General features: G+C 39.2%; 5 protein-coding genes across 17 annotated transcripts in view; 4 read left to right on the plus strand and 1 right to left on the minus strand.

Annotated features, from left to right (window-relative positions):
• Positions 1 to 19084: 19084 nt before the first annotated feature.
• col1a2 (collagen, type I, alpha 2) lies at positions 19085 to 37443 on the plus strand. Its single transcript, XM_053612751.1, has 50 exons — positions 19085 to 19267; positions 21113 to 21114; positions 22264 to 22299; positions 22719 to 22802; positions 23147 to 23203; positions 23332 to 23376; positions 23471 to 23524; positions 23617 to 23670; positions 23766 to 23819; positions 24169 to 24222; positions 24386 to 24439; positions 24798 to 24842; positions 24953 to 25051; positions 25141 to 25194; positions 25392 to 25490; positions 25578 to 25622; positions 26476 to 26574; positions 26681 to 26734; positions 26841 to 26948; positions 27084 to 27137; positions 27396 to 27494; positions 28348 to 28401; positions 28532 to 28630; positions 28724 to 28777; positions 28883 to 28936; positions 29027 to 29080; positions 29371 to 29424; positions 29663 to 29707; positions 29829 to 29927; positions 30132 to 30239; positions 30410 to 30463; positions 30581 to 30634; positions 31582 to 31635; positions 31720 to 31773; positions 31868 to 31975; positions 32429 to 32482; positions 32578 to 32631; positions 32793 to 32954; positions 33072 to 33179; positions 33334 to 33441; positions 34597 to 34650; positions 34772 to 34879; positions 35062 to 35115; positions 35215 to 35322; positions 35475 to 35528; positions 35619 to 35726; positions 35834 to 36080; positions 36194 to 36378; positions 36499 to 36741; positions 37016 to 37443. The coding sequence occupies exons 1-50, from the start codon at positions 19198 to 19200 to the stop codon at positions 37160 to 37162; spliced, it is 4059 nt and encodes a 1352-aa protein (XP_053468726.1). The 5' UTR covers positions 19085 to 19197; the 3' UTR covers positions 37163 to 37443.
• A 5386-nt stretch (positions 37444 to 42829) lies between these two features.
• casd1 (CAS1 domain containing 1) lies at positions 42830 to 62780 on the plus strand. 4 transcript variants are annotated; one of them, XM_053613445.1, is made up of 18 exons: positions 42830 to 42989; positions 48591 to 48687; positions 48778 to 48898; positions 51574 to 51618; positions 51707 to 51769; positions 51869 to 51913; positions 52885 to 53008; positions 54692 to 54906; positions 56430 to 56858; positions 57357 to 57446; positions 57525 to 57644; positions 57764 to 57920; positions 58010 to 58089; positions 58209 to 58310; positions 59221 to 59361; positions 59445 to 59522; positions 59607 to 59699; positions 60075 to 62780. In XM_053613445.1, the coding sequence occupies exons 1-18, from the start codon at positions 42857 to 42859 to the stop codon at positions 60330 to 60332; spliced, it is 2391 nt and encodes a 796-aa protein (XP_053469420.1). In that variant the 5' UTR covers positions 42830 to 42856; the 3' UTR covers positions 60333 to 62780. The 4 variants fall into 4 exon arrangements, with proteins under 4 accessions (XP_053469420.1, XP_053469422.1, XP_053469423.1 ...); XM_053613447.1 differs by having other exon boundaries at positions 56430 to 56852; XM_053613448.1 differs by lacking the exon at positions 42830 to 42989 and adding an exon at positions 47697 to 48384.
• Positions 61738 to 78793, minus strand: sgce (sarcoglycan, epsilon). The gene is made up of 11 exons (XM_053613450.1): positions 78440 to 78793; positions 73593 to 73715; positions 73292 to 73449; positions 73006 to 73078; positions 72277 to 72475; positions 71397 to 71559; positions 67903 to 68117; positions 67304 to 67330; positions 66577 to 66765; positions 65891 to 65934; positions 61738 to 63277 (listed from the first exon to the last, which is right to left on the minus strand). Exons 1-11 carry the CDS (start codon positions 78474 to 78476, stop codon positions 63261 to 63263), a joined length of 1245 nt encoding a protein of 414 aa, XP_053469425.1. The 5' UTR covers positions 78477 to 78793; the 3' UTR covers positions 61738 to 63260.
• A 6214-nt stretch (positions 78794 to 85007) lies between these two features.
• Positions 85008 to 135642, plus strand: ppp1r9a (protein phosphatase 1, regulatory subunit 9A). Its single transcript, XM_053613444.1, is given in 19 exon segments — positions 85008 to 85283; positions 86003 to 87421; positions 105091 to 105223; positions 105597 to 105717; positions 108275 to 108379; positions 112571 to 112706; positions 117703 to 117855; positions 120065 to 120118; positions 122187 to 122416; positions 123112 to 123208; positions 123701 to 123854; positions 125203 to 125321; positions 126415 to 126478; positions 127303 to 127360; positions 127646 to 127697; positions 129830 to 129949; positions 131029 to 131211; positions 133537 to 133647; positions 133649 to 135642. Coding segments are annotated over 18 exon segments (3288 nt in total). The 5' UTR covers positions 85008 to 85283; positions 86003 to 86110; the 3' UTR covers positions 133736 to 135642.
• Positions 135643 to 138723: 3081 nt separating this feature from the next.
• Positions 138724 to 144179, plus strand: part of asb4 (ankyrin repeat and SOCS box containing 4) — an 8184-nt gene continuing 2728 nt past the window's right edge. For 5 of the 10 annotated variants that reach the window (XR_008384539.1, XR_008384540.1, XR_008384541.1 and 2 more), the window contains exons 1-6: positions 138840 to 139305; positions 140400 to 140699; positions 141234 to 141724; positions 141836 to 141949; positions 142622 to 142733; positions 143251 to 144179. The exon at positions 143251 to 144179 is cut by the window's right edge. Coding sequence is in view for 4 of the 10 variants with exons in the window: in XM_053612698.1 (XP_053468673.1) it covers positions 139167 to 139305; positions 140400 to 140699; positions 141234 to 141724; positions 141836 to 141949; positions 142622 to 142733; positions 143251 to 143267 (1173 nt within the window). In the remaining 6 variants the exon portion in view is untranslated. Of the gene's footprint in view, positions 139306 to 140399; positions 140700 to 141233; positions 141725 to 141835; positions 141950 to 142621; positions 142967 to 143250 lie in introns of those variants that run through there. The other 5 variants (XR_008384542.1, XR_008384544.1, XM_053612699.1 and 2 more) reach the window with 4 other exon arrangements.

Here is a 144179-nt window from a genome sequence, read left to right on the forward strand (position 1 = left end):
TGTTTTCTTTGTCTTTTTTCTAAGGGTATACAAACCTTTGCACTCGACTGCCAGTTTCTATGTTGATTAGAGATGCATCACCTTGTCACTCACTGCATGATGACAACGTCATCGCATGACCAGTTATCTTCACTGGTACACCCTTGTCCTAGACATATAGGAAAAAAAATTTTTTGCAAATGTCAAAATGCTAGCACTTCTTGCTTGTGGTTTGTTTGTCTTTGTTTAAAAAGGAGACAAGCAGAGTGAGTATGAGAGAGAAAGACAGAGCTAGTGAGGGAAAAGGCTAAAGATTTCAACCAGATGCTGTGGTTTGACGTTGGATGGCAGCCAGTAAGCATGTACTCATGCTGCAGCTATGTAGTGAGAGCAGCTCCCTCAACTCTTCATACCCTTACCCCAACACCCCTCCACCCCCTCCCAATACATTTCCACCCCTTCTATTTTGTTATAACAGCAGACCCGGAGAGCAGATTCTACACATAAAATTGACAACACAGCACTTCGACCCCTCGTTTAGAGCCTTTGGAGCCATTGCATGTGATGTGGCATCTTTCCATGTGCAGAGATGCAGGGTCACGCATGACTACTCTGTCTTGCTCAGCTCATCCACAGACTAGTACTGAGTGTTACAACAGTGACATGAGCAAGATGAAATTCATTCTGCAAATGAGTTAGCAGAGAACCGAGTCTTGAGAACTGTTTAGCTGAGAGATGTTTAAGAGCATGGGGCTCGCCTCAACTTAGCAATGACCATGATTTTCCACTGTGTGAGCTCGCAGAGGAGAGAAGGGGAGGGACTAGACAAAGGAAGGTGGAAAAATTACAGTCGACTGAAGTTCTCTACTGGAATTTCTGGCTTCACCATCTAGACCTGCACATTTGACCAAAACAGTAGGAAAATGAGAAGAAACTTCAGTTAAAACTGGAGCCTATAAGTGAAGTCTATATGAAGGGAGATACCTTCATATGATCTAACAGTGAGATCTTCCACAGTGAACATTCAGTCATACCAAATCACTGCTATGAATATCATTTAGCAATTTTTGCTTTGAATAAACCAACTCATATAATTACAACTGCGCGACTGGAAGAGACTGACCAGTTTTTAAGACCCATATGTCCTTTGTAATTGTCCTCATGTATATAATATCTTCCAGGTGCCTTTGGAGGCTTCTCCCTGACCCGTGAAAGCTCACAAAATGTCTGACCTTTACCCATACCTGAAATTTGAACGGCTTACCAAAACAGCTTCACAACAACCTCACGGTGTCTGCTTTTTATCATTATATAGCTCTTATAACTCTGAGTGATAAAAGTGATCTATAAAATAAACAGTTGAATAAACAGATCTGCATGTTCGTTATTAAACCTCCATGAGGTTTTGTCTGTAAAGAAATGTGTGGAAAAACATGATTTTTTTTAGGTCGCAAGTTCACATACTCTTATTTCGTTGTCTGGGAAACATGTACTGTAGCTTGTAAAAAAAAGATCTTTAAACAAAATAATAACAGTTTACACTGTTAAAAGTTTATACCCCCTGGCTCTTAATATAGTGTGTTGCCTTCTTGAGCATCAGTGAATGTTTGCACCTTTTGTAATAGTTGTGTTTGAGTCCCTCAGTTGTCCTCAGTGTGAAAAGATGGATCTTTATCTTTTTCTGAAGAACAGTAGGCAGTTTAACCGCTCAGGACGAACAAGGGACTCATGAACAACTATCACAAAACATAAAAGGAGTCGCTGATCATGCAGGTAACAACACCCAGTATTAAGAATCAAGGGTATGTAAACTTTTGAACTGGTTCATTTGAGTAAATTGTTTATTACTGTGTCGTGTGGACTATTTGTAAACATCTGTTATGTGAAATAGCTTATTCACAGCATTGCTAAATAACATACAAAATGCCATTTTAATGATCCTTTTTTAAATTATTAAGATTTTGCAGATTCTGCAAGGTGTGTGTAAACCTGTGATTTCAACCGTACATGTTGTCGAACAATCACAAAACCAGTTAGTTCTTGTTATCGATGATAATTTAGCAGTTATAATCTGTCACTTCCTCACCAGACTCCGTCTCTTAAGTTAATAAGACTTGTCATGTTACCAAGAAACCAGAAGGTGCCAAGTCCTCTCTCATGAAGACGTTTCAACTGTGGAACATGTATTGATTTAACAAAGCACTGACACTACAGACTCCTTCCATGAAAAATCCTTACACAATTCTTCATCGTATCGATGATTAGACATTTTACTTTGTTAAAACAGCAATGTTTAATAAATTCCTTGTTATATTATTAGCTTTAGATCATGTGGAGCGTCTACCTCTGTGACGTCCCTGTGCATGAGCTTGCATCAAACACATTCGAGAATTCAACAGTGCTGTGGTATAATTAGATTTAATATAAGGGAAGACGTTGGATTGCACAAATAAAATAGTCAATAAAATCATTTCCATAACAAGCACTGAAATATGACATTTTAAAGTCACATTTGTGTTTATTGCTTTTTGTGTATTTATTTTTGCATATTTTATGTTTGCACTGCTCTAAAACGAATTCTGACTTGTAAACATCTAATTTTACTCTTATATACACAATGAATATTAACCGAATTTACACTACCAACCTTTAGTTCATGTCTGTGCTGTAAACACTGCAAGCAGGAGGCACCTTGTCGTGTTTTATTTTTGGGAAGGCAGTACTTAGGGCACCATTTGTTTTCTATAAAGAAGTGAGGCAGTCATTAACAAAACACTAACTACCGCCTGCAGTGTTTATCCTGCCTTCCGCGCTCTTATTTCAGAAAGTGTTGTTGTGTAGTGCAGATATACTGTATGATCAGACAAAATCACACCGATGTGAACACACATGCCTCTTTACTTAAAACATGAAACATGAAAATAGTTTGTTCTGTCATTTAGTTAATTTTATTATAGAATTGCATGTCCCGTTCTTGCAACATTTACACAATTTTGTGTCATTTTACACGTGAGACATTTACATCAAGGAGTACAAAACAGACTGACTTGAGCTGAATTGCTGTTACTGTAGTAATAATTCACTTGCATAAAAATAAAAGTAGTAATCAAGAAATTGATTTGACTAGGCCATTCCATAACCCCCCATTTCTTCTTTTTGAGCCTTCCCTGGTTGGATTTGCTAGTGTGCTTAGGATCATTATCCTGTTGAAAACTCCCCTTCCGGTTCAACTTAAACTTTTGGACAGATGGCCCCGCGTTATCTTCAAGCACTCTTTGATGTGATGCAGAATTCATAGTTGAATCAATGAATGTAAGCTGTCAGTGAAGTATGGTAGTTCCATAATGTTTTCCAGGGGTTGTATATAGACGAAGGTAATGTTTGCTAGCTAGTTAACTTAGCCAAATGCTGTTGGGGTTTCAGCAGCTTGCTGGGTTACTGAGCTAGCTCATGTTAATTAAAACATGTTTCCAGCTACATAGCATCAGATATAGTCAGCACAATAGGCAATCACTACCAAACACCAAGGTGATGTCTTAAGTTTAATAACAATGTATAACATCCAAAGATCTGGCTAGCTTGTCTAGCACACTCAGCTAATGGCTTAGCTGTATGTACATATAATCGCAGGTTGTATTTAAAACTGAAGATACCTGATAAATTGGGCCAGAAATGTTCATCTGTCAGCACCGTCTCACTGTTACTGCTGACTAAACATTTTGTGCTGAAATGTAGCCTTCAGTAGGAAACATAGAAAATATTGCAAAAAATGCATTCCATGTCATATTAGAGTAAGCCATCATCACTACGATCATGTTACAAATAAACTATATTATCAATATCTACTTAGGTTTCCTCAATAATTAAAATTGTAAAAAATAAAATAAAATAAAATAAAAAATTTTAAATAAAAACGGCATGCAGAATATGGTTTACTGCAAATTTATCCGTACTTTATAACATTTGGACAGCAATCCAAAAGAAAAGATTGAGGCAAGCTGTAGAACTGAGAGAAGGAAATGGTCAGAGAAGAGAAAAGCTCAAAGCTGGTGAGAGAAACATGGAACCGGATGAGTGCTCACATGTGCTGCTGATAAGATACTTGCTGCCTTAATAACAGGTTTAACAATTGTTAGAAAATAGAAATGAGCATAAGTTAAAATCTGTAACTTAACGGAAATTATCAACAAATGAATAAATGCTTTAGAGCGTTATGCAAATAGTATTAGGAGGACCTGTAGGAATGATGATCGACTCCATACAGAGGCTTATTTCTCCCAGAGTTTCTTGTCTTTTTCCTGACCCAGTCACCACCATCTTGATTCTTGAGGCGACACAGACCAAAGCCTTATTTACAGTGAGATCTCTTGTAAAAAAAAAATTTGGATGACTTAGTTATTAGTAACACTCAGCTGAATTCAAATGTCCTGTGACCGTGTTAATACTGATGTCATCCAATACATATGTAAGCCTAAAGGTAAGGTGCCAAATTGCTCACAGAATAAAATCCTGGCTATTTCCACCTGTGCCACTTACAGACAGTGGTGTATGGGGCCTACGGGCAGAAAATGATGGCTTCAGAACAGGCTGTGTGAAGTTTATAAGCAGCCAGTTAAAAGGAAATTGGTGCAGCAGGTGGTGGCCTCATTACAAACAGGTGGAAGACTCCATGTCTTCTTCCTCCACCAGTGACTCTGAGAAGGATGCAGTCTTATGTCAGTACCTGAATAACTTTAAACCACATAAAATCACCGCAAGAAAGGAAACGTATCCAAGTGACAGCAAAAACAGAAAGGAGAATAAACCACGGTGATACTGGATTTGTTTTGATATGTTCACTACAGTCCCTGGCAGAATATTCTCCATATAATAGTTCTAATGTTGAATTTCTGTTTAGAGTAATCATTTGTTCTCTACAACATTCACCGTTGTTACAGTTACAACTGAGACTGTTTTTCTCAAACTTCACTTTGATAGAAGAGGAAGAGAAGAACCATTAACTGTCCAACTTAACCCTTGAGGAACCATTTTTGTAAGAGTGTTGACAAAAACCTTAAGAACAAGACCCTTCTGCATTTTCTTTAAGTAAGTCAGTGTGTTAAATATTTTGCTGTATTTAGACTAACACACTCAGATTTTTTTTTTTTAATGTACACTCTTTAAAAGGAGGTTCTTCAAGGATTCTTCAAAGGCTTCTTTGTATAGTTAAGGGTTCTTCGATGCGTAAAAAGATTCCAGCTTTGAACCCTTCCTAATAGGGAAACATTTTGCTCTAGGCTTCTACATAGAACCTTTATGGGTTCCCCCAAAGGAACAACCGAATAACCGTTAAGGGTTCAAGATTTTGACCTAAGATAAGATGAGTGTGGTCCCTCTCTGGAAGAACCCTTAATGGTTCTATGTTTTACCCTACAATAAATTGTCTTCGTATCAGACTCTGTGCTATGTGGAACCCATTTAGCAAGTTTAGAATCCTTAACTATACAAAGAACAAACAACAAGCCTTTTTACTAAGCATGCAATACATGAGATAGTGTATAGTATATATTTTCCAATATATTTTAAGAAAGGTGTATATTTTAAAACTTACATAATTGCCATATAAAAGATAAATATATTACTACTACTAAATATATTACTACTATGCTTTATATGGCTGATACTAAAATTTGAAAATGTATCTAGAAATATATTTTTGCAACATCCAGACAAAACAAACATAAAGTAACATCTTCGTAAGGTGTTGAGCCAACAAGGGTCTGGAGGGATGAACACTGTTCTTCCAAAATACCCTCACCTGGTGTTTTTTTAGAAGAAGAAAAAGAAGCCTTTATTTGTCACTTATACTTTCAGCACAGTGAAATTCTTTTCTTCGATATCCCAGCTTGTTAGGACGCTGGGGGTCACAGTGCAGGGTCAGCCATGATACAGCACCTCTGGAGTAGAGAGGGTTAAGGGTTTTGCTCAAGGGCCCAACAGTGGCAGTGGGGTTCAGTGACTTGAACCCCTGACCTTCTGACCAGTAACCCAGAGCCTTAACCTTTTTGATGGGGTAGTAGACAGTGCTGTCTAACACATCACTCCAAAATCTCCCATAGCTGTTCAACTGGATTGAGATCTGGTGAAAGTAAAGGCCATAGGATATGACGTATATCACTTTCATTCTCATCAAACTATTCACCTCTCATGCACCGTGGATGAGGCAGGTTGTGCTGGAAAAGACCACTCCCATCATTATAGAGATGCTTTATCATAAGATAAAGCTGATCAGTGAGAAGAACATTGTATTTATTTGCAGTGACCCTTTGCAAGAAGACCCAAACCATGCCAGCAAAATAAATAAGTTTTTTTCTGATATATATTATGTCCCAAAATGGATTTTGAGGACATAGACTTTACAAAACCATTTCATTTATGTCAAAATTCACATTAACATAGTTTTTGAGCAAATATTATGTCGACATGTAGAAATATTTTTTTTTCTGATGTATATTCCATTCAAAATACATTTGCTTTGTAAAATATATTTTCCAGACCCATGATGCTTACAAGAAATGGAAATCATTCAACAAAAGTGAGAGCAGCTACACAGAGTGTAACATTATGAGGTAAAGTCCAGCTTGAGGGTGTCATCCTCTGTCTGGCTGCACACTCTCTGCTGTTGTTTACCTCAGAGGTCAGGTCTAAGAGCTGTGGGGGTTGGGGTGAAAAACAACTCAAACCATTTCTCTTCTTCATGTTTAGACAGACCCTCAAAATAATAAGGCTGGAAGGATTTGTGCATGTTTGGAGGAATGAGCAGAAATGCTTGTCTGTTACTGTATATTCAAATGTATTTAAATGTTTATATAAAAGTATTTAACCTTGCAAATGAGGAATGTGAAGATGAGACACACAGGCACTTTCCATTATGGAAAATAAAGCTGACCAGTCACCGCTCTAACCCCACTTTCCTCACATAATGTAAGAGCAGAGGAGTAGACACGTGATGTGGGAGGTACATGTCTCACATTTACATGACTGAGATTAATATTCATGAGTAACATTTCTTTCTTTTTTCCTTTAGTTCTTTGAGAAGGAGGGGCATTGTTTCTAAAAGACCAATAAGCTGAGGGATGTGAGTCACTGTGATTTTGCCCTGCTACAGTTTCGTACTTCCCACACTGCTGGAGGCCACTTTATCCAAGCCATGTAATTTTAGGTCTTTACCGAAGGCTTTATAGTTGCTTTCTGATGCTGGCAAAAGAACGCAATGTTCTTAAGCTTGTACACGTTTGTCTCCACTTTAGACGGAACTTCATTTTACTTTGGAGTTCTTCAGTTTGCATCTTAAAACAAGCTACACAACATTTCAAAACAAGTTCTAGATAAAGTTTAATGTGAAGCTTGAAGTGAGTTTTCCAGATGTGTAATGAAATACTGCACGAAATCTGCCCTTTGCCAGAGAAAGAGTGAGAGAAAATAGAAGAGGGGGTGGGAGAAAGAAAGAGCAAGAGAGACAAGAAACAGACAGAGGGCTGGAGAGAGACAAAGAGTGAGTGAGAGAGAGAGAGAGCGAGAGAGAGAGATCCCAGACAGCTGGACTCGTTTAAACTATTCCTCATGTGCTGCAGTCTATGGAAAAGATTTCTACATTCTACATCCAGGGAGCCTTTAACCATTTAATGGCCCACCTCTACTTGGACCTCAGGCTGTAAAGGTTTTACCACAACAATGAAATTTCAATATGGTTTAAAATTCAAGGTACCCATTACAGGACGGGGGGAGTAGTTGAGCTGACCTCCTAATGAAGAAAATAAATACTGAGGGTGTGGTGGAGGGAAGGTTTGGGGCATTAAAAGTTACACATACTAAATAAATTTATTAGAAAACCAAAATATTTTCATTATAATGTCACTTTATACTACCATATTAGTATGTAATAATGTAATGTAATGTCAGCTGGGGTGATAGGTAAGGTGTTTAGTAGTCATTATGGGCATATTAATGCATATTAATGTTGCAAGAAAATCAAATGTCTTCAGCTCACTGAAGAATGTGACCACAGAATACTATGTAGTGAGTACCGCTCATACCCCTGTACTCCATCATCATGGCAAAAACAAATAAACATTTGAACCGTTTTCAGTAGAAACTCAGATGGACTTATAGTGGATGTCTTAGGACAGACATTGTGGCCGTCAATCAACATATATGCAAAACTTATTTTTGGAGAACACATTCATGAATACCTCAGTCAAATGTTTTTGCAAATTATGGACTTATACACATATAATATAATATATAATATAATACACTATATACATAAGGGGGGGGGATGGGCACAGTGGCTTAGTGGCTAGCATGGTTTCCTCGCACCTCCGTGGTTGGGGGTTCGATTCCAGCCTCCGTCCCGTGTGCTCAGAGTTTGCATGCTCTCCCGTGCTTTGCGAGCTTCTCTGGGTACTCTGGTCTCCTTCCCCAGTCCAAATACATGCATTGTAAGCTAATTTGGCATCTCTAAATTGTCCATAGTGTGTGAATGGGTGTGTGAATGTGTGTGATTGTGTGCCCTGCGATGGGTTAGCATCTCATCCAGGGTGTCCCACACCTTGTGCCCCGAGTCCCCTGGGATAAGCTCCAGGCTCCCCCACAACACTGTGTAGGAAAATCCATACAGAAAATGGATGGATGGAAACATACATAGTGTTTTTTTTTTTTTAGAGAAGAATTTGTACTTATGAACATAGTCATGTAAACAACAGTACATGAGTTTACACCTTGTGCGTGGATACTACAAAATCTTCAGGAAAGTGTATGCTGTAAAAATGACCTTCCACTGTATTGCTTCAGTATTGGGCAGCAGAGTGTCACAGTAGGTAGCCTTGCTGCCTCACAGCTCCTGAGCTCGGCTTACTGTCTATGTGGCATTTCACATGTTTCCTCTGGGTTCTCTGGTTCCCTACCACTGCACAAAAACATTCGGGTAGGTGAACTGGCTATGCTAATTTGACAATAGCCGTGAATGTTTGTGTGTATGGTGCACTGTGATGGACTGTGGTCCTATCCAGAGTGAATTCTCCAGCCTTATCCCGAGTGTTATCAGGATTGGCTCCGAATCCATGTTACATTGTAGTTCATTTATTAATTCATCTGCAGAAACCACTTTTTCCTGGTCATGTTGGTAGTGGATCCAAAGCGTATCCCAGGAACATTGGACACAAGGCAATTATACACTCCGGACAGGATGTCATTGCAGGGCAATACACAGACACACTCTCATTCACACCTAGAGGTAATTTAGAGCAGTCATTTTTATATGTTTTTTTTGTTTGTTTGGCTTTTTTTTTGTTTTAACAGCTGCCCACAGATTTCAAGTGAGTTTCAAGTTAATGGATTTTCTATTCATTGCTCAGTAGGCTACAAGAAAATGCGTCGAAAGTGTAACCAACGGTAATCACACATACAAAACAGACGCAGTGGCTAGTGACTACTTTGAAAAATAATGAATATTGCTTTACATTCCTTAGATAAATTAATTCATTTAAATATTGAATCTCATAGTCGTAATAATACTATAACAAAAAAGAGGCAAGAATGTCAACTTAATAATAACTACATAATAACTTAATAATAATCACTTTTTATCCAAGGCATTATTCCCTTCTGCTGATACTCCAGCACGGAAAAAAAAATTTAATCTGCACTGAACGTCATCGTAATGATGTGTATGAAGTTTTCTATGTTACAAATGTAGATGCAGAAGAAGTAATAGTGTTTCAAAACGTCTGGTGAGGTAGTGAATAATGGCAACAAATACAGCTTGCAATTATTGCAGCATCCAAATAATTCAAACATCCACACTTGCTAGCGTTCACTTATTTCCCTCTGATGAGCTTAGATGTGCTTTGAGGGTGAGCATTTTAACATTTTAAAAGGCAATAAGTATTTCTATAGACTGCAATTCAAATAATATGACTACTCCAAAACCACTGGCCATGGCTAGCTGTATTAGCTGTGAGCTTAGCAAGCCATTACAATTCATCAACACGCCTGACAATCGCTCATTAAATCTTGTTAACGTAGTGGTGCTGCTGAGAGCTCTCTTCCCAGGTTAGCTGGCTAATGCTAACCAAGTGGGGGCAGTGGGGGCAGGGTATTTCTGCTTAAATGGCAGAAGGATCTGCCTAATAGAAATGGTAGGTTTTTCTCAGTATGGAAAAAAATATAAGGAACATTGATCCAAGGTCATACATATTTATTTTCACAATTTTTTAAGTGAAGTACAGTGAACGTTTTTGGGACTAATCTCTATAGTATCTGCAGAGAACACTGTCAAATGTTTAGTGATAAATGTGGGGGGAAAGAAATCATACTCAATGAGGATGCTGTTAAAAAAAAATTGACCTGCAGTATTTACTCATTCGCCAAAGATACAAAATACTAATATTACAGTGAGAGAGTTTTCTGTCTGCACTTCACTAGATCTACAGTAACACTTGTCATTTGCTTGACATTCTCTGAACTTAAGTTTAAATTTCATACTCTGTGGTCAGAACTGTTCCTTTTTGCCAGGCACCCCAGTAGCCATGAAAATGTATTATATGTTAGGTCTTTGCGCTAAAACCACGGCCAGAGGTATCCACTAATTTGTCGCACTGTGTATTCCAGTGACATTGTGTGGAGATATTTTTATGCCTTTTATTATGCGTTTGCTGACCAAGCCATGAGTCATGTGGATGTTGAAAAAAAAAAGCTAACTACGTGTTAGGCAGAGCGATGGGTTCCTCCCTGCTCAGTTTTCTTCTCTTGGGGCAGAAATGCATCCTCTTTTACAGGTTAAACATAACAACAAGATCCTGATGCAAAAAGAAAGAAATTAAAAGTTTTGAGTCATTTTCCTTTTATCATACCATGCATTTGGACTTAAGATGGAGTCTCCTGATCTAAGTCTCCAGATTCACCCATGTTTGTTGAGTGATTTTTATGAAGCCGGTTCCCCTCCTCCATCCTCAGGGTAAAAGCTCTGAAAAGCCCCACCTACACGTTTTGCACGACTCTAACAGTGGAACTGAAATGGCCGGCAGATGTGCAAGTAACACACTCCAGAGTGAGAGCTGGATCGTTTAGAGTGCATAAAGAAAACAAGCTCTCCTTAAATTGCTGCTGGTTTAAATTTTACTGATAGCACCCTATGTTTCAAACACAGACTTTGGAGGGAATGTCAGTCATCGTCACATACTGATATATGCTCAGACCTATTCCTTTAAGTAGCAAATTCTTTTCAGGAACTGCTTGGAAGCAATAAAAATCATAGAGGTGCTCAATTCTACAATATTGTATGCATCAGTGTAGAATGGGAATAGTAGATTTCTTTTAAAACATAGAGCAACTATATTCAGAGGCAAAAATGTTCAGGATGGATTTGGTTCCTACGTTTCTCTCTGTCTGTCATATGGAAAGTTCATTACCACAGAGTCCAGAGTTAGGAAAAAAAGGATATCTGGCCGGAGAATAGCCTGTAATTTAGAAACCTTAGTCTGCTCTCTCTCTCTCTCTCTCTCTCTCTCTCTCTCTCTCTCTCTCTCTCCCTCTCTCTCTCTCTCTGGATGTGTGTGTATTACACGTGTGTGTGCCCTCACCCCAGTCAGTGAAATGAGTATGTTATGGGGAGCTCCTCCTATCTAATGACCCTCTTTGTAGTGTTACACATAATATAACAGAAATGCCACGGCGGCGGACAACCCGCACGCTTTCCCTGCAGCCGTCCTGTCGGCTGCTGTTTTCTACTCAACTCTGTTTCAAGGCAGTCGCAGAGTAGCTGCACTTTCTCCATTAACGTGACACATCAACACTATGAAATCTCACCATGTCGGCAGCATGGTGATGACATGCTTTCCTTTTATTAAGTTTATTAGTCAGTTATTCATCTTATAGCAGAATATTTAGTGCCTAATATATATATATATATATATATATATATATGATTGAGAAACTGCAGTGAAACTAATAGGAAAAGTTTGCAGTTTTAAGAGTGGGGAATAGAAGTTTAGTCAGATCCAGGAAGTTTACAGTATGGAAATTGTAAATGATAAATTGTAAAGAGCTCCTTGGTCTCTGGTTCAGTCCTGAGCTCAGGTTACTGTCCGTGTTCTCCCCATGTATGTTGGTTTCCTCCTGGTTCTCCTGTTCCCTTCACCTCTTGAAAAAAAGCATGCCTGTAGGTGAATTGGCTTTGGTAAATTGCCCCTAGGTGTGAAGGAGTGTAGGATTGTGTGTACATAGTGTCCTGAGATGGACTGGTATCATATCCAGGGTGGATCATGTCCCATATCCATCTCTCGCATCATATTCAGCACAACTCTCAAGATCAATGAATGAAGGCTTTTATGAGAGGAATTAATCAGTGATAAACTGTGTGTGGGGTGTGTGTGTGGGAATGGCATATAAAATTGTAAATACTACATAAAAATCATGTAGTTCAATCTATATGAACTGCAAATGAATTTTATTACTTACATTTTCTCTTGTTATCATGAATACATTTTTGCTTATCTTACTGTCATGTGGTATTTTTGAACTCTAAACAAATTAAGGTATTTCCTCGGTGCAAGCATTCTATTCTATACATTTTAGATATATATGCCAGGCTGCGACTGTTAGGTCTTTGAGCAAGACCTTTAAACCCCAGCTGCTCAGTTATACCCTAGTTCAGTTGTAAGCTGCTTTTTATCAAATGAGCAAATGTTTATGCAACTTAAAGCCACAACACAATTAAGCTGACCGACACTGATATCTTGCATCTTGCATAATGGCATGTTTTCCCATCAGACAAAGAATGCAGTGAAGATGTGGAGCACTGCACATCTTGATGTTCTGGCAGTGTGTTTAACACCGCTAATATCCCAGGACCTGATCCTATTCCTCACTCGTGTAACTACACACCTTTACAATTACTTTCACTGAAGTTACTGAATTATTCATAGCATTACTAGCGGTAGTAGTAGCATACTAAATACCACGCTTTAATGTGAATAACTGAATAATAAGCTGGTAATAAAGAGATTGAACCTGCCCGTATTTAAAGATTTCAAACTCACCCACTTGCATCAATCAAAAGGAAGAAAATACAGTTTGGTTTAATGGAGATGCCTTGCTTGGGTGTGTCTCTGGTGCTACGAGGAGTCCGGATGTTTTGCCCTAGAATAAGTGCCAATCCAACAAACCCTGTATGAGTTCTGCTAGACATAGCTGTTGTTTGCTCTCTGTGCTAAGCAGAGGTGAGGACTCTGATTCACACGGATGGCAGTACAGCATCAGTTATGACAACCTGAGCTAAGGCTTTGCTTTTGAAATCTGCTTAACTTGCACACTATGCAAGAAGCTCATGTACAATCCCCTCCGAAACTATTGTAACAGCAAGGCCAATTCTTTGGGTTTGAGATCAAAGGATGCATATGAGAAGAGAGTTCAGGATTTCAGCTTTTATTTCCTGGTGTTTACATCTAGATGTGTTAAACAACATAAAACATAGAACCTTTTGTATCAGACCATGCAATTTTAGGTGAGCAAATGTATAGGACCAGATAAGTCTTGAAGTAAATTGAAGTCAGTAACACTTATTTGGTTGCATATCCCTTGCTTGCAACAACTGCATCAAGCTTGTGACTCATTGACATCACCAGATTGTTGGTTTTCTTTTGTGATGCTTTTCCAGGCTTCTACCATAGCCTCTTTCAGTCGTTGTTTGTTTCTGGGGGGTTTCTCCCTTCAGTCTCCTCTTCAGGAGGTGAAATGCTGCTCAATTAGGTTAAAGGCTGGTGATTGACTTGGCCAGTCTATAAGCTTTGACTTTGTTAAATTAAAAGTGTGTTGTTGTTTTTTTATCCTTGTCTTGCTGCATGATAAAGTTCCTAAAATAAATAGTGTATGGCACACAAATGCATACATAAATACATACACATACAATTTTAGATATATTTTCCCTATTAAATATTTAGAGTATCTCACCTTTTTGTCACTAACATAACTAGGATGATAGTGTTGCCACCTCACAGCTCCAGCGTAACAAGTTTTATGCTGAATTTGGGTTACTGTCTATGTGGAGTTTAGCATGTTCTCCTGTTTTCATGTGGGCTTCTTCTGGGTTCTCCAGTTTCCTTCCACCTCCCAAATGCCCCTATGTGTGAATGAGTGTGTGAATGTAATGCCATGTAATAGAGTGGTAGACCCGTGTTCATCCTGACCCTAACCTGGATAAAGTGCTTAGTTTTATTAAGCTACTGTACATACCTTCTAAAACATGTAACAGATATTTTACAAATATTAGGGCAATTTAAACAAGACTTTTAATTTTATTACTGTGTATAATCAACTATACTGACTTTTATATAAATAAAAGTCTCATTTGTTTCTTGTGTAATTATTCAAATGTGTAAAAAAAAAAAAAAAAAATTATTTTGTAATGCACTCTTCAAAAAATGTATTCTTTGGTTTTTTCCTTTGAGGGAACCATTTAAGTTCCAAGTTCCAAGTAGAACCTCATTAGAAAGAACTGTTGAGGAAACCGTTTTTCAAAGATTGTATTTGTCTTGCAGTAACATGTGCATGTGAAGCTTGTTGTGAAGCTAACACTTGTATGAGATACCAGCAATGATTCTGTAGGAGCTGGTTGGCAGGTGTAATGTACATAAACCCTGACACCATCTACACGTCCTTCTTACTTTCTGCCTGTGAGTGTGGAGAAATCAGAGACTCTTTACCCGGGTACAGCATGAGGTTGTTCCCCATCAAGTAAGCAGAGTCAAGCACATCTGGAACACAGCAACACGCAGCACTGGAAAAAACATTCACACACTGAAGACCATAGAGAAAAAAAAAGAAAGCAATGCAAAATGCATGAAAAATGCTGGTACGCAGTTGAAGAGGGAGCAGTATTAAAACTGGGACACTGAGAAAGTTTTTTGCAGAGAACTTTTGAAGTTTCTCTTTTTGTTGCTTTAAAAATAGTGCTTCAGTCTGTAGACGTTTCTTCCCAGAAGTTTTCACATTTGCCTTTCATCTACATATAACTATACACATGGCCATGGCTAGGTCTGAGTGGCAGCTGTTCCACCCCAAATAAGCCTTGCTACTCCTACTGGCAACTCAACTTTGACCTCAAATTACAACCCCAATTCCAAAAAAGTTGGGACGCTGTGTAAAATGTAAATAAAAACAGAATGCAACAATTTGCAAATCTCATAAACCCAGATGTTATTCACAATAGAACATAGAAAACATATCAAATGTTTAACCTGAGGAAATGTACCATTTTAAGAAAAAAAAAAAAAAAAGGTAAGTTTGAATTCGATGGCTGCAACACACCTCAACAAAGTCAACAAAAGGCTGGAAAAGTGTTACTTTAAAAAACAGCTGGAGGTTAATTGGAAGCAGGTCAGTAACATGATTGGGTATAAAAAAAGAGTATATTAGAGAGGCAGAGTCTTTCAGAGGTAAAGATGGGTTCACCAATCTGTGCCAAAGTTCATATAAAATGGACTGAGGCAAAGTGGACAACTGTTCTGTGGTTAGACGAATGGAAATTTTCAATTATTTTTGGAAACGATGGATGGCACATCCTTTAAACTAAAGAGGACTAAAGAGGAGAGGGACCATCCGGCTTTCTAGGCTCAGTTAAAAAGCCTGCGTCTCTGATGGTATGGGGGTGCATTAAGGAACTAATCAAATTATCTACAGATACAACTTTCTCCTCTCTCTAACAAGGTGGAGGTATCCTTTAGTGTACTGACCTAAAAGTAGAAGCAGAAGGGCCAATTACCACCCTGAAGCTGATTTTTTGAAGTTGACTGTTACAAAGCACTGACACTGAAGACTCATTCCCGAAGATGTTATTTAAATATCTCCTTACGTAAAACATCGCCATATCAACCGTTACACACTTAAATAATCTGTTTAATTGAGCATCCGGCATACAACTCCCAAGGAATCCCAGGGTGAGATTCAGTGAGCCAACTCATCTCAGGGCACAATCACACAGACATTCACAAACTACGGACAATTTGGAAATGCCAATCAGCCTACAACGTAAGTCTTTGGACTGGGGAGGAAATCGGAGTAACCCGAAGGAAACCCCCCAAGCAGAGGGAGAACATGCATACTCCGCTCACATTACAGAGATGGGATTTGACCACCCCCCCCCCCCCCCCATCATCTAAATATCCGGAATGGAGCATTCAGTGGTGCTGCTGTATAAGTATTATTTATGAGATACATTTAAATGGCTATCATCATCACTATTATCAGACACACTGACCCACCCAATGAGGGCATGGACACTGTGTGTCCCAGCCCCAGTGTATCCCAGTGGCATCTCTGAGACATGAACATGAGTTCCACTGTTAGGACAGCTGTGCTACTCAAGAACAAATTACATTACATTTAATCTATAATATCAACCCAAACACTTAATTACAGTTATAACAAACTATTCCTAAATGTTTAAATATGATTTTTTTGGTCATTCTAACTGAATGCAAAGTCTAACACTGGCATTCCAACATCCCATTTTTCAAGGCATTCATCCCTTAAATTGGTGTTTTGCTGCATCTTTGCTTTGGAATCAAGTTCTCAAAATGGTATTTTGAGTCCTGCCTTACGTAAAGTGGTATTTTAATTATACTTTGGATAGGTACCTCTTGAAGGCTTAAATAAACTTTAAGTGAGTATATATAAGTGAGTGAGTAGTGAATGAGTGAATAAGTGAGAATTCATATTTAATAATGTTCATTGGAAAAAGACAAGTGCTAAACTTATCATAATGTAATTTAGTGCAGAAGAGACCTGTACATTCACCTCACTGTGGTGGTGAAGTAGCCTAATTACTAAAGGCAAATATGGGAAAGTGGTTTATGTTTGACACCAGCGTTATACTGATGCAGTTCCTCCTGAGTGCAGATTTTTGTAGAACATGCTGCACAACTCAGCTCCTTGGCCATCTTTGAAACACATTTCCTCTTACATGCTCCACCCCTTCAATGCTTTCCGTGCCTCGACTTCAGCACAGTTGTCTGGATAGTCCAGAAGTGACTAATATTTTACTGGCGCAGCTCTGAAAAATCCTGTGAAAAAAGAGTAGCAACAGACGCCATTTTGGTAACGCTTGTTTCTCATTGGGTTCACTTAATTAAGCCTAGAAATCTACTCCCTATAGGCTAAGATAGATATAACCATATATAACAAAAACGTTCAGTGGTTTATTGCTACTTTAATACTTTATTGCTAGTCAGGTGACAAATCATAAAGATTTGACAATTTGAGGACACTGGGAAATTAAAAAGAAATATACAAATAAAACATGAAAATATATACATGACAATGTTTATTTGCAACTGTAAAGACAAAATTATGCACAGCAAAAGCCAACTGCTAGCTACTAGTTGGAAAATTCCTCTGTGTGTGTGTGTGTGTGTGTGTGTGTGTGTGTGTGTGTGTGTTCTCCTGCACATGCTGGGTTAGTAAGGTGGTTAGAAATGCTTAGTCCATGACCCTTCCCATACAATTAACCAATGAAACAGCTGGAGGGCTCTTACAGTACTCTGTAGTTCATTAAAGCAGCTCAACAGTAGACATGGCCATATTATTACTGCATAATAACTGCAGGGGGATACTTTTTCCCTAAACAGAGAATAGTGAGAACTAAACGTATGTCTCCTGAAACAAGCCAGTGAACGGTATGCAAAACAAGCAGTGTATATAACACTCGCTCACGTAACGTCATCTAACCTGAAAATGAGAATAGTGGTTTAAAATACTGTTTTAAAGGGGGTATTTATTATGAGTCTGGCAAGACGAAGCTTTAATAGTCTGTACAAACAATGGACAGAGAACGTAGGGTTTGTAAATATAGTTCATCTATGGTATTCTCTGGTGAGAAAGAAATAAAGCAGACTTTTGAATACATCGATTTCTAAACCTGCTATTTTGGATTTGAATAATGATATCACTGATTACTCAGTGACATTGTAGATGCAATGGAAAGTTGAGCAGATGATAATCGTGAGTTCCTGCAGCTTGTACAGAGAGTAAGTGGTGGAGCTTGGCTGTGGACATGTCTGATCCTGTGGCCTGCTTGGAGCTGTGTGCTGAGACTCAGAGCTGCAACTGGATCTCTCTCACCTGCCTTTAGTCTTTAAAGCAAGGATGCATGACCTTAATCTATAGGCTAAGTAACATTCCCAGTCCAGTGCTTGGTGACCTCCTGGAGAATTACATTTTTTTTAAATCATCTCAGAACACACCTGAGCCAGGGAAAAATCAAAGCTTTCACTTGGCACAAGTGTATTAGGAAGTGGAAGGTTTGTTTGTTTGTTTGTTTGTTTGTTTGTTTGTTTGTTTAAGTGAACTGGGGGTTCCCCATCAATTACCCTGAGGAGATATTGGAGAAAAAGTTGACATGAAGCTGTGAAGGTTTGGGAGACAGAGGACAAAGGAAACACGTTTAATTACGTGACTATAAAAGTACAAAAAGTTAACCTATAGAGCGCAGACGTACTCGACCTCAACAAAAATGACCGAAAAGACTCCGCACGAGCGTCTCCGCTCTGCACCGCATCCTCCGCCTGCTGCACCGCACCTGATCCGCGCGCGCGCCTCAAAAAACTCCCGCATTCTCTCCAAAGCGCTGCGTAAAAGCGCGCATCTTCCGTGTGCCACCGATCAACCTGACCTGTCCTGACCGCAAGACTAGCAGCACTAGTCTACAAACCCCTGCAAAGTGACGTCTCAAATACGACTAGACCCCCAACAAGAAGCCTGGGACCAAAAAAAAAAAAAAAAAAAAAACGCACACGGGTTTCGGATCTCGTCTGTGTCCACGTCCTCAAAAGAATGGATCTAATTAAAACGTTGCACTCGTCATCACGGTAAGAAAGTTGCCAAAGTTTGCGGGGAGTGGGCAGGGACCAGGGGCGGTCACGTGACCAGCGCGGGCCGTTCTCAATTCAGGACCTCTCTAGAGTTGCTCACATCCTATTGGTCCAGCTGTGGCTCTTCGACGCGCAGTCATAGGAACCTCCTGCCGTATAAATAGGGCTGATAGGACTTTGTTATTCCAGCATCACGGCAGCAGGTTCCCGCTAAGTTTGGAGATTAACTTTTCATCGCGGCTGTATGCCTGCTTGAAGAAGTGAAAAAAAAACCAGGCACCGCGGCACAAGGAGTCTGCATGTCGGACTAGACATGCTCAGCTTTGTGGATACCCGGATTCTGTTGCTGCTTGCAGTGACATCGTACCTTGCGTCATGCCAATGTAAGTTTCAAATGTGCTTCTTCTGTTTTTTTTTTTTCTTTCTTTCTTTCTTTCTTTTTCTGCTGTGTCTACCCAAGGACCCTTAAGCCTCATTTATTCCTTTGATGACTGAGGAGTTGTTGGGCTGCCTGTGGCCACTGTACTCGGAGTTGACCTGAAGGACAGCTACCCACATTGGCTATCAAAAAAGAGAGAGAAAGAAATAAAGAAAATAAAGGATTCTCGTGCGTTTAAGGGATGCTTCGTGATTTTACCGTGGATATTTTCATCTTGTGAATTTGCAAATGAAGACAAGTCACTTCACTGCAATACATAGCTGAGTAACAGTGCATTAAACAGAATTGGTTTAAGGCAATGCAGTTAGATTTATTTTACAGACTTTAGTTTGGGCGTTGCAAGTCTTGTCTTTTTTTCCAGGCTCCTGTATATGAGCGCTTATCATAAGTATTGGGAACACGCACGCGCCCTCTGCTGGACCAATTATGTCATAGCATGTTTTGGCATCAAGAATTCAGGCTTATTTTCCTTAGTTTGCTTGGCGATTAAGACGCAGTTTAGTTCAAATAAAAATCAAAATAGTAACTAAAATAGCAGAATAGTAACAAACAAATGTTAATTAATATGAAATGGACAAATCATTATATTTCACGTTTTCCTAACGGTAATAACAAGCTTAAAGCCACATTGCAAATTTATTTGATGTCCTTTTAATTAACACGTTTTGATGAAATAGTAGACTTCGTTATAACATGTATACATGCCCTCCTTTATTCTAACTGTAATTTGTGGCTTCATTTTTTTTTTACTTGCGCCAGAGAACTGAAACGTGCCCCGAGGTGCCATCTAGTGGAGATACAGTTACATAACGGCGCCGCCCTGAAGCACATATACTGCTATTACAGTGCGCCGCCTCTAGTAGGCAGTAGGACGGGATGCGGGGAGGGGCGGAGCAGGGTTGCGGGGTGCGTTAACTCCGCCCACAAGGCCACTCATCAATCAGGCTGATTGAATGACCCAAATAACTGGACATAGTTTATATGGAAGACATAAACAGACCAACAGCACTTGTGATGTAGCCTACAGGAGCTCCTGAATTCATTTCTCTCTATCCTATTTTTAATTGGAACGGATTTTTAGGGGGTTTTTTTAGGTAGTTTTGTGTTGTGTACAGTAATAGTCCCATTAATAATACTACTAATAATACTATTGCTACTACAAATAATAATAATAATAATAATAATTATAATAATTATAATAATAATTGTGGTGGTGGTGGTTGATTTAGAAGTATCTATAATAAGACTGGCATGTTGCTAGAATAAACAATCCTAGATTGTAGTATTCTCCTTTTATATTATTATTATTATTATTATTATTATTATTATTATTATTGGCACAGTTGTTTTTTTTCCTACAAATTCAAAAGAATTTTGGTAAGATCTACACTTCACACCTGCTAGGCAAGAAAGTTCTTCATTTTGTTCCTACTACAAAACAGTATATTTCCCAAGTGACCAATATAACATTAAGGCCTATGCAATAGTCCTCAATTCAGTCCTCACTTACATAAAGTAGATCAAAGCTTGACATAAGCTTGAAGTTATTTTACAGGTTTAAGTAGCAATTACACAAATACAGTGGACAAATACAGTGGAAACTGATTGTCTGTACATGTTGACAAATTTTCATATATTTGGCATTGAACAATTAATGCCAAAAGTTGTTTTTGGCCGCCAATAAGATTATTAAAGCGTATTTGAGTCAATAGCTGAATTTTTCTAACTGATCATTTCTCTCTTCCTCTCCCTCGCTCCATGTCTCTTCTCCTGCCCTGTATCATCAAAGCGGTCAGTACACTTTCATGCAATTATTCTTTAGTAGTGCAATAGAAATTCTTACCCTTTTTCTGTTTCCATAACGAAGGATATTCGGTGAACAGATCCATGCTAGTCTCAGATATGCCACAGTATTCTGTGTTATCGAGAGATTTCGGCAGTGCTAGTTTTTTCCTCTTTCCTGTCAAAGAGAGGACGAAAGTCCTATTGGCTAAGGTAAATGTCAGTGAAATCAGAAACCACTCACTTCTCCTGTCCAGGCAGCTTGTGTACAATGAACCCCTTTTAGATGGCTATGGGAAGGGGAGGCCTTTAAACAGAATCAACATGGCCTAAAAATTCCTAAACGAAATACTGCTACACAACAGGGCCTTCAGTTTTATATTGCTTATAATCATCCAATATTGACTATATCTTGTATTTGAGATTAAGGCAGATTGTTCACTGGAATATCACTTAATATGTTTGCACATCTTTAAAATATATAACACCAGTTTCTACTTATTTGACTTTACTCTCAGTAGATGTATAAAGGAGTAGTTGATGCTTATTAGAGGGAAAAAAATGTTAAGCTATGTTTAATCCAAATGAGGCCTTTACACTCCTTTAAGCATCTTTGCTCAATATATCCCACATGATGCACAATCTCTGATGACTAATCACATGGCTAATCCAGTGTTGTTTTATTCTAACCAACATGAGAGCATGTGAAGCAGGAATATGCATGCTTTACTGAGGACTAATATGCATGTGTTAGTGAGATGAGATAATGCAGCCATACACACATCAAATAAAACAAGAAACTTGAAAAGATGGAATAAATAAATCTTGCATTTATTTATCTTTCTTTCTGTCTAGGCTTATCTGAAGGTGAGCATGAACTGTTATGGTCATTGTGATGTATGTAGTTTGTGGCATGTGTAAACCGAGTTCATGATTCTATAACTGGCAAAGTATGATTGTGCTCGATATCAAATTTCTGAACTCAGTTCACACGTCCTCACAAATACCCTTAAAGCCAGTACACAATGAATGCCATATTCAGTGAAAGCCAACTGACTGCTGCCTATGCGAGAGAATGAAGGCATGATTACAAACCTTCTAACTAAAAGGATGTGTTCCAGTTGGTGATTGTCTTTTTTTTTTTTTTTTAATGAACAGGGCCCAAGGGGAGATAAAGGACCTAGAGGTGACAGGGTAAGTCAGAAACTATGATTCCTCAAGATGTGTGATAGTTTTTATTACTAAAAGGAAACAATGAGAAAAGTGGTGACTGGGTGGCCCTGTAGAAACCGAACCCAGGAAATGACTGAGGCATAACAAATCAGTCTTTCCTTAAATTATAATGCAACATGATAACCATCATTAGTTTATAGTTATTATAATTTGCGTGAGTCCTTTAGTGATACATTAAGAAGTCATTGATCAATCCTTCTCTGCTACTGCAATAAGAGAACCTTTCAAACAACAGAACTATGTCACTCATAAACAGCGTTATGTCACTAGTTCTACATTATTAAGAAGCTCAGAGCACGTCCTGGTCGGAGTAAGCACTGAGTTCCAGGTTAGATCATTATGTTCTACATTCAGAATCTAATATCAGTTTTCTCTACCAGGGTCCTAAAGGACCTGATGGCAAACCTGGCAAACCTGGAATTCCTGGGCTTCCCGGCCCCCCTGGCCCCCCTGGTCTTAGTGGAGTAAGTTTACACATTTCCATGTTTGGCATGTTCACCTGTTTCTTTTGTAATGAATGGAGGTTTGATCTATACTGATATTAAGAGTATTTTGATCCTAGTGTCCAGTTGACCTGTTATTTCTGCAAAGGGTGGTTACCTCTTAACCCTATGACCCAATGACCTTTGAACTTTTGAAGAAATCACTTCGTGTTTGTGTTGATGCCATGAGTTATGCTTTGTACTATGTTTTATGTGGCATCCAATAATGCAGCATGCATTAACTCTTATTCTTCATATTAGAATGATCATTTTCAAATCTATATATGTCAGGGAACAAAATTCTAACTTGCTGTACTTTTGAACAGAACTTTGCTGCTCAGTATGATGGCTCTAAAGGACCTGACATTGGCCCTGGACCTATGGTGAGTGCCTGAAGTTCAACTTGGAAAAACACAAAACAATTAACCATAGCTCATACAGACAATACATGAATGCATGTCGAAAATACAATGAATACTCATGCAAGACTCATTTGTATTCTTCTGTAAAGGGTTTGATGGGACCTCGAGGCCCTAGTGGACCACCTGGTGCCCCTGTAAGTACCCTTTTTTCCATAAATTCAGCGATTTTTAATTCTAGATACATTGCAACATTTCTGATGTTTACAAAATATTTGTTTTAAAACACAGGGACCTCAGGGATCCCAAGGACATGCTGGCGAGCCTGGGGAGCCTGGACAGGCTGTAAGGAAACTGTTTTATACTCAGTTTAATAACACAGACAGGCACAAAACAGACTTGACCTTTAAAAATTTAATGCTTTTATCTTATGTTAGGGACCAGTTGGACCTCGTGGACCCCCTGGACCTCCTGGCAAGTCTGGTGACGATGTAAGTGAAGGGAAAAAAAAAAAGATTTTTTGAAAAACTATTACTGATTTTACTGATGTGCGCATCTGACAGCATTGTCTGCAACTTTTATTCAGGGTAACAACGGCAGACCTGGACAGCCTGGAGACAGAGGTACACCTGGAGCCCAGGTGAGACCAACCTCAGTACACTGCACATTTAATTTGCATGTGTCAAGTGCACTTGCAGGACTTGTAGGATAAATGACCAGGTAAACTAGCTTCAACTGAACTTTTCATTCATATCAGTCCTAAAAAATACATCTTTATTTCCCAGTCAGACATGACTACATCATCAGGATGACAAAGCATGACACAAAACTCGTATCTAGCTTCTGTGTTCTTAAGTCCGAATACACAAGCTTCAGAGTCTTTTGCAGTCTTTGAAATAGACCTGTTACATTATGTCTAAAGAGATAAAACTGATAACACTGCAAAATGGGTATAAAAACACTAATGTCCTATTCCTTTACCTTTACAGGGTGCTCGTGGTTTCCCAGGAACTCCTGGACTTCCAGGCATGAAGGGACACAGAGTGAGTAACATGTGAAGGAATAAGGATATTTCAAATTCTTTATTGTATTTATCTAATTCAGGAAAACTAATGAGGTGCTTGGTAATTATTTGCAGGCAAGATATATTATTCTACATGTGTGTGTGTGTATATATAGTGATTAATTCTTTTCTCTCTAACATAGGGCTACAATGGTCTTGATGGACGGAAAGGAGAGCCTGGTGAAGCTGGAGCTAAGGTAAAATTAGAGATGAATTGATCCATCAGCCATCAGGGAAAAAAAGGATTCAGTTCAGAACAACAAAACTACAACGCTAGTGTCACTGTATAAGCAACAAACCTCCAGTTTGTTATCTAGTTATTTATCTTAAAGCACATTACCTACAGTAATTTCAGTGAAACTGAAAAGAAAGGCTTGTAGCAAGAGTCTGGAATGCAAGTCTGGGCCCACTGACAGGTCCTGCAAATTAAAGGATTAATCCATATTGAACATAGTGCTTTACACCTCAAAAGCTATCAGTTGTACCCATCTTTCTTCACAGATGACCTTTAATGCTTATAGTATTAACCCACTTTTGCTATTTTATGTCTTTTAGGGTGAGAACGGTGCTCATGGCTCAAATGGAACCCCTGGACAAAGAGTAGGTTATGACATCATATTTTTTAAAGGAATGCTTATAAACTTTTATAATTCACAATAAAGTTTGGAGTTGAAATCGTCCTCATAATACACACATGTATGTTTGCATAGGGTGCACGTGGTCTGCCTGGTGAGAGAGGTCGTGCTGGTCCTGCTGGTCCGGCTGGTGCCCGTGGTGCTGATGGTAACACTGGTCCTTCTGGCCCTGCTGTGAGTATTTGACCTTCGACCCCTCCCGTGTCCTTCTACAGTTCAAAGGTACAGTCTAACACTATTTTGTCTGTGATCCTCCTTGTCAGGGTCCACTTGGAGCTGCTGGCCCTCCAGGTTTCCCAGGCGCCCCTGGACCTAAAGTACGTGCCTTTCTTTTGTTTCAACCTGAGAAATATTGTAAATTAAAAAGTGCAAATGAATATGTTTGCATCTTCACTGCGCTACTTGTATGTCTGTATCATATACCTTTACATAAATGAGTTCTGATCTGAAGTTTTCCACATGCTGTAGCTGCATTATTGTAAGCTCTTTCTCTGATTTCATCATTATTTGACAGGGAGAAATTGGACCTGCTGGTTCCTCTGGCCCACCTGGACCTCAAGGACAGAGAGGAGAGCCTGGACCAAATGGTGTTGCTGGCCCAGTTGGTCCTGCTGTAAGTATGCTTACTAGTTGACTTTAAGCAATGTGTTGAAATCACAGTAATGTCCTGACCTCCTCTTTTTTTTTTTCCCTTCTCTAGGGTAACCCTGGTGCTAACGGCATAAATGGTGCTAAGGGAGCTGCTGTAAGTATTCAGTTAGACTTTATTTGAGTGAAAGAATGACAATAATAGTCTAATTGGATGTGAAATGCTACAGCACAAGGCAAGATAGGGCAAGTTTATTTGAATAGCACATTAGATACACACCCTAACAGGCTTGAATTCTTCAAGGGAAATGTGTTTTTGTCCTAGGCCTTTTAGTGAGTCAAAGAACGCAGCACAAAGTCATGGGTTAACACTATAGCAGTGTTTCCCAAAACAGGTCTCTCAGATTCCCGCAGGTCCATATTATACCTTTTTCCTCAATCCCAACACCTGTACCATGTTTTCAGTGTTCTGCTTTGTTAAAATATGTTGGGAGATGGGAGAGAGTAAAATTGTAGACCATCTGAGACAGCCAGATGATTGGTTTGGGAAACATGACACAACAGATACATGCAGTGTATGGATCAGGCTAGATCAGGACTGTCACATTCATTAGCAGCATAACAGTGGCTATTTTGTGCTCTTATAATACCCATATGAAAGCAATAACAAAGGCAATAAAGACAATGACAATCAAGTGTGCTGTGTCCATCTTATATTTATTTCTAGTATTATGCAGCTACAAACTAAAAATAGGTTTAAGCTCGCGCCCTAATGGTTCTTTTGGTTTGTCACTCTGGGGGAACTGATAAAAGGTCTGTGTAGAACTCTACAACAGAATTTTCGAATATTGCAGCCACTTTTATCCTCCAAAGAACCTTTTCTTAAGTGTGCATTTACATAGTGTATAATTCAGTTGTGCTTGAACTGGATGTTGAACTGGAAAGTTTGTAGCATTTATTTTAATATGCATTTCATTTATCATTTTTAAATTCTGTGATTGATCTTGCAGGGCACTCCTGGAGTTGCTGGTACCCCTGGTTTCCCTGGCCCAAGGGGAGGCCCTGGCCCCCAGGGACCTGCTGGAGCTTCTGGCCCCAGAGGCCTTACTGTGAGTTCCACCTAACCAGACCAAAAATAACAAAACCATGCTATGTATATTGTCTATATTCTGCTGGATAGTTCTGAAGGATCTTTTCATTGCTTCCGCCCTTTAGGGTGACCCTGGACCTTCCGGAGGGAAGGGAGATTCTGGTGTCAAGGGTGAGCCTGTAAGTATATTTATTCCATGTATTTTTGTTCCTAAGTATGTGTTAAAGTACAGGTGTTTCCTGAGTTGTTGTGCTTTCCTGATCTCGCTGTGCTTGTTGTGTGCAGGGTAGCCCTGGCCCTCAAGGTCTCACTGGTGCTGCTGGTGATGAGGGCAAGAGAGGACCAACTGGTGAGCAGGGATCAGCTGGACCTGTTGGTCTGCGTGGACCCAGAGTGAGTAATGTTTTTTGTTTTGATTTTTAGCCAAATACATGAATCCTATATGTGCACTAATTTCACATGTATTTGCTAGTTTCTGTGATTTACAGTTGTCAATGTTTCAATGATGTCTATACTTTTTCTGCATAGGGAGCTGCTGGAACTCGTGGTCTCCCTGGTCTGGCTGGTAGAGGAGGACCAATGGTTAGTAAATTGTGCTAACATTATACATACATAATGAATGCCTGTGTGTAGTTTGAGAACATTATTCAGTAAAATTATAGGATTTATTGCAATTTGGAAAACACGCTAAAATAGTTTTGCACCACTACATATATGGTTAGACATATTTGTAACGAAGGCCTTGATTTTTACCTGTTGCAGTATATGAAAGAGAAGAATAACAAGATCATTTCAGATAAGTTATGTTGTAATACTGACCTCTAAACTTCTTGCTCCCAGGGCATGCCTGGTACAAGGGGCTCTGCTGGTGCTCCTGGTGCACGTGGACCTCCTGGTGATTCTGGCCGTGCTGGTGAGGCCGGTCTGGTTGGAGCAAGAGTAAGTATTATACCTATACCTGTAGACTATTATTTAGAAAGATATTTTGATTCTCAGGGTGTCTGCAGGAAGAGCTTAAGTATTATATTGTCTTGAATTTGAATTTAAATGGTCTTTAGGCTATTCATAACATCAGTTTTCTGTAGATTTTTTTTTCTTATGTGACTCGACATTTGAAATAACATGGGACTACAATAGTTGGGCTTTCGGTGTGGAGAAAATCAAAGGCTTCTGCAGAAGCTTTTTCAACTCAGAAGCTCACAGTATATTTAAACTTACTTCTATCATGTGACGTGAACAGATTTGATTTTTTTGCAAAACACACATGAAAATAGAATTGAATGCGTAATTGCCTCACAAAAATGATGAAGGTTTTAATTACAGTTACAGTGCAGTAGTTAGAATTTGCAATATATAGTATCTATTTCTGTTCATAGCAAAAATGCTTTATATTACTAGTGTTGTCTATGTCCTCGACTTTGTTACGTTATTATAATGTGTAATGAATATGAGAACAACGAGAGCTCATCACCTGAGTCAGAGTCCTTGTATACTCTAACGTAGTTATATTGTACATCAATAAAGCAGGATTCCGAGTCTGATTTTCCTTACTTGTGAGTTTGTTATATCAGCACGACGAATACATTAGCCAGTTAAAAAAGCCTTTAAAATGTATTAAATGCATAATAAACTTACATACATATACCCATTAAGAATACCAATGATAGGTACATTGCATAGTATATGGCAAATGCTGACAGTCATTATACAGATTATTTGGTGGTGAATTAGACCAATAGACAATTAGACAATTAGAGAAATTGCTACATATTAGTTTGCTCTCTGGTTCTAGGGTCTCCCTGGTAGCCCTGGAACTGCTGGACCCCAAGGAAAGGAGGGACCTGCTGTAAGTGTCCTCCAATAAAACATCATAAATATCGCTACTATATTGATACAAGTCAATTCTATAGAGAACTGCTGAAGTCTAAATCAGATGTGCTCTTTTAATCACTGCTAATGTGGATCTCCATCTCCAGGGTCCTCCTGGTCAAGATGGCCGCAGTGGACCTCCTGGCCCAACTGGACCCAGAGGCCAGCCTGGTAACATTGGATTCCCTGGCCCAAAAGGACCATCTGTACGTTGAAATTAAAATATGTTACAATATTACAAAGAAGCAGCAGCCAAAATCTGACAGATTTCATCATAATATATCTGTATCTGTCTCTAGGGTGAGCCTGGCAAACCCGGAGAGAAGGGACCTGCTGGTGCTACCGGTCTGAGAGTAAGCATCTTATAATTTTATGTCACTCTTTTAAGCATCAGTATTGATCTATTTTTATACAGTAATACAATGGTCTAGACTCTGAGTCATATATTGTCATTTTAGGGCCCCTCTGGTCCTGATGGTAACAATGGACCCGCTGGTGCCGTTGGAGCTGCTGTAAGTAGACTTAATAAAACCAGGAAATCTACTAACCTAACATCAGAGTGAGAGCTGTGATGGTAATGTCAATTTTTCTTTGGTTTGCAGGGTGGTTCTGGTGAGAAGGGAGAGGCAGGACCTGCTGGTGCTCCTGGTTTCCAGGTCTGTATCTCACTCTTATGTATTCACTTCGGCCTGACTGAAAGCAAACTCTTAGACGGTTTACAACGCAGCAGTAAAATATAGTGTGTGATTTACTATGCTAGAGTATGCTCTACAATGTTAGTGGTTCCACATTATTAGCTATGTGATTTCAGTGACTTATGACCATATCCTTGATATTATGTCATATGCACAGAGTTGGCATAGAGAATTTATACTTAATTGTACACGTACAAGTATTATTCCAGCTGTCTGTCTGAGTCACTGATCTCCTTCTTTTAATTTCACAGGGTCTTCCTGGACCTGCTGGACCTGTTGGTGAGACTGGCAAACCTGGAGACAGAGTAAGATCCTCATAAAATGGCAATGATGAACTGAAATGGCATATAATTCTACCCCACAAAAATTACAAACCTTTATTTAAGCATGCTCATATACCTCACAGCAAATAAAGTGTCTAGACATTTTGCAGTACAGTATCCATGTTTCACAGTTAATCTAGTCCACAGTTCATCTATTTTGGGCATGAAACATGTATAATAGCAGTTAATTCAGTTTCAATTGTGTTTAATTTTTTGATAGGGTATTCCTGGAGACCAGGGTGCTGCTGGAGTTGCTGGTGGCAAGGTATTGTACTTATTCTTGCATTGAACATATGCATAATAATAATCCAAGATAAATAACCAGATAAAAGATCAGTTTCCGACCATTTTCTCACATCTTCTACCTCTTCTGTGTGTCCATGTAGGGAGAGCGTGGTAATCCCGGACCTGCTGGTTCCGCTGGTGCCCAGGGACCCATTGGTCCTCGTGGACCTTCTGGTCCTCCTGGCCCTGATGGAGGCAAGGTAATCAATCGGTGGTTCTCTATGTGACTGATTAATTAGCAGTAACTCTTCATACTAATTTAGGCAGCAAATTTATTTTCATTAGACGTGTGATATATGTACATGAGCATTTAACTATCAGAATGAGTGTTAAAGTGTACTGAGATTGTATTGTATCCCTACAGCAACAAAGAGTTTTCACCCACTGCAATCTTTTCCCCATAGGGTGAACCTGGTGCTGCTGGTCTTGCAGGTGCTGCAGGTCCCCAGGGACCTGTTGGCATGCCCGGTGAGCGTGGTGCTGGTGGTACTCCTGGAGCTAAGGGTGAGAAGGTCAGTTCTGGAGAGATCCATCTCTTCACCCAACACTGTGCATCTTTAGAGCAAGAACTACTGTTTTAGCTCCAGGTTCTCAGTCAGCAGGTATACTGAGAACTTCTCATGGTGAAGACAGCAATGTTGTTTGGTAGTGCTGTATCTGACTCTCTTTGTTTCACAAATAGGGTGACGCTGGATACAGAGGTCTAGAAGGCAATGCTGGAAGAGATGGTGCACGTGTAAGTTCCAGCTCAGGCTCCTTTAAAGAAATATCACTATACTTAACACATATGTGTGATTATCTCATAATCTGTACGCCTAAGTAAAATATCTTGCCTTTTTTTTTTTCTTACCAGGGTGCTCCTGGACCCACTGGACCTCCTGGACCCTCTGGTACTCCTGGTGATAAGGTAAAGAATATTTTCTGCTTCACGTTTGAACACAAAAATATTTTTGCAATTTTTCATGTGACGGTGGAATTCCTTTGAGAATTTTATTTCATCTCAATTATCTAACTTCCACAGAAAAGTCAGTAAATTGTCACCATGGCCACTATAGTGTATGTTTAACTACTGTTGCCCTCTGCTGGAAAGGCATCACTCAGCCAATGGATCAGCCATGTTGTCTACAGAAATACTAGAGAGAGAACAAAAGAACTAGAACACAAGAGAACTAGAACCAAAGTGAAGAGAACTTAATATTTTTTATACTATTAAGTATATACTAGTTTGATTATGTGAGGGATAATCCACGGCTAGGTGTGTGTTACACGATTTTATTGCATGACATGGAGGCAAAGAACCACCCAACACACACTTTCCAGCCAATCAGAATCGAGTATTCGGACAGACCATGGTATAATATTATTTTTTCTTCCTCAAAATAAAAAAAAATATATACATTATTAATCAGTGGAAATATCTCTTGTACTCAGAAAACAGCCATAGACACTGATGATATATTCTTAACATACAGGACCTGCAATAATGTTCCATAGAAGGACCACATATTTACCATGACTGTCAGTGTAATGACATTATATGATTCAACTCTATAACGTTTTTAATCAAATAGAAGAGTTACTCAACATTTACCCACAAAAATAGGTATACAAATTGTAAAACATCGACTTGGAGAACTAGACGTTTATGATATCACTTTGTAGTTGTACCTCAGATCTAAGATTAATTGAATCTAAGAGATTCAATTAATCAATCAAATTGTTTTGATAGCAAATGAGTTCCTTGGACACTATATCTACATTTGTCTCTACAAAAATTTGGTTCAAGAAATTCTGTTGTGTGAATCATTCCTTCCTGCTAAATAATGTTCTAATAACGTCACTGTTCTCTTCCAGGGTGAGGGTGGATCCGCTGGTCCTGCTGGCCCTGTTGGTGCTCGTGGTGCCCCTGTAAGCACTATTCCTTTATATCCAAATGCAAAATGCTCATCACTTCCATGAAGAATTGGAATTTATGTAATTCTCTGTTAATAGGGTGAGCGTGGTGAGGCTGGCCCTGCTGGACCTCCTGGATTTGCTGGTCCTCCTGTAAGTATACATGCATGTCAATGCTTGTCCTGACATGGAGCACTTCTATTTTTTACCAAGATCAAGATTGACAGGATTTCCATGGCTTTTGCAGGGTGCTGATGGCCAGGCTGGAGCTAAAGGTGAGAGAGGTCCCGCTGGTGGAAAGGGTGATGTTGGACCTTCTGGCCCTGCAGGTCCTGTTGGTAACCCCGGACCTGCTGTAAGTTTAAAATAATACAACAGTACAAACACAGGATCAAATTTGAAATGTGCATAACACGGTCTTGAAACCAGAGAGGTGTAAGTGACACTCTGGGGAAAAAAAACAGCTAGATCTTACAAATGAAACTTAAATGAATGCAATATCTACTGAATAAGGTCCCAGTGTGTAACTTCATAAAGTTTTGAATGTAGTTTTTGTCAGATGTCACTTATACCCTCCTGTTGGCAAAACCGTTTATATGTAGATTCTGAAATGCATTTTATTTGGTAGGAATCAGACACTAGGCTGTAGCCTAGCCCTAAGCCATGAAAGAGCATAAGATATACAGCTAACAGTTGACAGTAACATAAGGCATGCTGTTTTCTATAGTTATCATTTGAACATGATAAATGTTCAGCAATATGGGCACAGTTCGTCTATAGCTTATTGTATTATGTTGTGTTTCATCAGGGTCCCTCCGGACCTGCTGGCCCCCCTGGTGCTCGTGGTGATAACGGTCCCACTGTAAGCTCCTTTAGTAGTATTACAATGCCACATTATGGTTTTTGTTTTTCAAATTATTGTTCATGTGTAATGTTTTACCTTTGTCTCTGTCCCAGGGTTTGACTGGTTTCCCTGGTGCTGCTGGAAGAGTTGGTCCTCCCGGTCCTTCTGTGAGTTTTCTAATACCTGAACACATCAAAAAAATAACCACTGAAACTCCATGCAGTTTCCTATACTGGATGTAGTACTAACATGCTGGATTAAAAGTGTTCACTGGTATGATCAAGATGGACTAGACTAAAGAGAAGGCCTGTATCTTCTTAATCTACAGGGTATTGCTGGACCTCCTGGTCCCACTGGTGCCGCTGGAAAGGATGGTCCTCGTGGTGTTCGTGGTGATGTTGGACCAGCTGGACCTCAGGGAGAGAATGGCATGGTTGGATCTCCTGGCCCATCTGGTGAGAAGGGATCCCCTGGAGAGTCTGGTGCTAAGGTATTTTCCCTAACATTCCAAATGCACCTTAAGTTATGCCAGCTCAATTTTAATATAAGTATATACACGAATTAAGATGGACTATTAAAGCAGAATCCACTGCTGTTATGACTGCAGGGACCTCAAGGTATTTCTGGACCTAGCGGTCTGATTGGACCTCAGGGAGTCACTGGTCTTCCTGGTTCCAGAGGTGAACGTGGTACTCCTGGTGGTGTTGGTGCTGTCGTAAGTGACCTCATCCTCTTGTAAATACATTCTGAACTGTGATCATCCTGACTTGATATAGCTTTTGGGTAACATCATAGGCACAGTTGCTGATTTCTGGAATAGGTCACTTGTACCTCCCTTGGCTAATTTGGTAATCTGATGTGTTACTCAGGGTGAGCCTGGTAGAGTCGGCCCTGCTGGTGCCCCTGGTCCTCGTGGTCCAGCTGGTAACATCGGTCTGCCTGGTATGACTGGTCCTCAGGGAGAGGCCGGACGTGAGGTAAGCTATATTGTGCCATTTTACTTACAGTGCCAGAAACAGATTTGGGTAACAGGTTTGGGTAATATTCCATAGCAATGATTCCCAAACTGTGTGTTAAAAAATGTGCAAACTGGATAATACCCTAAAAAACATGTTTGAATTTTTGAGACAATTCTACGTAGAGACGCAAAATACAGGGTGAAGGCAATGCAATTAAATGTTTTTGTGCCTGGGAGAACATGTGATAAATTTGCAGGAGGATGTTTCTGCTAATCTAGAACAAATTTATATCATTTACAAAGCCTCATTAATCAGAAAGTTCATTTAAAATATTCCTTAGTAAAATACCCAAAACGTTTCGCCAAATGATTACGTATTACCTGCTTTACCAAAGGCACTGTAACAGCATTTAAACAGAACATTATAAATATAATTCACATCTGTGTTTATATTCTTTTATTCATTTATTCACATAGTATTTTGATTTTTTTTTTTTACACATTTCACTGCCCTTAGTAAGCGTTATACTTGAGTTCATTTGACTCTTGAAGTTTAGTTTGACTCATCAGTGCCTAAAAAAAGTCTCACTACGCTATTTATAAGATAATACAGATATTACGATAATGTTCAGTGGAACACTGAAAGACACACTTTAAATTGTCCTGTTTACTTAAATGAATTATATCTACTTTGTGACCATAGATCATTTAATGCTACAATCATCCAACAGAAGCTTGCACTTAAAGCACACATCTTGCTGAATCTATTAAATTAGCTTTCTGAGTATTTGTTTACGAGCCATGTAAAAAAAATAAATAAATAAAAAGCTGATATATCCTCCACCAGAGTAACAGGCATGGTGCATTTAATATAGTATTATGCATTTTGTCACTGATGGGCTTATGTGCTTGATGTAGTCTGTAGGCCTTCAATTAATGCAAACTTCATACACATACCCCTTGAACCAATTATCTGTAAAAATGCTATTCCAACCTTAGAAAAACGGTACACATACCCTCAGAATCCCCTCTATATCTTATAAACCACACCAAAAATTGTATCTCATCATTTGAGGATGTTCTAATGGGACAGTGGTTGGAAATAACCAAGATCCTATTTATTATATTTCATTGCACAATTACATATTGATCTTTACTTTATACTCCTCTATAGGGTAACCCTGGTAATGATGGACCTCCTGGCCGTCCTGGTCTTGCTGGTGTTAAGGTAAAAGTTAAACAGTAGTAAGAAACACAGGATGTGATTAATTATATACGTTTATCCTAATTTTTGTGTCCTGGATTAGTAACAGTGGCTTATATTTAACTGGACTTTTTCAAACTGACAGGGTGACCGTGGAGAACCTGGATCTCCTGGCCCTGTTGGAATTGCTGGTGCTTCTGGACCCGTGGGATCAGCTGGTCCTGTTGGCAGACCTGGAAACCGTGGTGAGGCTGTAAGTGTCCAAGCCCGAAGCACATACGTCAACAAGTTCTTGGCGTATTTCAGAATTGTCAACAAACACTATTTGAGTTCCCTTGGTGGTATGGTTGCAACCTCGGAGCTATTATTGACATTATGACTTGCTTTTATGATAGATAAAAATTACATTCCCATTTTGTTCATCCTTTTCTTTAGGGACCCTCTGGATCTGTTGGTCCAGCTGGCCCTGCTGGTGCAAGAGGTGCCCCTGTAAGTAGATTGACTGTGAAAGAGTCACAGATGTGTTAGTTGTTTATTAATGATGCTGTGATCAATGATAAATATCACTTTTCTTTACGTGGTCAACAGGGCCCCTCTGGACCCCGTGGTGAGAAGGGTGTGGCTGGAGACAAGGGAGACAGAGGCATGAAGGGACTGCGTGGACATCCTGGTCTTCAGGGAATGCCTGGACCCAGCGTGAGTGACCCCAACCTAGTATTAGGGGTTGTAGTTTTCTAAATAGAAACAGAATGCCAGGCTCAGCATTAATTTCTACATGTGGTCTGAAATTAGGATGACAGATTTGAATTTTTAACTGGCTGGCCTATAATAACTGTTTTACCTTACAGGGACCTAGTGGTGACAGTGGGTCAGCTGGTCCTGCTGGACCTTCTGGTCCCAGAGTAAGTAACCTACCTTCTGTTACCAAGTCATTGTTTAGCCATGGACCTTGGAGTACTGTTGGTAACATTTTTTGTAATCTACCTTAATAGGGCCCTGCTGGTCCCAGTGGCCCAGCTGGTAAGGATGGTAGACCTGGCACTGCTGGTCCTGTTGGACTTGCTGGACATCGTGGTCCCCCTGGACAAGTTGGACCAGTTGTAAGTAGTCATTTGTGTCCCAGAAAGATAAGGATGAAGGGTCAGTAAGGAATGTAATGAACCATTGCAAGCATATAGCCTGAAGAAAGTACTAACTTGATCTGCAGGGACCTCCCGGATCTCCTGGTCTCCCTGGACCCGCCGGTCCCGCTGGTGGTGGATATGATATTTCTGGTGGCTATGACGAGTACAGAGCTGACCAGGCTGCTCTCAGGGCTAAGGACTATGAGGTGGATGCTACCATCAAGTCCCTAAACACTCAGATCGACAACCTGCTCTCACCTGAGGGCTCCAAGAAGAACCCTGCCCGCACCTGCCGTGACATCAGGCTCAGCCACCCTGACTGGACCAGTGGTGAGTTCTCAATCTGTTGATATGTAACTCCTTTGAATCCTAATAAATGTGATTACTGCACCTGGTACTGGCCTCCAACTAAGCTTATGATATGTGTCTGTTTTATTTTGCAGGTTTCTACTGGATCGATCCCAACCAGGGCTGCACCATGGATGCCATCAAGGCCTTCTGCGACTTCACCACAGGTCACACCTGTATCTATGCTCACCCTGAGAGCATTGCACGCAAGAACTGGCACAGAAGTACCCAGGAGAAGAAGCATATCTGGTTTGGCGAGACCATCAATGGTGGCACCGAGGTCAGTTTTATATACAGCTGTAGATCATAAGTTTTTTTTTCTAGTTCATAGATTTTGTCTATTGCTTGAACAGATTTCTGCTCATTTTGGTTACATTTGTTCTTCCTTTTCTCTCCTCAGTTTGGCTATAATGATGAGACCCTGAGCCCACAGTCCATGGCTACACAGCTGGCATTCATGCGTCTGCTGGCCAATCAAGCTGTCCAGAACATCACCTACCACTGCAAGAACAGCATTGCCTACATGGATGGTGAGAACGGCAACCTGAAGAAGGCTGTCCTGCTGCAGGGCTCCAATGATGTGGAACTGCGCGCAGAGGGCAACAGCCGCTTCACCTACAGTGTTCTGGAGGATGGCTGCACTGTAAGTTTAGCGCTCAATATCTGTGTATCTCTGTGTTTTATCAGGACATATACAATCTCCATGTATGTGCGATGTCTCACGACGACAGAATACTTTAAATGGCATGATTTTGTGGTTTAGATTTCCACCAGCTCTTACACAAGTTCATTATTCAGTTAAATGCAAAAGCATACTTCCAAACCTGAGATGAGTTCATTATATGAGATCAAATTTCAACTGTGACTTTCATTACTTCTAACTAATGTTTGTTTCACCTTTGTGATTTGCCCTACAGAAACACACTGGCCAGTGGAGCAAGACAGTCATTGAATACAGAACAAATAAACCATCTCGCCTGCCCATCCTCGACATTGCACCTTTGGACATTGGTGGCGCTGATCAAGAATTTGGTCTGGACATTGGCCCAGTCTGTTTCAAATGAATAGACTCAAGATAAATTAAAAAAAGAGAGAAAGAAAGAAAAAATGAAAAAATCTCTGCCCTTCTTCTCTGTGTTGTTTTTTATACTGAATGCTGATTTCCTCTGCACATCCACTTGCTTAAGCTGGGCTCTATCGGAGAGGACCAATGGACTGAACGGAGAATTGCACAATGCAAATTAATACAGCTGCCCAAAAAAAGAGATTCTTGGAAACACCATGGTGTGGGACATGCCATCATTTTGTAAAAAATGAAAGAAGTGTAATAAAAATGATGAAAGTATGCATCACTTTGTGGTCTTTATATATCTTCCAAAGAGGAGGTTTAAAACCACAATTTCCAAAAGGTTTAAACTACCTCATGCCTGTATAAAGAAAATATTACCAGACCTGAACCACAACCTACTCATTGGTACTAAGGCTTCAAGTTCTGTCCTGTGTCAGAGGTGCTCAATCACTTGAAGTGCAGATATATGGTGCTACATTTACAGCTGTGGAGGAAACCACTTTTACTGTATTACTTTGTATTGTCTTTAAGGAGTATTGCACAGGTCCCACTGATAACCCCGTTTTTTAAGCAGGTGGAAAACTCCTAATTCTGATGTTTGTCCAGATTTTACTTTTCATGTTTTCGTTGTTTTGTTTTTAGTTTGTTTGGATTCCTTTTTGTTAAGGCATTTAGTTCAACCACACCCCCCAGTGTTCATAGTGACAATCACATTTCATCCATTTGAAAGGGTATTGGAGGCCTCTCTCTCGCTAAAATGAACCACAAAGTTTATTGTACCTATTTTGTATATGTGAGATGTTTAAATAAATTGTGAAAAGTTCTGAAATAAAGCATGTCCAATGTTCTAAAACACAACATTCCACGAGTTAAGTGATTTAAAGTGTTTAGAACAACTGAAAAGTCCATGAATGTGATATCATGACTTCAGAACTTTTAACTTTAAAACATGCAGAAGGATAACAGATTCCCTTAAGGAAACATAGTTGTCCCTGACCCCAAATATTGATAATCACCCAAAACATGTTTGATGTCTAAACTTTGCATATTTCATTTCATATAGGAGTTATGAGGCTATTCAAAAATTAAATTAAATATAGATATCAAATTGGAATTATATTACATTTGATTAACTTCTAACATATCATTTAACTTTTAGACCTTTGGCCACACCTCCTTCCTAGGTCGAACTCTTGTACTGAGGAAGAAAGTGATTTCAGCTTCAGGATGGCTGCCATTATTGTTTCTAACTAATCTTCACTTAACATTTACCTTGTAGCTTAAAAAAAAGAATACAGATGCAAACTTTAGACACTGAAAATTGGTGTAAGGGGGAAAGTGTGCACATTTTATTTTTGAATATTCCTTTAATGTTTTGATTGAAAAAAAAAACTTGAAACCAGGAACAAGTTTCATTTACGAAACAATTTATTACAGTATTATTTCAGATATTGCAGTCAAAATATCAGAGTAAAACTTTCCTTTCTGTATATTTAGTTTTGTCTTTTCACACAATTTTCCACTTACCCAAACATAGTCAAAACATGTGGTGTCTGACATTTTCTTTAGTTTTGCACTGGTAGTAGTAGGCTAATGAGCTGCCTATTAGAGCTGCCTATTTAACATCAAAACATACTGATAGTAGACTGAAGATTCTCTGATTCTCCTCAAAGTAGCTGTGTTACTCAAAAAGCTTTTGGGTGTGTCATTGTTGAAAGGGAGGGAACTAACATAAACCCACACCAGAAGGATTTAATGATTGGATACTGTATGGGGTTGCACTCGCAAATTCTGTGTACATGAACTAAAGGGCTGAAACACACCCTTCGCCTACACAGGATACAATCCATTCTGTCTGTTATAGTTGAATAGTGTTCACTCAGCCAAATTGTACCTATGTGCAGACCACTTTTCCGGTATTAACCCCAGACCTATACAATTCTGCCAGGTTGCAGAGATGAACCCAAACAAAAAGAGGACTAGCAAATTTTTTCCTTGTAGTAAAATATGAAAGTACCCTAAACTCTCAATCTGCTTTGATTTTGTGTCTGTATACATAGGGTTCTTCTAGAGCAAAGTGTGATACTTCTCAGGCCAATTTTTCCAGTATATTAGAGCAATTTATGTGCTCATTTAATGTACCCAAGGTATTTTATATGTTTGGACTAGTTCTGAACAACCAACTATCCTTCTCACTTCACACTGCTAGCCTGACTTGGTCATGCAGGTTCCTCCTTTACAACATCAGGAGGATCCAGCCATTTCTATCCATAGTGGCCATTCAGGCGCTTGTTCAGTCCCTTGTCATTTGAAGACAGGATGTCCACTCCCTGTAACTGATCCAGAATTCAGCTGCAGAACTTGTTTTCAACCATTCATCAGTTGGCTACCTGTATCTGCCCACATCAGATTTAAAACACTGATGTTTGCCTACAAATACAAACAAGGGCCAGCACCCGCCTACCCTGAGGCACTTATTACAGTCCACTTTGCACCACACTCCCTTTGAGCCATTAGCAAAGCTCAACGGGACCCACCATCTCTCAAGAAAGACATGCCTCAAGACTCTTATCTGTTCTGGCATCCAAGTGGTGGAATGAACTCCCCACTGGCTTCAAATGAAGAGTAAATACCTATTTTTTTAAAATAAAATAAAGTTGTTACGGAAGATGAATGAACTGAAATGAAATTTTATAAAATTTTCAAATATACTCAGGTAAGGTGTCCTCTTAAAAAACCCTCTTAAACAATACTTCTATGTCCACCACTGAGTATCCAAAAACCTTTAGATCTTTAGGATAGATCTCCAGGTACTTTTAGCCATTGGGTCGGTGATCTTACACTAGAGAAGATTTGGTACTCCACAAAAGGCTGTAGTCAAATGTGTTTTACTATTCTGGATTCTAAATAGTCAGTAGCACATCTAGAAGAATTTCAATAGTGGTATAACTTTAGTGAGTGTTTTATGATTAACAGCTGAAAAACCTGGCATGTTACCTTTTGCGCCACCTTGTGGTAAAAAGAAACATTTTCAGTAAGGGCTGACTGTTTTTCCTCTAAAAGCGCTGCATTTATCCCTGAAGAATGCAGTGAACCCATTGGATTTATTGGTTGAGAAGTTCAGATTAAGTATGCTGGAAGTGGCTTCTGAATCTGTCTATCGGTTTATAAAGGAATTCTTGATTGGCTTTGTGACAATCAAGCTTGATCCGTAGGAAGGTTTTCCATTTAAGCCTGAATTCTCACCTGGTTTTCTATTCTTTAATGGATTGCCATCCCATCCAGGGTGTTTTGCAATCATGCACCAAGTGTTATTCTGATTAGACTCCATATCCACTGTGACCCTGAAAGCATAAAGTGGTTACTGAGGCTTCTTCTTTTTAGTCATATTTCACCCCTCCTAACCACCAGGGGTGGTGAGACTTGCCTGGACACCCTTTTGGTCAGAGATTGAGCCTTTCCCATAAAGTTATGTATTATGTTGTATTCATAATAAATGCATTGTGATTGTCTGAACAGTTGAGTCACTAGCTGACTTCAATCAATGACTAAAGACTTACCTTTTCATTAAATCAGCACTCTGTTATTGTTTTTTTTGTTTTTTTTACTGCATCGTCTTGTGTATTTTTCATACTATACTACCTCCCAAGAAGGGTTTTTAGACTGATAGTACCCTTAGTGCCTGACCTAGTGAACCAGTATGAGGATGTATTTCTTGATGGAGACTTCAAAGCACACCTGTAAGTAGCTCTGGACAGGTCATCTGCCAAATGCTGTAAATGTAAATGCATTGTTATACAGGTTTTCTTTTTTTTATTCTTGCTTCTTACATATATAACGTCTTATATACACCTTATCTGTGGAATAGCTTGTGACATGGCAAAGCTAGCAATAGAGTCCTATTACCTCCTAATTAAACCCTTTCTGGGGGAGCTTGTCAAGGCCTTGGCCCTTGCTCCTAACACCTAGGCCAGGACATGTGGATGCTTTCTGTCAATTTGGTTTAAGTGTGGTGTGGTTGGCACAGTCCATGATGCTGAATGCATGCAAATCGGCCCTGCAAAATCTGACTTGCACTCCAGTGTCACTCTTTTGCCAAAAAAGCCCTGGAAAGAAGAGCATGAGTTTTATGATTTCAAAAGTAGCACAACCAAATGGGCCAGCCTCGCAGAATCAGGTCATCACTGGCTGGTTCTGCTTTTCATCAGATAGGGACATGCCATCAGGCCCTTAGCAGGCACTTGAGTGTTCCTGATTCACCCTGTAGGATGGGCCCTGAACAGCATCCTGAGACTCATCAAATTTGTGCTGGAGTAACATAAGGCCTCTCTTTATGATCCCATGCAAGATGCCAGTCTGAAATGGGGGTCTCTAAAACTGCCTTGTTTCTAGTGATGCTTCAGCAAAATAGTGAGTTTATCCCATCTTGTGCGGAACAGCCATGAGTCCAGCACCCATGTTTATGTGAGGCTTTGGTAAGATTATAATCAGGCAAATGGAAGGATAGATCTCCAGGTACATTTAGTAATTTGGTTCAGTGATCTTATCTATCATCTTACAATAGGGAAGATTCAGTACTCCACAAAACGCTGTAGTCAAAGGTGTTTTACTATTTGGCAGCCAGTGCCAACATACATCCAGACGATGGATCCAAATGAAATGTTTGCTGTTTGAGATTTTTTCTCTTTCCTCCTTGGTCTCATTTAATACTATATCTGGCCCCGTGAAGCCAAAATTATATGGTATAGAATAGAATATTTTATTCTATTACTCTACTTATTTTAATTTATTCTAATTTGGAAATTATTTCATCTGATTTTATCTAATTTTGAAAGAAGAATTTATAGACTAAGAATGTGTATAAGATGATGTACAATAATGGTGCGCTGGGAGTAAGGGTATGGGTTTATTTTATCTTTATCTGTTATTATTATTATTATTATTATTATTATTATTATTATTATTATTGCCTGACATCTGGAAGCTTTCAAAAGCTCTTTTTTTGACCATACACTTTTTTGTACACCCAGTAAAATCATAAGCTTAAAAATGAAACATTTTGTAACCCAGAATATATGTGATATGTGAACCAAGACCAACCCATGGAGTAACTGTGATATGAGATGCTGTCACAATTTTTCTTGCTTCATATCTTGTCTTTTCTTTTTAAATGAAGTAATTCTATTGTTTGTAAAATATTTATTGTAAAGATTTCAACATGAGAGGGAAACGACTTCAATAATAGACTTTTTACAGTTCTACTCTGTAATAAGGCGCCTTATTGCTTATGACCTGGTTAGGACCTTAGTTTACTCCTGATCGAATTGAATCTCTTTTTCTCCTTTTCTGTTTGAAATGACCGGGCCAGCATGAAAACATTCCCTTTGCAGATAGAGAATCCTCTGTGAATGTGGTGAGTGTTTCCTCAGGAACCTTTATTTCTGATGGTAATAGAAATAGAAACTAATAGTTGAGTAATGAACGAAAAACATTATTATTATTATTATTATTATTATTATTATTATTATTTGTATTATGAAACATAACAAAAGACTTAAAAGATTTAAAAGAAAAAAAAGATAAAAATGAGACAGGGGGCGTGGTCATCATGTCGGCAGCCTGTCAGTCACGAGAGGGGCGGGGCGCAAATACCACACGTCCATCTGCTCGTTGTCATGGAGGAGCAAAGATGGCGATACTGGCATACAGCCTGGGCAAACGGGAAATAAATCAATATTTTAGCATTAAGAATGCAAAATTGCTGTCTCTCGTTGCTGTCATTCTCCTCACCGTGTTCCACGCAGTCTCTCGGTATTATGGAGGTGAGTGTTTAGACACGGTAAACACCGCTGTGCTCGCGCTCCGTGCAGTGTTTTTAACCTGACAGTGCCTTTAGCCTGTGTGCTGTGCTGTGCTGTGCTGTGCTGTGTTAGCTTAGCCGCTAACGACTGCTGCAAAGTCAACGACCTGGCACTCTAACGAGCTAGTAAACCTGTCTGTTTTATTCAGGGGGGACGTTAAAGCGTCTTTTTTGTCCTTCAGAATATGCATTCTTAGCATGGTGTAAAGTGCTCCTATAAGAGTTAGAGTTATTTCTCCAGGATAAGAAAGGTTAATTAATGAAGTGGTCTGTAACGCAGCTGGCAGAGTGCTGTACATAATGTGCATGTAAGCGAATGAGCTGTCAGAGTAATGTGCTTTATTATTAAAGATTTCAGCGCATTGCACGATCAGTGCTTTGTTCTGCTGGGTTAAGTCTGCTCTTGGGGTTGGATAGTCCTCCAACATTCCTCTGCATTTGTCCGAGAATGACATCTAGGTATGGTAAACTGTTACACCTTGACATTGGGAGCTGGAGCTGGAGCTGGGTGGAGAAGTACAGTGTAAAGCTACACATTTCAGTCTTGTAAATAATGTCAATGCATGGTGGCATCCTTGAAAAAACGATACAAGGTGATCAGATATGCCATGCTCCAGGAGCCTGGAGTTATATCCCTTTACGACATTGAGCAGTAAACGGTGGAGATTTTCCGACTGCTTCACTATTGTGTAATATTCTTTTAAAAAATACCAAAAAAAAAAAAAACCAAAAAAACCTTAACTTGTGTACATAATATAGCAGTGTTTCCAAAATGGTTTAGTTTCCTCCAGCTGTTAGTGATGGTCTACCAGTTTGAACAGCTCAGCCTGTTTTCCAGCAGGGATATATCATTATGGATGATTGCGCACACACAAACTCTAGAAAACAAGGTTTTAAGTTTTTAAACCGACATTTAAAACCACTCAAAGGAAACCCCACTCTGTAACACATGTAAAAAAAAAAAAAAAATTGGTTTATATTGAGATATTTGAAATAATATGTGCGTAGGGATTCTGGTGTTTCGTCGTTTTCATTATTCTTGCGAGACGTTCGTGGTTTCTCAAGGAGAAATGAATTGCTAGCAAATAGGGCTGGGCGATATATCGATGTAATATCAATATCGTGATTAAAGATTACGCGATAGACTTTTCTGAGATATCGTTGGTATGGTGATGTATTTTTAAAAGTTTTTAATAAATATAAATTAAACGGTACTGAATATGGATGCCGTTGATTTGACGTAAATGTTTACGTTTATAGTTACGACATTTGGTAGACGCCCTTATCGAGAGCAACTTTTCATTTATACAACTGAGCAATTTAGGTTTAAGGGCCTTGCTCAAGGGCCCAACAGAGGTATCTTGGCAGTGCTGGGGCTTGAACCCCTGACCTTCTGATCAGTATGCAGAGCATTTAACCCCTGCCCCTATTTATTTTACTTAATCGTCTTTGTCGGGATTATAGAAAGGTATCAAACTCAGCTTAGCAGGGTTTTTTCATGTTTCTTTTATTTTACTACTGTTCTGCAGACGGTTTGTTAGCTAAATTATATATCATGATGCGCGTCATGTATCGTAGAAATGTCCTGAAGTTAGGGCTGCACGATTATGGCCAAAATGATAATCCCGATTATTTTGATCAATATTGAGATCTCGATTATTTATCACGATTATTCATTGATTTTAGGGACGACATATTTTTATTGTACTTTCACATTTAAGTAAACAGGCCGCTGCTTTCATCTCCATGTTGTGCTACATTCCTGCTAATGTACAAATCTTTGCATCAAATTAGACTGATCCTTAAAGTGCATCATCTCGTAGAAGCAAAACATAAATAAAATTGTACCCAAAATATAGGAAAGTAAAAATGCCATCAACCAAATGAAAATATGCATCAAATATAACAATATGCAACTAAATGAAAACAATTCAGGCCTATGCAGAAAAGGCAATAACAGTGTTTACAGGAGGAGAGATGCAAAAAAAATGTAAAAAAAAAAAAATTTGTAACTTTTAGGAGATTACAAAAATTTAGGAGCACAGTTGAAGGGTTGTGTTTTTTTTTTTGTTTTGTTTTTTTTTAAAAAGAGATGGAAGCGTTAATGTGCCACAATATAACACACAAGTAGGCATGAGACAACTTGAGCTTGTCAATTACGACAGAATTTAGGAACATAGTGCGTGATCAATAAAAGATGGCTGTTGTGAGATCGGGAAGTTGAGAAAAGCGGATGATGTTCAGTGTTACTCGTCATCGTAATGGCTTCTCTGCAGTATTTACACACTTCTTCAGTTGACCGAGGAGATGAAAAGCAGTGTGAAAGTAACTGTTGCGCGGTGTAGTTGCATTTTGGACTTCCTTTTTATTCCGATTGTATTATACAACTCCGAACAGGTCACTCGCACCGGTGCGAATAAATATTTATTCACAGTCGCACAAAGTACTTTTCAGTCGCAAATGCGAGTGAAATGGTCGCACTGTAGAGCCCTGAGTTTATCTGCAAAGTGTTTTCCCGTTCAGCGTGATGAGGTTTAATGTCCCCGACAACCTCTGTAGTGCCATTTAGCATCGTGCTAGTGTCATAATTTCCCCTCGCGCAAGGGCATGGAGCTTGCAGCGAAACTGGCAGCTCGAGCGCTAAAACGCTAAGACCGTTTCTGGGTTTTGCCACTACAAAATGACGTCATCCCTGCACCACTGTATGTGATTGGCTGTAAGTGTAGGAAGCACTTGATCTGAGTGGAGAAAACAGCGGAGTTTTCTATGAGCAGAGGACAAACTTTAAACGTCAATATCGCAGTCGATCATGTTCATTTAATCGTGGGCAGTCGAAATCGTAATCGCGATCGATATTCGATTAATTGTGCAGCCCTACCTGAAGTGTCGTGAAATGATATTTTTGTTGTATCGCCCAGCCCGAGATCCCACTGGCAGAACTATCAGCAGGTAGTCACATGACATTGGGGTTGAAAGACGTTTATACTAAAGAAGTCCGTGAGAATTTCTTTACAGAATAATTCTTGGATGCCATCGAAGATCGCAGAAGATTCACTGATCTAAAAAAAAAAAAAAAAAGTCATGCTCTTTAAAATTAATCATTAACCCAAGGTTTTTCTTACTACCACATAAAACTACCACAAACCTCTCTGTCCTTTCATTTTCTTATTATATGCTGCTGTTGTAGAAATTTAAACCACCTTTTCTGGACTGGAATTTAAACCCGAGGTTCTAATAACCGAGAAACAGGATGAACGTTCATCTTAATTAAATCTGATTTAAACATAATTTCGATTTATGATGTTTTTGATACGGTCCCTTTTAATTCAGCTTTGTTAAGGTGTATACAGTCGATGTAAATTAAACTTTAAGGCGTGGTTCATTGTTTTGTTAAGGATGGTGCTGGATTAATTAGCGTTATGACTTTGTACAGTGCCCAGCGCTGTTACTGACAACATTACCCTTTGCATATATGTCTTTCTGACATCCAAGAATGTTGTGTGCCTCCTTCTGTTAACATATAAAACATTGGGTGTGTAAAGAGATGCATATCTGGCATGAAAAGAAAGAAAACCTGTTTAAAAAAAGTCTCTAAACATACGACATAATTTCAGTACGCAGACTTTACCAGGTGTCTTGCCACGTCACATAACTTTGAGGCTTTTATAATTGTCATTTTTTAATGTGTAAGTATGGGTGTTACAGTTAGGAATTTTCACAGTATGATAACCTGGTTTAAAAATATCACAGTATGAATGGACCATTACAAAAGGCATGCATGCATGCACACACACACACACACACACACAGAACCCAGTTATGAAAATGAACGAAAACATTTCTGCTGTAATCTTGTGCAGTTTTTGTCTCTTTGCAAACAAGAACTACAAAGAAACAAAAAGATGAAGTCCCCTAATGGTATTTCTTTCCTAGAGAGATATTTGATAGCTGTCTGTAAAATCTCTAACGCTGTCAGTATTCAGCATGTTGTGGTTGTAAGCTGAAAGAGAGAGTGTCTGTATGCAAAGGCAGCACGCTGAGATAGTTGTCTGGTTTCGTTCTTGTCAGGTGTGCTGTGTTCTTTTGTGCATTTGATGGTCGTTGTGTATGATGAAGTTACGAACATGCTAGGAGCAGCAGCAGAGGTAGCAATGTAACGTGTTTACAGCAAGAGAGGATTACACAGTCCGAGGGATTTCAGTGAAGTCCGCGTCCCTGCATAGAAAATGTAGGTGGAGTCCACAGGCAGCAGGGTGTAATCCAGCCTTCGTTGCAGGGATTTCAACCCAGATGTTCTAAATGAACCATTTTACAATCTACACTGTATGGCCAAAAGTATGTGGACACCTGACCATCACACTCGTTTGTGCTTGTTGAATATCCTGTTCTAGATTTAGTCCCCCATTTACAGTTACAATAATATATAATAATCTCCACTCTTCTGGGAAGACTTTCCACTAGAGTTTGGAGCGTGGCTGTGGGGATTTGCTCACTCAAGCATCAGTGAGATCAGACACAGATGTTGGGCGAGGAGGCCTGGGGTGTGCAGTCAGTGTTCCAATTCATCTTAAAGGTATTCACTGGGGTTGAGGTCAGGGCTCTGTGCAGGCAACTCGAGTTCTTCCACGCCAATCTTTCCAGACCGTTGCTACATCCCCATTCGCCTACTGTCCGTCCTTAATAGTATCTGAGATTTGAACTAGTGCCAAGATCTGAACGTCCCAAGTCGTTGTATGTTGAGATGAGTATCCCGAAGGTACCGGGATGGTCTACTATTTATGGTGAGGATCCGTGGATGCTTTTTTCAGCTAATAATACCCACAACTCCTTGAGTGAGTGCGGAGGAGTTTTGTGACGGTTCGCTTCACCGGATTCAACCTGGCGGACGAGTGTGACGTTAGTGATGCGCATTTTCGAGAGGTGTAAATGAAATCAAGGGAGTGGTAAATTAAATTCTGTAGTATAAATTATATAAGGAGTAATGAAGGAAGAAAAGCTGAAATGCAGCGAGCAGTTTGTTTACAGTGACGGCATGCGTAACTAGGCAACAACGTTCTCTTCCTTTACATGACGTGTTAGCATGACCCGGTACTTGCATATTCTTTTGCTACACACTCAAAAGTGTGTACTTTTTTCTTCACAAAAAGCGTACATGCCTTGTCGTGCATAGTATAAGTAAGAGAGTGGGGATGCAGCACGTTAGTTCATGGCCTTCGCTTTGTGTACTGGGACAGTGACGTGCTGGAACAAGCTCGGGCCCTTTAGTTCCAGTGAAGGGAAATTCTAATGCTACAGCTATACAAAGACATTCTAGACAATTCTGCTTCCAGCTTGTATTGGAGAAGGCCCACATATGGGTATGATAGTCATGTGTCTAGCAAACTTTGGCCATATTGTGTATCATGTGGCCCCTAATTTTAAATAATTGGTATGTTTTTTTTTCATTAGTGAATTTATAGTCTGCATGTGTGTTTGCGTCTCTGTTTCTCTGTCTCTGTGTGTATATCTGTGTGTGTGTGTGTGTGTGTATGTGTTCATCCTTATATTGCACTGTATTTGTCAGGCCGGGACACGTGTGAGTGGCTCCTATCCAGTGGACGGTTCCTAGGAGACAGCGCATGGCAGCCTTATGGCTGCATGATGCACAAGTACAAAAGCATGTGAGTCACACCACAGTTACTCTGTAATAACACATGGGGTTATTATCAGAACAGCAGTTTAAAAATCATCTTGGTTCTGTTCTTTTTCAGTGAAGCGAAAGCTTGCCTCAATAATAAGAGAATAGCATTCATCGGGGACTCTCGAATTCGTCAGCTCTTCTATTCTTTCGTTCAGATTATCAACCCTGATACAAGGGAAGAGGGGAACAAGGTTAGTTTGCGCCTACTGTATTTACTGAAATAATGTAAAATTACTCTTAGGCTATTCTGAATGTTCTTTTGTCTCCTCTAATAATAAAACTACAGCAGAATTCATGTAGGCCATACTAGGTGATGTGCTGAGTCTCGCTATTTGTTGTCGTGTTTGATTTTTTCAATCCCTGGTTTAGGACTAAGTAAAAACCAACTGCACACCAGGTCTCCTCGCCTGACATCTGTGCCTGACCACACTAATGCTCTTGTGGCTGAATGGGCAAATCCCCCACAGCCATGTTCTAAAATCCAGTGAAAAGCCTGCCCAGAAGAGTGGAGGTTATTATATAAGAACCAAGGGGGACTAAATCTGTAATGGGATGTTCAGAAAGCACATGGGTGTGATTGGTCAGGTGTCCACCTACACTACTGGTCAAAAGTTTAGACACACTCATTCTTTATTTATTTATTTTTTTTGCCCACATTTTTGAAGTCATAAAAACTCTGGAGTAACACAGATGGAACTATGGGAATTATGTTGTGATTAAAAGTCCAAAATAAATCAAAATAATTTAGTATTTTAGCATCTTCAAAAGTAGACACCCTTTTTTGCCTAGAATTTCCATAAATGTATTCTTTGCACTTTCTCAACCAATTTCTTGAGGAATCCCCCTGAGATGCTTGTTCAACACCTGCGTGATGCTGGCCCCCCACCCAACGCAAAACATCGGCAAGATAGTCTCAATCGTTTGTGCTCCATTTGTGCTGGTTTTTGTTGTAAAATTTTTTGTTTGTGCTGCTTTGGTTTTTGAGATATTGAAAGAATATTTATAGGTCATTCTGAGGTCACTCAGCACCCCCCCCCCCCCCACATACTCCAAATTCACCCCAAATAGTCTCGTTTTTTTTGTGCCGTGAAAATTTTTGTTTGTGCTGCTTCCGTTTTTAAAATATTAGACGTTGACTCACTCCTCGTGCGAACACTCTTTTAGGGTCGAATTGCCGAAGACTTTGTCAAGACTAATCATCTCATCATTTGTTCAATAAATAATTATCTTTATTTCATTCACTGGTGTCTCCTGATTGCACTTTGCATTTATTTACAAGGAGTATCATCTGCTACACTTCACTGCCACCACTAGGTGTAAGTGACACTTCTGTTAATATGCTATTGTGGAAATTAGTGTAGAGTTAGTATAGGACAAGTCGATATAGCTACTAAGTCAAAATTCCGCCCAATGTAAGTACAATGTTTTAACACTGTCACTTACAATATTACTAGTTAACTTCAATCATAATGGTACAACATTCAAGAGAGCTAAGATTGTCAATGTTTATTGAACAGAAAGCTCATTTCCAATACTAATATGGCTAATGGAGCTATGAAATGCTAATTACAGCTGCACATGTGACCCATGTTAGTTTTTTGAATATATTGTACATCTAGGGGTCAACATTACCATATTGGTCCTAATATAAGATATATTATCCTTATATATGATTTACTATATTATAGAGATGTGCCAATAATCGGTATCGGCCGATAAAGGCAATTTTTCACGCTATGGGCTATCGGCCGATAGTTTAAAAACATCCGACGATCAGGGCCGATTATATCCTGTCAATCAAAAGAGGGCGGGAAAACATTGTTTTCATGCTGTGTGTAAAGACAATAAGTTAAGAAATCTTACTTTAATATTCGCCTGTAATTCAATGTCTAATATTTTAAAAACAGAAGCAGCACAAACGAAAGTTTTAGTGGCACAAACGAAGCACACACAAACGAGACTATTTGGGGTGAATTTGGAGCATGTGGGGGGGCTGAGTGACCTCAGAATGACCTATGAATATTCTTTTAATATCTCCAAAACCAAAGCAGCACAAGCGAAGCATTTAGCGGCACAAACCAGCAAAACGGAGCACAAACGATTGAGACTATTTTGCTGACGTTTTGCGTCGGGTGGGGGGCCAGCTTCACGCAGGGTTTTTAAACAGCATTAAAGGAGTTCCCACCTATGCTGGACGCTTATTGGCTGCTTTTCTGAATATTTCGCTCCAAGTCATCTGTTTACAAAAATATTATTTTGTAAATAAAATGTTAGTTATATAATGAAGAAAAATTAATACGTTGGCACAATTATATTTTTGTCTACAACACCGATTTCAAACTTTTAATCATACACCTTCAGATCAAAAGATTTCTAAGATCATGAGAAATGTTTCAGTCAAGTGTCTCCAAACTATTGATCGGTAGTGTACATTCGGGAATATCACTGAGATGAGGCTTGGCCCACAGTCAGTACCAAGGCAGCTTTCAAAAGCTCTTTTTTTGTAAACCCAGTAAAATCATAAGCTTAAACATTAAACATTTTCTGACGCAGAATATATGTGATTTATCACGAACCAAGACCAACCCATGGAGTACCTGTGATATGAGATGCTGTCACAATTTTCTTGCATCATATTTTGTCTTTTTTTTTTTTTTTCAATGAAGTAATTTTATTGTTTGTGCTGAACTGAAATATTTATTGTAAAGATTTCAACATGAGAGGGAAACGACTTCAATAATAGACTTTTTACAGTTCTACGCTGTAATAAGGCGCCTTATTGCTTATGACCTGGTTAGGACCTTAGTTTACTCCTGATCGAATTGAATCTCTTTTTCTCCTTTTCTGTTTGAAATGACCGGGCCAGCATGAAAACATTCCCTTTGCAGATAGAGAATCCTCTGTGAATGTGGTGAGTGTTTCCTCAGGAACCTTTATTTCTGATGGTAATAGAAATAGAAACTAATAGTTGAGTAATAAAAGAAAAAACATTTCTGTAGGACTTTTTATGGCACGCAGAAGTAAATAATTCCATGAAGGAGCAGTTGACGTCATGGACAGAGGTAAACGAGAAATACGAAATCGCATGATTTCAGATTATTTGGGGCTACAGATTGGTGTTGCATCTTGTCAATTTTTGTCTTTATCACTCTTTAATACAGAAGCCCTCTTCCAAGCCAGATGTCATCATCATTGGTGCTGCTACTGTAAGTCAAAGCCACATGAAATAAATATTCAGATGAAATAAGTGTACTTTATTTATTTTTTTTGCCTTGCTGCTCTAACAGGTTATTCAGACAGTACGTTTACACAGACAGCAATCATCCAATATTAACCTGATTAAGACGATACTACCATGTAAACAGTAACTATTAATGACCTTAATCCGATTAAAGTCATACTCGAAGTAAACACAAATCAAATTAAGACGTGTGGAGTATTCCTGTTTTAGTCGTATTCTCGACGTGCGTTACAGACATGTAAACACCTTAATCACACTATTAACGCCGTGTGAGAGTTTTCACCGCATTTTGCGACAGGACACGTACACACACGGCAGCGCTCGACCGTTTGACGGCAAACAAGCGAGCACGGGTGCGTCCGAAACCGCGTACTTGCCTACTACAGTATATAGTAGGCGAAATGCGTGTATCTCAGCTACTATATAGTAGGTAAGTACGTGGTTTGGGACGCAGCCCACGGCTTCAAGGAGTCGTCTGTTTGCACGTACAGCACGACAGATAATTAACCGCACTTGAAGCTTTCGTGAAATTAAAAATAAAAACACCCAAAACTTTATAGGGGTGTGCTCAATTTTGTTGCCAGCGGTTTAGACGTTAATGGCTGTGTTGAGTTATTTTGAGGGGACGGCAAATTTACACTGTTACACAAGCTGTACACTCGCTACTTTACATTGTAGAAAGTGTCATTTCTTCAGTGTCGTCACATGAAAAGATATACTCAAATATTTACAAAAATGTGAGGGGTGTACTCCCTTATGTGAGATACTGTAGGTTCTATAACATGTAACACAGGAACATGAAAGGAATATTCTAAAAGCGACTCATGTAAACACCTTAATCACAATATCGTCTTATTTAGAATAAGCTCGATAATTAAGATTCCTGCTGTCCATGTAAACGTAGTCAGAGTTGTCATGCTTTTTATATTTTCACAGTGGTCTATTAAACTGCACAGCGGCAGCAGCGAGTCACTCCTTCAATACAAAGCAAACCTCACATCTTTAGCAGCACCATTGGAAAAACTAACCGAGCACAGTGAAGTCTTTTGGGTCGTACAGGGTGTGTATCAAAGGTGGAAGTTCATCAATATTACGGAGATGTATCGTGCAGTGAACTGTTGTGTATGTGTGGTATTATGTGTGTTCATTTCCTTTCAGAATCTTTCTTTTCTTTTTATATGTTTTTAGAGCTACTTTTAGAGGTTCTTTTATATTTATATAGTTATATATCTGATGCACTTTATTTGATGTTGCTCTGATCGGATTGCATCCAATTTCGTTGTACATGTCAGGGCTCCAGATGGCGACTAAAATGGTCGCCAGTGCGACTAACTTTTTAATTTTGCGACCATGTCTTTTCCGCCAGTGGCCAGTGGCCACCGTTACCCACAAACAAAATGAAAAAACAAATTAAATAGAAATTACGATACGTCTTGTCGTGTTCGGCTACTGAAGTCTCATCTCCTCTTGCGCCAGCGTCTACCTGCCCTATCGCATGCACTCCTGTATGGCTTCCAATAAATAAACTCTGCACTCTTGTCCTGCAGTGGTTGAAGCGTCAGCTGTACAGATGAACAGAAACAGGTTTAACGTCGCGTTTATCGGGTTGAAAAGTTGGAAGTGTGAACTTTATTAAAGGTGATTTAGTTTGATGTGGTTTGGGATTTGAATTTATCCGTTATATGTAGGCTAGCTAACTGTGTAGTTAACTAACGTTAGCCAGCTGACAAGAAAACGAAATGCGCAAACGAAAAATATCAGACTTTTTCTCATTCCCTGCCCGTCCAAACCCTGCCTCCTCTACAGCATGTTGAGACCAACTCGACCAGTGAAAGTTCTCAAGTGACATTTGAGTCGTCCCAGCCCGTTTCAATCGGTGTGCAATCTTTTACACATGATGACGGCCAAGCGCGGCGAGTCGAGTCTTCTTCTCCCGTCCCTGCGGCTCCCATCCCGACAAGACAGTTTAAATCCGCTTGGCTACAAGAGTTCGTCTGGTTACGTTATGACGATGGGAAAATGTACTGCACCCTTTGTGCTAAAACAGGACAAGATATTGCTGGTAAAACGGAGTTCATTACCGGTTCGAGTCATTTTTAAAAAAAGAAACCGTGAAGAAGCATGGAGACAGTAAAAAACATCAGAACGCCAGGGATTGTGTCATTGCTAGGTCTGCCCCTCGTGCCACAACAATCGTGAAAGCAGTGCAACGCGCTAGTGATCAAGTCGCAGAAAAAGAGATGAGGGAATGGAAAATAAAATTCAATGCAGACTACATGACTCTGAGCCTGAATAAGCAGGAAACAACTAATTGTACATAGTTGAATAAAAAAGAAACAAACGACTGGACATTTAAGTATTTACGGTAATATGATTCAATATGATATACTGCACGTTGCACAGATTGTGTATGTAAAGAATACATTGTGTAAACTATGGGAGGCAGAGTAAACAAAGGCAGACAGTACAGAGGGGAAGAAAAGGCAATGTGAGGTAGCCGTTTAACAATGACATCATCATATGTCATATGACATCACTATATTTTGGCTCCTGAAAATTTGATTTGGCACCTAAATATTTTTGGTTTAGGAGCCGATGGCTCCTAGATTATTTATTTTTTTTTTTAGTCTGGAGCCCTGCATGTACAATGACAATAAAGATTCTGTTCTATCAAGTGTGAAGAACATCCCAAAGAGCAAAAGGACTATTTAATCATCGTTATGCTTGTGTGCCTTGCTTTTAGGTCCCGTCTATGAAAAGATCTTGAGCGAGAATCGTAAGATGATCACCAACGAGCAAATTAACTTGTATAATGCAGCAGCACTCAGTGCTCTGAACAGCAGCAAGAGGAACGCCAAGGCTATGGTGAAGTTCCTGCAGTCGTCACGGCAAGCTGCCTTGGAGACCATCACCCAATCAGAAGATGGCCTGCACCTTCCTGTGAGCGCAAGGAACGTGGTAGGTCATTAATTGTTTGACACGCTTTCATGTAGATCAGAGGTGGATAAAATCTGTAGTCTGCTCACCTGGGACAAGCAGATTACAAATCATTTTTTCATTCATCAGGTTCAGCACGCTTCTGTATAACGGTCACCAGTGCTGTTTTGTTTTTCTAACCTCTATGTTTGTTTAAATGTAACTCGCTCCAATCGGTTTAACTTTTGGTGGTACAAAGCACCTAACTGTTGTGGTATTGGTAACTGTTGCACCACCCTTATTTGCATTGCCCTTTTTGCAGTATGCAAGCAAACCATGAATGTGGTCTGGCTGTTGGGCGGAGCTATTTTTACTAGGCATGCGCTCACCGTCCACTTTATTAGGAACGCCTGCAGATTCATGCGGTTATCTAATCGGCCAATCACGTGAGAGCAGCGTAATGCAAAAGAATCATGCAGGTACAGATCAAGCGCTTCAGTTAATGTTCACATCAAACATCAGAATGAATAAAAAAAGTGTGATCTCTGTGAATTTAATCGTGGCATGGATGTTGGTACCAGAACGGCTGGTCTGAGTACTTCAGAAACTGCTGATCTCCTGGGAATTTCACACACCGCAGTCTCTATAGTTTAAGCAGAATGTTTCACACAATGTTTCGTCATCATTCTTAGAGACAGTCTCGCCCCTCCCAAGGATTCAAGCACTCGCTTATTATATAACTTAATTAGCCTGATGGGCTAATTATTGAATTTATGATTTATCCACCCCTGTAGATGTATTCATTGTTTTGTTTTGTTTTTTTTTTTTGTTTGTTTTTTTTGTAGGAATCATTATCTTTATTACCAGTCTGAATACAAATACTTGCAGGCCACAATTTAAAAAAAAAAAAAAGAAAAAAAAAAGTTTGTACATTTTAAAGACTGATCCCAAACCAGTTAACTGTGTACAGGCACAACACTCACTCTTCTCTCACACACACACACACACACACACACACACACTCACACAGAGAAAAACATCAGTATTTATAAACCAAAAGTACCAAAGTTTAAATGAGGAAATGGAACCGAGGGGAGAGGTGAGGTTAAAGCAGGATGTTGGTGATGAACTGAAGATATGATGTACTGAAACTTGTACAGATCCTCATCAAATGAGGATTTATATATATATAAAAAATAAAATAAAACAAATAAAAAGATTTGATATGGACAGTAAAATGTTACACTGACATCTAAATAGATAATTTCCCACAATTCCAATTAGTTTTATTTATTAATTTGGTGAACAAATCAGCAGGGTTAGGACCTAGTTGTGAATTATTTTCATGTTGTGGGAACTACTATGTCTGTCCACACACACACACACACACATATAGACACACATACACACTCACACCCCTGCACACACACACACACCACAGTGGGTGAACATTTTGCAAGAAACAAAAAAACCCGACAGCATTTCCTCTCTCTGTCCCAACGCAGTCGTTTCTATGGCGCGATGTATTCATTGTTGACGAACTTGTTATTCTGCTCATCCTTCAGGGCGCCATGGTTCTGATGAACTCCATATGCAACAAGATCCTGATGCCTATCGATGGTTCGTGTTGTCAGAGTGTTCCTCCACTGAGCGTGCTACAGAAACTGGCTGCTGGACTTTTTCTGGTAGCTGCAGTCTGCTTCCTGGTGTTGCATGCGCTCGGCTACACCGGGCACTGGAAGAGCAAGCCTGTGTCTGATATTGAGAGCGGTGAGGAGAAGAAACCTCCCACGGCTGCATTTCCACTCATCCTAAAGAACGTGTTACAGTCCATTTGCAAGATGGGTCTCATCATGCTGTACTTCTACCTGTGCGACCGAGCGGACATCTTTATGAAGGAGCAGAAGTTCTACACACATTCCACCTTCTTCATCCCGCTCATCTATATATTTATGCTGGGGTGTTTCTACAATGAGAACACTAAAGAGGTACAGGTACACTTTTTTTTTTTCCTTCAAAACTTTGATTTTGCAGCCTGTAATTTTGGGGGAATAGAATAAACACGTTTGCTCATTGTCCCAGTGTGTCATGTTGCGGTTTTAAATTTGTCTAAGTTTGCTTGGCGTTGTAATTCCAGCGTATCCAACTTCAGTCCCAGTGACACTGCTGTACATGTAGACTTCAGTTTTCTTTATTAAAAACAAAGCACTCTGTTGCCCTTTTCCCACCCGTAGTGTTTAGTGTCATAAGTGTTGTGAATTGGGTTAGACGTGTGAATCAGGACTGGGATCCTGTGGGAACCAACACAAAACCCACAGGGGCAGACCGTTTTTTTTTTTTTACAAAATTTCCCCCATCCCAGTGGAAAATGGAGTTAAAGTTCTAGTACCCGTACTTAATTCCTGTCCGTTTTATTAATTATTCAGACTCTACTTTTTGTCACATAACTTGGACACTCTGTCACGTCATGTAGCTACTCTTTCATTTTTCAGGCCAAACTGCTGAACAGAGAGCAGACTGATGAATGGAAGGGCTGGATGCAGCTGGTTATACTTGTCTATCATATATCCGGAGCCAGTGCTGTAAGTTCTGACTGGAACATTCTTACGCTTGCTTTACAGTATGATCACCATCTCATTGATCTTATTTGCTCTGTACAGTTCATACCCGTGTACATGCATGTCCGTGTCCTGGTGGCAGCTTATCTCTTCCAGACAGGATATGGCCACTTTTCCTTCTTCTGGTTAAAGGGTGATTTCGGACTCTACAGAGTGTGCCAGGTATTTATCTCTAGCATCCTTTCTCTCTGTCCTGTTTTCCAGTGTCTGTATTCACATCTGGTCATATAAAGTATGTCTCGTAAATGATAAGTACACACTAAGAGGTTTGTTTGTTATAGGTTCTCTTTAGACTCAATTTCCTGGTGATAGTGCTCTGCCTTGTGATGGACAGATCATACCAGTTCTACTATTTTGTGCCTCTGGTTACCTTTTGGTTTGTGATTATCTATGCCACAATGGCCGTGTGGCCACAGATTCTACAGATAAAAGCCAATGGTAATAATGCCTATTGAAAAATTCATGTTGTGATCATTTTGTCTCCATGTTATACACACGTAGCACTGCATTGTGTTTGTGTGTTTCAGGCAGCAATTTATGGCACCTGGTACTTGTTTTGAAACTGTTGGTGTTACTTCTTTTCATTTGCTTCTTTGCATACTCACAGGTGGGCTCTTCCAAACGTTAAATTAGATATCTCAGCATTCTTAGAGATTCGTTATTTAACTGCCTCACTTCTTTACAGCACATAGTGAACTTTTCTTTTTTTTTTTTTTTTTTTTACAGGGTTTTTTTGAGAGTATTTTCTCCGTGTGGCCTGTTTCAAAGCTCTTTGAACTCCAAGGAAGTGTCCATGAGTGGTGGTTCAGGTGGAAGCTAGATAGATTTGTAAGTAATATATGCCTTATTTTATGTGACGCAATGTTTGCGTACCCTTGACGAAACGAAGACCAAAAATGCATTTTGTAACTATGCTACAGCATAGAGCATTAATAGAAAATGTATGAAATGAGCCTAGATACAAAAAATACACACGTGTTCATAAATAAGACAATAAAGACAACATCTATGTGATGCGCTGGCATTACAAGACAGTTACACGCTCCATTCTCACAGCCCCCTTTGTTAATTAGTTGAACATTATGTTCTTCTTTTTGGAAAAGTCCTCTAACAAGCACATCGATTTCAATTCCTCATGCGACAGATTAACATCGGATTGTAGCCATTTTCTAACAAGCTGCAGCACTGCCCTGCTTTTGCATGTACATTTGGTCATTTCGCAGAAGTTCTCATCTAGGGCGACTTACAAAATGTGCAAGCAGTTGATTGTGCAGCGATACAAAAGGACCGTGTGCGTCTGGAGTTATTAATAATCTGAAAGAGACAAGTGCTAGATTGATCCAAGTGGAGTCGGATTTAATAATATGTTGCGCTGAACTATTTCAATTGCTTTTGTTTGATTTGTTCATCGCAAACAGCTGAAAGTCTGTCGATTTTGACAATAAACCTGAGTTGCAATGGGGGTTGAATCATTTTGAGGCAACTGTATAACAGACAGTTAGTAACAAAGGGCAATTTTAAAGCTGTGTGCGTAAAAATAATCATTCAAATCCGACATGTAATACAAATGGTGATCAATGCAATGTAAGAAAGCAATGTTTCGTGTTATGAACACGTTTATAGAGAGACGTGTTAAGAAATCCAGACTGCTTTTAAATGCCAGTTATACCAATATGTTTGATTATTTACGCTGTTAGCATGCCATCCTTCTGAGTGTGTTCCTCCACTTCTGTTGCAGGCTGTCATCAACGGCATGCTGTTCGCCTTCATTTACCTGATATTGCAGAAATATCAGATCCTCTCCGAGGGGAAGGGCGAGCCGCTTTTCTCCACCAAGATTTCCAACTGCTTGCTCTTTGTATCAGTGGTTTCTTTCATAGTAAGTATGCTACTAGACTCCGCTTGTACTGCCTCTGTGTGTTTGACTTAATCTTGAACTTCATTCATTTCTCCACCTTTTAGACATATTCCATATGGGCAAGTAGCTGCAAAGATAAGACTAAATGCAATGAGATGCATCCCTACATATCTGTGGTGCAGGTAATTTCCTGTAAATGGTGCTTTTTGTTAAGGTGATATCCTGCTTCTTCCAGCTGTTCACTGTGCTATTTCCTCAACCCACAGATTCTGGCATTTGTTCTCATCAGGAACATTCCTGGTTATGCTCGTTCCCTGTACAGCTCCTTTTTTGCATGGTTTGGAAAAATCTCATTAGAGGTAAGGTGCCTGTGGCATGAGCAATCATTTCCCCAGGCAAATTCAGCAGTTCGAAAAAGTCTTTCAAATCAAATGATGAAAAACAAATCAGTACTAGGAGTGTGCGCAAGATGTGTGTGAAAACCTGGTCAACCATCTGAGGCTCTTCTAGTTTTCGGATACTGCAGGTGATGGTGAAACGATAGAGAATGTAATGTTCAGGCTTATAGGTTGACTGAAAACTGTAACCCACTTGATTATAAAGAATGAACACACACGTATTATCCAATCAGAATCCCCTGTGTGGGTGAAGATAACAGACTCTTATAAAGTCACAATATGGTAGGACATATGTAGAGTGAGATTCATGCATTTGTCTGTGTCTTACTCTTGTAGCTCTTCATCTGTCAGTACCACATCTGGCTGGCGGCTGACACGAAGGGCATCCTGGTCCTTATTCCCGGAAACCCCTCTCTAAATATTATCATCAGCACCTTCATCTTCGTATGCGTCGCTCACGAGATCTCACAGATCACCAATGACCTGGCCCAGGTGGCCATTCCTAAAGACAGTGGCACGCTGCTCAAGAGACTGCTGGCGACTGGACTCTTCATGGGGCTCGTCCTCGTGCTGTCTAACAGCCGCTGGGCCTGAGACGGAAGGAGTTTAGCGTACAGACTCCTGAGTGAGTTGATTGATTGGAACACATCCTGTTTAAAAGGAAGTTTTAGGAACAGACTCGTTGCTGGCACAGTGCCGCTCACTAAATACACCCTGAGCAGCACGTCTTGGAGCAAAGCTCATCATGCAGTATTTAGTTTATGAAGACAGTGAACATGCATTTTATACGTAATGTATGCCGTGCCTTTTGAGTTCTGCAGTACCTGTGCTCACCGACTGACTTTTCAGATAAGACTAAATCTGACACCAACACGCGAGGGAATAGAAACAACCTCTATTCCATCCATGTTTTGTACAGTATTTAATGATTTAAATTAAGTTTACTTTGTACAGCGGTGTATTTGCGTCGCCTTAACGTCCGGTCTATCATTTCTAGTCGATTTTTGAATGTTGAGCCCATGTGGATGAAATATGAATGGGGTTTTATGTTTCCTCCTCCATGAAGTACACATCGAACCATATGCCAACAGCTTCTTTCGTCACTAGTCAGATAAGTACTGTGAAAACAACAACAACCTGAATTCTTCTAAATCTCAACCAGGGTATCCATGGGTCATTAATAAGTATCAAAAAAAAAGTCATTCATTCTTTTCGAGGAAAATCAAGCTTTAGATGCATTAAAAAAAAATCTGGATTTTTTTTTTTAATTTATATTTGCTAATTTAATGAATTTGAATATATAAAAGCCATCAGTGGCCTTTAGAAGAACAGAACTATTTATGTGGATACTTTGTGTACTCTTAATTTTTACTACATCTACTACTGTTACTGAAGTATGCAGTGGTTCCTTCCTGGATTCTTGGTGGCTTTTATGTACTCATAAACTGTACGTAAATTAGCTAAATATCCGAAATACATTCAGATGTAACATGTTTTTCGTAAAATTTGGGCCTTCCACAGGTACGCCAATGCTGTCTAGTAACGTTTGTGCGTTTTATTTCTTTCTCTCCCCTTGCTACAGTGACCCTCCGCTCTAGTAATCCAGACATTTCATAGACTTTGACACATCAAGAATGCTCGGATTTCAAACAGCTCTTTTGATATTTACCTTTTATTACACTTATAAACAGTGTAATAAGTATTTGAAAAGGCATTAACAGTGCCTCATAGTGGCATTAAAAAGGAATTCTCTTACACCAGGTGAACAGACACGTGACATTTTTATCATCAAAAGGGTCAATGCATAAACTACTGAAAGACTGCTTATCCCGAGACACTGTACACTAATGTACACCTGGAGTTGTGTGACGGTTTATTACCCTGTTATTTATTATTACAATTTTACACATATATTTAACCAAGCTGCTTTGTTGTTCTAATCCTGTGATTTGAATATTGATGGCGGACCAAAAAAAAAAAAAACAAAACAAAACAAAAAAAAAAACCGTGAGAGGCAGAAGTCCCACCGATGAAGGATTTATGAGTAGGGAAAGGCTTTAAAAAGTGCAGGAGTTCCATTAGACCAACCTAAGCTAAGCTTTAGTGGAGTTATGAATTTTCAGAACTATAGTAAATCATTTTATTCTGTATGTATTATTCTGCTTTCCGCTTTTACATTTCAGTAAGTACAAACAGCGAAGCACACTGTCCCCTGTGTTGTGAATGTAAATCTTTACTCTGTTACCGTATATTGATGCTATAAGGAGGTTGTGTTTTACCTTTTAAAGCTACTAACAGGGAGTTTAGAAATACAGTGCTTTAATCCCTCAACTGAAGTTGAGAAAGCATTGGAGTAGATTTAGACACATCACTTGTACACATTTTCTTGTTTGGGACTATGGCAGCTGGTAAAATGTGGCTATATGGTAAATATCTATAAGCTACAAGATGGATTGAAGTTTGTTTTTCTCTTGACGAGTCTATTAATTGTTTTTTGTTTGTTTTTTTTAGAGCAGGAACGGTTTTAAACAATCCTGCTGGTGAAATCCGATTTTTTTTTTTTTCAGTTAAATTATGGCCATGTTTATCTGATCTGCTTTTAAAAAGGGCCACTAGGTGAATGCTAGCTACAATGATCAGACATTTTGTAATTTAACTTTGTACCATAGCTTTGTTTCATAGTTGTTGTATTTTGCAGATCTACAAAATCTGCGCTATTTTAGCCTTTTCTTCCATTATAGGAAGACGAGATAAAAAGCAAACAAAGACCTTGTGTAAAAGTACGCGTTTTCCTGAAGTGGCGTTTAAGCCAAACCGCAGCTGTAATCTGATGGATTTACTCCGCGTTACGGCTGTTTATCCAATTGTAAATGTGTGGATTTTATTTTTTAAGACTTTGGTCAAACATTTTGTATAGTTTAGTTTGGACCTCCTGTAAAAACAAGATTCATACCATGCTAATGTAAATATAAAAGTTTTGTCCTGAAATGTGAAAAGGTTTTTGTTGTTTAGTCATCGTCAGTGATAAAATACCTTGCTGGACATGTTTTGTACTGTTTTATTCCCCCCAAGCATATCCTCTGGCACGCATCAAAATCTAAATCATTACACATGCTCATGAAGCTACAGATGGAAGATTTTTACATTGACCATTTTATTCATTTATTTATCAAAACATCTTTAGTCTAGTAAGATTTTTTTTTAAAAAAACCCCACTAAAGTCGAGTATTCAATGAAAGTCTGTTAAAGCTTCAATGTGTTGCTTTAAATGGTCCCTTTAAGAAGACAATTGCCTCAAAATACCATCAGATATTTCAATAGTTTGGATATGGTCATGTGAGTGTAGCCATCATTAGCTCCAGCAGCTGCTTGGACTACTTTTCACTGATGCTGCACAGGACCACAGAGCTATAGCACATGCAGATTTGGCACAATGTGGAAACACAAACTATACAGGCACAGGAAGCTATAAGTGATGAGACATCTCCTCACAGATTCAGTGCTTCAGCCACTTTCCTCTCTTCAGGAATACCATTTACCTGCAAGGAAAATACACAATTTACTATTAGAAAGTTGATAAGGCAGGACACTTGCACCACTACAACACTAATCATTAGTACTTGCCTCCAGCCTTCGAAATGTTGACAAACTGTAATTATCTCCTTTGGTAGCAGTAAATGAATGAACAGAGTGTTAGACAAGGAGATACTGAGACCAACCGTAGTTCATTAGTGAAAAGACATGGAACCAGAGCACCACTCGACTACAGACTGCTGACAAAATAAAGGAAGAACCAATAACATGTTAGTAAGGTGTTAGGCTATTATCCATGCATTTTCCCATGCCGTTTATCCTACACAGGGTCACTGGGGAGTGTGGAGCCTATCCCATGGAACTCTGGGCACAAGCCTGGGGGGGGACGACACCCTGGATCGGGTGCCACCCCATCGCAGGTCACAATCACACACCCATTCACACTCTACGGACAATTTGGAAATGCCCTACAATCAGCCTACAACGCATGTTGTTGGACTGGGGGAGGAAACCGTAGTACCCAGAGGAAACCCCTGACGCACGAGGAGACCATGCAAACTCTTACGAGACACCAGAACAGCTTCACTGCATCTTAGTAACAATTCTACACATTTCTGGAATTACTGAAAGTGATGCGTGTGTGTCTCTCACACACACGGAGTCACGTGAAAAAATAAGTACGTGGACAAGCAAACATCTGATCATCTTTGAAACGGTGCCTATTAATAAAGTTGATATACTTGAATAAAACCACAAAGAAAATGAGCTTTTTCAATCATTTATTCAAGAGAAATATCAATAGATGTGATATTCTTCTGTGGAAAAAGTAAGTACACCCTTGGCCTCAGAAGCTAGTATTGCCCCCTTTAGCAGAAATAACTTCTTGGAGGTGTTTTGCATAATTGTCCACCAGTCTCTGACATCGGCTTGCTGGAATTGTTGGACACTCTTCCATGCAATATTCTTTCAGTTGCAAAATGTTTGTACTGTTGTTCTGGCATGTTCTGCCCGTTTCAAATCCCCCCATAACATTTCAATGGGATTCAAATCCGGGCTTTGACTAGGCCAGTCCATAACCCTCCATTTCTTCTTTTTGAGCCGTTCTTTGGTGGATTTGCTAGTGTGATTAGGATCATTATCCTGCTGAAAGACTTTCGTTCAACTTCAACTTTAAGACAGATGGACTCATATTATCTTCAAGCACTCATTGATATGATGCAGGATTCATAGTTGAATCAATGACTGCAAGCTGTCCAGTCCCTGAACTGTGCTTCACAGATGGTATGAGGTGCTTCTTGACTTTGGTCACCGCCAAACATGTCTGCTGTTACTGTGGCCAAACACCTCAATCTTTGATTCGTCTGTCCGTAGCACATTATTCCACAAGGCCTGGTCTGGACTGTAGTCTTGCTTTTTCCTGGCACGTCTCCCATGCAGGTGAAATTTGTGCAATCTGTTTCTGATTGTAGAAGCATGCACTTTGACACCAACAGCTGCAAGACGTACTAGCAGATCCTGTGATGAAATGTTGGGGTACTTGGACACTTCTTTTTGCATCAGACGGTCTGCTCTTGGGCTGAATTTTCTGGCCTCTCCAGTCCTGGACAAATTGGCAACCGTTTGAAATCTGCGCCGTTTGTAGATGATTTTCCTTACAGTGGAATGATGCGTTTCAAATAATTTGGAGATCTTTTTAAATCCCTTGCCAGACTCATAGGCATCCACAATCTTTTTTACTGAAGGCCTAGAATTCTTTAGATCTTGGCATGATGACACCACAATAGCAAAGGGAACACCAGGCAGTAGATATGAGAGGGGTATAAATAAGACCTGCACTCCCTAAGCAGGTTCTAATCACTGGCAAACAACCTTGAACCCCTGATTCTAATTTTATGGATTTGAAGGTGTGATAAATGTTGGAGTATACTTAGTTTTTCCATGTGACTGATCTGGTTTTTTTTGTTTTGTTGTTGTTGTTAAATTGTGAAAATCACTACAAAATGTCAATTTTATGTGTCATTTGATAGAGTGTATCAACGTTATTAAAAGGCACTGTTTCCAAGAGGATCAAATGTTTGCTTGTCCAAATATGTAAAAAAAAAAAAAAAAAATTAAAATAATAATAATAATAATAAAAAACCCAATAATTTTTTTTATTAAGATTTTGTAGCAATCACTGATTTAATTTTAAAACACTTACTCCTTATGACCTTAACGACATGCATAAGGAGTAAGTGATCATTAGTAAGTGATCCAATTAAACATGTATTCATAAAACAATGTATCTCATGTGGTGTTACACCTACAATCACATCTAGAATTATTGGCACCATTTCTGTAAATATTATTTCAAACATCATTTTTATCCTAAGTAGTAATGGTTTCTCGGCTAAACGCTGGTTTGAGATTTATTCCACGCTTAATATTTGGTGAAAAATCCTCAGGAGAGAAAAACAGCAAAATATTCTTCACGGGTTTTAACCAAAGTTTTTAATCACTGTGTATAATAATTAGCTTAAAATAATTTCCTTTACACGTGCCAACGATTCTCGAGCTGTCTCTGTCAGTTTTGCTTGTGTGTATAGCTGCGATACGCTGAAGTCGTACTGTATACTTACCCGAAGGCTGCTGCTGTGGGATCTGCATTTGATTTTGAAGATTTCTGTGAACACAAACAGCTTTACTAAGGCTGCAGTATTCATTTAATGCTGAGTCATTCCTTATACTGAACATTAACTGCACTGACTAAGGATTTTGAGGTGGATGCTTAATCTACTTGCTTGTATGCTGGAAAATTCCAGCGTTTTCTTCACCCAACATGCTCATTTTACTTTGCTTTGAATTTGAGCCGGTGCTCTTTTAAGCAAATGGTTGCTTTTAAAGTGACGTCCCTAAGGATTCAAACAGGACATATACAGAACTCAAATACGCCACACAAAGGATTGTAGGCTTCTAACCTTCTATCTTACCTTGGACTATTGAACAATACTCATACTCATTTTATTGTTGTGACTCATGATCTAAAACCCACGTTTAAATCTTAACCAAAGTTAAGGTCCGTTGTTAAAAGTGCTATATAAATAAAATTCAGTTGAATTAAAGATTTTCCTGTGCTGAAAACTTAAAGTTAGAGCTTTACCTCTGACTGTAACAAAGCTCTGACACTGGAGACTTCCGACAATGTGAAATTAATCAATTCAATCAAAATTTTTTTTTTTTTTAATCTGGTCTCTTAATGCCTGCTGTACACAGGAGCAGCAGAGCGGTCTGGGAGCACAGAGAGAAAAATCACTGGGACACTTACGTCTGGGTCTGCATGAGTGGCATGCTGGTAGTCTCGTAGTTTTCTGGGTGGATCGGCGGCACCACCTCTCCGCTCACAGGGTTGAACACGGGCAGTGTGGAGAGAGGCCAGGAGATCTCCCTGTTCTTTGACATGCTGCGCAGCTCCTTTGTTGACTTCTGAATGGAGCTGTGGTGCACCAGCTGGATACTGGGAAGATTAAGGAGTGAAACATATCTAAGCGCTTTGAACATGCATACACAGTATATAAACAACAAACCGTATACTCTTTATTATAACCAGAAGGAAAAAGGAAATGCTGACGTGTCATGTTACACCATACAACCTACAAAGCACACTCTGTACAGTACACTCTGAGGAATGAGCATGTTGTGTTATCCCTGGTCACGTAATCTGGGAAAAAAAGCTTCATATTCGACACGTCCCACTTTCTCCCATCTCACTTTATTTCTCGCGCCATCTCTTTCAAGCCCAGATAATTTTGTGGTTTGTGTTTTATTCGCAGGCCACTAGATCTGAACCTGAATCTAAGCAGCCGGATGACAACATGGCGTCTTCATGAATGATGGATGGTAATGTCATGAGAGAGGACACAAGAGCGTAAAACATAAGAATAAAACAAAGGGATCACCTAGCTAAAAAAAAAAAAAAAAAAAGGACAACAGAGAAGCGAGAGACAGGAAAAGAAAACAAGACAAAAGAAAGACACAGGAGAAGAAACACTTACTCTGGTGTTTGCATGTTTCTTTTTCGCCTAGAAACAAAACAAAATGTCTGAATTAAATACTAATATTAATAGTTTACAGACAACCACACAAACGTGAATGGGGAGCAGGTTCGGGTGAAGGTCTCTTCGGGTCGCGGTACCTCTGGTGATCAGTAGATGTTGGAAGGCACTCGGAACATTGACTGGCCAACGTGACATGGAGTGACAGATGACGTGTCCATCGAGATAATGATAATGGTCGATGGAACCTGAGTGCTTGTATAAATAACTCAACCAAAATGAACAGACCATAAAACTGGATGTTGGATGAGAATGATTGCTGAGAATGATTGAGATTGATGAAAGAGCTGCTTTTTTTTTTGTCCTAATAGGCCTAATTAAAATTGTAGACTGAATTTAAATACCCACTTTCCTTAACTAACTTTTATATATGCCCTGTAAATGTAGCACACCCGGTGTAATTATGATTATTTAAACCACTGTAGATTGACTGCTGTAAAACATTCACAGTCCATGGTAATATTTACCTGAATGTCTGCGTGCGTGTGTGTGTGTGTGTGTGTGTGTGTGAGAGAGAGAGGTTAGCACAGTGCACTTACACTCCTTCTCGGCGACAACACATTGAATAGCCCAGGATGACGAAGAGGACCAGAGCAACAGCAGAAGGCGCAGCCAGTGTGACCAGAAAGTCAGCAAAATAGTCTCTACTTTTCAGTGACTCAGACGGTGGATTGTATTCGCCGATGTCTAGCAGCACTCCAGTTCCCGGTTCTGGACGGCTGTTGTGCACAGGGATGACTTTAGTAATATCCACCTGAAGCACACAGGATGAGCAGAAGACAGCATTATAGAAAGTTGGCAAACAGCACTGGAAATCATAGGCTGTACTATTATGGCATACTACAGTCAGTACGTTTACATGGACAAAAATAATCCAATATTAACCCGATTAAGACGACACTCATATTAAGAAACTACCATGCAAACAGCTATTTTTAATTACCTTAATCTGATTAAAGTCATACTCGAAGTAAACACAAATGGAATTAAGACGTGTGGAATATTCCTGTTTTAGTCGCATTATCGACGTGCGTTACAGACACGTACACACCTTAATCACACTATTAACGTCGTGTGGGAGTTTTCACCGCATTGTGCGACAGGACACGTACACACACGGCAGCGCTCGACCGTTTTACGTCAAACAAGAGAGCACGGCTGCATCTGAAACCGCGTACTTACCCACTATATAGCAGGCGAAATACATGTGTTTCGGCTACTATTTAGTAGGTAAGTACGCTGTTTCAAGGCTTGAAGCGGTCGTCTATTTGCACGTACAGCATGATAAATAATTAACTGCACTTGAAGCTTTCGTAAAATTAAAAATAAAAACCACCCAAAACTGTATACGGTACCCTAACGAAGACCAACTGTATACTGATACGTGATATTCTGGAGGGGACGTCGGACGGCGTGGCGCGGTGACGTAATGACGTGTGCCGTCAATCGCTCTATGCTCTATAACACGTAAAACAGGATCATGAAATGCGTATTCTAAAAGCGACTCATGTAAACACCTTAATCAGAATATTGTCTTATTCAGGATACGCTCAATAATTAGATTCCTGCTGTCCGTGTAAACGTAGTCATCGTTAAGACTTTTTATTAGACATTTCCAATCAAGATGAATGCTTGCAACAAATATTTTGTTAAATGGACTTGATTACTGTATATAAGCATGACGGTCAGAGGACTTTTCATTTCAAATAGAAATTTAAGCTGTATGTCTTCTTTTGACATACAGCTTAAATCCAAAATTAAATCCAAAATTAAATCCAAAATTAAATCCATTGGGAATCCAATGGCACTCACAGTGCCATTGGATTCCCAAAGTATGGCCAAAAAAAAAAAATCAAAAAAGCAAAGACATTACCTTCAGCCCAATACTTTTCACAAAAAAAAAAAAGTTTTTTTATTAACAGTTGGGCACCAATTTTAAATGAAGATCAACAATGATTAAAATTCATTTTAGTTCACCGAGGCACCAATTATCCTACACTGCACCTATTAAATATTACATAAATACATGTTACTAATAACTGACGTGCCTTTGATTTTGTTTTGGGTGGTACTGTCTGTTACTATCCACTTGGACTTGCAACTGCTACTGTGGTTGAAGGGAAAAAATGTTGCTGAGCTGTAATCTAAACAGCACACTGCTCGAGGCCAAACCATGCATTGATGTATGGGCTTTTTCCTGCTAGTTCTAGCCAGCGATAGTAGCTAGCTAAAATACAGTGTATAAAACAAAAATGATTATATTAGGTCACTTCCAATGTGTGTATTTCCATCCATCCATTTTCTGTACCGCTTATCCTTACTGGGTCGCGGGGAACCTGGAGCCTATCCCAGGGAGCAAAGGACACAAGGCAGGGGACACCCTGGACAGGGTGCCAATCCATCGCAGGGCACACTCACACACATTCACACACACTTTTGGACATGCTAATCTGCCTACAACGCATGTATTTGGACTGGGGGAGAAACCCCTGAAGCACAGGAAGAACATGCAAGCTCCACGCGCGCACACACAGCGCCGCAGCGGGAATTGAATCCTCAACCCTGGAGGTGTGAGGCAAACGCACTAACCTCTAAGCCTCTAAGCCACCATGCCCCATGGGTGTATTTTTATTACCCAATCTGTCACTCTTGTCCAATATAGCTGAGTCAAAATACAGAGAAGCACACAAACACCTACCATCTTGGTAAACTTCTTCACACCTGATAACCTTGCTAACTTCACTAACATCCCAGCAAATTAAAGAAAAAAAATGAATGCCTTTCCTGTTCAGCAAGGGGAAAAAAAACCCTCTAAACTCCTTTCCCTCTTATTAAAGTATTATATATGAGTCCCCCACTCATTCTCTCCCCTGATCATCTGCTCTTGTAAGGTGACAGCTGGCTCAGTCTTGTGCCAACACTAGAGGGAGGCAGCGAGTAACCAGAGACCGACAGACTGGCTCCTGCTACCAGAGGGAGCCAGAGAACAAGATCTTAATTATAATCAGCGGCAATCCGCCCCAGGTGAACCTGAGTCTATTTAAGGAGAGCTGTCCATGCATTCGCTGCTCAGTCTTGAGGAAACGTTGTTGCATGCTGGGTTGTAATTCTTGGCTGGTAATTCTGGAAACCTTCTTGGGTACAGCCTGGTATTTTATATTTCCCTTAGTTTATCCTTTGGCATTTTGCTCGCTCTGTGCTTGAGTCCCTGTCTCTATGGGCTGCTCATTGGGTTGAATTCTTGCCTTGGATTCCTGGAGACGGTGTTCAGACCCTGCATGGTGTAACCTACCAATTACAGGCTCTCATGTCATTGTGTAGACTAACTTCGTTCATGCCTGAAGTTAGAGTGTGATGCAATTTTAAGTATCTGAGCCAGGGTATGTGCGAAATTTAACACCAATTTCTGACCCGACACCCGTGATCAAGAGCTGACCGTGAACTGTTGCAGTACCACCACGGTGACTTACAGCAATATTTAGTATATTTTCTCAAGGGTCATTTCTCCCTCACTGCATTTAATATTTCTAGATAATACCAGCCTACGTGTATGTGTTAACTATTAAATCCACTGAGTGAGCTGCAGGCTCGGTGAGCACACTATACAAACGAGGTACCATAACTAGCTAAAATGATGAAACTATGAGTTGTTTTATTTTAAAAGCCACTTTTAACTGCACAAATGAAGTGTGTTCGTTCATATGTTAAAGTTAAGCATATCGAACATAGTGTGATGTGGAGGAGTGAGGATGCATGTCTGGCACGGAGTTGTCAAATCAGTGGACGCACACACACACGCACACACACACGGACGTGTGTTTTATGTTCTGTTTGATTTCTGTTTATGATTCAATTTTATGTTTATGTTCAGCTGGTCCCCGCTTCCTCCCTGTCCATCTTTAAAAGTTTGTTACATCATAAAAACCCAAGAACATCCAGGTCCAGTTTGCGTAAATGGTGTCTGTCCTGTCGATGTCTACATTTCACAAGAGAAGATAAAATTGCTTTAGATAAAAGAAGACAAAGGCCTCACCAAAGAGATTTTGCACCAGTCGATGTGGAATTGAGCTCTGAACTTCTTGTCACAACTGATGACCGGCTCCATCTCCTGACTGCAGCGCAGCTGGTTCTGAGGACTCTCCACCTCACGCAGGCATGACGAGAATGGCACGTCTGCTCCCACCATCACATACACGCTACACACATTGAAAGAAAATTCTAATGAAGAAAATATATATATATATGTGTATATATATATATATATATATATATATGTATATGTGTGTGGGGGGGGCTTTAAACAAACCTGGGTTTTACATAAACCTGCTTGCTTTACGTGTAACTATTTAAATGAAAAATTAAAAGGTTTCCCAAACTGCTATGATTATTGCTTTATGTCGTTAAGCATTAATGCACTCAGTGTGATAACAGAACATAAGTCATTTATCCTGCATGCATGCTTTCACTCTCTTTAACAAGACGTGTAACATTTCATCAATAAACGCTACATGATGAAGGCGACTATATTTAAAGGTAAAGAGGAAAACAGCACCACCGCTCTGTTATTCATTGTTATTGCTAAGTCTGTGAAAAAGACCCCCCTCCCTCCATACTTTCATTTTTTTTTCAGAAATGTTGAATAAAAATAATAAGTTAGCCTTACATTATATTGCCTGTGATGCCTGTTATTCACTATGTAAATTAAGTTTTAAGTGTTTAATTCTTCTGCTGTGTTACAGATACAGTGTTATTACTGTGATTACAATGGATACGCTACTGTATATTGTCAGTGATTTTCAAAGATGATATTTTTGTACTATTTCTTTCTCCCCTTCTATAATTTCGAATCTACTGATGAGGTTTTTTTTTTTTTTAATAGAACTTTTATGTCCAGCTGTGTAAAGGAAGCTCACCCCTCTTTCAGGTTGTTGATAGGCAGGGGTACACGTCCACCCCGGTCCAGCGCTGAAGTGATGTTGATGGCATTGAGCCTCTCAGGCTGCCAGACGTTCTTCACAGCACCCAGGAAGTCTCCCAGCACCTCACTGGCTAACATCTCCTCTACGTTCATGTTTTTAATGTAAAATTCTGCCTGATATGGCAAGGGGAATTCTGGGAGAGAGAGAAAGAGAGAGAGAGAGAGAGAAAGAGAGAGAGACTCAGTTCACTGGATGGTGGAGGTTCGTAATGGTTTTAGGTTCAGCTGGTGGAGTAGTGGTGATATACGAGTGTGTTAGAGTAGAAAGTGGGCAGATGGCTGATGACAAACGAGTCACAGCTGGACATAAACATCTGCTCAGTCTAAAGCCACTATAAACTACAAACACAAAGCTTTAAATCATGCTGAAGCTGAGGGAAATCAATTGTAAGATGTCACAGGTTTTTCTATTCCTCCCAGAGCAGTTTTAGAGTTAGGTGACCGATAGTACACTAAAATTAATATAGTCGGAAAGAGATCGTCTTAAAGACAAACATTAAAATCTTGTAAGGAATCTACTATTGTAAAGGATCTACTGTAAAAAAAAATGGGTTTCTATAACAATACATTGCGTTATATAAAAGAAAATGTTATCTATGAAATAAATCGAACGTGTTGCAAATAGGTCATAGCATCCCGTAATAATATTTTTAGAGGATCCCACCTTCTGTACCCATGATGTTAATGACCAAATTGTGCCTTGCTGTTTCAAAAGTGCGTCTGTTATAGGCAGTAATCTGTAACACACAAGGAGGAAAGTCTGGCTAAGGACAGCTTATGTACACGGCGAAATGCAGTAGATGGAAAAGAAGGAATGATGAGTTCATTTTTAGAACAAACTTATTACATCATGACTAAAATGAAAACAATGACATGGATATTTATAACCGAGTTATTTCTTAGGATCCAGCTCAATAATGTCTATTGTGTCCATATGTGCCTATTGTCACCTCGATGATGGTTGGTTTGCCCGCATGCTCCGCAGTGGGGGAGCCGTATAGGACTCCATCACTGTGTGAAGTTCGCTGGATGTAGCGCAGCCACCCAGGCCTGTCTGGATAACCCTTCAGGTTGGTATTAAAGGTGATTGGGTCGTTACTGGTATCCCCTGTGAATCAATTTAGGGGAAACAAGTAAGAATTAAGCTGTGGAATTTTTTTTAGGCCAACAGTTTATTCTTAAACTTGCATGTTCTATCTTTTTGTAAGATTGAGGTCGGTAGAAAAAAATAAAAAAATAAGTATACAACACCAAGCTTTGGATAAGGAGGAAATTCCCCTTTAAAGTATTCCCTCTCCAGAACATGGACGAACAGCACTCCGGCTGAAGGGTAGACGTTCCGGTCTGCATGCGAGCGAGAGATGATGGTGACCACTGAAGTACAGAACAAAAGAAAAGAGGGAATAATTGGATCAAAATCAGACATTATGTTTCATAAATTGGTTTGGTTGCAGCTATTGTGAGCCTTGCCTCAGACAATTTCCACTGTACTTTACAAAGTGGGCTATGGTACGTGAACTCATTTCATTCACCTCATTTCTGACGCATCACGTTAGTTATTTTACGTAACCTTATGTAAAAATGTTAATACGACAAATATTATGACAAAATACACGATCATATAATGCTATTAAGGTTTGTGCGTACGCCCTACAAACATCAAAGTGCATTATGTGTATCTTCTAATTTCATGTATCGCCATCTCATGAGTATTAAAATAATTAGATGCAGTACTTGCACAACTGTACATCAGACAGAAGAGTCTGTCGGGATAACTGTCCTTTTTTATTCTTATATAAAGCTTAAAACGGTGTAAACAAGTTAAAAACACTGCGGTGCCAATGTTTCAGTCCATGTCATCAAGGAAAAGTTAGGTGCAAGAGAAGCCAAAGGTGTAAGCACTCAGTTACATCAACACAAGGTTATTATTAATGAACATCACACACAGAAACTGATACTCACTCTGTATCCTGTCAACATTTTAGGGTCTAGAAATCACATACATAAATAATAATAAAGTGCAAATATAATTCAATTTTATTTCTTATAGCACTTAACAGCAGCTTTACAGATATCCGGATATAGATATAGATGTATCCGTAATGAGCAAGCCAGAGGTGACGGTGGCCAGGAAAGACCACATGAGGAAGAATCCTCGAGAGGAAGTAGACTCAAAAGGGAAACATCCTCTTCTGGGTGACAGCAGGGTCAATGGTAAAACTGTAGGATGGACTGTCGGCCACTAGAGGGTGTTAAACACAGGTTTCTTATAAAGCACGATTTTAACTACACACAGTGACTGCTTATACTTTACATCATGAAACATATGGAGTGTAAGACTGGACAGTGTATCTGACCCTATATCCATTTTGACTTGTGCCCCTCCTGAAGGTTTTCACCAGCTTCTTTCTTTAAATTTATTTGCTAACATTTATCCTTCACCAGATCGTTCACTTTAATGTTAACATCAACGTTAGTCCACAGACGTAATACTGTATTTGAGGTGGGGTTCTAAGTTAATTTGAGAAATCGGTAAATCCGTTTAACTTAAACAATACATATCGATTTAATTTTTAGCTATATAAAATTATATTGGCCCATATTATTGGTTGGTTTTTCATATCACTTTGGCCCTAATGCTGCAGTCTATTTATCAGACAGCTTTTTTTTTTTTTTTTTTCACCATGTCACTCAAAGTGTCCATCTCCAATACAGAGGCTTAACACTAAGCGCTTCCACTGGGGCAGTAACACAATCAGATGATCAGATAATTGTGCAAGCACGCAAGGCCATGTGAAGGTGAGGAACACCTCCCTATTCTAATGGATCAGCTATTGCTAGTTAATGCCAAACCCTTTGCCACAGGCTAATGTGGGAGAGGAACACACACACACACACACACACACACACACACACACACACACACACACATGCTGTCTGCAGTAGAAATGGCTAACTCCAGTTTAGAATTTCATGGCTCGACCTTGACCAAGCCTCACGTCCATTACGTGCCTGAGGAGATACATAGTGTATTATGGCCAGAGTCAAGCACGTCCTAGTGAACCGCAGAGTCAGCTTCTCACCAGCTTCTCTTCTTTTCCGGTCAGGAGGAACTCATGCACTTCACTTTTTTTTATATATATATACAGCCAGTGGGTTATGCGAATATGCTGAGCATGTACACATTACTCTATCTGTTCAAAGTTCTCTCATCAGGAAGTGAAAGTAAGCGACGGAGCTGCATCTGTCTGCCATTATTATGCCGCTGAACGAATCTGTCATCCACAAGGTGAACCTACGCGCGGAAATACTCAGGTAGAACAGAATTTCAATGGCAATGACAACATTTGCAGGAGATTTCTCAAATGTCAAAATCCATAAATGTGCAGAAATGGCTAGTATACGAATAAGAGTTGAACATGATGTAGCTTGATAAAAGTTACATTAATGAACTATAATTGGAGTCAAAATGTCAATCAAAATGCTTTAAAAGGCTCTTATGGAGTGTATGCTTAAAAACAAAGACTTGGAAGATACTGTTTGGTGAGTTACAGGTTTATTTGTGAAAGAGGAAAACTGAAAGCAAGCAAAGCGTTACAATCCACACTGTGTTATCAGCGGTGTTGCCAGGTCTGGACTACTTCTGAACTGCTGTTGCTGGTTCATTATTATTAGTCTGTGTGTTGGGGGTTGGGAATTTTGCACACTTTATCTTAATCAATAAGGAATGAAACACAACAGGGTATACTGTTCTGAAAAAATAAAACAGCGTGGTGGTAGTGATGCGGTTGGAAGTTGATTATTTTCCAAAAACAGCACATTATGAAGTGTTTAATTCCTCTTATACCACGGCAATATGCCAACGATTACATTTCCTTATTTATTAAAGAATGACACTCAATTGTATTTGTTTACAGCTATGTGTAAAGTTGTGGAACATCCACAAAACGAGTTACTTCCTGTTACCACATAGGCTATAGCAGCTGTAAACCGTCGTTCACTAACAGCCTCGCCATTTCTCTATCTCTGGAAGTTATGTCAAAATAAGCAGCATGTCACCTGACATAAACTGAGAAAGAAAAAGAAAAAACGAAAAGCCTCGTGTCCTGAAAACTTTCCCATGGCAGAAAACTTAAATACAGCTTTATCTCAGCCTGTTACAAACGCTGTCACTGGAGACTCCTTCCATAAATGTAAAATAAATACATCTCATTACAGAAAGCTTCACCATAACAAATATGACGTGTTTTTATTTGTCACATAACGCAGTCTATTATTGAGTTTAGATTATGCGGCGAATCCGCCATACAAGTCCACGTGCAATTTATTCCTATAGAAATGATGACACATTTGAACGAGCGCGTTAATATAAACCTGTCATTTAAACTGCAGCTATCAGAGCTGCTGTTACTCAATTTCCTCAAACGACTCAACCCCTTCTGATTAATTAGATTTGACAATTCGACAGCACTGTGGTATAAAACATATTCCTGTTGAAGTCAAATAATTTACAGGTACCTAAATATTCCAGACCCCAAAATAATCACAAACACAAACTCTCCTAAACCCACCCGCTGATACCGATCCCATCTTCAGCTCTGTATGTTACTGTGTAACTGTATTACGTTTCACCTCAGAAAACCGGCCTACTCCTTCTCATAATTACAGTGGAGTGTAAATGTTTCCACGTCTCATGGTTTTTGGATGGAAAAAAAAGGAGAATGTATGTCTATTACAATTTATCTACAAAATTCCAGGAAGTCGAATCTGAGTATACTGCCAAGTCATAAGAACCGAGTGTGAACATTACTAAAAATTATTACGAGAATCCGAAATGATGCTCATAAAAATCTATATGAAAGAGTTGTAAAGTTACTAGAGAATATTTACGTAACATTCAGAAAAGCGGAGGGAAACTGCTGAATTGATGTTATTTCATCGTCCATATCTTAACTAGGAATGCGTCATACAGATTTAAAACTATATCGCGATACTGTGGCAATGATAAATGACGATATGAAAATAGTAACATTTAACGCTATCTTTCAGCATCAGCATACAGCCCTGAAAGCCGTGCAAACACAAACACGGATCCAGAAAATTAAAACTTAATAAGATAAGATAATACTTATTATCTTATAATAATAAGTCAGGATATCTTATAATATCAGGATACATTATAATCCTGATCATCATCAAATACTAAACTACACAACTTAGGTAGGCTAAAAAGAGAATACGACATATGGTAATCTTAACATACAGTATCTTAGTGGGGACTTTTTACATTTGAAAAATGAAAAATAATCAAACACGATGTCTTGTTAGTATGAAGTGCCGTCAGTCCTATTAAATAAATTGGGTCATAGAGGCATTGATTAAAGAACTATAGTACTATAGTAACATTAATAACATAACTATATAGTAACCTTTATTACAATAGAACATGTAATAGTAATCATGATGTTTGGCGTTAATGTTATATTGGGTGTTAGTGTATAGAGTGTTGGAATTAAAAAATATACTTTTAGTTTTTAAACTAAAATTTGTATGAAGACCTGGCAACCCTGCTTATGAGGCCAAAACAGCAGTGCACATCATACAGCTGAGGTTATGGCACAACACACATACACACGCACACACACACACACACACACACACTCTTACACACACTCACCGCCCGTATGAGACACAGCCTTGTGTGTAGAGTCGAGTAAAGCCTGGGTTTGACTATGGCCTTCACAAGCTATGGCGGTGAAGCAGAATGCACAATTAAAACGAGGGAGAACACACACACACACACACACACACACACACACACTCACTATGCACCAACTCGAAGCTGAACAAATTCAAACACAACAGAAGCAGCTGTTTTGTTCTGGCTAGGTGAATGTAAACATCCTTAAATCAGACCTCACTGTAGCTAACCGAGAGCTCGCGCGGGGATAAAATGACGTCTCTGCTTTCGCTCAAACCCGTTAGACAGTTAGCTAGCTCCCGTTAGCTCGCTAGCCTTCGCCGTGGAAAAAAAAACAAACCAAAAAAAAAAAACGGTGAGCGTTCTGCTAACGGGGGCCATTTAAATCACTACATACCTACTAAAAGCCACAGGAAGACGCCGAGAGAGTCCATGGTTTAGTGGTGTCCGTGAGGGAATGTGTTACAGGTGTGAGTTTCTCGGTGATGATAGCAGGGACCGAGCAGCCATCAGCATCCCTCCCGCTAGCTGAAATTCCTCCCTCCCACCTCACCGAGCCCGGCGCATTGTGGGAGCACACACACATCTGGCACAGCAGCTGGAAAACACACACCGCGTTCAGACTGAAACAGAACCCAGCGGACAACGCCCAAGAACCGGGGGATACTTTTACATCACTTTTACATCACTCATACATCACTTTTACACCACTTTTACACCACTTTTACATCACTTATACATCACTTTTACATCACTTATACCTCACTTTTACATCACTTATACATCACTTTTACACCACTTTTACACCACTTTTACATCACTTATACATCACTTTTACATCACTTATACATCACTTTTACATCACTTATACCTCACTTATACATCACTTTTACACCACTTTTACATCACTTTTACATCACTTATACATCACTTTTACACCACTTATACATCACTTATACCTCACTTTTACATCACTTATACATCACTTTTACATCACTTATACATCACTTTTACATCACTTTTACATCACTTATACATCACTTTTACATCACTTATACATCACTTTTACATCACTTATACATCACTTTTACACCACTTATACATCACTTATACCTCACTTTTACATCACTTATACATCACTTATACATCACTTATACATCACTTTTACATCACTTATACATCACTTTTACATCACTTATACATCACTTATACCTCACTTTTACATCACTTTTACATCACTTATACATCACTTTTACATCACTTTTACACCACTTTTACATCACTTATACATCACTTTTACATCACTTATACATCACTTTTACACCACTTATACCTCACTTATACATCACTTTTACACCACTTTTACACCACTTTTACATCACTTTTACATCACTTATACATCACTTTTACACCACTTATACATCACTTATACCTCACTTTTACATCACTTATACATCACTTATACATCACTTATACATCACTTATACATCACTTTTACATCACTTATACATCACTTATACCTCACTTTTACATCACTTTTACATCACTTATACATCACTTTTAGATCACTTTTACATCACTTATACATCACTTATACATCACTTTTACATCACTTATACATCACTTATACATCACTTTTACATCACTTATACATCACTTATACATCACTTTTACATCACTTATACATCACTTTTACATCACTTTTATATCACTTATACATCACTTATACATCACTTTTATATCACTTATACATCACTTTTAGATCACTTTTACATCACTTATACATCACTTATACATCACTTTTATATCACTTATACATCACTTATACATCACTTTTATATCACTTATACATCACTTTTACATGACTTATACATCACTTATACATCACTTATACATCACTTTTACATCACTTTTATATCACTTATACATCACTTATACATCACTTATACATCACTTTTATATCACTTATACATCACTTTTAGATCACTTTTACATCACTTTTACATCACTTATACATCATTTTACATCACTTTTACATCAGACTTATATTGATTATCAGGTTTTAGTAATTATCCACAGTTTGGTAGAAAAGCAATACACTTTCTGCTTGGCAAAAATAACCAAAACTTTGTTACAAATACAGCTGATGTTGGCAGTTACAGCTTTGAGACATCTACATCCATCCATCCATCCATGTTCTATACCACTTATCCTACTGGGTTGCGGGGAACCTGGAGCCTATCCCAGGGAGCATCGGGCGGGGTACACCCTGGACCGGGTGCCAATCCATCGCAGGGCACAATCACTTAAACACTCATACACTACAGACAGTCTGTGCATGAACATTAGTCTACCATGCATGTCTTTGGACTGAGGGAGGAAACCCTCGCAGCACGGTGAGAACATGCTAACTCTGCACACAAAAGGCAGCGGCAAACCCCCAACCCTGGTGGTGTGAGGCGAACGTGCTAACCACTAAGCCACCATGTGCCTGAGACATCTACAGTAAGAAGTAAATAGCTTTTTGCAGCATTGTGGTTCAGTTTTTGTACATTCCTCTTGGCTTCCTGTCATCTTGAGTTCCTCAAGCTTACCAGGGTCCTGCTGATGGAGTCAAAATTTCAAAATACTCCATAAATTTTATTTAGGATTCAAGTCAGGATGTGCATGGTCTAGGCCTTCTTGAGTTATTTTGGCTAAACATTCATTCTTTCCCCCATATTATGGCAGATGAGATTAGAGGAGAATTTAATATGTCCCAATACATCACTGCATTCATGATTTCTTCAGTGACATGTACTACCCTATTACCATTTTCAGAGAAGCAGCCCCAATGACATTCTTGATCATATGCACAACCCTTCTTTCTCCAAAAATGATGAGCTAAATTATTGACAGAAAGTGTTATTTTTGTTTCATCTGACCAGAGTATATTGTTCCTGATTTATCTCAATCCTTTTAGACATGCATTTCTGCGCTTCTTTGTTAGCAGAGGAGTGGGATGTAGGAATGGAGTTTGACTTTGGTGCAGTTAATTGCTTATTATTGTCTGTAGGACTGTTGTTCCTGCTGCTTTCAGGTCATCCTGCAGCTCTTTTTTGTGTTTGTTGTGCTGGATTCTCTCTTACTGTCCTGATTAGCCTGAATGCACGTTCTGAAATCTTGCATGGCTCACCTGTCTGCGAGCAATTAGTAGTGGTTCCATGAATTTCCACCTGCATATTATTGAACTGATTGTACTGAAAGGGATGTAGCCTTTGCTATGGCTCTGTAGCATTTTCCATTTGAGTGTTTTTTAATAAATGCTGTCCTTGAGAACTTTATGAAGCTCAGTCACTTTCACCAAGCTATTTGTTGCCTGAAATCTTCCCAACCAATGGCAACATCTTTTATAATGACACCAGGTATAATTTCCACAAGAACATTTTTAACCATCTATATCTAGAACATGATTTATGTATATTAAATAATAAAAATAAAAAGTGTCAGAATATTTATCACTCACTGTATCAGAAATAATACAATACCAATACCAATCTAAAGGTTGGTAGAAAAGCTGTAAGCTTTCTCTCTTTCTTACTACTACTACTACTATTAAATAACAATAATAATTTAATAATTATTTAATAATGTAATAATAACTATTAAATAATAATAATAATAATAATAATAATAATAATAATTATTATTATTATTATTATTATTATTATTATTATTATTATTATTATTATGGCTCCTGTATGCATACATATTAAAATAGTGCAGTTATGTAGTAGAAATAGCAATAGTCGAAATAATAGAATTATTTGCATGTCAGCAAAAACCAACTGTTAAACACACTGCATAATGTTCCTAGTGGTATGGTGCTTCAGGTGTACTGTTTAGTATAATATGCAATTTTGAATGAAGCCATTTTATAGTACTTGTCATAAAAGTGTACTTCTACTACTACTACTACTACTACTTAATAATAACTTACTTAATAATAATAATAATTATTATTATTATATTAATAATTATAATAATAATTCAATTGAAAATCACATTAAGAGGGAGGTCTGTTCTATTCAGTGATAAATCTTCTCTGAAGTCCATAACACTTCCCCCAACCACCGCAGTCCTTAAGCTGTAAAGCGGCCCGAGAGATAAGGTCTTTTAGAATATATTCAACCCCCTGCAGTGAGGCTGAGCAGACAGATGGTCAGGCAAGTTTTCCTTCCACGCCATACTGCACTACTGGAAAATACATGCATCTAGTGTGATTCAAGCCTGTATCACACTTCTTACTACAGATATTTTTTAAAGCCTTGGGCTCAGCTATTTCATTATTAGGTTTAAATAGGAACATTCCATATTTATTAGATTGTCTTTGTTAAGGTGAAATTCATTGTTAACACAGATTTCTGATGATTGACAAACTCCCTAATCAGAAATGGTATTTTAACCATCCATGAGTCAGTTAATTAGGGCTTTTTCTATTTCATTACACACAACTAAGTCATTAAACTATTTAAATGAGCTCTATCATTGACTGACTCATTCATTTGAGTTGTATAAATTGTTAACTTCAGTTAGTAGGTCTGCAATCTTTTGTTTTTGTGGGCCCTAACTTGCACTTCTCACTATCATTGGTTTCATAGTAGTTACTGAATAATATTTATTTTTAATTTCTTTTATATATATATAATATATAAAATATTTAAGACACATAAGTGAATGCTAAGCCTAATCTAGGGGTTAATCAACATAAAACGGTGTAGTCTTAAACAAATGATTGTATGTATGAATCTTTGGAGAATAAAAATGCACACTATACAGAACTAGGAAAGAACTAGGAAAACCGACATGTGTGTACATAGAGAAACACAAACACACAAAATTATTTTTAGGTTGCTAAGCAACATCCTTCTATGTTGGTGGGAGTAGGACAGAAATATGTAATACTGTACATTTATGTTCACATCATGGGTATGTCTGTCATGAATTGGGGAGTTTGTGATAAAAACTGTTTTAGAGACATGCCTATTAGAGATTATTAGCTTCATATTAAACACACATTTGCGACTGGTCAGTGCAGTTAAGTTGCAATCAACAGATCTTCATCCCTTTCAGGCAAACCTGTTGGAGCTCAAATTGGCTGTAATCAGAACAGTAAGTGCTCTTGGTAGAGTCTCTTTCGGGATTTTGCAACAGTGTTTTTCTTGTTTCCTCATTTTCTTTAGATGTCTATCACAACCTTTCTGTTACAGCTCCTATTCACTATTCACTGCTATTCTGTCACATGGCAGTCAGACTCACAGGCTTCAGGCAGCTTTTCAGTTCCAGCAGTTCACTATTTTTAGATTTTTTTTTTTTACCTATAGACCTTACAATATTACATGGTCTGACCACACTAGACAAAATACTTTTGGGCCCTTATAAGGGAACTGCTAATTTATTTTACTGCTAGCACTTACACTGAAAGAGTGCCTGATAAAATACGGATATTCTCTTCTATTAGCTTTAATGACTACATTTATATGAAGTGTGAGGGGTAAAATTTTGTTTATAAGGTATTTGCAATAATAAAAGCTGTAGCAGCTATTCTTCTTCTACTTCTTCTGATTATTATTATTATTATTATTATTATTCGTCTTCAGTCGTCAGGTTGGTGGTGGATCCGGAGCCTATCCTAGAAACCCTGGGTGTGAGGGGAAAATGCACCCCCAGTGGGACTCCAACCCATCACAGGGCACCTTGAACATGCCTTCAAACCTGTTTTGAAATTTAGTGTAACCAATCCACCTACAGGCATGTTATATTGTTGGGAGACTGGAGGAAACTGGAGAACCTGGAAGAAAATCCATGCAGAGAGGCGAGAACATGCAAAACGCCTCACAGACCTGAGCTCAGGATCTAATCAGTGACCTTAAAGCTGTGAGGTGGCAATTCTGCACTACCTCGCCTTATTATTATTATTATTATTATTATTATTAGATATGGCCTTCAATGATTCTCTGGGTATTCTTGAGGGCTTGAGGGATAAACTAAAGAAGCCTCAAGGCTCCTAGATGAAACCTTTTTTGGTCTATATATTGATCAAGCCTAACAAATCAGACGTAAACGCAGGCTTTTGCATTTCTGCATATCAGTATGAGAAATTATAAACAGCACCTTTAATGAGACCCAAACGTGCAAAATATCATGTTTTTAGTTTCTCAGCTGATTTGTTTATTTATTTTTATTTATTTATTTTTGCGCCACACTCTTGAGCCATAGCTGTAGTTATAATCTTTAATATGTACATATATTTTGCTTGCCACACTGCGGTTTGGCGGACCCCCCACCTCCCTCCACCGCAAGCCGATTATTGGAATGAACCATTCAGTTGTAAATAAGGTTGTGCACCTGTCACATGGACACTCGCTACGTCAATAAAATCACAGAGACACGAAAGATAGCGACGCTAGATTGTTTATCTACTAATACACATTCTTTATACCGTGCTAGAGAGCGATGTGTAAGGCGATGTAGCTGTAAGAAGCGATGTTTTTGTTTACGTCTCCCCCCCCTCAGTGCTGAGTGAGAATGTCCGCAACAGGACGTATTCTGCAATGGCGTTGCCTAGTGGTGTGTGTGTAAGAGCCCGGCTCGGGTGTCAAACCGTTCAACGGTATGCTGATGGTGTCGATGTCGGTAAAGGAATTTAGTCGTTTAAATAAAATAAAATAATAAAAAAAAGATGTTTCTCATGTAGTAATATGATATAGCGGAACATCTATTTTCGGTTGATGTTCTTGAAGGAGGAGCTACAGTGTGTTGTGTTGACTGATAAGAGCATCAGTTTTGAAAGGGAACGAGAGATGGAGGGGATGTAAGTCAGCCTTTTGTTTTGAACACGCTAACTGCAGCAGCAGAGGAGTAAAGCAGTAGTTACTTCTGCTTTTCGACTCGTTTCCTGTCGGTTAAAAAGGTGTGTTTTTGTTATTTTGTACGGCTTATTTGTGTGTATGCAAACGAGCCGAGTGTTTGTTGATGGAAAGGGTGGATGTTGAAGGCAGATGTCAGCGTCACACTGGAGCCTATAGGAGCTTTTCTTCTGCCTCTGTGAAAGTGTCGCAGTTTGGTGTCACATACATGTTTTTGGGGGGAGTTGAAAACGTTTGTAGTGTCATTTTGGCTGGAAGTATAAAGTAATTTCCACTCTGTGAGTTCCTGTTTACCTTCCTTCTCTTCATAATGTGCATGTCTGCATTAAGCTGGTGAGATGGTAGTTATTTTTTAAAATTGTTATCTGATATTTTATATATATATATATATATATATATATATATATATATATATCCATTTTGCTTTGCGTCAACACATAATGCATAGTCAGATTTTGTCCTGTCATTAGTTCAGTCATTTTAAAACATAATTAAGATTTCCACGACTGAATCTCCTGCTCTTGTTTATTCCTGAGGCTTTTAACCCATTATTATGAAACTTCATAAAGCTTACTGATTGGTAGCAGTGAATTTGTGCCGTGTTTGCAACACTGATATTGATAAGGACATGGTTTGTTTATAATTTCACACAGCCACACAGCAGTAAATAAAATAAATAAATATATAAATAAAAATTTTTTCCCTGTGCGCAGTCCGCCGGCCCTCGTGGCAGTGTGATGGATAGTCTGGGGCGGTGGACAGTCACACAGCTTAAAGATCTGTGTTATTTGGCAAGGAGAGTGTCTGTTACGGCTCTATCTTTGTACTCTGTTGTTATGTAGAATAATGTGTGATCACAGTGCACACTGTTGAAAATAACCGCAAAGGCCATTTTGTTGCGAGCTCTGGTTCATTAGTGTGGACTCAGTGAATTACGCTGCAGCAAGTGCTTTTGTGAAAGAAAGTAGCCCTACCCTCGGAGAAATGAAACAGCAGTTCTGTTTGCAAGGAAGCAACTTCAGAGTCTAACGTGTTTTCTCTTGTGTGTCTAGGGTACCGTGATGCTGTCCAACAGAATGTGAAACTGAGTCGCAAAACTGACATTTAGTGATGCTACTACACCTTTGAAAGCAAATATCTCCTCCGTCGTCAAGGCGAAGATGCTGAAGACGGAGGCTTCGGCAGAGAGGACCACCCTGAGGAGTGCCTCTCCACACAGGAATGCCTACAGAGCAGAGTTTCAGGCTCTCAAGAAGGCCTTCGACCAGCCGAGACAGGATGGTGACACCAAGAGCAAAGATCCCGAGCGGATCCGGCAGCCCCGGGGTCGGCAGTATGGCGCACACGTCAGCCGAATCAAGGACATGTTCATGCAGATGGGCACGGAGAACACGGGTTCTGGGAAACCTCGAGGTAGAGATGAGATGTCGCCACAAAAACTTACCAAGCCGACCAATTTCATTAACCGGGTAGATGGCTCAGTGATCAAACTTCAGCAAGGAGACAGAACCGGCAACTCGAAGTTCTCCGAGACAAGGAAGCTCTTTGAGCAGAGCTCCAGAGATACATCCCAGTCTCCTGTGTACTCATACGGCAGAGACAAGAGGGGTTCTCATGAGCATTTGGATGATTGGAGAGGGGCACGTTCTAACAGGGGCAGCACAGACTCCTTGGACAGTCTTTGCTCAAGAACAGAGGCGTCGTCGCCGACAGTCAGCCAGCTTAGCGCTGTGTTTGAGAATTTAGACCACCATGGCTCCGGATCCACTTTCCGCAGAGGTCATGGAGGCGGACGCGCTCTTTATTCACCAGATGGCTCACTAAGACAAGGGGACGCCAGTGAGGATGATGCCAGCCTTCGTCAGTCTCCATCACAAGGTGTGTGCAGGACACGTGTTGGGAGCAAGCACACTCTTCCAGTTTCATCCTCCTCCGAAGATCTTCTCAGTCCCAGTCCTTTGTCTGAGCAGGCGAAGGATGTTGAGGAGAATAAGGTCAAGGAGAGGACTGGGGCAGAACATTTGGATGTAGGAACCAATGAAGCTGTAGATGAATCTCGTGAGCACAAGCAGGATGAAGATGCTGCTGGAGTTTGCACAAACTCTGCTCAAGTCAATGACACTGCAGTGTATGACAAACCGCAAAAGGATACATCTGGCTCTGTAAACATCAAGGTTCAAAAGGATATAGAGGAGCCTGAAGATGACTCCACCCGGATAGCAGCTCATCACATGGAGGAGCAGAATGAGGAATACTGTGGCAATGAGAGGGTTATTTACAATGCTGATGGAGATGCCTGCTACCAGGGCTGGGGAGAGAGCTGCACTGACGTGGAGGATGATTTATATGGGGATGATGATGTTTGCTATGATCCTGGATCAGAGATCACTGAGATTCCTGGCCTTCCTGAGGAAGAGAAGGAAGATATTCCTCCAAAGCGGAAAATACGATTCAGCACTGCCTCAATAACGGTACGTTCATCCACGACTGTGCTGCATTGTTTCTTTGGTTTTACTTAATGCATACACTTGAAGAGCTTGGAGATATGACAATATGATATTAATATCATGATGTGTTAATTTAATAACACTTTATAACCCTTTTTTTTATGCCTTAATTATTACTCACGTTTTTCCTCCTTTTCCATTGTTAAGTAAAAAAAAGTAAACTGGAAATTCTGAAGAAAGAAATCTGGCCTAGCCCAAACTTTAACCTTTTGTGACATTGCCATTGGAGTCATGCAAATGACTAGTGTGAGGTCATGCCGATTTTATTGGTGCTTTGTCAGCAAAGCACAGAATGTTCTAAAGTATCGCATTGTAATATATTTGCTTTATATCACTGCTTTGTTCAATTCTCGAATCTGATTGGTCAGACGATGTTGATTACTGTTCTACATCTGCAGCTCTGACAGTAGTGCCGGCTGTAATTCAAATCACAGGTTTATAGTGATACACTCGTTCTACTGTAACACAGTGTTTCTACAGTAGCACCTTCATAACACACGAGCTAAGCCTAACAAATGGATAAAAAAAAAAAAACGGTGTGGCAATTTAATCAAAGATATAAACTTATAACATATATATATATATAACCACGGATATGGTGAAGCTTTCTTTATAGAAACTGTCTTTATAGAAGAGTGTCAGCTCTTTGTAAAGGTCAGGTAAGTTTTCTGCAACGGGAAAGTATTCAGGGTGGAGGACTTTTTCCAGTTTCTTGGTAAAATAACTGCTGTTTTATGTCTTATTAACTTCAAGACTGAGGCAGAAATATGTTTTAGAGGCATAAAGCACTGCTGCTGCTGTTGGAAACGAATCAACTTCTTGGCAATAACAGTAACCCTGCGTCATGTCCAGCGGCATCACACCACCCCTTTGTGTTTTATTGCGTACACATTGCCCACCCTTAGAATGTGTTACAGGTCTTAATTATGCATAAACTGTGAATGTATATGAAGTTCAGTTTTGGGCTTGGCTGAGCTCTGGGTCCCGATCAATGCAGTGTAATTTAGTTAATGAGCATGCGGTGTCTTACACTGGCATTTGGACGGCCATTCATGTCTGTTGGGAGATGTGCACAAAAACAGCTGCTGCCCTCACAGCTCATTTTGGCTCAGCCTCTCGCTGTGTTCTTCCATGGTCTCTTGTGTTCATTTCACTGTTATTTGAAATGATTCAAGCCTAATCTCTCAGGAATGAACTATGTGTGATTTCGTGTTGTTCTAATGGGAAGTACAGAGGTTTGTTTACTTCTGTCTGTGAAACTGCTGGAGGTTGAAATGTTCTAGTAACAACAACACAGGAGCTGAAATTATGCATTAAAAAAAAAAATAGTGCCTGTCTTTAATAGTCTGAAAGATAATTCTAGAAAACCTTAGTAATCAATTTATCTGGTCAATTAAAATCTTATGGACCATTTGCACTTCCCCCATAAGATCAATAAACTTTGATTTAGTCATTTAAATAGAACAGGCCTTAAAGCTGCAATTTATGGTTATTCTGTTTGCACTATTGATTAGCAATGATATTTCAAGCCTATTATACAACATCTAGAATTAGCAAGATGCTGCACAGACAATGAAATTAAAAAAAATAAAAAAAGAGAGAGAAACATTTCTCTCTCTAGGATTAGTCCCATTAGTATCCTTAAAGCATTCAAGTGGATGTTGAAGCTCAAGGAGACATCATATGTACAAGGATGGCAATACCTGTATTACAACATAACCAAACTGTGACCTTATTATTATTATTATTATTATTATTATTATTATTATTAAAGGTAAAGACACGTTAAGCGTCTTAATTTGTCAGAATCATAGATAAAATACTAGTCATCAAAATGAAGTTTACCTTTACATGTTTTATATTTTCTACCCCAGCTATAATCGAGCCAAATGTTGGGAAATTATGTCTTTATATAGACAAAAATAGTACGATGTATATTTTAGGCTCAGTAGATTGAATTGTAAACAGGTACTGCTCCATTTTAACAGATCTGTTTTCTCCTACCACCGTTCACTATATTTACAGACCTGAGGCTATTGAAATACAATTGTCCTCTTATAAACAGAGTAAATAGAGTGTCATTCCTCTGAAAATTGGCATTATGTTGCCTGGGTTAATATTTGACCAGGCTGAATTGTTCAATGGCCCTTGGCTTCAGTTCATCAGACAAAGAGTGCTCATTAATCATATAGAATATTAAACTTTGTCGGGTCTACTTGTTTTGAGCGTTTCAAACAAACGGCACTCTGTCTCCTGTTGGAATCCTTTAAGTGGTTTGGTAAAATGCAGCTACTCATTTCAGACTAATTCAGCACATGACAGGCTATTTCTCCTAACGCAAAATGGAAAAAAAAAAAAAAAATCTTTTTGCAGATTTCCTCTCTTGTACTGTTTCTTGGTGCTTTGGAAAGCAGATAGATAATAATAATAATAATAATAATAATAAGCTTTATTTTATAGAGCAACTTCTCAAAGTGCTGTACACAGAAAAAATCTACAAAAAAAATTATAAAATAACAACAATAGTAATGAAAGTAGACATCAGCATTCAAATGCAAGTTTAAAAAAGTCAGTCTTAAGTTGAGCTTTAAAAATGCCAAAGGTCTGAGCTTCCCCAAGTTCAAGAGGAAGATGATTGCAACATTAAAGCTTTTAATTGTTAATCAATTTGACAGTCTTAGGAGAAGCTGTGGTGGAGGCTGGCTCTAGTGGCTGTGACCAGAAACATTTCATTTCACTGAAGAGGACAAGAGACAAGTCCAGAGAGACTTCAACACATCAGCGAACCTGTTTCTATAATACTATTGGTGCTCATAACTCATTCCTGGTTATCTTTTTGTATGTTTTCAGGCAGTTTTTGACAGTGATGACTTATATCAGCTCAGAAGAGCTTCAAGTCCCAGAGCTGGCTGTCTCGAGGCACTCTTTTTATTTTTTTATCTGAGCTATCGTCCACATCTCTGAGGGTCCTCCTCTCCTCACTGGCCTCTAACTGGCTTCTCTATGGCTTAGTCATGTAGCTTTTTAATTTACTTTCTGAATAACACTTAAGGAAGTGTTCCTAGTATTACATGAATGCTGCGTAACTACATTGACACTAGCGAGTGACAAAGCAACACATGACTGTACATTTTCTATGTATGTAGAAACGTATGTAGTTGGTCTTGGTGTTTTCTACACCAACAGCAGCAATCAACAAAGTGATGGCGTGACAAGTGACACTCGAATTGAGATGTTCTCAGTTCTGTGCAGTTAGGCCTGAGGCAGTAAAGTGAATTCCAAATGCTTGGCTCGATTGAATTAATCCTATGGTGCATGTAGTCTGGAGGTTTTTTTTCCCAGTCTTTCCAATAGTTCCCATTTACTGTTTGATACAGCAAAAACAACGCTTGGAAGAAAGTAACAGAGATTGTTGGCACCAAGGTGAGTGTACATGGCTGGTACAGTTAGCTAATCTGCTAATCTGCTGGACAGTGAACGCCCACAAGCAATAGTATCGGTCACAATACGACCATAAGGAGCAAACTACTGTACAAGTGACACGAGTGACTTGTTGCTTGCTAGTGTTATGAATATTTAGTTTGATAAACATGTATAAAGGCTTATTCCCACAGCTGTCATAAAGACTCCTTTTGTCAATTTTGATAACCAGAATCAAACTTTTGTTGACATTTAGGCAGTGTTATCACTTGAACATTATGACAGCTGACTTCGTGGCTCAGTGCTCTTTTGGGTTGTCAAATAGTCAAATAACGGTAATAATGTGACATGTCAAAACATGTCTTTTCACATTGAAGCTGAGCCTTAAATCATTTGTCATGACATGTCTTGATGTGTCTTGTCAACAAAAGACTGTCACTTGATTCGGCTGTTATGTCACCTAGACGTCCATACTGATGAATGTAGTCTGTATTACTGTATACCGGATTCCTGTGGGAAAATTCTTTTAGAATAGCTTTTATAAGCTTATGTCAGTGATCATAAAATGCTTATTTAGGTGTCGTGTATTGTCAAAAGAACAAGAATCTTTTGTGATGTTTCCCTGTGACGGAGAAGTATTCCTGAAAATCGTTAAGGTATGCTTCGGTATGCTTTAAAATCTTAAAAGCAGAAATTGTACATAATGGCCAGAGAATGTATACAGTACTGTACATGATGCCATGATCTGGCACTGTTTAAGTCTTCACCATGTAGTGGTGTGTTTTATACACCAGCTTTTCAGGAATGTTTGAGCTACAAAGTCAGTTGTCATAGATCCTAACGTACGTCTTCTGTCAAGAAAAATGTGTCACTGAACACAGATGTTATGTCATCTAGACATCCAAAGTGATGATAGTGCTCTTTATGATGCCTGATGACTATTGGAATATGCTTTTTTTTTTTAAAAAAATAAAAAAATAAAAATGTAATAAACGTTTATGTAGGTTTAGGTCAAAGTGCTTATATAAGTATCATTTAGTTCTATGACTTTATGTAGATTATTACATTTTCATTCCAAAGCTTTTCTGAGCCTTGTGTCTGATTGAAAGGTTTTGATCTGCCAAGTCATAAGCCATTAATGATATTGATTGTCCCGATCAATAAAAAAAGTAAACATACTTAATGTTAAGGCTTTCTGGTAGGTTTTAGCCTGATTTGATCGTGAAGTTTCAGGTTGAGGGCACACGGTGGCTTAGTGGTTAGCACGTTCGCCTCACAACCCCAGGGTCTGGGGTTTGATTCCCTGTGTGTGCGGAGTTTGCATGTTCTCCCCGTGCTGCGGGGGTTCCCCCCTGTCCAAAGACGTGCATGATAGACTGATTAGCATGTCCAAAAGTGTTCGTAGTGTATCTGTGTGAATGTGTATGTGAGTGTGCCCTGCGATGGATTGGCACCCTCGCCTTGTGCCTGATGCTCCCTGGGATAGGCTCCAGGTTTCCCCGTGACCCTGAAGAGGATAAGTGGTATAGAAGATGGATGTTTGGGGTTTATTTATTTATTTATTTGCACAACCCTACTTCTGTTTTTATGGATCCATGGTTAGTCACAGTGTATGATCAGATAGTTACCTAACCCTTTGAATTTCTTTTTCAAACATCTTGTAGCAACATGATTTTACGGAAAATTAATTCTTAAAAATATCTTTCTAAAGTTCTTTCCGGATTGGGTTAGTTTTAAAGGGGTATGGGTATGTGGGGTAATAACCAGAGGTTTTACATTCACAGCATTACAGATACCCTTATCCAGAGCGACTTGCATTTATCTCATATATACAGCAGAGCTGTTGAGGGTTAACGGCCTTGCTCAAGAGGCCAGTAGTGGCAGCTTTACAGTGCTGAGATTTGAACTCATGGCCTTCTGATCAGTAGTCCAACGTCTAAACCAATGAGCTGCCACTGCCCAGAGTGTCTCTGGGATTTTATTCGTATGTAAATAAGTCATGTGAACAATATTTTTAAGATTAAGCAGTATTTTACCTTCTATAAAATGATGAGTAGAAATAACACCAGGTAATATATATTCCATCCAAATACATGTTGGTATCGAAGATCGAAACCAGGTATTGGCCAAGTTTAAAATGCAGAAAAATAAAATACATAGTATATAGAGATGCAATGCTTCCAGGGGTTCCAGCCAAGCGCACTACGACGAGAACTTATAACTCAGGTCAAATATTGTATTAATATGAGGTGTATGAAGTACACGTGGTAGTTTTATCGTGTACATCATGAAGACACCACCATCTATGTGATGCATCTCATGCAAATCAATTATAATCACTACAAACATCCTCCAGCAACATTACTTGACATCCTCATGTCCATAAATCATGTCCTGCGGAAAGAACAACAATTATGGCATACCAGGACACGCAAAGAGACTTTTGCACGAGGATTTTGTAATAACATTTTTCTTTCATTTTCAACACCAGGCTGTGTTTAAATGGTCGAGTAATACAGTGAAACTGTCATAACCTAGTCTAAAAATACCACGATTATCATACCATGAAAATTTCAGACCGTTAAACCTACTGCAGAGGAATGGATGGAGATGAGGGAGAGGACAAGGAAAGGGCAGTGCAGTGTTTAGCTCTCTTTATCCAGGTTTTAACACCCTGTCCGGCTCGTCAGCAGCCACATTACTGAGCACATGACTTGTGACACCAGATGAACCTCAAAAAATTAGTCTCTGCTATTCAAACACCTGGCTGCAAATGATCTAATTGTCTATTTCTCGAAAACTGAGGTATGGCTAGAATCATAGCTCTCCATCCTATGTTATGATTTTTAACGTGTATATACAGTATACAAACAACAGCTGCGAACATATATCATTGCAGGTGGAATTTAGGAAGGGGAATTAAATAAATACTTGATGCTCATGTTGTGGTGCCAGATATTTGTTTCAGTTAGGGTGTCGTAGATAACCAGGCATACCAATCCAACCAGATAGCTTTACCAGTGGTATACCAAATGAATGAACTGTGTTGTGCGTTAGTGTACAGTATGTATGCTTTTGAGTGTCCTTGTGAGTTCTCTTCTGTATTCTGGGTTCCCTAAACAGCATTTAAAGTGTCTAACGAAACGTTGCATCAGAAAATGCTGGCTCTGGTTGCAACATCTTGATTCCTTAATCGAATTAAGTGGATCTGAAAAAATAGAGCAATTGAATGAGTGCTAAAATGGCTCAGTAATTACACACTTGGCTCTCTGCTCCATCATTATATTACAGAGACCTGTAGTCCATTTGCTTTTACCTTTGCTTGGCCCCTGAACAGAAATATACAGCATATCAAATATAAAACGGCTAATAGGCAGAGATTCAAGTTTGCCCCAGTGTTTTTATTTTTATTTTTTATATCTTTATCAGCTCATGTCACCACATGATGCGGACAGTATTTCTTAGAGATTATCTACAGTCTTTGTGCCATTTATTGCATGCATCATTGTTTTTATCAGCACAGGTGAAGGATGTGAAGTCAGGTCTTGTATCTGAAATGAAATGAAAATATGCCTGTAAGAAATGCGCTTAAGTTTCCGAAGCACTCAATGTCTTAATTTTATTTGCAGAAGAAATGTATCTTGGACTCACTTTATAGTATGCCTCGCATGGGGCATGCGAACAACCTGCTTTGAATACTCCATTTTTAGAAGGCTCGTGAAATGTACTAGGTCTTCGTGAGTCACGGTTTTGTGCATTTGCAACAGATTTTGTCACTCCGGCTCAGAGGATGAGATGCATGAATGCAGAGAGGCCTTTCAGAATATTTTCCATAGAAGATGTATGAGGGTGCTTCCCTCAGCTTTTGGATTATGAGCTGATCTCTGGTCCTATAATTTGATGGAAATGTTAATCATAGCATGGCATAATAGTGATCACGGAAAGGTTCAAGTCTTTCCACCCAAATGCAACGGGGGGGGGGGGGGGGGGGGGGTGTCCAGATGTTACATTATTACAGCAAAAATAAAAGGTTTGCTGTAGCTGCCAGCCGCAATCATTAGCATTTACATTACTTCCAGATTAACAAGGTCAGGATTGTAAAATAAACCTAGCGAGCTATCAGTTGTAACTAAGCTCATTATGAAATTGAAGTAAATTGTATGAACTATGCGTGCATGTGAAAACATGGACATATTTATTGAATCCTTGTATAGCAAAGTAGCCCTGATAAACAACACATTGTTTCGTTTTCTTGACTTAAGCCCCTGTTCCTGTTTTTTGAGCGAAGTTGCACGGATGGTTAGCAATGACAAGATGACTAAGATGCAGATTGGTGGAATGTATCGCCAAATCCTGATTATATCTTCAGTCGTCTCAAGCCGGACGTATGGACAACCCACCTACACGCATGCTTGGAAACACAGAGGAAACCCACACGGACATGTGGAGAACATGCAGTGCCCCACATAGACACTGCTCAGAGTTCAGGATAGAACCAGGGACCCAGGAGCTGTGAGATGGCAACACTACCCTCTGTGCCACCATACCACTCAATCACATCGAAGTTATATCAGATTTAAGAACCGGTATAATGACAATAGCAATGTAAATGAAACTATTTTGTGCCACATTGCTGTTACTTTATAAATACCAGATTAACCCCTACACATAACGTGCATCTAACAGTAAACGTCTAACCGTTACAGGCATTATAGTTTCATTTAAAAATACCTTCACCCGAAGAATTCATGAAGACATCCTGCAAAAATATGCTTTTTGTTTAAATCTTTATTGATTGCCCTAACAGCTGCCCTTGGCACTTCTTTCATGAGTTTCGAATAATTGGGTTTTCTATTACAAGTGTGTACAGAGAAAATGACCAATATTCTACAGATGTGGTACATAGGGATTGGGTTGAAATATACTGAAGTACTCTTTTTTTTTTTTTTTTAATAATAATGTGCAGGATTTGAAAGGAAGCAAAAGTGAAAGCCTTGAACTGAACTGAACTGAACAAATGAGTTCTCAGGAATTGCAGTTTGGTTTTATTTTCCCCCTAAGTACAGTACAAGTCCAGGCTTGTAAGAAAGGGTTTTTAATATTTCCAGAAAGGAAGAAAGAGAGATATAAATGACTTTACTAAACTGAGGAGGAATTTTCCATTAATATTTCCATTACATTCCCCTTACGTTAAATTTCACGCTGTAGTCCTGTGGCAAAGGTTTGCCTTTCTTACTGTACATTATACCTGAAACCACGTGGAGCTGAATTTATGAAACAGAAGATACCTTTGTGGTGGTTCTGGGTAGGAAAGAGCCTGGCTGGCTGTGCCAGGAACAAGTGCTCCCACTTCTACCTCGAGTACAGGCTTTTTCAGAGAGACAGGCATTGTTTCCCTCTGCTGTGAGTATAAATAAAAAAAACACCACTCTGTTCAGCCCTGACACACTGTCCTGCATTGTTATTCCACCCTATGGCCATATGAACAGGCTGTACACGCCGTTGTACTGAGCTCAGTTTACACGGTGCGACACAAAAATAATTCACAGTCAGCATTCAAAGCTGCCTGTGTTCCTAATTAAATAAAACACAGGCTTCATATTCTTTAGAGAAATACTCGAGAGCCGTTTTAAAATAGCTTTATAAGCACCGTGTCTAGAGGGACGATTGTTGCAGATCATCTTGACAGAAGGGAAAACTTTTCTATACCGCACTTAAGCAAATCTAATACTTTCGTTGCGCTTTTGTTATGGGAAATCCCACCTTCATAATGCTAGTCCGTTTTAGAAATTAATATACAGTATATCCAGAGACTGCAGAATTTATTGGTTGCTATATGAGATGCCTTGGAGTAAGACATGAAGGAAACAGTTGTTTGTCATTTTCAGTGTTTCTTGTTTAGGCCTACGCTCGGAGAGCGTCTCTCGCTGTGTTAGTGAAATGTTTTTTGTTGCAAAGGCACTCAGTGGAACTGCCTTAAGCGCAAGATTAAAGAGTGGCAGGAAGTGTTTTCCTGGGGAAATAAGTTGCAGTGAGTATCAGCAGTTTGCTTCAAGCGAAAAGGGTAAATAAATTTGAGTTTCCCCACTTCAGGCTAAACTGAAAGACTGGGTCTGTTTGCAGAATATGGGCGTGCCTGATGTTAATATATTCCTATATTAATATTTATGCCTGCCATGGGAAGTAGCTTATCGAAGGTTTCCAGAGTGTCACAGCTCCAGAGGTGCTCAAGGCCTGCATTAGTAGGATTTAATGAGTGTGTTTTCTTTGCAGTCAATCAAGCAAGCAATTAAAGCTAAATTTATATCTGTTGGATATAAGATTTAGGAACTCTGCCCTCTTTAATAGGAAAAATGCTATTGCTGTATCACTTAATCTGACTGAAATATCTGTAGAGGCAGAACACCGATGTGTCAGATTTATTTTGGGAAATCCAAGAATCATTGGGGGACACTAGATATGTAGGCAACATAACCAAATTATAATAACTGGAAACAATCCACAGGGAAACAACTCTCAGAACTGCATGACACACTTGGCAAGGCTTCGCAAAAAATATTGAAGACAACAGGGTGTAAATAGCCAAACTAATTAAAGGCGGAACACAGAACAGGTGCACACATTAGGGAAACAAATCAAGAGAGGGTCAGGAGCGAGACTGGAACCAAAACAAAGGCACATCCCAAACCATTTCCCACACAAAATAGGATGCCTATACAGCAGTATGGGAATAAATGGTTTGGGATGCGGCCCAAGCATTTGTACCTTGGAAGATGTATCATCTGCTACCATTATCATAATTTCTCCAGTAATACAGAAGTGTTATAAGAATGAAAACAACTTTATTGTGTGCAACAATGTGTCACAGTTATCAGGTACTCGGTGACAAAGCAATCCCACTGTCTTTTAACAAGAGTTTGTCTTTTTTCCAGCTTGCTAATAGACCCTGGTTAGCTGTGTTTGTGTTTGATTGAGACCTGACAGTGCTGTGATTGTGAATCATTGACATGATTGTCAGTGCTGCGATCTAATTGTGTTCAGTTTACAAACGCAGAATGCAGCACACGGCCAACAAGGCCTTGTTGAAAGGCAAGGCTTCTTTCTGTTATCATGTCCGTGACTCTATGAGATTTGGGGGTGGGTCTTTGGCCGTACCTTTTTTTTTTTTTTGAGCTTATTTTGAAGTTGGACATATCTAAGCTGGCCTATGTGTTTTGAAAACTCTTGTCAATTTGACCTCTTTACCTCTGACTGTTTGGTACTGTGAATTATAGTCTTATTAGGATGACTCAGCAGCTCAGAACACCAGTAGTATTTTTTCTCTCCCCTAAATCAATAATGATTAAAAAAAAAAAAAAAATTGTTTAACCAAAGATCCTGTGCATCGAAGCTGTAAATCTGGTTAAGTTGAGTTTGAATATCGCCACCATAGCCAGCATCAGTAAACTAGCTTATAGTTTTCAATCGGTGTGCTTCAACAACATCCTGTGTAGAGGAAGTATACAAACTAATACAAACCTGAAAACCAACATTAAAACACTGAGAGGTACGACAGATGTAAGACACAATGAGGCAAAAAAGGATAAGATACTAATATGGTATTATTGATACACATACAATTAGAGATAGTAGAGGAAAAGTATTAGCAATAATAATAGTAATTACAATAACAATCTCTTATTACACCATTATTTGATTTGTCTCTGTGTGACTTGTGGTTAAAAAAACAAACAAAAAAAGCCAGTACTTGTCAGTGCAGTAATCCTCTAAAGATTGATGGACCTTTTAAGATGATGTCTATGTGTCTGGCGTGAGTCAGCATTGTATGGCTACAAAGAAGTGCTTAAGAATTTTAACGTGCCGAGTGGTTTGTGCAGATGCAATGCAAATGTCTTGCTAAATCAGGGTAGTTGGGTGTCTGCCATGGCAGTTTGGATGAATGTGAGGTGACACCAAAGGAGCCCAGTTTAATGTGATCAGTGGTGGTTGGCCAAACTGAGGTGTCCTTCAGTATTGGGCATCAATACAAATGCACTTTCTGCCCTTCATCCCTCCCATGCCTCTTTCCTCTCTTCTTCTTCTCACATCATTCCTGCCTTGCTGTGTCTCGTTTCCCTCTTCTACCTCCCAGTTAATCTTTGGCCTGGGCCCCAGAAATGTGGTCAAAGGCGCCCTGTCTCAGTGCTGCGTTATATGAATACTAATGGAGGAGAGCAGAACGGCACTGAGTGCTGGGACAGGCGAGAGAAGGAGTGAAAGGAGAGAGGCATAATAAAGAGAGTGGGAGTGAAGAGATGGATGTTGGAGCTGCTACTGTATGACTTGCTCATGTGGTTCAGGGAGGATCTTTCTTGGAATAGAGGAAGAGAAAAAGAGACGGCCAAAGGCAACCGACAGTATGGGATGCTCACATAACAGTTTCACACTGCATGAAATCAAATATGCAAATCAGCCATACTGTACCCTCCAGAGCAGCATTTAAGTAACTAAGATCGCTCTCTTATTCATATTTGTCAAGTGTCACTTCAGAGCTGTATTGATCAGAAAGCAGCCAATGGGAAATGATCTGAAGAGAGAGTAGCAGAAATATGTACCTTGTAACAAAGAAGATGAATATATAAATCCTAGATTGAAATATTATACAGTTTGCCTGAAGCTGGGTTAGACTGTGTTCAGGTCAACAGCATCCAAGTTTGAAACTCCTCACAAAGAGCAGTTAGGCGGTTTGGCTTACTGAAGATAGGTAACAGTGGCTTAAGGTCTTTCACAATAATGCATTTTTCTTTTATTTTCAGAAATTAAAAAAAAAAGTCAAGTAGGCAATTCTATGATATAACTTTGCATGTCTATGTATACATGGTATAGTTATGGATTTGGGCAAAATGTATCTGAAACTCCCAGTTTTGAAACTCAAAATCCAAACAATTACATGCCCCTAAAACATATACAAAGGCACCACATAGACTATACATTCTTAGAATTAAAGACTAAAACTATCATCCTAAAGGGTTTTCCAGGTTGTTCCTTTGGGTGATCTCTTGATGGTTCTATGTAGAATCTTACAGCAGATTTTTTTTTTTTTTTTTTTATCAGAGTGGGTGCCGTGTAGAACCTCTTTAAGAAGCCATGAACTATCCATATAATCCTTTATCCAAATAATTTTTCTAAGACCTGTATTCAGAGTTGGAGAATTAAGTTGTCATTACTTACACTGGTAAGGTTCTCTGTGTTTAGAGTCAGGTTACTCAGTGGCTAAACTTGAATTTTGGTGCATGCATATTTGTACAATGACCTGTGTACAGTTTACGCCTCAAAGGTTGCCAGATTTGTCTTGAGTAGGGTTGTTGGAGAAAGGGTATTTACAATCGCTGCCTTTAAAACCAAGCTCTTTAAGCCCAAAAAAAGTTCCCTTTTTTCTTTGTTGTCAAATACAATATGAGATAATATAAAGTAAGAGAAACGTGAATGTGAGGGCAAACATCAAGAACATCTAATAGGGAGAATATTAATAACGTAACCGGAGTTTAATATATTGCAGATATATTCAGATCACTTGAATTTTATTCATTTACAGTGTGGTCATTAAATGAGCAATGTCTCCAATTAAGCTGCCATCTCCTTCGAGCTCTTTGTGACCTCTACAGAAAGAATAAGATGAATTAAATTATTATATTTACATATATACAAATTTATTTATTTAATATTGCCCTTGAATGGCATTCCGTATTTTTTCAAGTGTATTTATAGCCCAAGACATGAATTTCAGGGTGAAATTTCAGCTACAGCAAATTATTAGACAGTTGTGCATAGGGCTGGGCGATATCGATATAGTATTGATATCGTGATAAATGATTTCATGATACACTTTTATGAGATACCGTTGGTATGTTGATGTATTTTAATAACCCAAAAATAACCCTTCTGGTTTAAATTCGAACAGATACCACCGGCATTGTGTTACAGCCCTAGTGTGTTTGATGAAAACAAATGTACATCTTTGCTACTTTGAAATCTTTGAACCGGTGTGAACTAGGAACATTATGGTCATTGAACATTCAGGCGTCCCACAGAGGAGCTCACACCTCATATCAGTGCCCATTATGTCTCTGGCAGACCAGCGAGCCTCTTTACAGATGCTACGTCTGGCAGCCAGACAACAGACAATGAGGCAGAATGCCATTTTTAGTTGGACGTGGGCGTTGTGGGTGTAGCCAAGCCCAGCAGAGAGCAGGGAAATTTACTTAATAGTGTGTGGAATGTTCTGGTACTCCTCCACTGACAGGAGAGCCTGTCGACTCAGCGAATGCAAGAATCGCATTCGACCACACTATTGGAGCAGCGTTTCCTCTTGGGTGCACTGCTTCATGATTCCTCATCTCTGTATCTCACACACCTACACACATGCTCTTTCTCACTCTATCTGTCTTGTTCTTTTTCACACTTTTTGCCTTCCCTCTTTTTCTCACTCTGACTGTATTTAAAAGCTCCTTGGCATGCTATAGGACATGTGAACCCTGCATCATCCTCCATCTGTCATGATTTTGGAAGCATTTATTGACAGAAAGGTGAAACCAGAGTTGTATTGTCATGTAGGGGAAACAGTTTTTCGCTTCAAGATTAGGCACATTTATAGCTGTTCACTGTCTTCATCCATGCGTCTTATATTTGATCCCTACAAATATTGGTACAGCCTGTCTCGGCTCCTTCCAAACTTGGAGAAAGACTGAAGCGACTGAACGGGCTTCTACACCCCCGTAACGGCTCATCTATTGTTCTGCTATGTGGCTCCTCAATAATGCATGCTGCTTGATCTGGCTACATTATTGATGATGGGAAGTTCACAGTGACGACGCCTCTCCTCAGATCACCTATTTACCAAGCCGCTCCTTCCATCCTTGCTCCAATTTCCTCCATTCTGAGTGCTTTCACATCATCCATTTTTAGAACACGTCCTGCATAGGATGATTTACTTCTCTAATGAACATGCGTCCCAGACTGATTTGTTTTCTTCACGGACAAGGTAGCGGGGACACTATTGTTTGTCAGAGCTTAAATGAAGTCTGGTGATTCTGGTGATAGTGACAGCTTGACATGGTCGGAAGTTGCCTTGAAGTGAATGTGCAATGCTAATGAGCTGATAGAGATGATAACCAAGAGCTCACCCACCATCAGCAAGTGTCGGGGAATGTGTCACTTTGTGTTAAGGCTGACAACCTAGGGACCTCACCATGCAATAATAAATTGATTTGTTATGCGTCTTGTTATGGATCTCGGATTTTGATTACTTTATTTATATATTGTTCCAGCGTGATCATTAGATGTTTTTAAATATAATATAGTTGTCGTTGATCATGAGGTTTAATCACATCTAGGTGATTTGACATGGTATTTGTAAAATGTGCGCAAATGTGGCAGGGTGCCAGCGTGGGTGCTCGGGTTGTGTTTTATTTAGGGTCGACCAAGAAGTATTGTCAAAGTCTGGGTCAATACACAGGTAGGCACCAGAAATGGAACTATCCAGGATCATAATCAGAAGAACAGGTGAGAATCAAAATCACGAAACATGGCATTAGAGAAACACTGCTCAGACGTAAAGACATTGCATAAGACTGAGTGACAAGACATAGAAACACCAAAGGATAAGTAGACAAACTAATAAATAAGCCGACACAGAAGAGGTGAACACATTCAAGGACATATCCATTGACAGGACATTGGGATGGAGGCAGGACAAAAATGGAAATAAACCAATTGTTTCATTTCATCTCTTGTTTGTGATTAAACACATTTATTATCTGTAAGCACTGAATATAAATACGCCTTTTTTTTTATAATGTCAGGGAAATATTTTGTTGGCAGAACCCCAGCAACAACTATGTATTGGGATCTACATTGCCAGTCAAAAATTTCATTTATTTTTTTAAATTGTTGTTTCATTTACCTCATTTTAAATACTCTTATTAGTTAAATTACTCAATGTTTATTGAACTGAGAAACATTAGAAGTGACTAAGATTAGATTATATTAGACACTTTAGGCACGCCACATATTTGTCTTACACTTAATAGTTTCGCTGTCTTTGAGTCATTAATAAAGCACTCATTTAAAGTCCCTTTAAGATCTAAGAGTGAGCAGCTATTAAGTTCCACGAAGATCAAGTTTTCCGGTTTTTTAATTGCCATTCTGTGTCAGTTTTGAATTATGTTAAGTATCATGATGTACAGTATTCTGACCATATTTCTCTGCCCTGGGGTTTAGTGTTTGCTTTCCGTGATAAATGATTGATACTGTTGCCATTTTTCAATAAGAGTTAATGTATGAGCCTATATAAAAAAAAAAACAACAACTCTATGACACTAAAGCAGAATTTATTATTTTTCCCATCTCTGCTTTTTAATGTTAATTTCATAAACTCTTAGGCCACCTTTTTCCTTACCTTTTTTGTTTGTTTGCTTGTTTTTTTTCCCATGCATGAACGTGTCAACTATAAAGAACTATTTTCAGTGAAAAGAACAAGGAGTTCTGTAACACGTCGCCGAGCGCTGATGTGAGCATAATTATGCCTGTCTAGGACGGAAACAAGTGAGAGCCAATTCTCTGAAATGGTAGACTACTGGACGATTCCTTATAAACACTGCACAACAGTGCGCCGTAGAGAATTGAGGCAGGTTTAAAGGGAAAAGGGGTCGCATTGATTCACTGTAGTTTTTATTGTTTTTCATATCTATAAACCGATCTCGTTTTTTTAAAAGCGTATTTGCTTCAGAACCTTTTCCCATTTGTGTATGCAGTGGGTTAAAAAGATTGCCTCCCGGCCCATGGTGCATTGTGCAAGATAAAACACTGATTTAATTCACAGGACTACACAAAGTGCAGAGAGTTTGTCGAGTGTAAGACTATAGCAACGTACAACTGCAGTTTTAGTATAACGACAAGTTCAGGATGTTACAATAAAAAAAAAAAAATACAGTACTCTAGCCAACTACAGTTTTATTTGAATGTAAAAAAACTAATTTCGATTAGGATGTGTTTGTTAACGGCCAGTAGCCGTAGATAAAACTTTAACAGTTGCGACACGTTTCAAGAGGTTCTTTTAGGTCATAAACCTTTTCATTGGATCATTGGATGGCGTCCTCACTGAAATATACATACACATAAACAGGATGTTTATACAAATACAAATAGGCTTTTTTTTTTTTTTTTTTAATGTCCGCCAGCTAATGCAAAATGTCCTGAGATCATTGGTCATGAATTGAAACCTTTAGTATTAATGTAATGTTATATTTGTTATAATGTTCAGCATAATAAAATTCGGATTCATTTTGTGGTTTGTAGCCACATTGTAAATTTTTGTGGCCATGGTTCGTTACTTTTGTTGCACGAGAGCCCAAGCAGCAGAACAACCCAGTATAAGTAAATACAAGAGATGGATCACTTTAGCCATTTTCCTATAGTTTAAAAAAAAACCATGAAACACTGATGGAAATACACTGAGAAAGATGGCTGCTAACCACTTGCCTGCATCATGAGCATAGATGTAGTATTTCCTGCTTATGTCAAAGCATGCTTCTGATTGGCTGATTCACTTTTTGTGTAAGAAAGTTGTGATCTACAGTCACGTTATGCACTACTAGTTATGATGTGCGTTAATATATGATTTAGGGCTCCGTATACACCCGGACTTAGGATCAGCTGGTGCAGCTGGCTGCAGGTGAGCAAGAAGCTTCTGGTCTTTGCTGTGGCACGAGGGTGAGGTCAGTGTGAAATGCCATGGGTGGGTGAGGATTCTCTGCATGACGGGTCCTTCACACTACACTGCTCAGTGCCATCACTTACCCTGACGGGATGGGAAGTGACTGTTTGTGCTTCAGATGCTGAGGTTTTTTTTTGTGGGGCAAATTCAGTGCACAAATCAACAGTGACAACATTTTCCACTTCCCTCGTATCAGTCCAATGCCCATAATTCCTTTTTACCACCCATCATTTTCAGTGTCGTATATTTAAAGTAGACCATTGCTCACTGGAACTGAAGGCCTAGTATGATTGTTTTATGAGCTACTCCACAGATCTTAAAATGGCAGTACCGGCAACCCCTCAGTGATTTATTGCACCACACATGCCAGGCTTTTGGAGGCTGGAATAAAGATAGTCACGGTTGTGATTTTAACTGACCTCAGGAGTGAGATAATGTTTACATGTTTTTTCCCCCCCAGGTTTTTAATACCTACTCAAACGAGGATTACGATCGCAGGAATGAGGAGGTGGATCCAGTGGCGTCCTCAGCAGAGTATGAACTGGAGAAGAGAGTGGAGAAACTGGAACTTTTCCCAGTGGAGCTAGAAAAGGGTGACTTTTTTTTTTTTTTTCTTTTTCTACTGCACCATACTGATTACAGTGATTTACCGTTAGAGTTAGCATCCCAGTCAGGAAATCCCCGAAAATGTTTCTGGGTTAAATGTACATAAGGCGGAAAATTACTCTGTTGTTGTGTGAAGGTCACTATGGGTGTTGGACGTGCTTTTTGTCCTAGACGTCTCAAATGAACTATGTACATGGTTTATGCACATGCTGCATTTGAACATATTCGCCCTCCTTTCAATTTTATCTATTTATTTATTCGATATTTTCTGCAGCAACAAAACAGTCGAGCCTCGTGATTTCGGACGCAGCCTATGAATGCTCGTTGTGTGGGGTTTTAATTTATTTTTTTTCTATTCAGATGACGATGGTCTGGGGATCAGCATTATCGGCATGGGAGTAGGTGCAGACGCAGGCTTGGAGAAGCTGGGCATCTTTGTCAAGACTGTTATTGAAGGTGGAGCGGCAGAGAGAGATGGAAGGTAAGGACTTGGGAGAGACAAAGAGATGGAGGGTAAAAAGTGCAGAGAGAGAGGTTGGGGGATAAGTACAGATTCATAACTTCTGATCTGCACCACTGCGCCCTTTCCCAGACCTTTTTTCTCAGCTTGCTGAGATTAGCTCAGGACCTGAAATCTGAAGAGAGGCTTTATGGTGCTGAGCATGTAGAGAGGAACGGAGGGGAGGCCATCTTGTAGCAGGTTACCTGCTTAGCCTGGGTAACTTTAACTGCCACCAACAGGATTAAAGCAGAGCTAAGGAGCTTGCTACATGGGAATATTAACGGTACTGGGATCAAGTCCAACCACATGAGAACATGTGCATGGTATTAGTGTTGTTGGGACATGGGAGAGATCAATGTGCCAGTTTATTCCAGAAAAAAAAACACACACACAAGTAGTACCTTTCTGTCTCTTGTTGCCTGCAGAAGCGTGTTGAAATATGAGTGAAGATGCTTTCTAGAGGAGATTAGTGTGCGACTGGAAAGATCGCCCTCAGGTCTATGATTGTAGGAAGGCTGAATGTAATTTCCTCCACCCTTTATTTAGTCTTTGTCTGGCACTGTGCTGGTGTAATAGCACGACTTTGAGCAAGATCTACTGAGGTCTTTTTGAGTTATCAGTAATCTCCACTCTTTCTCGTACAGCTGGTGATTACTAGCGTGGCATTAAGGCACGGATGAAGGTCGAGCTGTGTTTATGCCACACTCATAAGGAACACATTAAGATTCTGTCTTGCAAGCATTCTGCCACTTGCCTGTCTATATAATAGAGTGGATTTGCCAGCGGCTTTGTATTCAGAAGGGGCCAGTGGATCGAGACACTAGTTTATCAAACAGCAAAGAAGAACAAAGTGCAGCAGTTGAAGAGAAAGCAGCTGGAGGAAAAGGCAGTAGTCAATAGTTTGTTGAAGTGGAGAGGCTTAACACACACCAATTTCCAGCTATTTAACAGCATTCATCCTGTCCTAACAACCCCATGCTATAACTGTAATTCCAGTAAAGTCATATCAAAAGAAAATACTGTACTATTTAAATTGCCTTTTGAATGCTTAGATTGTTCTCTGGGGTTATGTCTCTGAGAGCTACAGTAATGTGCAAAGGTTTTAAGCACATGCAAAGATATGTCGTAAAGCAAAGATGCCTTCAAAAGTTACGGAAAACGTTTATACATAAAAATACTATAAAGAGGGACATGGTGGATTAGTGGTTAGCACGTTTGCCTCGCACCTCCAGGGTTGGGGGTTTGATTCCCACTTGCATGCTGTGTGCGTGGAGTTTGCATGTTTGCATGTTCCACCACGTGCTTCGGGGGTTTCCTTCAGGTACTCCGGTTTCCTTCCCCAGTCCAAAGACATGCGTTGTAGAATGAGTGGCATCTCTGAATTGTCCATAGTGTACGAGTGTGTGTGTACAGGGCACAATCACATACACATTCACACAGCCATGCATACACTACGGACACTTCGGACATGCCAATCGGCCTACCATGCATGTCTTTGGACTGGGGGAGGAAACCGGTGGGCCCGGCAGAAACCCGCTCAGCATGCACATAAAATAAAGGCCTTTGCACAGTGTTATTCAAAAGGATGAATGTACAAAAAATTGTTGTACTCACCATCATCACCACCATCATCATCATCATCATCATCATCATCATCACCATCATTTGCAGTGGTGGCTTAGCGGTTAAGGCTCTGGGTTACTGATCAGAAGATCGGTGGTTCAAGCCCCAGCACTGCCAAGCTGCCACTGTTGGGCCCTTGAGCAAGGCCCTTAACCCTCTCTGTTCCAGGGGCGCTGTATCATGTCTGACCCTGCGCTCTGACCCCAGCTTCCTGACATGCTGGTTTATGCAAAGAAAAGAATTTCACTGTGCTCTACTGTATATGTGTCCAATAAAGACTCGTTATTATTATCATCATCATCATCATCATCATCTGTTCTGTTATAATGTTCTCCAGCCTGAGATTTTGGTACATTTTATTTAGTGTGAAAGCTGTTTTCCCAACCTGTGTGTTCTAGGGAACTAATTTCTGGTCTTTGTTAGTCTTTGATTAATTTGACTATGTATATATCATCTCTCGCTCTCTCTCTCTCTCTCTCTCTCTCTCTTTCTCTCCCCCCCATTAATTTAAAGCCTTGCTTTACAAGTTCTGTATATCTTTTGTACTTCCTGGATCTGACTTTCACCTGTTTTAAAGTTATAAAGCCTATATCAAGGTTATGCACTTGCATTTTACCCATTTGCATAAACGCAGTTTGCATTCATATTCAATAATTCAGCTTTCAGATATTCAACCAGTTAAATTAACGGTTTCAATTGTTCAAATTCATGGTGTTTGAATTTCATTTCAATTAAAATGTTTACGTCTCTTTATCGCTTCCATATGTGACCAGCAGAAGTGACATAAAATTGTACGGTCAGTCCGCAGAACAAACCTTTCCCCAGATAAGCCGAGAATCAATCCTGGATAGACTTGAATATTTGAGCCAAGTATATAAATATTTTTAACCTCTCCTGCTTTCCTGTTCTCCAGGATTAAGGTGAATGACCAGATTGTGGAAGTTGATGGCACCAGTCTGGTGGGTGTGACTCAGAGCTTCGCTGCCTCTGTGTTGAGAAACACCCAAGGAGTGGTCAGGTAAGACTATCGAGTAATCCCCCAAAATATTATATAATAGGTTTTTTTTTTTTAGTTTTTTAAAAAAAATAATAAAAATATGTACTGTCTATATGAAATACCATGGGATAAATGGGATCTAGTCGTATAAACATGCATGTACACACACATTTCTGTGTGAAATGGCTTCTATTCTCTTTAATGTAGAACATTACTGTAGAATTTCAGCTGCTATTTTCTGCTTCTCCTGTGTGTGAGAAACACAAAGGCCGCAGTTCTCATTAGTGTACTGAGACGCCTTCAGACACAGAACAGAGTGGCTCTTTGTGTTAGTGAAGCAAGATTTCACTGAAAGAAAACACACTTTTCATAAACGCTAACGATGGCACAGCATGACGGGGATTTATTTTTACCCCAAAATCATCTTTAGAGTGTCCCCCCTGCTGTCTCTTTAATCACCTCTCTTCCTTAGCCTCTGCGATTCTCGCTTATATGACAAGGATTAACAGCAGTGTGTATTCTTTAGAATAAATGTTGATGCTGCAGTTAAGAAATACATACTTGTTGAAGTTAGGATAAATATTCATCAGTGAGAGGTAATTCTGCATATTTCTGCAACTTCTCGGAAAGCTTCGTCCTGTTCTGGGTTAAGGTGAGCCGAAGCTGTTTTGTTTTTTGTTTTGTTTTTTTTTATTTGTTTTGTTTTTTTAAGCAAAAATTCTTAGTTGTATAAGGGGGTCAGAGGTCATTACTTCCTATGAAGGTCATATCTATATTAACCTATGAATACAGCAATGCACACAGTGTTATTGTTAATTATGAAAATGCATTACGCTTTATAGCTACTGCATGTTTATTGTGTATTATGAATTGTTAAAATAAGTTAGTAGTGTTCATGACACTTTATATCACCACTGTCAAAGATGCTCCCAGTTTGTTAGAGCATTTTATTTAGTCACAGACACACACTCAACTTTCTGAAACTAGTAACCGAATCTACATTATATACTTGTATAAAAGTTACACACGTTTGGACGTACCAGATTAAATATAGACATTTTGATAAAGGCTTATGGTGGAAATTTGTTTCCAAGACAAATATAAATGGTGAAGTCAATGCCCAGGATACATGAAAAGAACATCAGAAATACTGTTAAGAATTTAAAATATAAAATAGAGTCGATTTGTTTAACACTTACCTTGGTCACGTCATAATTCCATATGTTATTTCATAGTGTTAGCGTCTTCATTAATATTCTATAACGGTTTCAACGAAGACCTTTCCGTACAGGCTGTGCTAGGAAAATAATGAACGGCAGGGTGGTGTGATACGTTAACATGCTGCAGTTGATTGTACAGGATGTCCCGAAAAGTCAGGAGCCAATGGGATTATGTTAAACAAATATGCAGATCCGAACAGGTCGAGAAAAATCCTCGAACACATGATACAGCTGCTGAAAAAATGCGTAGAGCTTAAGGGTGAACATGTAGAGCATATGTTCCAAATAATAAATACAAAATTAAGTACATGTAGTTTTACTCTCATCGTTTCCTGACTTTTCAGACTCTTGGATTATACGTAACAGAATGTCATCAAGTGCGTTATGCTCGTGTCACACTAATTTGCACTTACACACTTTCATTTGCTGAAGAACGACACATCATACTTATATTCATAATCAGTGTTGAGGAAACATAACTTCTCTCTTGAACTTAATAAGATACTACTACTACTACTACTACTATAACTACTACTGAAGTGGTAATTTTCCAGCGATGGAAAAACGCTGATGTGAAGTCTCCTTCTATAAATGTTAAATAAACCTTCTTCCTAGAGAAAACATCACCACATCAAGGGTTATACATTTTTACCCTGTTAAATAACTTTTTTATTTGTTGTTATGTTCAAATTATGTGAACATCCGCTGTACAGGTCCCTGTGAAATAGGAGTTACTATAGAAACAGTCATGTATTAACACCAGCTCCTTTATATAACCTTGTGATTTGCCTTTCAGCTGGCACTACTGCTAGAGCTGCTGTTATAGAAAAATACATCAACACCTTCTGACCAATCAGAATGGAGAATTAATTCAGAACATTCAACAGAGCTGCTGTTATATAATGATTCATAATGCCTAATAAGCACTGGTAAAAAAGTAAATAAAAACGATAAAAAATAGTATAACACCATTATAAACACTTTACAATATGTAATGAATATGTTCATGGGACATTATAGATATGTCCTTCATAGAAAGTGTTACAGCCCTTTCTATTAAACATGTCGGTTCTTTTTTTTTCTCTTTTTTCTTTGATTTGTGCTCTCCTTCAGGAATTCCCCTTCTCGTATTGAGCGTGTCGCCTTGTGGCCCAGATTCTCCTGTCGTTCTATATTTAACCTAGAAATTAATCCACGTCTCAAACCACATCTACCTAAATGGTCACTGAATCTGACCGGTCAGATGTGTTAAAACTGAAACTGAGGAACGATGTATTGGGTTGTGAGTCAGTGAGGATTTGTGAGCAGTTTGGCAGAAGAGGTTAAATGGCTCGCTTGTCAGCCCAGTAAGCATGCTGCATCTGATGTGTATGTGTGAACACTGGCACACAGGCCAGTTTCCAGGTCAGCTCCGCTGTAGAGCCACAGGAGCAGTGAGCAGCCCTGAGGATTTGCTCGGCTGATATTTCAGATGTACCCCAGGGCCGGGTGCAGGTACATAGCGATTAGGAGGTCCTCCTCCTGCTTTAGTTTCACACACGGGCAAGAGTTCACTTGGTACTTTGGGGAAATGAGCATAGATAATATTCTTAGTAGCTTGTCTCTTTTGATATTTGAAGTCTGTAGCAGAAGGTTTAATATAGGTTGCAGAATACAGAAGGAGATTTGACATGTGGCATTACAGCATTTTGACTGAAGACACCTGCAGGACAGGCCTGCCAACCTTCATGAAGTATGTGCAGGAACATTTTAACATCAGTTAGAGTATGCTAGTACAAGTGATCGCTCAAAGATTCTCCTGGAAAAATGTCAGATGAGTCAGTTGACCGGAAAAGAAAAAAAAGGATTAAATATTCCTATGGTGACGTTTCATATTCAACACTTTACAAGCGATTTTAAATGGTAGTGATCGTTTAAGAGTGATAAAAAAAGAAAAGCAGGGGTTTTTTTTTTGTTTTTTATTTATTTATTTATTTATTTATTTTTACCCTTTGCTCTGCTGTACTGGACACAGTTCATATGTCTTCAAACAGTGTGAGCAGCAGATCAACAGTGAAACATTTTGGCCGTGTAGAAGTATTTCACAGATTTTATGAGTGACATTAGAAAGATTAGAGATTGGTAAAAGGATAATATGGAAAATACACCGTTCGGTTTTTACATAACTACGCATTATTGCTTTTCAGGGTTTGCAGGTGTGCACCTCTAAATTATATACAGTTTATTTGTTGTATAATGCTCATATCCTTCCAGACATACATCTTACTTTGAGCCTGGAAGTGCCCACTATAAATAAATAAATAAATAAATAAATAAATAAATAAATAAAATAAATTTTTTTTATGTCAACACAGGAGAAGAATTGGCTGCTACTGAGATCAAGTGCGTTTCTGTGGGAAAAGAGCTTGACATTTTGCGCCAGCAGAAATTTTAAATGCCCTTTTGATTCATTCTCATGATCAGTTCCTTACTATTAGCTATTGAAGTCTGTTCGGAACATATCGATTTCAGAATGTTAGCCTTTTTCAGCTGAGTGAATTCTGTATTTGTTTTCTCATCATTTTCCCCTGGCTGGATGGGATTGAGTATATGGGGCAACATTGGGTAAATCATTTAAAGAGAGAATCTGAGAATCACAAGACTGTCGACTTGTGGTCAAAAAATAAAAAAAGGGGGAGATTAATCCTTAATCTCCCCTTCGCTAGTTTAGCACAAACTCCCATTTTAAACCAGTGTTGACAGAGGGTTTAGGAGTAATGTGGTAATGTGTACTGGAGTGAAATCCATATAATTTTACTTGCTCCTTAAAATATTCATCATCTAGATTTACTCTGATTTCTTTTCATTCTGTTGTTTTTAATAGCAGTGTACTTTTTAAGCATTAACCCACATTCTTTAGACACACACACACACACACACACACACACACACACACACAGCAGAGAAATATCCCCACAACAGCCTGCTAATTGGCTGTTTGATCTTTGTGCAGGTTTGTGATTGGCCGGGAGCGTCCAGGGCAGGAAAGTGAGGTAGCTCAGCTGATCAGTCAGACTCTGGAGCAAGAGAGGCGTCAGAGAGAGATGATGGAGCAGCAGTATGCACAGTATGATGCTGATGATGATGAGGTAAGCCTTAGTGCAGTACTTCTATCCCCTACGACTGGTCTGTGCAAGTCATAGTCTGCCTGAACCCTGAATAAACCTGAATAACCATGCCAAAGACCACTGAGACCGATGCATAACATAATGCTTTCCATCCACCCTGGCATTTTTACATTGCTTAAAGTTTTTATTATTATTATCATTATCCACACATTATCCAAAAGAGACAAAAAAAAGTCTAGGTTTTGATCAAAATTGGCATCTCTACTTTCAGAAATCAATATGTGTCACCAAAATGACTTTTTGGTATTTCCTTGCTAAATAAATGCTCCTGGAATCCTTTTACAGCACAGTCAGAATGAAAGCTTTTAATATAATTTTCTCTGTTTTCACTTTTGGGGATAACCAGACTTTAATAATATAACTTCTGATTGAAGATACATGCAAAAGAGAAACATAATTCAGTCCAGGAAACTTTCTTTCCCAGGCTGCCCACACATATGCATATATCAGTCCCTCTAGGATTTCTCGATTTTGAAATAGCAGAAATTAACGCAAAATCAATTATTCCGGGGAGCATGCAATTTTTCAGAATTCCGACAGATTTTCCGCAGATTTGGGCCAAGCAAGGCGCGTCATGTGACATCATCACAACATGCCATGTGATGTCATCACAATGCGCATTCAGTCAAAGCTCCCTTCGATTCACGTTTGTTGAACACGAGTACAGCGAAAAGGTCTTACTTACCAGCAAACATCACTTCGAAATTTCAGTTTCGCCAATTCAAGTAGTTTTTTGCAACAAAAAAAAAAAGTCACAAATTGCATCGCAAACTTTTGAAAAAAGCCGTAGGAAAATCAGGCATCTTTGGCCGCGACGATCACAAATAAACTCTGCGGAATGCTGTATGGACTGATATATTAAGTGAAAAAAGACTCTTTGGCCAGTCGTACAGCAGTGAATACAGAATAACCTATAGTGAATGAAAGAATATATATTAATGTTTATATCGTACATACTGTAGATTAGTTCAGTTGTAAATAAGTTTTGGGTGTGTTGGAGCTGTATCACATGACAGTTAGGGACGCGTCATGCCAATAAACATTCTGATTGGCGTTTTTCAAAAATCTCCGGTTTCTTCCATTCACTCTAAATAAACTAAAGTAAAAACCCAAATCTGTGAGAAGCAACCTTGGGGGAAAAAATGTTGTTTGAGAGATTAAACTAGATACATCATGACAAAAGCTTTGCTGCCAAGTCTACGTCTTATCAAAGCATATTAGCAAGTGTGATACCAGTTATAGTATGTATTTTTATTATTATTATTATTATTGTAATGTGTATAGAGATTTGTTTCTTTTTTTTTGAGTATGTACTCTTGCCATAATCTTGAATTTAATGGACATTACTTTCACAGGATCTAGTATAAGCGCTTTTCTTTGAGCTTAGACTAAAGCTTGTTTTCCTGCCTGTCAGCACCCTCTTTTCTAGGAGCATTTGTTTCCATGCATTAGACTGAAGCACATTTCCATAATATGCAATGTGTTGCCATGGCACTAAGGTTCTATATTAGAGCTCTGATGATTGACTAGAGGGAAGGCTGAATCATCAGCCGAGATGCTGGGATAATTACATTTATAAGCTACGCGCAGTAAATTTTACCTTATGATTTGAATGGATAGGGACAGTTTAGCATAATAGCCAGTGGTTATTGCATTAGAGGTTATAATGTGGGAATAAAGTTTTTTAAAGCTGCTATAAGCAATGTTTGCAATCTTGCTAGCAGTCTGCAGGCTTAGCCATGGTAGGATTACCACAGTCCCATGCCCACCATTAAAAACCTCTTCCCAAACCCCCTTTCCTTTTGAAAAAAGAGATACTTGCACAGTGTAATGGTGCCATTACATCCAGATAAGGATCCATAAAGCGTCACAGTTGGCTCGGGATCATCTACGGATCCCCCGGGAGTAGCTGTGTGGGGCATGCCTTTGTTCCTTGCAAATTAAGCAATGCCTACACAGATCAACTTTGGTGTGTAGTTCCTTGGTTGGATCAGATTAAGCTACATCATTTTAAAATGACAGTCAAGCTTCTATAAACAGCATCTATAAACTTTGTTGTGTACAGTATAGGGTCTCTGTTTGTGGGTAACAAAAGACACCGCGTTCTACTAAGTGAAGTAATTCATTTGCATAAGCAAATTATGTCAGAAATGAAGTGTGCACATTGTGTAGACATGCACGTGTTTGTAATTTGGTACAGGCTGTGTGAAAGCTGGTGCATTGCATGGCTGTGTAATTAACAGACACATATACTGTACTACAACCAATTCTAAACACACACATTCTACTGTGTGGAAACATGCTCAGACAGCCCAAAGATGCCGTTCTGCAACTTTGTGTCATTTTTTAAAATTGAACAAAGTGTGATTCCTGCATTTCTTCCAATATGTTAAAAATGAACTGACAGAAAAGTGAAACAGATAATAGTATTTTTATAGTGTGATGCTCAGTTTTCCAGCATCAATTCAACAATGGAAATATGGAAATATATCTGCAACCAGGTGTTTTACCATTGGATTCACCATTGGGTGGCTCCAATATTGACTTCTTTTTTTTTTTTTTTTTTTAATCTTCTTTCTTACATTAAAACAGCTGAAAAATTCTCTTCAGAACTATGGCTTTTAATCTGCAAATTATTATTCTTTTAACACAAATAACAATGTGGGTTTTTTTTGTTTTTTTTTTTAATGATGAAGGCACCCTCACACCAAATTATTACCACCAAACCCTCGCTAAATTAAATTGTCTCTGTTTTGTTGTGGACAAGCCTTGAATTAGGTTTTAATCATTCAGACATGCTCTGGTAGCAATTACCTAACATTACTTGCACTTGTTTTATTCCTCTTTTACCACAATAATTGGCCAAGATGAACTATTTTATATTTATTTAAGAAGACACATTGTACTTTGAATGCTTTTATGGTTATTTTTTTAATGTTGTGAAACATGTTTGAAACAAGTCACTTATGGTATAGCGGCTATAGACAGTCGTTTCCTCACCATCCTCATCGTTTTTCTTTCTCTTGTAGTTAATAAGCCAAAAAAAAAAATAATGTTACTGAGAAACCATAAAGCCCTTCATCCTGAAGACAGCCCTGTGTCAGAAAGCTTAGCTGGGAGACTCTTTCCACAAAACGTCTCCTTGCAGAAAAATTCACGCTCACTTTTAAATCTGTCTGTGTGGATTTAGGACATATATTTCCTACAGAAGTACCCGTGTTATATTTGTAGTCTAGAATCCACGGCAATCACAGCATCAGTTAGAGCACCTTTAATGTACCATTGCTTTGTTAAGGGGACACATTGCTTTGTTTTTTCCTTTTGTCTGTATCTTTCACCTGGAAAAGTGAATGTAGTGTATCTTTCAAACTTATTCAAGCAACATAAAATTAACTTTAATACATTTTAAAGGTGTACCACCCCAGTGATAAGTAATGGTACACTCTACTAGTAATCGTGCTGTATTTGTCTGTTTGAGATGTCCACTGGTATTTATATACTGGCTGTGCAATGTATTTTGGTGGAAATGGTTAGCATCCATTTTTATTTCGTCAGTGTAATACGTTAAAATATCAGCCTGTCATGTTCAATATTTAAAGCCATGGATTTTCAGAACAGCATCATTGCAATGTCCTTATATAATAACTGCAATGATTTGTAGTTATATTGGAGACTGGGATAAGTGCTTAGTGCAGCTTTTTGAGAGGCAGAGCAGGATTTTGTAACAGTGGGGGTTTGAGCTGTGCCCTGTCGCATCCCACTGGCCTGCGAGGGCATGTTTAAGTGATGTGTATGTTGGCTTGTCTTTGTGTGTGTGTGTGTGTGTGTGTGTGTGTGTGTGTGTGTGTGTGTGTGTGTATAACGGTTACGCAAATGAGTGTTTATGAGACTACTGCTGAGAAAGCACAAGTCGTGATGTGGCACGTGCGTCTTATTTTTGTGATTTAAAGAAGTGAAAACTCCTGACTATGTAGCAAAACCTGAAAAAACAGGGGTAACACTACACCTAATCCTAATCCTTCTGGGGTCAGCAAGATGGTCCTAACAACATCCTGAAATTTACTGTATATTATTATTTTCTTCTTCTTCTTTTTTTTTTTTTTAACTGAAAGGGTGATATTATTGCTCAGTGGTTACTGTGGACAAGGTTAAGGTTGGATTTAAGTGTAGACATGCCGTTCATTAGCCGCATGAATAATCCTCACAAGTATAGTAAGACAAACAATGGATTCCATTAACGACCGGGGTTATATCAGGTGAAGGAACATCCTGGAGTGTTTCCCCGAGCGCACAAATCTCCTTTCAGCTTTCAAAGACAGGTGCGTTGAGATAATCGGCCGTGAGTAGGCTGTGTTACACACTGACTAATTGAACGTGACACTGCATAACGAACTCGCCCCCCTGAGCAGGTCAATGTGGGTGGAGACTGTTACTCTGTACTCTCTTCTACGAGCATGTGTTCATTGTTATCGTACGTTGTCACTTTGCATGTATGCACGTGAGAGAAAGTAGAAAATTAGAGCTACAATCTGGTTCTGGTTACAGCTGCAGAGTTGGATTACAGGCTGTCCACTGCCATAATCCATAACGCTAGTCTGTTTCGCAGTTCCTCCACCAGAGCATAAGTTGTTGTTACCGGTTCCGACGGGGTGTTAGGAGGAATGACTGATTTAGTTAATTAGCAGAATTAACACTCAGGGGCTTTATGACTGGACTGGCACCTTGTCCAGGGTGTACCCCGCCTTGTGCCCAATGCTCCCTGAGATAGGCTCCAGGTTCCCCGTGACCCTGAAAAGGATTAAGCTTTAGAAGATGGATGGATGGATGGATGGATGGATGGGCTTTATGACCAAGTTGCTCAGATACACATTAAAAAACCCCCTCAGGAGCCATCCATTAATTAGCACTTGTGATATCTACCTGTGTCCATGAACTTCCTCTCGTATGCTTGTCTCAGACGGGAGAGTACGCCACGGATGAGGACGAGAACGTGGGACCTGGCAGGACGGACAAAGACGTAACCATTGAGGTTTTCGACTTGCCTGAAAACGAAGACCTCATCTCACCATCGGAGCTGGATGCCACCAAACTCTACCAGAAATTCCGAGAGGTAGGCAACAAGCTTCGAGTGCACTTCATTGAGAGTAGACTAGCAAGAGGGACTTCTTGAAGAGTAGAGATGCGTCGATACAGTTATTTTCAGACCAAGCACAAGTACGAATATGATTTTTTGGTACTTTTCAATACCAATATCGTATTAATCAATCAGGGACGTCATGGAAAATTCTATTTAGTTCTGTTTATGTCGTGGCCATGAACAGCGCATATGTTCAGTTGATTTTAAATGAAGTGCAGTAGCTAACTACATCAGTTACACTGAGTCAAGTAGGGTTGCAGTGGAGAACAGGTTTTGTTTCACTATGGAAAAACACCTCTGTACAGCTGTAAACAAAATGCGTTCATGCCCTCAATCAGTCCATCCAGGATTTCGCATAATTTTTTTGTGACTGTTGCGGGCAAAATTCCTGCTGGTTTTTTTTTTTTTTTTTTTTTTTTTTTTTTTTTTTTTTAATTTGTGATGCAATTCGAATTGGCGAAATTGCAATTGCACAAAATTGTTTTGCCTTCACAAAACAGAGATGTTTGTTGGTACAGTAAATGAGGCCTTTTAGAGGGCTTTGGCTGGATGCACGTTGTGGTTATGTCACATGATGCGTCTTGGCCCAAATCTGTGGAAAATCTGTGGTCATTTTGAAAAATTGCAAGCTCCTCCAGATATTGGATAGTTTGCTTGAATTTATGTTCATTTCTGCAACCGCAAAATCCTGGAGGGACTGACCAATAGTGGCTGATCTTCAAGAATAACACACTGGGTAAGAGCTGCTGTTTACACTCACCTACTGTAGCTTTGTCTGTAGACAATTATTTCTTACCTAGCCAGCATCGGTTGCTGTCATGTGCTGCTACCAATTACCTCCTTGTGCCAAGTTTTATCAGATTACTTGTACTGTAAGAAGATACTGTAGTTCCTCCTCTTACATCCTATTTTCACAGAGCACAGTTTGCAGTCTGCTTTGCTTTGATTGCCATTATTAGTCGTGAAATTTGTTCAGATCACAGTCATCTCTCTTCATTAGTGTGGCAGCATACACGAGGCTTACATCACATACAGTACTATCATGTGGTATTGGATTGGAGCGTTTAATATTACAAGTATGAGTAAAGGATGCTGATATCTAATACCAGTATTGTTATCTTCATCTCCCTCCACTACCCATCTTCATCTCCCTCCATCGGCTTCCTGTAGCTGCCCGCATCAAATTCAAGGCCTTGATGCTCATGTACAAGACCTTGTCTGGAACAGCACCTCCCCTACCGCAACACCCTCCTTGAGGTTTATGTTCCCTCACACAACCTGCGATCAGTTAACGACCGACGCCTGGTAGTGCCTTCTCAGCGAGGCATGAGGTCCCTTTCCAGAACCTTCAAACTGACTGTCCCTCAGTGGTGGAATGAACTTCCAAGCTCAATCCGGACAGCAGAATCTGTCACTATCTTCAAAAAAGACTAAACCTCTTCCGTGAACAACTAACTAACCCCTAACTTGCCCCTTTCCCCCATATATATATATATATATATATATATATATATATATATATATATATATATATGTATGTATGTATGTATGTGTATTATAAAAAACTGCACTTACACGGGCTCTTACATCTCTACTCTGCATTTTGCTTCTCTCCAACTCAATTAAAATCTTGTATGATAGCACTACTTGTATTGATCTCTGCTTGATACATCGCTTTGCTCGTATTTCCTCATTTGTAATGCGCTTTGGATAAAAGCATCTGCTAAATGAATAAATGTGAAGTGATGCAAAACAAACTGTACCGAAACTGTGCGGTAAACTTGTGTTTTAGTGTTCGCTGTATTCAAAGATAAGTCCTGCAAGTGATTTTCACACAAAATCCTACTCGCGCCCATTCATCCATGCTACACTTCTTACAGTTCGGTTCAGTAAATGTGCTGCCTTATACTTGATGTTAAATTAAAAATCCCAGCATCCCTGTGAGGCCTCTCTCTCCCGCACTGTTTTTTTAATTTTTTTATTTCATCACTGCCTTTCTCTCTCGCTCTTATACTTCTGTGTATCCTGAATGTGAGATAGTGGGAGGGAGAGTGTGCAGGGTTGCAGAGGACATCTCCCTCTGTCCTAACCATTAAATCATCTTCACTCTCTTCCTGTCTCTCTCTCTCTCTCTCTCTCTCTCTCTCTCTCTCTGTCTCCTTTGCTCTCTTTCGGTCCACAGCTACAGATCAAGCACAGTGTTACTGAGGCTGAGATACAGAAACTCAAGAGCAAGGTAGGAACTTGGGTTTTCCATACAATTGATATGCATTCAGTTTCATTCAGTGTTTGTTTCTTTGTAGGAAGCTTGAGATATTTTCTAAGACTCATGTATTCGTAATGCGTTTATAACGTACTGATTATAGGTTTATATACTTTATATATATATATATATATATATAGTTTCTTAGTGTAAATTTACATAATGCATTATAATATCTGTTCATAAATGCATTGTAGACATGTTTTGTAATGCACATTCACAGCACTGTTGATTAATTTTCTATAGCAGCAGCTCCGATTGCAGTTCCAGCTGCAAAGCAAATCACACGTTTATATTAATGAGCTCCTTCTTATATATTATTTATCGTGCTAATGTTTCTGTAGTAACAGCTCATTCACCGGGACACTCCACATAAACGGATAAAAAAAAAAAAAATGTAGTTGTTGATGTGGTAAAGTTTTCTCAGAGATTTTACTTAACAATTTTTAGAAGGAGTCTCCAGTGTCAGAGCTAAAGCTCCTCTTTCTGGTCTCTCAGCAGCATGGCAAGCTTTTTTTTTTTGTCTTATTAACATCAAGAGACAGAAAAAAGCCAGGTTATTGAGATTATGATTAGGATACCATTTTTTATTTATTTATTTATTTTTTAATTTTCAGACTGAGTATGAGTTCATGTTTTTTGGTACTCATAGATACTGATCTTATAACCTACTGAGTATTTAGTAGTTATCATCCTGGAGCAATTCGGCCGAGTTTATGTTGGTCGGTGCTGTGTGCTGCCAGCAATGAACTCCCCGTGCTGAGGATTATGTTATTATGAGTTTGAACAGTATCTTTAATAGAGAGCATGAGGGCGACTGATTAGTTCAGTATCAGCAAACAGGGTCATTAAAATGAGAGGAAGGTGCCATGAATTGCTGTCTGACTCACGAGCAATGTATAGACCCTTGCAATGTTGGTATTGCGGCACTTTTATACGAGTATGAGTAAATAAGCACAGTATTGCGTCGATATCCTGTTATACTAGTGTTTGGTATTGATGTGTTCCTAGTAATTATTGTTTATTAGATGTTATAAAGGAAACGACAACAGAAACTAATTTGTTTCATGGACGTACCACAATAACTAAAAAATGGTTAGTGTCTCCAGTGTCGGCGCATAGGGACATGCTGTTATTGGAAAATAAGCAACTTAACAACATAATCAACAATACACAGGCTCTGGTAAAGTTTTCAGTTTTTTACTTGGATGAAGATAGCACCTGCCGTATTATTTTTATTATTATTTTTTTGCTGATTTCCTGTTTGTGAATCACCATACGAATGTGATTTTTTTTCTTTCTCCACCTAAGGTCTGTAAAGGTAGCTTGTAAATTGTGTAAATTGTGCAAACATTTACTCTTAGGTAAAGGATTACCTGACTGCAGACTTCAGGTCCTTTACTCATCTAATTACTTTTCGTAAAAGATTCTCGTATCTCATCTTCACGTCTGACGAATTTGTGCTTTTGTTTGATAGTTTCTTAATCTTGTTACTCTAAACCGGAGTGTTTCCTCTGATTTTATCTTTAGCGGGGGATTTTGCAGGAAGTGTCATTTAAGACTTAAAGGCTTGTGTTCAGAATGGATAGATTAAAACGTCGTCAGGTTCAGAATTATTGACACGCTTCATCAAAAAATAATAATGTGCGACAAGTGATGTCTCGAATTTAAGCGTATGAAGATGCTGTAGTTTCACTTTTTCAAAATCGAAAGGTATAAAGTATATTTGAAGAAGCGTGCTCTAAAAGTAAAAAATAAAATAAAATAATGATTTATAAAGAATACTGGATTTTCTCAATGCAAAACATTTCGAGCTCATTTATATTCTTAGCTTTGCACTCTTTAATCCAGATCACAGATTTTCAACAGCGGATCTGGAGACTGCCTTGATTTGGGGTTTTTTTTTCTCACAGCTTGTTCTCTGCTGTTTATAATACTTTTCTCTTGAAGGGTGCCAGTAATTCTGGAGTTGGCTGTGCTAGTATGATTATGTTGTGTTTATTGATTAAATCCCTCCTTCTCTCTCTCTCTCTCTCTCTAGCTGGCGGCAGTGGAGAAAGAGAAGACCCGCTGGGAGCGAGAGAGAAGCCAACTGAAGCAGAGCATTGAGGATAATAAGGAAAGGATGTTGAAGCTGGAAAGCTACTGGATCGAGGCTCAGACGCTCTGCCACACTGTGAACGAGCACTTAAAGGAGGCTCAGAATCAGTACCAAGCCCTGGAGAAGAAATACAACAAGGCCAAGAAACTGATCAAGGATTTCCAGCAGAAGTGAGATACATACATACTAGTGGTTTCAGAGACGAAACAGAAGCTACCGTTTATAATCATTACACACGTGTCATTACTTAATCCACTGACCCCACACCCTAGGGCGGAGAGTTGGATTTAGCAGTTCATTCATTTTTGATGGTTATTTGTTTATTAGATTTGCATGGATATGAGAGACTTTAGATGTGAGATGTTTACAGGAGTTTTTAAAACTACTGAACAGAAAAAAAAGTATTGCATATATTTGTAGCCATTGTAACGTCTTTCTGTGTGTGTGTGTGTGGTGTTGGATGTCACCGCGAGTACCATGGAGCTGCAGTAAAGTGTGTGTGTGTGTGTGTGAGAGAGGTGAGAGAGAGAGACAGAGAGAAATTATCTTTATGGTCATGCCTATCATAACCGCTCTTATACAGCCTGACTGGCTTTAATTGTAGTTCCGCTTGGGGTAACATTGAAAAAGCGACCTGTGTCTAATCGGCAAGTTTGATGAGGGGAATAGGAGAGTTTATTCCGGCTGTAAAGTGGGGCTGGAGTAGGGTAATACTAAGACTCCTCAGATGCGTGGCGTCTGATTTGACTCTGCTCATGCTACCAGTGAACAAACCACACACACACACATACACACACATACAAACACACACGCACGTGCACATAGGTGCCTGACCTTCAATTAAAAGTGTGTGGCTCGTTCTCAGGGAGGTGGAGTTTGCCCAGAGGGAAGAGGCTGAGAAGAAGAGACTTGAGGATGTGGAAAAGGCTCATTTAGATGAGATCCATGGGCTGCAAGTGAGGGTAATTATACACACACACACACACACACACACACACACACACAAACACACACTCACACAAAGAGTTTATAAAGGGGTGTTCACAGCTGGCACAAATATTCAAATACCCAGGGTTTCTCATGGGCTTATTTTAGGGAGGCCTCATCACTGCAGTTCCTCCTGTCTCTCCTGTTGCATATCCTGTTTAAAGTTCTTATGTATCGTTTATTAAATTGATATTTCTTTATTCGTGCTCAACAACGATCAACGATTGAACAAAGGACTTGGAGTCTGGAAAAAAAAAAAAAAAAGTGCAAGGCTGAGAGTGCTTAGACTTTCCAGGCTTTCCACTTTTAGGCCATAATGAGATGGTAGTGTGTCTCATGCACACCCCACTGTAAATGGAGATCACAGAGCTGTGTAATTCAGATCATGGCTGGGGAACAGTGTTGACAGTCAGAACGTAAATAACAATCTATAACCAACAGAATCTCACGTGTTTGTTCCTGTGCAGATTGCAGCGCTGGAGTCAGAGCTCATGCAGCTGATGAAACAAAACAGCATTCAGGTCAACAACAACAACAACAACAACAGTGTCGACAGTCACACGCAGCCGAGCGAGAGAACTGGTGCGCCGCAGTGTCCCGAGAGACGCCTCACTGTAGGAGGTGAGCCATGAACACACAGCCTTGATGCTGTGCCAGTGTGACCGAGGAATTCGTTCATTACAGTAATAATTGTCTTAATTGTCTTTAAGGAAGGCAACGTCCAACCAGACCGTCATGTACACACTCAACCTTTTTCCACTCAGGTTCTGGGGGCTCATTTTGAACAGTTTTGTGTAGTTTCCACTACAAAATAGTTATGTTCAGGGAGGAAAATGGTGACTTAATTAATTTGCATGACCACCAATTTTTTAAGATTGTGGTTAAAAAAATGTAATCGATGCTTCCAAGTGGGCGAAATAACTGATTTATTGTTTTTTGTCCCAATAATTTTACTGTTACGCAAATTATTGATAAACTGCAGTAAATTTGTAGTTGTCTTAAACCGACTGAAATGTAGGTGAGTTGTGTAAATCAGCACGAACACGGTCTCAGTGGAAAAGCGTAAGTCACATCTACACCTAAATGGTGTTATATGAACATAATATCAATTTGACAAAGACAAACGTGAATCCCGTAACAAGATGGCAGCTCTGTCATTAGTCTCCATTAGAGCCTTCTAGCAACCATATTGGCACCTTTCTGTTAAAGATCATGGTTTTTCTCTCACTTTGATCCACAATAAGCATATCAGAAATCAAATGATAAAGATCTGCGTGTCCCTGATGGAGCTCTGTCCAACAGTACAGTGGCCAGTTGACAATTAAGATGGCATGTTCGTTTGCATCTCTAATACTTGGGGTCTTAAAATACATTTCTGCCTTTTTGTTTTGAAGAAGTAATGTCATGACAAACCTTTTAACTTTAATTATATCTGTTTTTAAATACATCTAATCTAGCAGGTTGAAAAGAGGAGCATAAATCTCATCAGAATAAGATTAATACTTAAGTAGGACGTATGAAGGAAAATAAACAAATACATGGTCAAGTTTATAGTTTCAGCTGTGTTTGTGCCATGAAGTTGCTTTTCCTGCTGGTACAGAGCGTTTTACTCCTTACAAACGTGTTCATTCTGAGCCTGACAAAATAACGGAGATAAAGCCAGACAGGGCTGGAATACTGATTAAGATGTGATGTGAGCTGACTGAATGAGGTGGCTTAGAGGGGACGCGCAGACTTCACTCAGACATGCTCTTTAGAAGGCGTTCCCGTCGCCCTGTCAATGAAACTCTGTTTCATTTCACATTTTCTTGAACTCTTTATAGTAAAATGCCACGGGCTCACGAGCGACGAGTGAAGTCTGAAAGCTCAAAAGTCAGACCTTCTGTGTTTTCAAGTACAATACTGTTATTATGCTGTTAATGTATGGATGCTCTGTTGTGTAACTCCTGGCTCGTGTTATGTGTGTCAGAGTCGGACGAGTGTGTAGGCAGTGACCTGGTGAAGGGTCAGACGCAGATATCTGGAGCCTCCAGAAGCGTACAAGACAGCGGCAGCTCTACCGAGGGCGAGGACGACCTCCAGCGGAGGGTAAGATACAACACAGACATTCATGGATGTGTGCACTGGACTGTGGATAAAGAGAAGTAGGACATGCGGACATAAACCGGACAACGTATGGAGACTCAACAGGATGCGTTCTCAAAGAGAGAGAGATTTAAATATACAGCAGAACAAGTAATTACAAATTCTATATTTACATACTTTTCTATTTAATACCCACCTTCACAGTTTTTCTAACAATTATATTCTCATTAGCATAATGATAACTGTCACTATGTGCTTTGAACGCTCTTAACATTATGACTTGTTGAAAGCGTCTTGATGTGAGCCTATCACCATGCCTCTACATGACGTGGACAGTTCTTATGTAAAGACTTTAAGATATTAATTGACATGCCTGAGCCCCAGTGGCACTGATTTACTCTCCCTTGGGGTCAAAGCTTATTCTGAATTGCTGGTATAGGTTTAAAAGTAAGTGTTATTTAGGGCCTGTTGACCGGTCTTCAAGGGCATGAGGATATAAAAGCAACGTTTAAGACACTGTGTAAGACTTTTCCGTGTTCTGTGTGGAGATCACAGTAACAAATAGCCTAATAATAATAGACCACGGCGACAGCAAATGGTTCTTCATAGTAATACATCAGATGAAGTGTAGACTAGAGGTAAAATGAGGTCAAACTTGTTTAAATCGGTTATTTTAAGGGGTTTTTTTCTTTCTCCAGATAAGTTATTACCTTCATGCTGCTCACTGATTAATGATCATTAACAAAGAAAATGACTTCATTATTTTAAGGTTAACATCTGATTATCATTTCTATCCATCATTTGCGTTAATGTTGTTGCTTCCACCCTGCTGCTTTCTGCTCTCAACAAACCATCCGCTGTAATTGTGTAATTGTGAGTCGGAGAGCATGTGCTGCGAGCACCTTGCCTAAGAGGCACGTTAAGGGCACGTGTAGGGCACTCTTTTAAACCTTAAAATGAGAAATTGGACACCCTATGGCCTTGCAGACCTTGTTGATCCACATGTACCGTTTGGGAATGGGATACGTCTGTAGCAAAATACGGAGACTGTATCTTATTTTCTTCCTTTTCCAAGTCCCTCCTTTTTTCTCTGTAGAGTTCTCACATTCTCTCCGCTGATGTACCTGAGTCCATGGCCCCCAGGGTGCCTGAGAGTGCGGGTAAGTCTTCCATACATTCTCTAATCTTACAAAATATTCACGCTTACCTGTCAGACCAATGAATATTAATATGTGCTGCAAAGGCAACATCAGTTTCTGTTGATCATAGTATCAATATGGCGTGCTTAATCAAACTACAGTATGTTGAATATGATAATGGATTAAGGCACATAGATACCCAGTGAAAGCTTGACGTTTGAGTGTGTGATGAAATCAAACTTGGCTATCAAGGATTTGAGACATCTTCAGGCAGAATAGCAGTTTTTAACATCATATTTGGTAAACTTTCTTGTTTGTCCACATTGGTTTGGTGAAATATAAAGTTGAGGTGTTAAAGAACACTATATGGCCAAAAGTATGTGGACCCTGACCATCACACCCATATGTCGCCATGAGGCATTTGCTGTTATGACCAGCTCCACTCTATTGGGAAAGCATTCCACTAGATTTCAGAGCATTGCTGTGGGGATTTGCCCATTCGGCCACAAGAGCATTAGTGAAGACAGGCACTGATGTTCAAGTGAGAAGGCTTGATTGGTGTTCCAGTTCATTCCAAAGGTGTTCAGTGGGGTTGAGATCAGGGCTCAGGTCACTAGATTTGCTGAACCTTGTTTGGGCCTTTTAGTTTCAGTGAAGGGAAATTTTTAATGCTGCAGCAGACTTTCTAGACAGTGCTTCCAACTGTGTAGCGACAGTTCTGGGAAGGCATATAGGTGTAGCATGGTCATGTGTCCACATACTTTTGGCCATATAGTGTATATAACCTGATTGCAGCCTTAGAATGAGTGCCAAAGTTCAAAGTCTGAATTTTGGGCTCTCTGTAGGTCCTCCAGTGGTGTCAAGCCAAGATGAAAAATGCAGCAAGAAGCTTGTGGACGTGGGGTAAGATGAAGAAGAGAATTGTGGCTCACGGGTTGTGGAGAATTTCAAGACATATTAATGAAAAATCCAGCAGGATTATGATTTTATATCTAGCACAGGATTTGAAGGCAGTATTAAAGTTTATGTGGCTGGGAAATATGCCATATGGCCTAAGCAAACATCCCAGGAGAACGCTACCATCTTCATCTTCAGAAAGAAAGAAGTCAATTCAAATGTGAATAGGACGGAAGCTTCTGGACCATACATAACTGTGTATTCTTCTGTAAACTCTTTTCCACCCTCCAGCTCCACAGACCCATCGATAGAGAAACCTAAAACAGAGAAACACTCAAGGAAGGTATGGCTTTTCATCCGTCTCCAGTTTAACTGAAAATGTCAAATTTAGTTTCACATGTTATATGTTGGTAATGAGATTGGCTGGTTTTTCGAGCTGTGTAGACTAATAACATTTCTTTGGTTTACAGCAGAAATCTTTTTCATGGCCGCACTTCTTCTCCTATTCATATAACTTGGTACTGTATCTGCGGTAAATCCACAAATATGTCATAAACATAAAACCATTAGTTCCAGTGTAATCGGAATGTTCGAAATCAGCTTTCTCTCCGCACCACATAAATCTGACACGAATCAAAGAGTTTAAAAGATTTGTTCTTGCAATTATTCTGCAGTTTTCTCAATAATAGAGACTTACTTTGATTTAAATCACAGACCTTTCCTCCTACAAATGGCTTCTAATGGGATGGGTAAAAATGGATGGAAGGATGAAAATTTAAATAAATTTCCGCTTTGATGAAAATTGGTATTCTTGGAAGACCTATGCAAAATGAAACTGTGCAGCATATCACTTTAATATCGTCCTGTATAATGCTTGGCTCTGAGGCCAGTGCGTTATTTTAAAGGGAATATTAGTGATTTTGAAAAGAACAAATAATGTAGTGCAAGAAAATAGTTTGTAGTTTTAGTTACTGAACTGTGTATTGAAATAATTGGTTTAGTCAATCTTACAATGCTGACAACTGACTGGGGAAAAAAAAAAGCGCTAACATTGTGTTTTTGAAAAGAAAGCCTATAAAAAAAAAATCCATAAAAAAAGAACAGCCACAAAGGGGTCTTTGAGAGTCTAGACTTTCAGTCAATATTATATTATTTATTAAGCTCCGAGGAGCATAGCCTGAAAGATTAGCGCATGCATGCACAGTCACACACACACACACACACACACACGATCACGTTTGTCTTACTGTCCTTGAGATTACCTTCCATTGACGTAATTATTAATGAGGAGCATTAATGCTATGCTTAAACCTAATCCTAGTCCTTTGTTCTAAAAAAAAAAAAAAAGCCAAATGTCTCTACAGTGTCAAAACTGTCAGATATTTCATTATATACAAGATGTAATGTTCCCACCAAGATATGAAAACATACACACACACACACTCACAGACACACAGTAAAGTCTCGAAATAAATTCAGTGCTTAGTGTCTTTTCTCTAGTAAGGCATAGATATGCACATATAGATATGCAGATATGTAGATTTGAGATTTTTATGCTGTTGTGTGTAGCCTCAGACCCAATTTCAGTCCCAACTGAAATTACAGTACAGAACAGATGATATTTTATGTATTGCCTATACAGTTGAGTGCAAAAGTTAGCATACCCTTACTTCAAAATGCTGAAACCAACAAGGCATTTAATGTGAGTTTAATGTGAGCATTTAAAGTTTTAAATGTTCCTTCGTTGTGAGAAGTAACAAAGTGGTCCAAAAGTCTATGTTAAGGTATTAATAGTTATTGATGTTACTTGTGATATCTTTTAATTCCCCTCTCTACCTCTGTGAATGGTCAGTAGTTTTTGTTAAGCGTTGTGAGAGCAGTTTTCCTGATGTTTTCATTTGACTGCTCACAGAAAACTGCATGAGAGCCTGTTTACAATGCCCTAAATAATACTTAAGAAAGGATGGTTTTAAGTCATAAGACTACTTAGTGAGGCACATTGAAGTAAATTACCCAAAGCATATCAGTGGTGTTGCAAACAGCTGAGCATATTAATAAGGATAATTGTTGGCTTAGACAAATAAGCATCGAATCCTGTTTTGTAGATAAACTGTAAACAAAAAAAAAAACAAGGGTGATGCAAACTTTTGCACACAACTCTACATGTGTTCGCATGTCCAAACACATTCATTTTCATCAGACACAAATTGCTTTCAGTTGAAGCGTCTTTACTGATCAGTATTCTCACTCCTTCTGGGAGTTCCTTGGTTGTCTGTGGGTTTCCTCTCATTCAATTTAGGAGTAGGGTAAACTCAATAAGAATCAATAATGAACAGTTTACTTATTGCTTATTATTATTTACACCAGTGACACAATCATAGAGAAGGAATACACAGCAGGCTGTTCTGCTATTTCCAGACAAGAAAGGTTGTTTTGTGCATTTTCTGTGTGTTCTGATGCTGATTGGTTTTTCAGGCTTCTGCGGTAAAGGATGACGTCAGTGTGAGCAGCTCCAGCTCAGGAGAGATCTGTGGTGTGGTCACCGAGCCCAAGCTGACTGGCCGCTCACACACACTAGTGCTCTCTTCAGATGAGGTGAGAGGGTGTAACGGTATTTTCTTAATCATCAATTTGAGGAGTACTACAGCGTGAGCATCATTTCTGTGCTGAAAAGAAGCTTTGCCAGTTTTACGCCAGCAGATGGGGCTGTTGTATGTATGCTAATGCTAACAAAGTCACTGTTTCTCTGTGCTGCACGTGTCAGAGTCTGGATATGAGTGATGATGAGGTGAGGCTTTTTTTTTTAATGGATTAATTCATTATGCATTGTCATGCTCTGTTTTTCTCAGAATTTTTTTATGTTGTTGTGTTTACATTTCTCACAGTTCACCTGGTTGAAGTTGGCTGAACGTCATTCATTCATTCATTCATTCATTCATTCATCTTCAGTAACCACTTTATTCTGGTCAGGGTCGTGGTGGATCCAGAGACTATCCTGGGAACACTGGGCATGAGGTGGGAATACACCCTGAATGGAACGCCAGTCAATCTCAGGGCTCCATGCACACACATTCACACAATCATTTACACCTAAGGGCAATTTAGAGTCACAGATTCACATAATGGAATGATTTTTGGAAGATGAAGGACACCAGAGAAAATGAAGGGAACCCACACACACACGGGACGAACATGCAGAACTCCACACACACTCTCAACACAGGACCCTGGAGCTGGGAGGCAGCAACACTACCCACTTGGCTGAATGTTTTAGTACTTATGATCTCTTTTCACCTGTGGTACATAAATGATCCTTCATCTGCTAAAAAAAGATACATAGAATCTAACAATGACTTTGTGTCTCATACCAAAACCTCATAGAGGGTGTGTGTGTGTGTGTGTGTGAGAGAGAGAGAGACTTATGAAACATCACATTCATTTCTCATGCTTATGTGAGTAGTAGTTATAAATGTGAAGGTCCTTCATATTAAAAATTAACGTGAAAATAAATTCTTACCGTGAGAATATAATTGAAGCATGCACTGCGTGTGGGGAAAAAAAGAGAAAAAAAATCGTGTCTATAAATGTGTAAATGTCACATGTAAGTCATGTGATTATTTAGATGTGAAGTCGTGTGACTTTTCTCTAAGGCTGTGTATCTGTATTTGTGCCAGATCCAGGATGAAGGGCAGCCATTGAAGCAGTACCAGTGGCAGAACCGCAGTGTGCCGGACTGGTCGTGTCAGCAGGTGTGTCTCTGGCTAATGGGCCTGAACCTGGAGCAGTATATCCCTCAGTTCACTGCCAAGAATGTTAATGGAGAGCAGCTCCTGCAACTCGACAGTAACGCACTCAAAGTGAGCACACACACGCACACACACACACACTCGCTACTCGCACAACTCGAGAAAAATCTCAAGACCATCTCATATCGATTCAATTTAAGCTTCACTTGTATAGTGCTTTTAACGATAGACATTATCTCAAAGCAGGTTTACAGAAATCTGGATGTAGATTTAGATCGCTAATGAGCGAGCCAGAGGTGATGAGAAAAACTCCCTGAGACAACATGAGGAAGAAACCTTGAGAGGAACCAGACTCAAAAGAACATTCTTCTGGGTGACCTTGGGTATCGGGATTATAAAATATTGCAGTATACAGCCGTATAGAGAAGGGGAAAAAGTAAATACATTAAGGAAGGAATAAACACATGACGGGACATTCTGTTCTAAGAAACAGAGTGGAACAGTTCCAGGGAACAGGATAGTGTTACGAACCCTTACTTTAAATTTGGCAGGAAGGGGAACGCAACATAAAGAAGGACACGTGAAACCAAACTACAATGCGTAAACAGTTATTAACTGACAAAATCATCCAGAACACGAAGCGACCACGTATCATGACGAAGGAAAAAAGAGCAAAAATGTTTCTAAAATAATTAACAGGAGATAATCAACACAAGATTGAAAACAATAACTGCAATTAAGAAAGAACACAAAGAAAAGGAAAAACAAAACTTGTTTGCTGGTGAATCTCCTCTCTCCTTGCAGTGTCCCCTCCAGCGTCCTTAATAGACGTAATCAGCAACGCTTGCGACGAGACGCAGGTGCACAGGGACGGACCTGATCAATCAGACTCGGACAGAGTGACAGAATAGCAGGGTCATGAGGTCACACGCAGGAGAAAAAACACACTCGAGGCACGGGCCATAACAATAGTTCTAGAAAATAATCAGTGACAAGCTGGAGTGAACCACCCCAACGTTTATTAATTAAACTTTTAATGTAATGATTCATTTCAGTGTTTAATTCCTCTTATACCACAGCAATCTACCAGAGATTATATTATTTTATTTAGTAAAAAACAGCATGGCAATTATTATCCGTTTCTAGTAGAGATGCACCGATGTATCAGCCGATAATCGGCTATTTTTCCCGGTGTCGGTATTTTTCCCGCCATGGGACGATTATATCCTGTCAATCAAAAGAGGGCGGGAAAACACACCGACTTCTTGCTGTGTGTAAAGATGACGTCTCTTGTGTGGAATGACGACAAAACTGCAGTTTGTAAGCTCTGTAATCTCTGCACTGCTAAAATTTTACACCGGATGCTGCAGTAGTGAATCGAGTCTAACACCACCACCCCCACCCCCACCCCCACCCCAACCCCACTCGCGCGCTGCTCCCGTGCTGAATTAAAGGGCCAGTACACCGTTGAAAGATTGAAATTAAGATGGGTTGACAAAAAGGTATATATTTCACAAAATATATTTGTAGAGTAGTGTATTTCATATGCAGCTAATGTTAATATGAGTTAATATCATCACAAAAAAGGTTACATTACATATTGCCAGTTTGACGTCAATGATGGAGTAGAAATGTTTTTGTTTGTGGAGAGTGAATATGAGACTAACAGGAGGATTTTTAGATTTCAGTCAATGTTAATATGAGTTAATAACATTCAATAAGTGAAGGAATCTTACTTTGATCTTCGGAATTGAGTTCACGTGTTAATGTTAATTAGAGTCATGTGTTTTCTGTTTATGAGACAACAACTAACAACTTGTTGAAATGGAGAGAATAAAGTTTTTATTTGCATTTCTTTCACAACTGTGGAATGAATTATTATTGATTACTATCGGTATCGGCCGATATCACTCTGAATATTGGTATCGGCTGAGAAATTTAGTATCGGTGCATCTCTAATTTCTAGTTACGTTTAATGTTGTGGAACATCTGCAAAACAGGTGATCACTGATGTTATAGCAGCTGTAAAATCTCGTTTTCCCTCGCTCTTAAAGTTAATAAGACACAAAAATGCAGTTTGAAATATCCACAAGAAACCAGAAGGCACAAACTCCTGTCCTGAAGATTTTCCTGTATTGGAAAAATGAAAAGTTACAGCTTTACCTCTGATTGTTACATTTGAGACTCCTTCCAAAAATGCTAAACAAACATCTATTAATAGAAAACATCACCATCTCAACAAATACATACGTCAGTCACGTATAAAATAGGGGCAGTGTGTGTTTCAAAGTTTCCGGTTGTTGGTCAAGCATGTTAGAGTGAAGTTGTAGTGCCTTTTTGGATCAGATATATTGTTTGTGAATATTGCCCCTGGTTAGCAGGGCAAAATTGCAGTCTTTATGCTTAATATCAGTGTTTCACATTTCCTTCTTCTAGGATCTAGGTGTAGCCTCTTCTCAGGACCGGGCTGTGTTTAAGAGGAAGCTGAAAGATCTGAAGGTGCTGATGGAGAAGGCCCACAGGAACAAAGAGAAGCTGCAGAAGCAGTATGGAAGAACGACACAAGAAAGAACTGGCGCATCTGCAGAAAGAGTGCCGCAAGACCTCTGAGCCGGGAAAGGGTACTGCAGAGTGACGGCGTCGAGTCATGAAAATAATAACATAACGAGAGACGAGTCTAGTATTTTATGGTACTCTAGTCTGGGCTCCATTTAGTGGACATCAGAATCTCCCTGGAAGAGGCACTGCTACTGGACTGCCACTAGAGAAAATAAACCAAACCATCCTGAATAACTGATCCTTTTAACTGTAATTTTAATTGGGTTTTTTTCCACCCGTTTTAGAATGCTTGTTCATCTGAGAGGTGTCTATTTATTTGCATTTTAGCTTGAAATGAATTAACAGCAGTTCGGAGATTTCAAGCACCTTTAAGCATTATATATATATATATATATATATATGTGTGTGTGTGTGTGTGTGTGTGTGTGTGTGTGTGTGTGTGTGTGTGTGCCATTTTCTATTGAGACCAAGATGTGCGGTTTACTCTGTGTGAAAAATCTCTTGGCTTAAAGCACAGGTGACATGTCGTGCTGTCCGAAAGCTCGAGCGCTGCTCACTGGAAATGCGGAAATCTTACTGTGAGAAGAAAGCCATTCCAAGTGTTGAAATATCACAGACCTCGCACTAAATCCATCTGACCTTGTGGATATTGTGTACCTGTAGCTGTATTAACACTTCAGCCTGCTGATTAGTGTCCTGTATCCCTCAGCGACATAAATAAGAAAGTCTGCTGTTCAGCGCTTAGAACAAGGAACGAAACTACAAGGAATATTCAAGGAGAGGCCCTGAACATACTGTACAGCCACACTGCAAGATACTGAAAATGCACTCCAAAGATGACCGAATGGATCGCTGAGTCGTCCTGCTGCTTCTTCTTCCTCACCGCTACCTGCTTTTAGTCGTCATTTGACTGAACTAGATCCTCAGTTAGACTCAAGCGCTGCCTTCTACATTACCGCTGTATAGATTTTGTATAGCATAGCCGCTCTGAGTGTGTGGAACCTCCCCCCGATTCTGGTAGTCTAACATCTAAACGGTGTTGAGTAGCTGACAAACCTGCACTTAAAGCAGACCTATTCAAATTTATTATTTAACACTTATTATATAAATGTTGTTTTATTTTCTGGTCAGTAGAATGAGATTTGTTTTCTTCATCAGACTGCTGTGAACATGCTCGTCAGTCTTAGCTTAGCACCAGATCACAGAAAGAAAAAAAAAAAAGTGTTCCAAAATGCTTTTAATTCAGTATATGTAATACTAGCAAGTATCGATCCTAATCCATGATTCTATTGTGATTTTTTTTTTAAAAAAAAATGTACAGTCAATACATGAGATATTTCTATCAGATTACCGATTGCGTATTTAATATTCAGCTGTAGTTTTAGTAACTCATCGTTTGCTTTGTTCTTTTTACTGATACAATTGGAGAGTTTTGTGTTAATATTTCTACATTTTCATGTTTTCCCTCATCTAGTGAATGTCTCCTTTTCTGTGAACACTGTTGTTTTGTTCTGCTGTAATAATTTCCATGTTTACATCTGAAATCATGATTATTTCAATAGAAACACAAGTGCAGCACTCCAGAGTGCCAGGCAGTGCTGGATCAATGTGTGACTCCTCAAAGTTCTCACAAGATATGTCGGTATTTGCTCCACATATGCTTGTATGTACTGTCATTTAGCTACAGTGTGTTAGGAACCGTTTTCTTATAAGGAGTTTTGTTTGAATTATTTATTTTTCAAATCTAAAAAAACAAAACAAAACAAAAATATCAACTGATGTAATTTATCAACAAAATACTATATAATGATATTTATGCCAAAAATCGTTAAAAAGTGTTCGGTCTATCCCAGTGGTCAATTAGGTTCTCTATGTTTTTATCATTTCTTTTGATCCACCATAAATGTATCAAAATCAAACTGCTGCTTGCAGATTTCTCTGTCAGTCAGCAACATGCCATGACTTTTATATACATATATATATGACAGTTAAAAGCAATATGTGAACTGAAGCTTTTAAGAGATGTTGTCTCTTTGCTATGGGTTACCTATATGAATGTGTGTATGCACAGGATAATCATGGGTGATACTGGTGGTCATGATGCATAATCATTATTAGGCTTTTGAGTACAGAACAGACACATTGCTGAAACTGTGTGCACTTTCTTGTTCTGCAGTTCAGTTTCTAACCGAGTGCTCCATCACTCTTCAGACGCACAAACAAGGCAGCTGTTCATCAGTTTGTATAAACGGTTTCTGTCCAGTGTATTCACTTCTGTGCTTTCTGCAAAGTTTCCTGTTTTCCAAGATGGGCAAGGTGTTCGCTCCTTCCAGTTCAGAGATAATGCAAAGCACCGAAAGTACAGAGCTGCTCCTGGAATAAAAACACGTCGTAAGAAGAGCTTTTTCCACACTGTTTTGTTAACTCATAGCTGCATGAAGGACCCCTAGGTGCCATGTCTCCCTTAGTTCCAGGACAGTCATATTTACCATGTTTTTATTTGTCAGAGGTTACGGTTGTCACTCGTGTTGACTTGTAAATATGCCTCCAAATGACACAACCATTCACAGAAATACAACGAAGGTTAATTCCAAAACAGTCTCTGACCTTATTTTTCTGTCCTTCTTCTCATATTGATGACAAGGTAAAAATGGTTCTATGATATATTTTACTTGTATGGTATTATATGTTTATACGTACCTAATGAGTATCTAATCAGTGATGATGTCTTCACTATTTTAGACTCGGCTGCTGTATATATACAGGCCACGTCGTAGCCCATTTCAGTAGAGTGACTCCACGATTGGGTGCCATTTACAACTTGTAACTCTTAAGATTTTAATTTCATTTTTAAAAATCATTTTTCAATTAATCTAAGAAGACATGAATTTAACTGTTAAAAGGTTACTTTCCTGAGAATGTTTGCATTTTGCTTTTAAGTGAGTAATGGAATTGAAAGTAACAGGGTTGGGTTTCTGTTATAGAATTAGCTATTGCTAATGAGTTACTTACATTTTTTAAGTTAAAAAAAATGTACTTTCCATCATTAATTTAGGTAAGAGGGTTGTGCTTTTAAAGTGACCGCCTTTGTACACAATATCCCTGCAAAAAAAAACAACCAACCAACCAAAAAACAATAGGAACCATCATAGAAATTCTAATGTTTTCCACTACAAATACCATTACAGACCATCAGCTAACCATTAAAACCATTACCAGTCCTTAATGAAACCCACTAGACATAGCATGCCACCAAAAGAAGGCAACAAATTACCAGTAGAGACATATAGGGAGAATTACAGTTTCCATTAAAACCAATACAATTCCCATTATAACCATTACAAATTCTATGAGGGATTCTATTGGGTTTTTTTTTTTTCCCAGCAGGGATAATTGAAAATAAAGAAAAAAGAATGAGGGTAACTTACTTTTCTTCTTCCAACGATCTTCAGGAAGTTCAACTTCCTGCTGAACACTTCAACTGTGACTTTATTTATTCCAAATGTCTCATACGGGTGAATGTGTATGAAACCAGTAACAGGACTGTGTAAAATATACATTTTTCTTATATAGCAAATTTCTTAACGTGTGTAAACATTTGTGTTAACATAAAAACATTCCACAACTGAGACATAAACTGAACAACTTTCAGACATTTGACGAACAGAAATAATGGAATAATGAGTCCCTGAACAAAGTGGGGGTCGATATCAAAAGTAACAGTCAGTATCTGCTTTAAGTACTACAGTGCATCTCATCCTCATGGTCTGCACCAGATTGGTCAGTTCTTGCTGTGAGATGTTACTCCACTCTTCCACCAAGGCATTTGCAGGTTCTCCATCACGTCTTGGGGGGACACACGGTTACATGTCATTTTCCACTGCAAGGATGATCAGCTGTCCTTCCTGTCTCCCTGTAGCAGGTCTCAGGAGTCTTACATTACAGACATCGCAGTTTATTGCTCTGGACACATCTGCAGTCCTCATGCCTCCCTGCGGCAGGTCTATGGCATGTTCACGCAGGTGAGCAGGAACCCTAGACATCTTTCTTCTGGTGTTTTTCAGAGTCAGTAGAAAGGTCTCTTTAGTGTCCGAAGTTATTATAACTGTGACCTTTAATCGCCTACCGCCTGTAAACTGTTCGTGTCTTAAGGACTGTTCCACAGGAGCATGTGCAGTAATTGTTTATGGCTCATTGAACAAGCATGAAAAACATCGTTTAAACCCTTTCCAATAAAGATCTGTAAAGCTTATATGAATTTTACAAAATTACCTTTAAAATACAGTCTCCTGAAAAAGGGACGTTTCTATTTTTGCTGAGTATAAATCTAGTAGATCATTATTAAAGTTGTAGGTTATTTATGGAATCTGACAAAAAGCTCCTAGGTTGCGAAGAACATTTTACCTGTGTGTAGATCGTCTGTTACCTTTACATACTGCCTACATGTAAATATGATATCACGGGCATACAAAATGACATCCTAGTTGTGGAACCACTTACTAAATAAACGCGCAGAAGTGTCAAATAAGAGCGCATTTACACTTTTTGTAACTAGAGACGTGTAAACTTTTGCACTCCAGTGCACCATTAATCCTGTTGTTCATTCTCGTGCGTGTTAAGTAAGGAAAGTAAGGAAAACAAGATGGCCGCCTTGGTGTGGAGCTCTCCGATTCTTTTACTGTTTTTGTTAGTTTGTTAGGCTACGTGTTTAATAATTTGAATATTCAAGTTGTTTGAATGTAGATGGTTCATTCTAGCATGTGTTAGACAGTTCCTGTATATAGTCTCTAGGGGGAGCCGGTGAACAGGATGTGAAGCGGTGTATGTAAGAGTAATAGAAATAAAAGGAGATCTGCATGTGGTAAACCGGATCCAACATCCTAGTCATCTTTTTCCTAATTATTTTCCTATCAGTTTGACCGGAGACTAACTTCTGAACACTAGGCAACACACACCAGACAACATTTTCTCTGCTTGTGACTACTCAGACGTTTTGTTAGACGTGTTGTCTAGTTCACCCAATACCGACCTACAGGCAGAAACTCAAATCAGCTTTCTTTTAGTCTTTGATCTGTTGCTTTGTATAATTTGTATTTAAATGTAAATATAGATGTTAAATTTTAATAAACCAGTTGGTTGCCAACATTAAACAGTCCCTTTTTATTCCCGAGTGGGTGGGTATCCCTACCAATATTGAGACCAAACCTACGCCCTTGCTTTACAGTGTTGTATTGTATTATATTATATTTAATTTGATTGCTTATTTTATTTTTTTTATATATATATTGTGTGATATTCTCTTTTTATCTGCACTTGGAAGCTCCTGTCGCCAAGACAACGTCCTTGTGTGTGTAAACATAGCCTACTTGGCATTAAATCCCATTCGGTCCGAATGCCACAACACAGGATCAGAATCCGAATGATGCTGATTCTGAATCCGTGTTGTGACGTTCAGGCCTGAGGTGATTTTGCTCTGGTACACATGTAAACAGTAACGTGTGGCGTTCATGATGTGTAGGTTTCTTTCCGCGCTGCAGCGCAACGATGCCGCCGAGGTGGACGAAATCCTCCGCACCAGTAACCTAGATATAGACACCGTGTTCGAAGTGGAAGACCGAAGAAGTGTCCTGGCGTCCTATAAACAAGGTAACTTCTGGCGTTTTACTGTGGAACTGACGAGCAGTGAATGAGCCCTGCCACAAGATGGCGGCACAGCGCTGTAACTCAACACCATTCCAGTGTTTTCCGTTTGGCCTCACTTTCCGAGTCAGGGACTGAGCATAGTTATTTTCTAAACATTTTCAACAATAGAAAATATGCAATATGGTCATGAACAATGTCTTATGGTGGAAATAAATGGGAAAAAAACCCCCCAAAAAGTCAGAATACTGTCGCTAAGCAACTGGAAATGATAATGTTTTCATTACATTTGCAGTAAAAACCTTAAGGCAAGCAGAATCTCCAGGATTTATAATGAGTTCTTCTAAATGAAATGAACAGTACAGGTGTCACTCTGAGTTACTCCGTGACTTCATATGTAGTCAGACAGGCAGTACATCTTTGTGTCCGAGTTTGGCTTTCAACCAAAGAGACTAAGGTATCTAGTCTGATTGATGGACGTAACAAAAGCGTATGACCATCAAACGGCATGATATCATCATACATTGGAAGTACATTTTTCACCTAATAACTTAGAAAATTTCATTCCAAAACTGAATTATAAGTGCTGCTGCTCTTACAGAGTGTAATTAATATATAATTACTTGTGACTGTGGGTTAAAATAGATCCCACAACAGCTATCGTTATTAGCGTGATACACATTACTTTTTATATACTTTTGCTCATTTTCATAGATATTTCATATCTGAGATGACTGAAAAACTCGAAATGTTGAGTGTGTGCTGAGTCCAACGTGCATTTTTGCAGCATGATAATTGATGATGAGACGCTTTCATTAATTATTAGGTTTTTCTACATGCACTGCAAAACTGGAGAAGAAATATTTTTTGTAAATTTGAGTTTCTTCTGAAATTTTTCCTCTGCTGATAATTAGACTGGGGTCAAGGACATATTTCACAGTTTCTCATCAATCTCAGTAGTCAAATGTTCTAAACCCCTATTTTTAACACTGTAGCATATCTCTGTTAACTATTCCTAGCACCAAACACTCTTACAGTGTTCTGAGGTTAGGAAATCCCTAACATTTTATGTGTTTTATTTAATGCCTTATTGACCCCAGGTTACTGGCTACATAACTTTAAACCGGAGTCCTCATGGGCGATGGGCATTCACATATGCATGATGCACAATGCGATAGAAAGTGCCTTAGTGCTTCTGCAGAGGGGGGCGGCAGTGAACAGGAAGCCCAATGGGAAAACACCACTGCATGTTGCTTGTGCAGTGTCTCATGCTGACTGCGTGGCTCTGCTGCTCAACTGGGGAGCTAATGTCGACAGCCTGTCCCTGAGTGGACACACCCCACTGCATTACTGCACAACGCAGGAGTCAGTGGACTGCGCCAGACAGCTGATCCTCAAAGGTCTGAAAATAACCAGCACTCACAGAATGTCCAAAAGTCCAGATTCATGTTAAGGCGCATAATTTGTTTAATAGTTAATGGAAAACCTTTGAATAGTGATATCACTTAGAACAGACCACCACCACCGATGCATTAACTATAGAGCCGATTGGGCTGTTGCCTTCGGGTTTCTAAGTCCAAGTGGCCTTGATCTGTTTTTAAATTTTCTTTAGTTTTTAAATTAAATGTCAATAGTTTTCAACTGAACAATTTATGATTTTTGAAAAAACAAAACAAAACAAGTATAACTAGTGTACACTAGAATTTGGTGCACTGGGATGGTTGGGCCTCTGGTAATATCTGGTTAGTGGTGGTCCCATAGTGGTCTTTTTACACCCTTGAACAGAGCAAAGGTGGGCTGACAAATTGTACATAGCAACAAATGGCCTACAGTCATGAATTGTACACACACAAAGTGACCGTTATGCCAAGCATATATAGTAAAATGGCCAAAACGTGTAGGTTGATTCACATCACAGCCGTTTTTTTCTACAGGAGCAGACGTGAACAAGCCGAGCCAGAACAACGATAAAGACACTCCACTACACACAGCCGCACAACTTGGTGTCTCTGAGCTGGTTGGCCTTTACATTGCACATGGTGCTGATGTGAATGCATTCAATGCCCATATGAAGACCCCTTTGATCACCGCTGCATTCTGGGCTATGGATGCTCGTGTGCAGACTTACAGCGAACAGCACCATCTTGTGTGCCACATACTGCTGGACTATGGGGCCAACCCAAACCTCCAGGATGGAGATAAAAAAACAGCGCTGCACAAAGCCTCATGGAACTGCGACCATACACTGATGCAGATTCTGCTCGATGCTGGGGCCGATCCCAAGATCACGGACATGAGCGGTAGTCCAGCCCTTCAGTACACACTAAATATGACGCGGATGCGGCCTTACTGTGAACCATATCGCTGCCTCCAGCTCCTGCTTAACTACGGAGCAGTCAGAGTCTACCCAAATCAGTTCTACAAGGTACAAGTTACACAGTTTGGTTACAGCACCATTGCAAATTTACCACTGAAAAATGTCTAGTGTTTTTTTTATTTGCTTGAGACTAACACTTTTATCATTTCTATTAATCAGGTGTTGGAGATTTACCATGATGACCCTAGGACAGTTGAGGTGATGGTAAATTCCTATGGGCATCTCGTGAGTACACCACAATGGAGGGATGCGATTCCTAAGAAAACATACAAGGTGTGTCACTGAGGCCTAAAGTGTTTGGAATTGGGTATCTTTCTGAACCAATCCTTTGTGCTGAGAGTTAAGTACATCTGTTCGCAAGTACATCAAGGCAACTGATATCTGGTCCACCTAAACATTTCAAGTGAACTCGGGTGTGAACTGTACCGTTAGTGACAGTATTCCACTTCCTGGTTTGGGCATCGGATAATGTGATTGTAGTTTAGTAGATAATTTTGCAAATTGGAAGGAAATTTGTCTGAAAACTGAGGGTACACACTCAGGTATTTGGGACAAGTGTGAAAAGACCTTGAGTGTAGAATATTGTTTTATTTACTCCACTGAAAAAAAGGCTCCATCTTTCACTCGAAAGCATTTTATGGTTTGTCCTTGTGGGAGAGCCCTTAAAGGTCGAACAGAGGATTTGCTATTTATAAAAGTTTTCTAAGCTGTTTTGAAAGCTGAACCTGTTAACTTTCCAAATATATAATAAATAACACTGATAAAGTGGGTACGTACTAATATTTGAACTACAAACATAATTGTCTGACCAACCTAGCTGCTTGAACGTGAGCATTACACCATGACGCATTGAACAGACCGCTTATGCATTTATTATCTACATATACTGTACGGTATATTCTTTATCAGTTATGAACCTTACATTTTTCTCCTTCTTTCATTAAGGAACACAGGATGTTTTATGACTCACTGTTTGCTGCCTGCAAGACTCCGCGTTCTCTGCAACACCTGGCCAGATTTGCCATTCGCACGGCAATGTGCTGCTCCTGTGAATCAGGCATTAAGCAACTCCCACTTCCTACGGCAATCAAACAATACATACTGCTAGAACCTGTGGGAATCATACACCAGTGACTGTATTGGCTCAAATATAATATCATTATATTCTGATAATGAAATGTTCAGACATTAAAACATTATCGTTCGATTCACTTTTAAATTATTCCTTTAAAAGGCAGGATATTTATCAGTGAAATGTTCCAAATGGAAAAAAATAAATAACTAAAAGTTTGAGAGCGTCAGTGATAAATATGACATTTGTCTTCGCAAACTGCCTCCAAAATGATAAAAATCCCATTCTACATTCATGTGATTTTCAAAAACAGTTATGAGCCATCAGATTACAGTATAACTTTCAGGGAGCTAATAATATCTGAGAGAGTTTTGTTTAAAATAAGAGGATAAACACGAGGCACGATGCCAACAGAGCGTTGTAGTTGGCAGCAGAATGACAAGGTGTTTTAAACGCCTCTATTTAAGCACTAATCCTTTTGAACTCTCTCAATCCCCTTCAGAGAAGTTAAAGAATTGAGAACGATGCGATATTGAAGGATAAAATACATTCATAAATGAAGACGTCGTAAGCTAGGTAAGTTTAACCACCACTCAGGCTGCCACTGACCTCAGAAAGCCTTTACCCAAGGATTTTGATCAACCATTTACTCCGAGCTGATCCTGTTATTCATGTAAACTTGTGTCACCTCCTGCTGCTGACTCTCACTGCTCAGAGGTCAGAGTTCTGGGTGTGTTTGTGAGTGAGCTTAGAGGAAAGTGTAATCAATCTCCCATACAGTGTCATCTGGAAGTGCGCATCCCTCTTTCCATTCAGAGCAAAAAAAAAACCCCCCAAAAAACCTTGTAACCATCATGTCATAGACCCCTGCATCAGAACAAATTCCCAGTATGAAATCTATAAATACTCAACCGCGTGCATGCTCTTGCCCCTACATAAACATTTAATCAGAGATGATGGCGTCTTTCAAAACGGCAGCTCGGCGTTACTAAGTGAAAGGTCAGGGAGTGATTCCAGAAACAGAGCTGTGTTTGCTAAATGAGATTGTGGTGTGGCCACAGGAGTGTTCATGATGTGTACGGCAGGAGAAGCGAAGGAAAAAGAGAATGGAGTGTTGTAGGCATGTGGCTGAACTCCAGGACTACACACTGGCACCATGCCAAAAAGCCAGCTCTGCTTCTGAAACAGGAATAGAGGGGAAGGATATGTGGAAGGATGATGCAGCAAAAAGTTTTAGAGCAAACACTTAACACTGGTACCATTAATATCAGTAGGAAAAAAAACTGGCAAGTAGCACACAAAGATTTCAGAGAAGCTGCAGTGCTTTGCTTAAGTATTAACCCCCTTGAACATTTCCAGATTTTGTAGTGTTACAATTTAGAAATGGGCACAATTGGGATTAGGACATGAATCTACACAAAACAGCCCATA

Source organism: Ictalurus furcatus, chromosome 24 (genome assembly GCF_023375685.1).
Source record: "Ictalurus furcatus strain D&B chromosome 24, Billie_1.0, whole genome shotgun sequence".
NCBI classification, from domain to species: Eukaryota; Metazoa; Chordata; class Actinopteri; order Siluriformes; family Ictaluridae; genus Ictalurus; species Ictalurus furcatus.

What these genes read in the sequence shown, in the direction of transcription:
- col1a2 (XM_053612751.1), top strand. Translation starts at nt 19,198, where the DNA reads ATGCTCAGCTTTGTGGATACCCGGATTCTGTTGCTGCTTGCAGTGACA. An exon ending in CTGGCCCAGTTGGTCCTGCT is followed by an intron (nt 25,491 to 25,577) that starts GTAAGTATGCTT and finishes TCCCTTCTCTAG; the next exon opens with GGTAACCCTGGTGCTAACGG. An exon ending in CTGGAGAGTCTGGTGCTAAG is followed by an intron (nt 32,955 to 33,071) that starts GTATTTTCCCTA and finishes TTATGACTGCAG; the next exon opens with GGACCTCAAGGTATTTCTGG.
- casd1 (XM_053613445.1), top strand. Translation starts at nt 42,857, where the DNA reads ATGGCGATACTGGCATACAGCCTGGGCAAACGGGAAATAAATCAATAT. An exon ending in ATATATCCGGAGCCAGTGCT is followed by an intron (nt 57,447 to 57,524) that starts GTAAGTTCTGAC and finishes TGCTCTGTACAG; the next exon opens with TTCATACCCGTGTACATGCA. An exon ending in GACTCTACAGAGTGTGCCAG is followed by an intron (nt 57,645 to 57,763) that starts GTATTTATCTCT and finishes TGTTTGTTATAG; the next exon opens with GTTCTCTTTAGACTCAATTT.
- sgce (XM_053613450.1), bottom strand. Translation starts at nt 78,476, where the DNA reads ATGGACTCTCTCGGCGTCTTCCTGTGGCTTTTAGTAG. An exon ending in TCCTCCTTATCCAAAGCTTG is followed by an intron (nt 73,450 to 73,592) that starts GTGTTGTATACT and finishes ATTGATTCACAG; the next exon opens with GGGATACCAGTAACGACCCA. An exon ending in ACTGGTGCAAAATCTCTTTG is followed by an intron (nt 68,118 to 71,396) that starts GTGAGGCCTTTG and finishes TGTGTGCTTCAG; the next exon opens with GTGGATATTACTAAAGTCAT.